Source organism: Melospiza melodia, chromosome 4 (genome assembly GCF_035770615.1).
Source record: "Melospiza melodia melodia isolate bMelMel2 chromosome 4, bMelMel2.pri, whole genome shotgun sequence".
Taxonomy (NCBI): Eukaryota; Metazoa; Chordata; class Aves; order Passeriformes; family Passerellidae; genus Melospiza; species Melospiza melodia.
This window is the reverse complement of record NC_086197.1, coordinates 51,197,543-51,302,538: the sequence shown is the minus strand read 5'-3', so window position 1 is coordinate 51,302,538 and position 104,996 is coordinate 51,197,543. Positions and strand designations below refer to the sequence as shown.

Below are 104,996 nucleotides of genomic sequence, written 5' to 3'. Positions count from 1 at the left end.
GTAAAACAGTGGCAAGCCCTAGTTCAATAGTCTGATTGCAGACCATGGCTGTAAGGGGCAGAGGACACTTTTCCCAGGGCAAAACTGCCTCACCATGGAGGCCAAAATGTTGGATTTGGAATCCAGAGTATTTTTAAGCACATACATCGAGGAGTCAAGCAAGTAAAATCACAGCTGACAAATTATTTGAGTTCCAGCAATACTCAACTGAAGTGCTAACACGTATCAGCTGTACCTACATGTCAGCTTTTATGAAACAAAGATAATTTATTTTCTGTACCACGAGAAGGAGAAGGTCAACAAAGACACATTTAGTCCAGGCTCTGAACTGATAAGAGGTCTAGTGCAGGCTGTTCTTTCCTGCTTCAGAAAGTCTGAAAAACCAGGAGTTGTACTCTTCTTCAGCGTAACCTGACATTAAAATGGCATTCTTCAAAAAGTATCTGCAATAAACCAGCATTTTATTACTGAGAAGGTGTGCTCCCAGAAGGGATCAAGGTCATATCTGCTGAATTTAATGACAGAAAATGAGCTTGTGACATATTACTTGTGCAGAGTTAACTTGGCCAAGAGATAATTAATAGAAGATATGTAGTTGAGTCCCGTGTGCTGCTTTGAAAGTCTCAGGCTTTAATTGGTACCATTGGCTCTTGTAAAATAAACTGTGCTTCTGATCCAGCTCAGAAATCAAAATATGACATTAAAAAAAAAAAAAAAAGAAAGAGAAAACAAAGTGTTTTACTTTAGAAACTGGCCTTCTGATAAAGTGTTTTAAAATTCAGAGTGTTTTAAATGGGTTTCTGGCTTCCAGAGCTGTTACTCTCCTCGAAGTTTTGTTATGTATTCTCTGATTTCCCTGCCACAGCTCATACTTTATGTAGCTGGTGACTCTTGATGACGCATTATTGATGCACTCAGCACAACCACACACTAGCATGAACCAGAGCTCACCATATTTCTGGCTGTGGAGCTTGAGTAAACATGGACCTGTGCCCAGACAGAGTTGGCGGTGGCTGGAAAACCAATACTGAAAGTCTAACAAGAACTGGCAAAAAATCTGCTCTGCTTGAAAACATGGCACTGGAGCAAAGCTGTCATCTTTCAGTGTACTGAGGGCTTTCAGGCAGCCTAGTTTTGGTGTTGGGAGCAGGCACTACTCTTCCCAGTTCCCTGGCTCAGTCCCACTCTTCACAGTCACTCAGGAGCTATTTCCACAAATCCTACTTGTGCACACAGATAAGGCAGAGCTGATAAGGAAGGAGAGGAGGGTCTGATAACAGAGTGTCTCTGCTGCTGACTCCCTGTGTGGCCTCATCACACCACGGCTCAATTTATCTCTATAAAATGACTAACAGCACTTCTCTACCTCCCAGGGGAATTGGGAGGATAAAAACAGTGACAGCCACAAAGCACCAAGTTATTACAGCCATCCGTCCCGAGCGACTGTCAGCTTCAGCACACGAGCTGCCCTCAGAGCCGGTGCTGACAGCATTCCCAGCAGCTGCTCCATGGGATGGAGCACGGGTCATGCTTCTCTGGTATAGGTGCCCCTAGGCTCAGAGGGCTGAACCTCATACTAACTATATTCTACCTCAGAGAAGGTAAACCTCTTTCATTTGGTTTCTTATTTTTCTTTCAGGGGAAGACAGCAAAGGAAACCTCTGCCACCCTGGACATGCTGGGGAAAACTAAGCAGGGGATCACCCCCTGCCCTGTGACAGCCTCCTCCCCTGACGGGAGAAGCTGAAAAGCCATACTGAGAGCCATCCTGGCAGCTTCTGCTCCTCCCTCCTCCGCAAAAGCAACTAGGTGTGGAAAGACGCTGTCAAACCCTATACCACATCAGTTCTTGCCACAAGTACTCCCTCACTTCTAACCACCTTGAAAGGAAGCACAGTGTAAACAGTCTAGTAAGATCTATTCCAGATGCCTGCTGTGGTACATTAGGAGATTAACATATTAACTCTTAAAAGCCCTCTAATTTTAAGGAGAACTCTGTACTTAAGCTGATAGAAGTTTTGCAGAGATCAGCAGAGTCCCTCTGATGGTAGGGAACCAGGGAAACCTGTTAACAGCAGACTCTGTGGATAATTGAGAAAATTATTCAATACTATTTTAAAGTACTTTGGATTACAATATTACATGGATTGGTAGTACTTTTCTCTTAATCTTTTCAAGTATACATTTGCAATGGTTTATTTATTGCTAGGTTTTGCCTTGCAATCAGATAAACACGGGTTTTGCTGTGAAGTGGAGCTCCAACTAAGCAGAGCAAGCCAAGTCAGACATGGCAGGAAAGACCATGGACAAATACGTCTACTTGATGCAACAAGTTGGGGGGGCGGTTGGGCAATGGTTTTAGGCATATTGAATTACCTACAATCTGTCATTAAAGTACAACTTTGTTAAAGAAACAGGAGACAAAACAAGTAGCTCAAAACTGTACAAGGGCCTGAGGTGGATACCAAAACGGCCCATGGGGCAGGGAGAGACAGAACCAAGGACATGATATAGGTCAGCACAGTGCATGGGAGGGATAAACCTTCTGAAATATCCAGGACTGGCACCATGCCCAGTATAAACATCCTGGAGCCTGGCAGGCTTCTCCTAAAAACAAGTTTCCCAAGTGACACTACCTAAGTTGGACCATCCTGCCACTGGGGCTGATTAAGGAGAGCAGCTGTGACCAGCCTCCTCCTCCTGCCTGTGACCAGCTGCATCTTCTAGGCAAAGAGGAGGAAGAGGCACGTGTTACACCTTTTGCACCACAACTGATTTGTTTCCATGTCTTCCACCATGCCATGTACATACTCTGACTGAGCTCTGCAGAAATCAGCAGTGACAATAAATGCACTTTCACAGCCAGCTGCTCCCATGGCGCTTTCACTTGGCCAAAGAGACAATATATATGTCTTTTTAATTATCAAGGAGCACTCACAAACAAATGTTATGAAAATCTGGCCCTGAAACAATGCTCAGAGCAAAAATTAGCCCCAGAGCAATTGGATGTTTAGGCATGTTTCCCACTTTTTCATCTATACATACTAAGCAACAAGAAAGCTGGTAGAACCAGAGAGCTGGGAGCATCCCTGGTGGAGCAAAGATCTGGCTGCTAGGGGTCTGTAGTGGTTTCTCTGGAGGACCTTCTTCATGCTTCTGGGCAGGCAGTGCTGGAGAAAAAAGAAACACATCTAAGGCAGGCTAGGCTGTCAGGTAGCCACAGCAGGAATGGCATGACATGGCTTGCAGACACCAGAGTCCCAGCTTGCCCCAGAAACCCTGTTCTCAGCCTGGTGTGCATCTGCCCTCATTCCTGAGCAGCACCACATAAAGTGTCCATGTGGGACAACCACCTCAATTTAAAAACACAAAACCCAAACCAGTCAACAATTCAGGAAACCAGAGCTGCTGCTTTTCCTCAAGGTGGATTTCTTTTGAAGCCAACTATTCATATTTCCTCCCCAGTCTTGTCACATGGCCCAGGCAAAAGCTGTTTGGGTAAAGTAGGCTGCCATCCCGGTTTTGTCCTGTTCCTTTCACCTTTACTTCACATGAGGACGATGCATATTCCATTTCACATAAGCCCAGAAGTACACAAATGATTATGTATGACCAGCTACATATATAATTGTCTTAGATGTAGGCCTATAAATGATTCATTAAGATCTGTATCAGCTGGTTATTTAATGTGTTCTACTAATTAAAACTTTGTGATAAAGACAACTACAGCTCTCTGTAATTATGCCTCTGGACAATGCAATGCACTTCCAACTAGTATTTGAAATCCTGGGTGTAAGTTGACTCCTAAAGTAGGGTAGAAAAATATAGGTTAGCTACTGCTCTTAATTGCCCTTCATTACTAAGATTATTGTAGAATTTCGTTGTACAACTCCCTGAGACTCTTCTGCGTGGTGCACATTATAGTCACCGTTAGGTGACAGTGCTGTACACTGCATTATCCTTTTGTATACCTGAGAAGCTTGTGGGAGGGAAAAAAAAGGGAAAAAAATTACTATTTCAGCTGTAAGGAATGTGTCTGGCTTGGCTCATCTGGAAGGGAGTGGACCAAAGAAATGTTTGAGGAAATGCAGTGTTTTACCCTACATGATCAAATTTGGCAGTTCATGCTCAAGCTAGAGATCCTGCTAGGCTCAGTGTAAGCTTCTCCTGAGTGAGGCCCACAGATCTGTGGTCACCATGTGCTGGATACAGCTTCCAAAAGAAAGAAACACAGTGACTCAGAAAGCACATTAGGCACTATTTTGTTGGTCAAAAAAGAAGTTTCACTAAGTTTATGTCAGCATAACTAAGCAGGTCTAACTCAGTTTGTCTACAGTCTCATTCTCTCAAAATATGTTTGATGTTGAAGGGAGTATGTCTATATATGAAACAGGTAAGAACATTAAAATTTTTTTGGGGGATGGCAATCAATGTAATAAAACATCAGTAACAAGTGAGAAATGCTAAGTAAAAGAAGCTTTTCCTAAGCAGCTTATGATAAGAATATAAGTCTTGCCCCACTACCAAAGACTACATTAAGTGCCATCCTTCTAATTTCATTGGAAGCCCAATATCACCACTAGGATAAATATTAAGATCAGTCACCTCAGTGGCTCTTCCACTGCCATTTCTGTTTGGTTAGACAAATGGGAGGTGAGTGCCCCTGACACTTGTCATCTCCTGAGAGGATGCTCAGCTGGCTCCTGTCATTGTCAGTCCAGGGCATGTTACACCAGGGGAATGACTCAGGTATAACTTGTTGGCTCTTGTTAGCCATAGAACATTGCCTAAACCCTGAAGTCTGCATCCCACAGGAGCAGTGTGCTAATCTAATCTCTGGTTAGTTTCTATAAACACTAATTTCTGAAGACAAAACAAAGACTGTGGAAGATGTATCACTGAAATGCCTTTTGGTCCCCAAAGGTGACCTGGTTTAGTCCATACCACTATGGCCTGTACCATTAACTCACCAGTGAAGAAGCAGCAAGAAACAAACTCCATGCTGACCCTACATGCTTTCTTCTCCCTGCAATCTTTTTCAGCTTCTCATATCCAGCCTCATTCACGTGGTACCACATCCACAAAAGCTACTGAAGGAAAGGGCTGGAATGCAACATGTAAAGAAAGTCTTTAAATACAACTTTTCTTTGGTTATCCAGGTTTTTACTGACTGACCTTATGCCTGTAATAGCATAGGACTAGTATGTAAAAACCTTGGCTATATTGTATAAAAAATCCTAACAAAGCCCAGTTTCCTACAGATCTGTGTCTCAGACCACCTTGCAGTGCCTTCTCTATTCACTTTTCTGTTACTCTCATGATACATTGGATGTGATTAGTCCTCAGTCACTGTTGTCTCATCTTTTCTTTGCCATGTGTTGATGTCTAAGTTTCAAGTTAAGCTCTTCAGTCATTTCTGATTGCACTGGTGATAGCAGCCTCTGGTGATTACTCAGAGGAGCACTCTCAGTGTAGCTTTCTACACTTTGGGAGCATTTCACAGGGGTTGTCTCTCCAATGATCTTCTTTAATTAAACTGATAGGAACTTAACTCTGGTTGAGACTCCTACTGATATTTTATCAAAAGTGATTCCAACTGGTCAGTCTCAAATAAAGAGGTGCAGACCAAGTGAGTGCTTAAGTCTCAAATTTCCCATGAGACAAACAAGTTTACAACAGCATAACTCTGTATGTACCAGCTCCAGCCCGCGATGGTTGTAACAATGCCAGCACATTGTAATAGCTTTTAGAGAAGGACTCTGGGCATGAAAAGGAAAGAGATGAAGCTGAAGCTGTTCAAGAATTCCTCAGCAAGCATCAGCCTTGCTCCTGTCTTTGAAAGATGTCTCTGACAACTTTTTTCTTCCTTAGGAGCATCTTACAGAGTGGTCCCACTGACCAGCAGTATTCCTAGCAAGGGAAATGAGGTAGTGGACAAAACTCAAAGGGTTTACCTGTACACAACTCAGTGCCATTTTCCAAGCTATTTGTATGGCCACCTTAGCAAACCACGACAGACAAGAAGCAGCTTCTATGGGGTGATAAAATCCAGTCAAGTTTACCCTGACCTGAAACTATAAGGTCAGTCAGAAACTGTAAGTACAGCTTATCCCTGTCAAGCCTCACACTTGAGCAACATTGCAGAGCAGTAGGGGCCAGTGAGTGAAGGGCGAGCACAGACCAGGCTCAGGCTTAGCTGCAGTCACAGGTGTGTGGCTTGGCAGCACCCAAATGGAGTACAAACAGGGTGTGCTGGCACCTGGAACAGCAGCAGGAACACCTAGAGCCTGAAACGACAGGGAGGAGGACAGCCTGCCTGCTACCCAACAAGGGCCACTCATTAGCATGGACACATGTGCAGCCCTGAGAGGAAGAAGGGAGATCCTAACATCACTTACGAAGCTGAGGGCTCAGTGAGGCTGCAAACAGCCTTGGTGCAACTCAAGGCTTGCTGTGCTTTTCACCTTGCATATTCTCTGGCTGCAGCAGCACTGCTGGAAAAGCCTCAAATTCCCATTGCAAAACCAGTCCATTGAATAGCAGAGGCACTCAAACAGGGAAAATGCTGGTTCCCACTTGTGCTGCTGCATTTACCTGCAGCCTTTGGGTGACATAATCCTGGCATTCTCCTCCAAAAGCAGGTGGTTATAAAAATTGACTGATGTTAGGAAATGAGTTATCATTTCCCCTGAAAAGATATGGAAACAGAACAGGATTAGATGTTTTACCCCAAGGGCCATGAGAAGAAATGGGGTCTAATCCAGAATTAGAGTGAGGGTGCTCTAACAATAGGCCACGAGCTCTAGGCCTGTGTGCTGTCTAGCACAATGTGGCCATATTCCTGCTGAGGCCTCCAGGCAGCACTGCAATATGCATCATCATAATAATGAGTTTCTAATCCCAATCAAGTACCCAACCCAGTAGGCACCGCCTGACTCACAGAAAGGATTAGCTGACAGATGTAAACAATAGTTGTGGGAGTTGCTGTGTCCATTATGCAATCCTTTTATGCTGAGTTCACAGAAAGAGCTGAGAAAATTAGGAGCTTCTGCTGAGAACAAAACTAACTGAGACTTTCAAATATACGTAATGGAAGCCTCATTCTTCAGTCCTAGGGATTGAAGACAGTGCACCCCATTTCTACCTCTTGAATCAACCAGATTAACAAGGAATAGAGACTCATGTTCATACCATGAGACAATACAGACAAGGTACTTACAAGATGATCCTCTGAAGCACTCTACCTGCCTCTTCCCAAGTCTTACTTTCTTTTATCACAGAAGCACCTCTGTCACAAGTTGGAACATGTGGGGGAAGCAGGGGGTGCATGGGAAAAAATCAACAGATATAAGAGAAATTACCATTTCTATATGAGAATGAAAAAAATTGGAGATAAAATAGATGTTTTGCTATTAAAATGTGTGCTACTGGTATAGAATTTAATTCCAGGAATGGATGAGAGACATCTAGGAGACAGCCAGAATTATTTGAGTTACTGTAGCACAAGAAGAACTCATCTGAGGATAGACAGCTCTACTGCAGACTACACTGAGAGACCACACTTACCTTGGCTTCATCATTCACCTCACAAGGGTGCTGCTTAAACCCTCCCCCAGTTCAAGTTAGAGTGAAGGTGTATTAAAAAGAGAGAGTCTTCAGGTCGCACTTTTAGATAATTATGAAGGAAACAAAAAAAAAAAATGGTTTTATTCATTTCTCTAAGTATTCAGCTTTTGTAATTCATGATGTTTTCATGTTTCTAATTTTGCCATCTTTTCTATAAGAAAAACAAGATATATAATAACAAATCAGACCTAACACTTATCATTCCAGATTTTTTGGTTGAGGAGACAAAACAAACTCTTAGAAACAAGGGTTGCTGCTAACGTTGTCTGCAGGCATAAAGAAAATCAAGGGGAATTATGTGTGCTAATTTTGTTATCTTTCTAAGGTTTGTGATCTCAAAAATCCTCAGGGGCTTTTTAAGATGCTCCCTCTCTGTCAGTTCCAAGTAGGAAACGTGCTCCATGTGCATTCCTCAGATGAACAGCAATTAACAGTGAAACAACAATTGTGATAAATGATGAACAATAATAAAACAATGAAAGGAGCAGTAGTTCCTGCCTCTCCATTTGTCTTTTATGCACCATCACAGCTTACCCCTCTTTTTGACCAAGCAGGACAAATACTCCAGCACAAGAGCACTTGTGCTATGGACTTCAGCAGCAGCAGGACAGGAGCAAAGCAGAACTAAGTGAAAGGATTTCAGTATGATCTGGGGTCTGTCCAAGAGCCCTTTAAGCTTTGCATGCTGGGTGATGCTGGAGTCACAGCAGCAATGAGCACTTTGCTGCTCACGTAGCTGTGGTCATGCCTGTTGGATTTGTGCGGGGACTGCTGTCCTCAGCATCCTCACCAGCCTTGGATCCATGTGGCAGCCCATGAACAACACAGCTGATACTAAACTCAAACATGTTAATATTGCTTTGGGGGAAAAGATTCAATTTACTCTTCTCTTTGTGCTCAAATTTTCACTTTTCTCATATGCTCACATGGTCACAAGACAAGCTTTACATAGCTGTCTGGTTTTGGTGGGTTTCAAACCACGGGTTTTTGTAAGAGAGGTGTAACAAGCCAGAAACTGCTGTTCAAAACAAGAACTTTGGCAGAACAGAAAAAAAAAAGCTGCAGAAGCATGAGCTCAAGTAGCTGTTGCTGCATTGAGCTGCTGGCCCTACTCGACCCAAGTCAAAGGCTGCTCTCAGCCAGTCCAGTGCAAAGACTCACACTGGCATCGTGCTAGGCTCAAGTACACAAGGGTTGCTGAGAACACCAAAGGAAAGGACAGAGGGTGCTCATAAAGGTCTGGAACTAATAAGCCTAAAATAACCTAAAGAGTATTAAAATATGCCTAAAGAGTAATCAAGTGGGCTGTAAGCATCTATCAGACCTGCAGACCATTTTCATATCAGTAACACCAAGAGAATAATAAAGGAATTTTGTCTTTAAACTGTGAGGTTTAGTAAATATTTCCTTTGCTTCATACTGAACAATAACAATGACTTAGTCGCACATGAAAGAGGAGATGTTGCTCCTTACATGTAGCGCTGCCCCAACACAATGGGTACTCTGACCATACCTCTGTACACTAGAGCATCCTGCAATTCATTTGTTTTCCACAGAATGAAGTTGAAGGTTGTAACCTGCTCTGCAGTTCATTATTCCCTTTGCCCTTTTCCTCTCCCTGTATCTTATTTTTAGATAAGTAATAATGTAGATAATTTTTGCCATTGCTAGAGTATTTTTATAATGCAGCAAACTGAGATCCATCCATACATGTTTGGTAAAGCAGAAAAAAACCTTTAGAAACAAAGCAGGGCCCAGTGGTGGGAAAAGCTGAATATTTAGCTCTGATCACAAGGCTGCAGAAAGTCAAAGAATTTGAAACAAGACTCCAAAAAATGATCCTTGAGCAATGCACAAGAACAAGACAAGTCCCAAAGTTTGCCAATTCACCCCATGAGGAAATTCCTTCCTATCCCAAACACAGTCAGAGCTTCAGCAGAATGTCTGGGAGCAAATGTAATTAGGGCTGATACAGCTTGTTTTTATCCAGGTGTGACACTGGCACTCAAAAGATGATATTGGGTTTTGATCTCACCTTTCAACAATTACACAAGGAATCTCCCATGGCAAAAAATTCCAAATAGTGATTAACCTTCTAGGGCAAAAGCCAGACTTTCCATGTGTTTGATCTAAATTCAGTTATTTTTTAATTTCCAGGAGTGGCTTTTTTTCTTCCTGTCACTACTTAGTTCATATATATTCAGGACCCTGTGTGGGTCCTGAAGATCTCCTGAAGATATGTCAAATTCTAAATAGAGTTCTGAGGTTCAGTGGGGGTGAATGTATTTAAATCATGAGAACATGTTTCTGTAAGTGGCAGCACAACTATCAAGAAATCTTAAATATGAAGTAATTTCACATACAAGGAATGTCTTGCGGTTCTCAAAGGAGTCGGGTTGCTCTTTTAATTTCCATTCTTGGGGTGGTAGGGCTGCTCCCTGGCAGGGAGAGCAGTGTGGGGCTGTTACCAGATGGGCCTCCTGGGGAGTCACTGAGCTTTCAAGGAGTGCAGCTGGAGTTGAGGATATTCAGGCACTACAAAGGATCTGGCCTTTCAAATGCTTTTCAAATGCTGTTGCAGGCCAAAGTAATAAAAAAATCAGGGGGTATCTTGTTTATATATTGATGTTTCCCATGTCCAGGCACTTTATGATACTTACAATGGTCATATAAACTGCTCCTAATCTGATTTGGCAAGCTGGTCCAATGATTCCTGCTTCTGATTAAAAGTGTTTCCACACTTGCTGAGTGAAGGCTTAACTCCAGTTAAGCCCTTGCACTGAAGTGACGAACAGCAGACCCAAGAGATCATTTATAGATTCCAAAGCTGATTGTTTAGTGGTACTTGGCAGAAATCACCTTCGCTGGCAGCAGCCATCTGCTGCCTGCCTCTCTGGATCCACCCCAGAAGACAGACAGCAACTTTCTGGAAGCACTGGTTGTCCCAAGAGTGTAGGAGCAGCAAGCTGGGTCAGAAATTCAGTCTCCATAGTCATGAGGTGAAAAACTGGGCTCAGTTCTACTGAAATAAGCAAAAACAAAAGAAGCAGCATTCTCCACTCTTCTTGCAGTTCATCATGTAGCCTGGCAGCACTGTTCTGTGTAACAAAACTTCTCCCAAACCAAAGCTGCACTAAGGTATAGCTGAAGGGAGACGGTTCAAAATGGCATTCTGAGGTAAAAAGCTACAGACACTGCAATAATCCAAAATCTAAGTATTAGATGTTCAGCATGAAAAGTGCACTGAGAAATAACACAAGCCTGACTGAACACTGAAATAAATCATTACTGCCATCAAAATATCTTGATGCTGTTTTAAGGTGCTTCAGTATCATGACCATGAAACTAACCTAAAACTTGGGGCAGGTAAGTGTGATCAGAGCTACAGCTGAATTATTTTACAAAAATTTAAGGTTTAAAGATGTAAACATAAATAAATGCAGATCCTGAGCATTAGCTAGTAGATTAAAGCAACATTATCCTACAATATATTTGTAATATACTTTGACAAGGCTCTTCTCCCTTCCCTTGTTCCATTACCTGAGCTAGTTTATTTTCTAATTAAAAAATAAAAAACTGGACTCTGATTAAGTCCTTGGGGAATGAGGAAAAGGGGACATGTGAAAGGGCAAATCTGCTTTCCAACATATTTTATTCCACTCTTGATGCCAAATATCAGTACAGAAATACATATGTATCTGATCCCTCATCATATTCACTATCTAAACAACAGTTTGGGTGGAAAGGAGAGAGCAGAATGGAGCCTCTGTCTCTTACATGAGGAGCAACTGCCCTTTATTGAGTTGTCTGGAAGCTGGTAGGAAAGAGATGCCCATGGAAAAACACATCCTCTGGGATGGCACAGGAGCAGCATGGAGAGAGGAAAAAGAGGGAAGCATCAATACCTGAATTGCAAGAGTGCAAGTAATTGCAAGTGTTGCCTCTCAAGTTCTCAAGCGCATCCTGCACCAGCAGCTCCTTAAGACCAGACATGCTGAAAGAGCCACAGCTCCCTTGCTCTTCTTGCTGCTCTGCCTTCTTGCCAAACTCCCATATATGCTGAGCTTCTGCATTTGCCTCTGCATTTGATGTCTTTGCTCATCATCAAACCTGCAGGAGATGGGAGCAAGAGGGAACTTGATGGCAAAAAAGCTGATCACAGCTGTACCAACATGGTCAACATTGGTGATGCTGAATCTGCTTGTTGCATACTCAGCCTCCTATGAGACCTCTGTGTCACATTTAGGACATTGTCCTATTTCAGCTTAACTTCTTTGTTTTCCTTGTGCAGACTGGTGGATTTTAAGATCTGGGAATACTGCAAATAGTACCCAAGATCTTTCTGCATCCATGGAGTTCAGACATAGGAGAAATCCTTTCCAAGCTATGGATTCTTCCAATCTTTTTCACTCTTCAGAGAGGAATACATACAGAGCTGAATGTTTTATTATATGCTAAAACAGAAAGTACATTAGATACTTAGTCTGTGCTCTAGGATTCATGAATTTAGTTTTACCCCCATGCCGTCCTTTGGACCCAGCCTGCCTTGTTCCTTCCAAGGCTATGAGCAGCAGTCAGGTCCTGTATGGAATCCTGGTCTCTTGCACATCTTTCCTGCCTGGGATCATTTGATCCAGAAACTTCAGCCTTCCCAAGGTGCAGAGTCCTTAGATGTTCATTTTTGGTTTAACTATCTGGGAAACAAGCAGGGAGATTTGCAAGGACTTTTAAAAGCCTCTTCCTAAAAACAAAACTAAGTTGCTTAGAAATTACAACAAGGAGGTGCAGTCATGGAAAAGCAGAACACTGAGCACATCTTCTTCCCACCAGGTACCCATGCTGCCATCAGGTCCCTGATATTTGCAGGAAACCCAGAGACTCCAAGTCTCCTACTTCTGCCTCTTAGTCCAGAGTCTCCCTGTTCCTTGGTGGAAGCCTTTTCTCTCCAAAACAGCCAGCCTGTGGCACTTCTGCCATTGCCTCTCTCTTAGGATTTTCCATGTGCCAGTCCTCACGTGGAAACACTGACAGCTCTTTTGAATCAATGACTATCCCTTGCTGCCAGGGATTTTGTCAAGGTGGGTGTGCCTTGATGGGGTGGGGTGGGCCTTGCTTCAGTGTCTGAGACTGAGCTGGTTTCCTGGTGCCAAAACTCTCATAGTATTCTCCAGAACAGAAATGAATTCATAGGCTGCCACTGTTCTCAAAACCCTCACTGGCTTTCCACCTTAGGTAATGGAAAATGGAGTTGTTCTCAGAATCTGCCTTTCCTACACAGGGTAGGTGGTGTAGAAATTGTACCTTACCTTACTGGTTTGGGATTTAAAACCCATTCTCTTCTTAGTTGAAACCCTACCAGTTTCCTACATATAATGTGTGAGAGCAGTTTTTGATCAAAGATGCATTCCCAGTAAATCCCCCACCCCATACTTTCTATGGATACCCAGGGTGGTATGAATCCTCAGTGTGTGTGCACTATAAATACAAAACAGTGGAAAAAACCCTGTGAAGGAAAAGTTAGTACTTAGTTTATATTTAGAGATAGTATTTCATGTAAGCTGTGATGTTACAAAGTCAAGTGTGTGTAGTTTTATAAAGACATTTCTCCTTTCCCCTTTGTACGTAGCTTGACAGAAGCAAGAGAAAGTCTCTGACAGATGCTGATGAAACAAGCTATCTGGTTACAGAGCTGAAATATTTGGAAAGGACACAAGTGAGACAGAATTTATTGCCTTTGTGAAAAGGGGATTTAATTTCTAAACTATCCACACGTGGCAATGAACAACCTTGTCTCTGCCCTCTGGTGACAGCCTGCAGGCACTGTGCAATTATGATTAAAGCCTTTTATTGTTTTTGTCCCAGATTAGATTAAGTTGGTATTTAAAGATACAATTTTCTAATTGTGTTGTCACGTCAGAACAGGACGTGGTTGTCTGTGCACTTTTACTGAGGAACAAGAAAGAAATCTGAATGCTTTGAGGTAAACATGGCTAGAAACACTCCTAATACTTCTAATTTCCAGGAAGAGCAGAAGAAGTAATTACAATTCTTTTAGATTATTTTTAATTCTTAGTGTTCAGTTTAACTGGGAAAAGAATTTTGAATGAGTTCACACAGCTACTAAAGACAAGGCAGGGAAGAGAAGGCCACTGCTCTGTGCTTCTAGTGCTGCTTCCAGCAGAGATCCTCTCCCTTCCTGGCCACAGCAAGGTCAGCATCCCTGGTCTCAAAATCATGCCACCTTTGAGGTAAAAATAAATCACAATGACTAACACTAATCTGGATAAAAATCATGCTGTTTATTAGCTGTATTCCAGTATTCCAAAGCCAATGGGTCTGAGTGTGAGACAGACCTAAGAAATGCTGTCCGAACAGGGAAAAGATGAGAAGGAGCTATGCATGAATATTTCTAGGTATTTAACATTTCCTACTTTTAAGAAAAAGAACCAGAGTTGACAAGAAACAGCTAATTGTCCAAACAATTTCAGAGATAAGGGTATGAAGGAAAGAAGAGACAAATCAATAAGGAAGTTGAGACAAGGCAAGGCATACGAGTTTGAAACAGAAAGTGCAAAGGAAATATTTTTATGAGTCCTGTTTAAATCCCTCTTCCAATTCCAAAAAGGAGCAAATGGCTTGAGGATTTCTCTAGCACACCATGTGCCAAGTAAGGCCCAAGGGATTCCGAATTCTGTGTTACAGCACTTACACCCACTTACTGTGGGGATTTTGTATAGGAGGAAGACTTGTGATTTGTTTCACAAGTTGTGGACAATGAGCTCCCTGATTTTTTTTTCCTGTGTGGATACAGAAAGTTGCCTAAGAATTGAAAATAACACCTTGTTGCTGTGAAAGCACATGAAAGAGTGGCAGTCATGTTTCAATGCATGTTTATCAAAGTGAATGAGAGCTCTGCCAGCAGTCACAATGGTGCCATGCAGCAAAGCCAGCTCATGCTCATTCAGCAGCAAGAGACCAGAGCAGCTCTAGGCTTGCTGCATATGGAACCAGAGGCACCAAAGAGCCTTACATCAAAATAGCTTTGGACAAGATTAGAGGTTTGCCCTGGCTTGCATATGCTGTTGTTCTCAATCTTTTGGGATTGACTGTGATGCTTCCTACAGCCAATACTTTCACCCCCCAAATCGTGCCAAAAGAGCATTATGGCAAGATATCAAATCTAGTGTGTCATGGGCAGCACCTACACAACCAACTGGACCCACTGCCTGCTCACCCAGCCTGTGCAGCCACACTGCAGTGTCACTGCCCAGACAACATCACGCTCAGGGGTTAACTTCAGCTGTACTGGCAGCAAAGTGAGCAAAAATGTGGAGCCAGCCTGGATGGATACCAGTGCCTTCTGCAGCACAGCCCCTCCAGAACCTGATTATTTCTAATTATACTGCCTGGCAGACGTGCGGTGTTTTGGCAGAGTTTGGCACAGTGTTTTATATTGCTTCAGATTGACTGGGAAAAACAAGTGCCACCAGCTGAGCAGCCACTGAGGCATGTCCATCAGCAAAAGCAATGCTCTCCAATTAGCAAATCAGCCCCAAACTTTCTACTAGGAAGAGGCAGAGCAAGAGCTCCTATGCCTGCCCCATTGGCTGAGCCACAGCGAGTGGGGCAGCGCGGGAGGGCAGCTCTAGCAGAGATGCTGGGCTGGCACCAGGGAAATCTCTGCTGCTTTCCCTGCCTGCACTGCCAGGCTCAGCAGTGCCACGATGGGCCCTTCCTTACCCCCAGCACCCTTCACCCTTCATATCCATGGGAGGAGATCCTCAAGGCAGACTGCCTTTAATATGAGTGCTTCCAAGCAAACCTGTCTGATAGTGCTTTCAAGGAAACCCAATTTCAAATAAAGCTCCCATGTTACACGACCTATTATGATTTACCCAACTTAAAGTGATGCAGAAAAAGACCCTAACACCCATCTTAAAGAGACAAATGGGTTCCAGGTCCTGTCCTGCAGCTTATAGTCTAGGCAGACCTGAGTGACCTGCATTTGCAGGAGCAGAGCATGTTTACTTGTTTTAAAAATATAAAGAACAAACCTTTTGTGGACTATTTCAATGTCATGTTTCAATCTCTGATTTGGAAAGTGGGTTTGTGCCATTTTAAAATACAAAATACTTGAGTAGTTTATGAGATGTTGAGAGTCATATAACATGTAGAAAAGCTATCAAGTCCCCATAGAAATTTGGATAAGTGTGGCTCTACAGCTTTTTTTAAAAGGCACTTGAGAACAAGACTGCATAACAAGCATTGCTGAGAATCTGCAACTGTCACAAAAGGGAGTGAAAATACATGTACTATCTTAGAAGGTTCTCTCTGACACACTTAAGAAATAAAGTCACAACAGCCTCTTCAGGGTAATATCTCTAAAAAATCTAACTGGAGAAATGTATTTCATACACAGGCAGAACATTCAGCTTCTCTCCCCTTCCTGGGCTCTGGAAACACTTTCTTTAGACCTGTCTGGGATCCACTGCCATATGGATGGGCAAGATCCTGGATCAGCATCAGGTAGACTGAGCTATGAGCATGGGCCCTCTTGGTGAATCCCTGGCTGGGCTCAACTTCTTGATTTAATGAGTCTCTTCATCGATCTACTGAGAACATAGAATTAACTTTGAGATGCCTAAATTTCTCTCAAACTCTGATGGATTTGGCCAGTGGGATCAAAATTCAATGGTAGTGTCAGACAGCTAAGTGAGCCCACATCCTTTCATCTCCTTCTACTCCCCTGCTCACACAGTGGGTCACACTGCTCCTGCAACAACTCTTTCTGGGGGGCAAGGAGGACTTGGGGCAAGCTGTGGGCAGGGTGGCAGTGGCAGTCTTCCTTGGGGTGCTATTCCCACTCGATATGCCCTTCCCTCTCATGTCTGTGAGTCTCACAGCCCATTTTTGAGTCTCCTGACTTAATTGGGTGTGCTCCAGGTGGCATACACCTGCACAAACCCCAACTAACTACACTGCACAAATAAAAGCTTCATCCAGAGAAAACAAAGGAGGAAGGAATTAACTCATCATCCTTCCCAGCTATATTGACAAGGTATTTTACAAACACAGCATCCCTGGAAATGCCCCCAAGATTCAGGGCAATAAAGTAACCTGTGTATGACCTGGAGGCTACACAGCTGCTGACAGGAAGCACCAGGCAGCACCTTGGATTGCTCCAAGCTTTTCAAGTGGAGAGGTGTCCTGTTCAGCTTCAGTTAGAGGACTTTCCTCCATGGGAAGAAAATCTCCCTCTTATCCAGGGTGAGAAGGGTCTATAGGAAACTGGCCATGGAGGCAATCCTCCAGGATGACCTCCACACTCCCTAGGCTGTCTGATTGATACCCCTGCACCTCAATATCTAAGAGACATGGCCTAGGCTTGTTTAGAGTTTACTCTACTCTTGAAAAAGCAAACCAAACTGCTCCTACTAGAGCACAAAGCTTGCAGCATTTGAGAAGCAATTCAGGAGAGAGCCCACCCCACAAGGCTGAGTGGCTCCAGTACCAACCTGGCTTGTGTCTGTCCTGGGGGAACAGGCCTCTTTCCCTGCCTTCTTCTCTAGCCACTGAACTCCCAAATGCCATAAGATAGATATAAACATAAAAAGTCATCTGAACAACTATAGAGAAAGAGGCTTTTGGAGGAGGAAGAACAGTACAGAAGAAATGTGATACAATAAATCAAGTTTTGCAATATGAAAATTCTCAGATTTTTTGGCAGATAAAGAAATAAAACTTTGTTGTCTGAGAGGGAAGAAGAAAGGTGTAGTTTTAGACATTGCCAATCCCTGCCCAGGATGAAGTTAAGCACACAAAAATTCTTGAGGTATTTGGGAGAGCAAGCAAAAGCCTTACCTGTACACAGGTTTGGAGGGCAAAACCATAGTGTGCACAATACAGGTCCAGGGCTGAGTGCTCTCACCACTGGTCACTCAAGCAAATAGTTACCAAAACAGGCAAATATCTGCAAAGTGTTTCAGTGAATTGGCATCTTACAGCAATACAGGTTGCAGAGGGCAGATGAACTCTAGGCTGCCAGAGCTCACTAGTGGACATGGTCCACTCACCTCACACTCTGCAAAGGGCTCCCAAGAGCCTGTCCAGTCTCAGATTTAGAGCCCAAAAACTGCTGCACAAGCTGCTGCATCTGCCAGCTGCACTCAATAAGCTTGTCCAGGCACCTTGGGCTCCAAAGAACTGCAAAGGGGGGAGACCAAGACTGCAGACCCATTAATGAGAGCTTCAGTCACCCAGGGATGCTCAGATGTCAGAGAGGCACCTGCACTCACACGCTCGTTTCTGCACAAACCTGCTTGATTGCAAAACCTGGCTGTTTTCTCCCCACAACAAGAAAAAATTTGAAATGGTCACATCAGCTACAGAGAAGGATGGAAAGAAAACCTCAGACAGCAACACCCATCCTAGCTGAACACAATCTCTCAGAAAGTCACCTGCCTGGGAAGGGCATGTGCTGCATGTGACACATGTCAGAAACCTGGTTTTGCCAAAGAACAAGGACAGTGATTCTGGCATAAGCTCAGACATTTCTCCTTTCCAAGGGCACCTGCTTGGGAAGCAGGGCCTGATTGGTATCATAAGAGAGAGAAAACAGGAGCATAGTGAGGGGAAAAAAACCCAATATTTGCAGTTACAGAGACAAAGCATAATTATGCAAACACACACTTTAATTATTTCATACCTTTAAAATGGGAAAAGGCTATATTCAAAAAGATAACTTCCTTTTAAAAAATTGAAGCATTATTTATTGTGGGGTTTTTTTTCTGATTCCAAGGATGCTCTTTAGAGGTTCCAGGACTGTAAAAGAGTCTTTGACTTTTCTGTCTCTTCCTGCCTTTGCCTTCCACAGCTGGGAGAAAAATCTAAGGGCCTTAAATAAGTTTAAATATGAAAGTAAAAAAATGGCTTTGAAATAAGCTGTGAAGGAACATTCTGTATTTGAACTCCACAGAGAAAATTAAAATCAAGGGAAAATGCAGAGCTGAAACTGTAATACATCAAATTTTTACATGTATTTATATATATATATGTTTCAATCAGAGGACTCAATGTCTTACAGTTTTCAATGGGACTTTTGTTTGTGTAAAGATGGAAGAACAGAGCTCTGTTTCACCATGGCTCTGTGCTTTGTCTGCTATCTCCAGTCCCCAAATTTTTACTCCGAACTGTGGTAGGACACCCGTCTCTCAGGGCAGCTGAGCTCGTGTAGGATGAGAGTGTTCTCCTTTGTGCGGCACCACCAGTGTCAAAATCCCAGCTCTGCTGAAATCAGTGGCAAAGCTGCTCTGAGGGAGTTTGCTTCCCAGTGCCAGGCACACAGGGCACCTTGCTGACTGCCCAGCACCCTGCCTGCAGGGTTAGTGCTTGTGCTCACAGGGACTGTGCCTTGCTGGGTTTCCTCACCTAGGGATGGGACTGCTCCTGCCACAGCCTGAGCTGCCTTTGGGCTGGTTTCCATCACCTGTCAGCCACAGAACCAGGCTGCAGGGAGCAGGGCTGGAGCTGAGGGGACACAGTCAGGCAGCAGCCTCCGGTGACTGCTTTTTCCTCCTCACAACTTGGCTGCTGACAGCTGCATGAAGATCTCTGTGGCAGCTTTGTCATCCACAACCACACCAAGGTGAGTCTTTCCTAGCAAAATCTGGTGAACACCAGCCCCCAGCACCCACGTTCCCTGTCCTTCAGCACAAAGTACAACATCCCACAGCACAGAAGCACTCCCCTGCAAACAGCCCTAACTCAGCTACAAACAACAAACACACTCTACAGGTTTGCTGACATATTTATGTAGCCTGCTTCCTCAATCCACTGAGTTTTAAAAAATGGCCCATCACAACAACATCTGAGCACAAGACTAGACATGGTGCATGCTGCAGTGCAGTGTTCTCCTTTGGGGTCAAGGAAAATAATTTATAGGCAACAAAAGATTGGGCAAAAATTAAGGGAACAGATAAAGTTTCCTACTAACTCACAAGCAAAGGAAGGCATATCCTGCCACTTTTACTGTTGTGGTTTGTAGGAGCAATGAGGAGGATGGCTGGAAAGAGTCTATTTTAACAACAGTACTCACTAGCCAGAGAGAGGAGAAAATTATTGAAGCTTCAGTCAGCATCTCACTGCTTCCTCTGTTCCATGTGCAGGGCTCCAGGGGACATAGCAGCAACTGTGGCACCACAAAATATTCTTTTTCACAAAATATGTTTTTTCTCCAGAATCTCTCCAGCTCTAAAGAAACCTCTCACCTCCATGCCATGGCTTTGCCTCCAGGAAGAAACACAGTACCCACCTGCAAGGACCATTGTGGACTCCTCTGCTCACCAGGACTGCATGCATGCCAAGTACCTAATTGCAGTATTTTTCCTCTTTTGAAACGCAATTCTTGTTCTACCTGGATTAACTTTCAGGGAAAGTGAGGGACCTGCTTTCTGTCCTTGTCTGTATCTCCTCCAATCATAGACAGACCGTGGCAGTGCCTTTTGCTTTTGATTAAAAGAACCTTGGGTATCCATTAAAGGGCACTGACCCGGTTTTTATCATCTCACCCCAATGGCAAAGCTCTCTTTTGGGAAGCAGCATCCCTCAGTGGAGCTATTACAGCACCCCTGCAGCCTTGCAGCACCGGAGAGAATCATTCTCCAGAATAAAAGCTAAATGATGGAGTGAGACAGAGTGGGTGTCTGTGTACATAAACATTAGAATTTGTTTACTCATGCAAACCGCTCTCAGGGTGAGAGGAAAATAGCAGAAATATTCAGTTAAACATTTATCTCAGTTAAACATTTATGCAGGATTTACATATGATGACATACACAGAGATAGTGTTTGCATGGCTGACACTATTGGCAGTGTTGGATTTTTTAGGGATGCTTTCCCAGAGCATTTTTCTTGCCAGGAGAATTTTTAGATTTTTTTTTTTTAAATTGTGCAAGTGTAACAGATCTATCATTCATCTACAGAGCTGTGCAATTTTTTTTTTCCTTCCAAAGAACAGCTTGTTCCTGTATTTACAAGGTATTAATATAGAGGTGACACTATATTATTCCTGACACTTGGATACAGTTTCTCAGTTTCCCACATGGGTTCAGATCTCTGCTGACATAACCCAGTGAGGTCAGCACATAAAATTGGAGGGAAGTTAGCAGGTAAAGATCCTTTTCTTTAAACAACAAAAATGTTTCTTCTATGTACATATTCCCCTAGAAAGGTAACCCCAAAGCCAAGGACTCCCTTAGAGCACTTACTGCTGCTATTACAGCACTGTGCTAAGGGTGCAGAATAGAAACATTAAATTAATCAGAAGATCTGAAAAAAACAAACTCCAATAAAGCTTGAATTTTACTTTTCTCAATTGAACTGAGATGTAAATTAGATAAATAATAGAATTTCAAAACAGAGCAGAATCTGAATGGCACCTCATCTTTACTAACTTATATTTTCTTTACATTAAGGTGTTCTGATAGGATATTTTGCCCAAACAGACCCTGGGGTAGGATACTTCAAGAAAGTTAGGTCCCATGTCAGCCAGGTGTGCATTTAACTTCTCATCAGCTTTGAAAGTCACCTGCATATACAGCTCTGAACAACAGGGCCTGATTCTGCTGCAGCATAACCAACCTCTGGTCTCTCAAATATATACACAAGGATTCCATAAAAGCATTTGTGTGGTAAGTTTACTATGACAACATGACACACCTTTATATACCTTCTCATGCCTGAGTCCTAAGGGTCCCCTTTTTCATTCTCATCCACAGGTAAAGGGAGAAATTCTTGCCTCTTTTCTTTCTGACAAGGACAACTGAAATGCAGCAGGGCTATTGTGAGTCCAAGAGCTACAGCTGTAAAAAGAAATGCACAAATTGAGTGCACACATTGAAACCATGAGGTCATTGTGAGAAGTGCCATTTTTTCTGGTCCAACTGCAATTAATTGGAGCATTGCTACTGTTTTCCAAGGCCAGCAGGATTGCCTTTTCCTGCCTGCTGGGCTCTGTGGCAGGTGAGTTTCAGTGGAATGAATTCCAATTTAATTAACAGAAAACAATTTTCTTAAAGAGACAAAAAAAAAAAAAAAAAAAGCCTAGACAACAAACTGTTCCTACAGTTCTCTCAAAATGAATATATACATAATATAGAAAATAAAAAGGTAATACAAAGAAACTTGGCTTTCTTCCACTCCTAGGAGATGCTAGAAAGCCATTTGATAATATGTTTTAGAATACCATTTATATTAGCCCTGGACACCTTGGTTGGAGGACACTGTGATGGATGGATTTTTTTTCTTTCATTGAAGAGCATCCATTTCCTCTCTTAGGCCACAAACATAAATATAGAAATAGATCATTCTGAATTGGTCTGTTTATGATTACTTATTTAATGGCTAACCACAGTGTCTTGAACTACTAATACATAATTTAAATGTCTCACAAATACAGCACTTGGTTTTCAATTCATTGTCTGTACATATTCAATAAAATGAGCATGTGAAAATAACAAAGGAAGTGAGGCCTCAGTTATCAATTCTGACAGGGTTCACAGTCCTTCTAAATGTGTCTTTAAGTCATTTTAGCTTGCATTTGAACATAATTATCATGACAGGCATGGCTTAAACTGAGCCAACAGAGCTTTAAAATAAACACTGAAAGCTGCTAGCTCAACGTTGATGCAAGGTCCGAGTCCCGATCCCCATTTCCCTCAATAACCCCAGTCCTGGCATGGCCTCGCAGGCTGAGGATTCTTTGTTAGCCATGGTGAGGGTCACCAGAAATGTCTGCAGGAAATAAACACCCAGCCTTGAAAGTCAGCTTTTGTCATGCCTCCCCTTCTCCCAAAGCCGATCTGGATCTGGGGCCTGTTTGCCCCCTGTGCAGGGCTGAAGGTTCCTGCCGTGCCCACCCCTGGAGGAGCAGGACAGCTTTTCAGGCTTTCTGCTGCAGTCCCACAGCCCCATCTGTGTAGCCTGTTCTGCAGTCTCAGTACTTATGCTGAAGCTCCTTGCATGTGAAAACATTGCAGCCCACATTTCACACTTACACTCATTTAGGCTTTATCAGGGGATCCATTTCATAGTGCAATTAAAAGCTACTCTAGCATGCAGCAGTTTAAGAATGTACCTTTAACATTCAGGTATATACTGTGTGCAGGAAGTCAGATCTTCAATGAAATCTAGTCTGTTTTGATTAATTATTGATGACATTTTTCCATCAGAAAGAAAAAAATCCCAAAGACACTCTTCCTATTGATCTGAAAGACTCAAATAAATGAAACAGATTCAAAGTTTTGCCTATGTTTGTTAACCATTGATAAAATGTCAGTACAGAGAAGAGGTAGCCATATGCAAATGTAAGGATGGTGATAGAGAGAGTTTTAAACTGCATCTGGTTCAACTTCTTGGAAACGTCATTTGATGTTGAACATAAAACCTGTGTGTACTGACAGTACAAGGTTTTGCCTATCTTCCATAGGTATTGCAAAGTATGTTAACATTCAAGAAGTAGTGGAAATTGTGCAGGCACTTAAATGACAGAAAGATGAGGATTTGGGATCAGATCTTGAGCTGGGAAGAGAAGTATAAAAAGTACAGTTCATTAGTCTGACCTCTATCATGTACAACTTTTTCAAATATACATTGGAGAAAATAATAATCAAGATGCAGAAACAAAAGGAGGGCAAAAGGCAATGTGATTTTAGGAAAGACAGATCACATTAGACTAAACTTGTTTGGATAGGTGCTTGTCTTGATCAGAGAAAAGTGGTAGATCTAATCTTGGGAGTTTGCTTACCTTTGACTTAGAGTCATTTATCTGTGGAGCTGGAGAAAACGTGGGTTGTTTTTTGCTTGTGGTTTGGTGAGGTGTGTTTGGTTTTTTTTAAATTTACTGCCATTGCTCCAGTTCACTCCAACAGGAGACTAGTCCTCTTAGAATTTCAACAAATTTCCCTGAGTTTGTAGGTTGGGACTCTGAGCACTGATAAAGACAGAGGGCTTTCTTCAATCAGAAGCTGCCATGGCTTCCCCTGTGGCTGACAGCAGAACCAGCAGGGTTTCAGCAGCAACTTGGGCTCAGCATCACCCTGTACAAACCCAGGGAGCTGCTGGAAGATTTGCCTGGGCAAGAAGCAGAAGTCTGCTCCATTCGATCTGTGGGAGAAGTTTCAGAGTCAAGGTGAGGGGATTCTAATTAACCAGCAAGGATGCACTAGCAGGGCATTTCTAAGCAATGAATATTTGATTAGAAGAGCTGAGAGGCAAAGACAATCTATAAAATAAGACTGATGAGTCACTGGCTGTCAGTCTGTGCCTTCCTGTGCATCAATATTTCTACTGGAAGTTCACAAAATTAAAAATATTAATGGGTCAAATTTGGCCCCAGAAATTTTGAAAAAATTGAGTTATTTCCACAAAACCATTTTATCTTTCCAGCTACATTTAGCTAGTGGTGAGTACTGCTGTTCTCCACTGGTTTTAGTCCCATTGCTTCTTCCCAAGTTTAAATTCCCCTCTCAGACTGAATGGCCTGTATTTGAGAATGGCTCATTTAGTGTCCACGAACATTTATAAAAATGACCTCGTAAAGAATGCCAGTGCACACAACTCTCCCTAGCAGAACTACAAAAAGGAGCAAGTCTTGTATGAGAGACATTAGATTCAGAGGGAGAGCATGTCAAGATGAAGAATGACATCAATGAATCAAACTAGCCAGAAGCATAGCCCCTTCAAGGCTTTTTCCTTGCATTTCTACATCAGGCTCATGCCTACTGCAACACTTCAATGGTAGAAAGCAAAACAGAAGGCAGATTTAAATATATAAAATGAGTCTGGTATATGAAAAGCAGTTAAAGTTGACACTGCTCAATTGAGAAGTGAATACATTTAGCTTTTATTTACCCTTGACTATAGCATTGCATAGGACAAAGCTGAGGAAAAAAAGCAGCAGTTTCCATTCACCAGAGATATCATTGGATAGGACAGGTATCCATTCCAATACCTGATAAGTTAAATGTCCAAAGATTATCATCTTTTGACACACCGTGTTTTCTTTTATGTTGGATGATTTCAGCCTGCCATTTTACACCCAAGTAATTATTCTGGGTGGAGATGCCTGGGCATGCACAGGTCGCTCCTCAAATGACTGATATGAGAACCACCAGGCTGTGCTTTGGTTTTGTGGAGTTGGTGAGTCTGTTAAATCTAGTGATATCCCACATGATCAGGGATAAGGATTTCAGATCAGAATCTCTGTCTATGCCTATGCCAGGGCAGGTGGGAGAGGTGTGTTTCACACTCCTCACCACCCTCAAATACAGTCACAACAAATGAGTTAATCCAGTGACATCAAAATCCATTAGCATTTTATACTGACTTTAGTACAGACAGGACCAGACTCTCTATCACCTTACTGCCTATAACCTACCTTACAAAATAAAGAGTTATGAAAGATTGACTAAATCAGTGATGAAACCCCTATGCCTCTGGAGGCTTGGGAACAAGCCTGTGGTGTGAAAAGCCAGCAGGACACCTTCTGCAGGAAAAGCTAAGCAGAATTGCTTTTCCCTCAGTAAGCAGTAGAAAAGCAGCAGCTACTAGACAGCCTCTCACAAGCTGAGTGTACAATTGAATCAATACTTTCAGTTTTACACTCTTATACAGGCAGTGAATGAAAAAGTTTATATTCCAGTCATGATATCTATTGGCTCAACAACAAGTGCTGTTAAAGAAAAATAGAAAAAAATCCCACAAAACCAGAGACATTTAAAAATTCATTGGGTGACAAGGAGTACCTTGCCTTTGTGTAGGAAATGTCTCTACTAAAAAGACTTTAGCAAAATTAATTAGGTCATCAGAAAGGTTTACAAGCTACATTCACTAAGATAGCAATTTTCATGAAGCAGTCTCTTGAAATAGCTAGCTAAACTCTATAAAGAATAATCCCTTGCTAGGTATATCCCTGCAGATTAAATACACTTGGCAGAAGGAAAAGCACTTAAAAAATTCAAATCAGTCTTCTTGCGAGCAGTGAATGAAGAAAAGTCCTCCCATACTACATTCCCAATTTTAAACGTGCAGAAGCACTGTTTAGGGCACTGAGAAGCAAGTCTGCCCTTTGAGCAGTTCAGGCTTTTAGAGAACGGGCTGTCCAGTGGACTGGCCCAATGGAGACAGGTAACCTGTGCCTCAACACCACTGGTGTCTCACCGCAGGGCAGAGGAGGCTGTGGCACCCTCAGGCTGCTGCAGACTGCAGGAGACAATGTAGGACTCAGCTTACAGCCAGCTCGGTGCCAGTGAGCAAAAAACAAGGGATTTTTGTATCATTTATCCTGTATTATGTACAATTCAGACTGGTGGTACATTGTATAGTTGCATGTCTGTTGGTGACTGAGGGGTTACAGCAGCAACCCAGCAATGCCCTGAAACCCATGCTTAGATTTGTCTCTAGTAAATCATACAAATGTTCTGCTGCACCCACATGCTTTTCTACAAACCCCTCTGCCAGGTGAATGAACTCATTCTGCTGAGAACACTGCATTCACAAGCATGGCTTAGACTGGACTGCTCTTCCCCTGTGCTCTCAAAGAGAAGGACCAGGTACAGCCACTCCATAGTAGATGAGAGTATAGCAGAAAGTAAATGCTATGTACAACAGCACCATCTTCAATGAGTGCGACAAAGGGACATCTTGGGGCCCTGTATGGCAGCACTGCATGATGTCCTATGGCTTTACAAGGTGTAAATATGCTTACTTTTTCTTATTTTGGCAAGCACGTCCCATTTTCAAAATTAACTTTCAGTGAAAGCCTTTTACAGTAGCTATGTAATTTTTGAGGATGTAGTCTGAGGACTCCATAATTTTTGAAAACTGAACTGAATTGCTCTTGAATATGTGAATGTAGAAAACTGGGCAAAGGCTCCCGAGATGCAGGTTAGTGCCTTATGTGGGCACATGCACAGGAATCCTGCTTCAATTCAGAAAAGTGCTGCCATTCTGAAGGTGAACCTTTGCAGTTTGAAGCATGTCTGGTTTGTCTACAAAGATCAAAATGTGTAATTCTTTAATGCCTGAAACTGTCTGCAGAGTAGTCAGCAGACCCCAGCGTTTGACAGCAGCTGACAGCTCATCTCAGGGAGCAAGCAACTTCAGTGATACCAATGCTTGACTTATTTCCAAGGAAAAAAACCCCTGTTTTATAAAACACTGATTAAAAGTAGACTTGGGCTCCTAAACTAACTCAGCCCAAATATCAGGAAAAAACTCAGGTGCCATAGATTGAAAACTCTGACAAAGCTGCTGCAGACCAAAGCAAAGGCAAATGAGCATCAGTATTTCAGTGACTGGCTTTCTTGCATGGGGAGCAGCAGTAAAACCTCTGCCTTATACAGTGCTGTGCTGCCTAACATGGAAATACTTTCAGCACAAGTGATTTGCTGATTTGTACAGCGTGGGTACTTACACACTGCAGTAAAATAAATACTGAGCAGCAAAAAGGGAAATCTGATGGCTTTTTTTATATTGCCCCTCCTCTGTGTACATATTCTTCCCTTTGGAATGTGCTGCCCCTGGTCAGGACTGGCCTGGAGAGCCCATGTTACATGACATACATTTGCCTAGTCAAGTCCATGGGCAAGACACCAGGTCATTTTACAGCACCTACCTCAGGTTCATATGTGACCATGTCTTCTCTTGGATTGTTTGTCTGTGACACTTGTGAGCTAGATGTGCTCTGAACTTCCAGGAGAGGCCTTCATCTTGTCATTTTGGCAGTGGGGAAGGCAGCCCTCTGCACTCCACACCTTTCTTGTGCAGGAGCTGCAACTTGCTGAGGGAGCCTTTGCAGCCACCATGCACATCAGGTTTGCAGCTGGTCCCACATTCCCACAAGAACAGCTTTGACACACTTGGGAGCCCCAAGAAAAGGATTTGTGTGGAAGCTCCTCTAAGACAAGACACCAGAACCCATGGTAGTCGTAGCGGGCAGAAAGTAGCTCCCTGAGCTGCCCTGTATTCAGGAGAGCTGTAAATCCTCCAAGTTCCACAGTGATATTAGGAAGGGCTGAAATCTATTTGAGTGACCCCAAGTATTTGCTTTACTTCTAGGCCCCCAGGTCCCCTGGAATCATCCTACCATACTAACTCTATCTAGATGGTATCCTCTAGCTGCCCCCAAATGTGGCAGATTTCCTCAGGTGAGTTGTTAAGTGGCCAGAAATACATTTCTTTTGTGCTGAAAACCACGACATGCTAGGTGCCATCGCTTCTTCCTCACATGTGGCTCACCCTGTGGCAGAGCACAAGTACATTTAACACCAGCCATGATGATTCAACCCTTAGCTAAGGCATTGGGGCAAGTGCTTTCTGCAGCAGCTGCTCCTGGTAGTACTTACTGCTCCTCCCTTAAGGACCAGGGCCTCTCCATGCCCAATGCCTTGGTCTGTGTTACCACCAGCAGTACAAACAAGGTGTCCCTGAAGACCAGGGATGCTGGGCAGCCTGAAGCCAGAGCACACAATTTTCAGTTTGCCTGGCACCACCTTACACTTCTGGGGAAGATTTTTTTCACGGCACCACAGAGCCTCACACTGAAACAGAAAGGAAAAGAGAAAAACGAGACTCACAGTTTTACAGCTACCATGGGGAAAAGGCATTTTGTGCCCTGCCTTGGCACACTGACTCAAGGAGATGAAAGAAGAAAGGCAGAACAGTAGATAGGATTCAGTGCTGGATAGTGGATCAGCTAATGGAGGGAAAACAATTTTCTGAGTAAGAAGACTAAGATGATTATAGGACGTGGAACGTGCAAAGGAGGGTGATAACTAGAGGATAGTGGGATGGAAGAGGAGAAAGAGGTAGTAACCAGGACAGAGATCTGAAGATTTGGACAGTCTTTTCATTACAGAGCAGAGAGAAAATGCAACACAGAGCTGCGCTAGAAGAAACAATAAGCTCAGGAAACAGAGGCAGAAATTCTCACAGGATTGGCTGACATTCCTTGTGTACTGCAGACATGATCCACAAACCTGTCATAAGGCAAGGTCTGCCCCAAGATCAAGTGCTGCTCCAAGGGGAACAGCAAGCTTTCTGTGGCTGTGCCTCAATAACACTTTCTCCACATCTTGACATTTCTGCCTGTGCTGCAGCACAGAAGAGTTGCTCACCCTCCAGCCCTCCAGGGCAGAAAAGACTTTAGAGAAGAACTAACATTTCCCTCCAGGGCGAGCAGAAACAGGCACTGTGCTAGTGGATGCCGGTGTTATGAGCATGGCCAGGCAGAAAGCTCTCAGTGCAGCGTGGTGGGCTGTGCAGGAGCCTGGGAGAAGAGATGAGCCAGGTTCTGTGTGGGGCCCTGGGCAGTGGAGAGTCAGCTGCACCCTCCAGCACGAGGTGCCAAACAACCACTGCTGCTCCCTCCAGATGCTGAGGGGAGAAAAGCCTTTGAGAAGAGAATTAATTATAGGATTGCATTCCATTTCCTACAATTAAGGGAACCCATCTGTAGAGATTTCAATTAATGTAGATCGTATGGGGACTTTCAGTTTGGCTGGAGGGTTTTACTGGATGTACTCTGTCTCCTTGGTATTTTCTGTAGTTGTGCAGTCATTAGCTTTGGCCATTAAAGACAGGGAGACGGTAATAAATGAGGAATGGACAACACAATGATTTTCATACATAGCAGATGGACATACTTGCTTCTTTCCCTGACTCCCACCATCTTTCCCTAATTAATACAACCACTAGCTACAAAAGTCTTCTTTTATTAAAAAAAATTAAATGCGTGGATGGCACAATTCGTGTGCATGAAGCCACTCTTTAAAAATTAAATGAGGACATTTCACCCTATATAATATATCAAATATAAACAGGCATAGGGTTTACAATTACAATTCTTACATTAGTAATAATTATCTAAATAAACTATTTTTCTATCTAAAGCATTTTCATTCCATTTTTTTTCTGTGTGCTACAATTAAAACTTATCAACATTACCATTGATCTGTTTTTTTCCAGCTTCCTTTAGACATAACCCTCCTCCTGGGATAGACTTTTTTTTGTTTAACTTACAGTGTGTCTCCTAAATGCATCTCAAAATGAGCAGTTCTTAGAAACAAAAAGTAACTTAAATCATGTATGTCATACTTAGCATGTGCCTAAGGCACCACAATGCACTGAAGTTTGTGCAGCCATGAGTGTATAACCAAAAGTCAAACCACTGGGCATCTACTCTTGCTGCAGGGACTTTGGGTCTGGCATATGCACATTGCCTCATTCACTGACTGACTGAAAGGTACACACTGCTGGCTCCTCCTGTAGACTACTTAGGTTGTGCTTGGTTTGAATTACTCCTCATGCCCTAATTATTACCTGTTTCCCCAGACACAGCTGAGGGCTGGGAGCTGCCAGGCTTGCTGGCCAGGCAGGTTGGTAAAGCCCTGGCGTGGAGAGACTGAGCCCTCCTGGTTCACCCTGCTTGCAAAACAATGTCCTTACATAAAGAAGCCACCTGGTCACCCAGGCATGACTGACTACCTCTGTAAAAATTCCACCACACACTGCCTCCAGCTGCATCCTGCCTATCCTAAGATACAGCAAAGGTCTGGGAGTGAAACCCCAGCAAAGCAATAAAAGCAACTGCTCTGTGGTTTCTAGACCCTGCATGTTGAATGCCACAGCCCACGTTCACCTGTGTCGCAGCCCAATTCAGACATTCCTCCTGGGCCCAAGCCTCAGCTGTGTGGGAGAGGCTGCTCCCTCTGGGATGGTCATGGAGCAGGAGGAGGCCACTGCTGGGTGCTGTGGTTCCAGAGATGCAGCTGGAGTAGTTTCTCTGCTTATATGAAGGTGCTTTGACTTCCTCGCTGCCTGGATTTTAGTTCAGTTCCTTCTAATTTTTTCCCCATTTTAAGAGACCATTTTTCATTCGCTATCTGTAACGAGACATTCATTCCACAGCAATATCCAGCTCATCAATCCTTCCTTTCAAAAGCACTGCTGCTTTTACTGATCCTCTGTTCCTGTTATATACAAGGCCATACACACACACTCATATATATGTGTGTATAGAGAAGATTTCTTTCCTTCTGTCTTTTTGTTCTTTGCCGTGTTTAAGTTGTTCACAATATTCTTACAATTACCTGGTCTTTGATTGCCTTACAGATTTATTGTTGTCCCCAATACTCTCTCTTACATGTCTGTCAGGAAAAGTATTAACAACTTTCCTGTTACTCCCTTTCTATGCCATTCCTGCTTGCTAGCTCTCCAGAGGGATCCCTCTACTCATGCATAATTTTCTGGTGAAATGTGCTCTGCAGCAGTGAAGAATATCCATTCCGACCTTTGGAGAGTTGCTTTGAGTCAAAGGTGGATTCTTACTAACCTCAGATTATCATTTCAGAGGCTTTGCAACATCCACCCTCCTAAAAAGGTCTACAACATTGCTCAGAGTCTCAGCAGACAGCTCTGCTTCCTCTCCTCTTCGTGCTCATTCAGCTCCCAGGGCAGTCATTCCCAAAGTTTCAAAGCCAAAAAGCTTTACATATTGTCTCTTCTCTGTCTCAAGGCCTGGAACAAGCCGTGGTCACCTTCACTACACAATCAAGTATTACTGAGAACACCTTGTAGAGAAAATATGCTATGCAAACCATCAGGCCTTTGGGGGTTTGAGGCAGGGAGAAAGCCAACTTCTCCTGTGGGAGCGGTGCACAAAAACAGACCAGCTGTCTGGATTGAAATCATGAGCAATTAACAGTCGTTTCCATTAACCAGAACAGAACTTTATAAATATTTGCAAATTACACCACCCTACCTATTTTTGCATGAAGAGTGGCAACCCATGAGGGAGCTCTCCCTAGATCAGAGGGATGTAATCTGAGGGAATTCTGAAGGTCAAGGGTTCAAGAGATATTTTGAAATTATCTTCTTAATTAGAAGCAGCAAAGTCTAGTCTGCTCTGTATAGATGGGCGCAAGAACTGCTGATTAAAATTAGAGAAGGAGCTTGGAGGGAAACTCAGCCAGCAAGTTCTCATCATAAGACAGCATGGCAAGGATTCGGGCGGGAAGAGATCCCACCCTTGCCTGCCTCCAGCATCCAGTGGAGACGCCCCAACCATCAGACTGCAGTCAGCATCGGAGAAAAAAGGACCCATTCATTTATACTTGTCTTGGGAGAGGAGATTGGCTTGAAAAATGAGTACTCTTGCATACTAGAAATGTTTCTTTGGGTGGGGGTGGGCCTAGGCTTCCTTTTTCAGGCACTGGATGCTGAAAGAAACTTATGGATCATAATATTTACCACATTAAAATGCATCATGTCATGATAGCTGTAGAGATAGAAACTCACCCCAGATCATCTGATAAAAATAGTTACATGGGAAATAGAATCCACCACCACCTCAGCGAAGCCACAGGAATCTCTTTCCATTGTAAATATGCTCCATATAATGATGCCAGCTCTCACAGGAGCGATAGTAAAACATAAATCACACTAACTCGTAACAGCACCACCAAACAATGCAAAATGGCTACAGACTGAGGCTTGGCTCTGCCTGCAGACAACTGTGTCTAAACTTGGAGCACTTGCTAGGGCAGCCAGAGGAGAGGCTCCAGGCTCTCCAGGCTCTGCTCACATCATGGGACACAGACTTCACAGAAAACTCACATTCCTGTGTATTTTATTGCTATCCTGCTTGTGGGGACATTGTTAGTGCTCACTGTGTCAGCAGAGGCCCATGTAAAGACTACTGGATTGAATTTGGGTGGCAGCTACATACCCAAGGCACCTGTGTGAAAGAGGCTGCGTGCCTATCAGTGTCAGATGAGAAATTGTTCGCTCAAAACTGAGACTCTGACTACATTTGGCTGTCATCAATTATTTAGAAACCATCAAAATCTGATTTAGATCCTGATATCAGGTCATTTTCAAATTTGAAAGACTTAGTGTATTCCCATCTCCCATGGCTTCATTTCTGTCAGGATTTTCATATATGTTAACAATAGCAGTAAGAGGAGAGTGACTTCTTTCACCAGTGCACATTCTCCCAGCCCACCAATTCCAAAGGATGTACACATGTAGCCTGAAAACCAGCCCAGGAATTTTTTTTTTTTGGTGTTTGTAAACTGTGATTTAAATGAGAGATCATCAAGCAGTGCTGATTTCAGGGGCTTAAAATTGCAGAATTCTTTATCTGGATCCACAAACACAGGTTTGATTAGGCCTGTAAGTACATGACAAAGTGCCTCACAGTACAAGTACTACACATTCATAAAGATTACATTTCAATAACTTTTTTTCCATCTACGGGCCTCATTACTTTGGGTGATATTTTATGGTATGGATGGTAAAACTATAATAAATGTTTTGGATAGTACCTTCAAATTTGCACTAAGGTGATTCTGCCATTACCAGTTGTGAGTTGATTTGGGTTTTTTACATGCTTGTGTTACACTTTTGGTATTAAACCAGAGGATTATACCAGTGCTTTCCAAAGTGGGACCATTTACAGGCTTCTAAGTCTTGTCTGGAGCCCGCTAAGTACCCTGTTAATGGAAGGTGTCTCCCAGCAAGCTGCTGTTTGCTCAAGACCAGGCAGCTACAAGAAAACAAGGAATGGTTCTTGATTCTCCCTATGGTGACCTGGGCCACGGAGGAGCATAGAGGAGAACCACAAGGAGAATTAAGAACCATTCTTGGAAGCCAAATTACTCTGAGCGACTACAAGGTGTTTCTGCCCTGCAAGTGGCTTTTGCTGCACAGCCACCTCAGTGCTCCCCTTGCTACTCAGGAGCTGCATAATGTATTTATATTGAACTCTGCCAAAATCACACAACACCACAGCCTCTACAAGCATCAAAAATAACAGCTTTTTCACCCGCAACACACGTAGAGAAAAAGCCTCATATGAGCTCCAGCTTCTCAGGCAGAAGTCTAGCAACAGGAGCCACAGCAGAGGAGGGATCCCCTCATCAGTAAGTGCTGTAATTAGTAGCATTTGAGGTCACAAATAAAATGAAGGCCTGACTGTGCTAATTACAAAAAAAATACACATATGCAAACATTTTGCATGAGGCAAGACAGTCCCTCAAGTCGCAGGCAAGCTCTGCTGAGTGCACGAGAGGGATGCTGAAGCAGCCGGGGCAGCTGCCCTGCAGGAGGGACAAAAGCCCAGTGTGCTACCCCAGAACTCTTCTTTCCTGGGGGGGCTGGCAGTAGAACTGGGACCAAATCCATAAAAACCCACAAGCACTTGGAAACAAACCCTACGCAATGCAAGTATTTCAGAAAATTATAACATTGTGTAGCACCTAAAATACCTGCAAGGATTATTTCCTCCCTTTCTTCACCCTTTTAAAAGAAAGGTTTATGTTGTAACAGAACAGTTATCCAGTTAGCCAAGACATAATGGATGCTAAATGTATCCATAAATCCTTATATACCCATGGACCTTAATTTCTTACTTGTTTTTTCTTTCTGTCCTTCAGCTGGCAACTTTCCTTGCACCATCCCTTTAATTTTCCTTCTTCCCACCCTAAGGCTTCTGCAAAAATCCTTCCCTAGTTCCATCATCTTCCTTCCATCCATTTGCCAAGCTCTCTTGAAATCGCCTGTTCTCAGGTGTGTGGCAGCCACTCTGAAGCCTGAATGCAATATCATTGATGTTTTTTGGTGCAAGCCATTCCTCAGAACAAGGATGTGTTTCCACCACCACGATCAGGTAAAGATGACTTTGCTTAAAAAAAATCCTAGCTTGGTCAGGGTAAAAGGCGTTTGAGAAAAAAGTATGGTCCAGATAATTAAAGACCTTGTGATGACCACATGGTCTGAAGCTCTAGAAAGCCAAACAGACCTGAAGAAAATTCTCCCTCTCTGCAATTGCTGCTTATAAATTGTTCTTATTATTAACTAATGTGCTTATTGGTTACTTCCAGTCAGAATAATCATAGCTAATAAGATTATTTTCTTGTGTTTTGTGTAATTAGCAGGAGTAAGAAAAACAGAGAAAAGTATAATTTACCTTGTATTAGGTGCACAAGCTTCCACTAACCACAGATTCTTGGATGCAATCCTACTCATTGGCTGCACTTTGACATTTTGCAGTTTATCTTTAAGAGTTTTGGATTTTGAAATTTGCACTAAAACCTCTTGCAAGCAAGCAAACCAACAGCATCCCAAAGAAAGAATCCCCTTTTGGGTCTCTTTTCCATTTCTTTTATGCCTCTTTTGTCTTTCTGTTCTGCAAGCAATTTTCTAAAAAAATATTGAAATCAACTGTATTTGCATTCTTTAGTGTAATATTGAAATAATTTTGCATTTGCAGTGCACACTACTCACAAGCAGGAGCTTAGATCCCTTGAAATCAACATTAAAATTATTTCTCTATGTCTGCTTTAAATTTCCCTATGCTTTCTGGTTCAATGCAAATTTCCCCTCTACCCAGAAATGTTCACCACTTTTGAAACTTTAAATTTCTGGGGGAAAAAGCTGCAATAAGCATTCAAGTTGAAAGCTGAGGTAGCAAGAGTGTGAGGATTTCATTTGCTTAGTCCTTTAAAGGCAGAAATTCTTGCCTAAAGAACACTTTCTATTGGAAATAGGGAGCCCAAAGAAGAGAAAGGAGGCTCTCTTTGCAGCCTGCTGAATCTAATCTAATCTAATCTAATCTAATCTAATCTAATCTAATCTAATCTAATCTAATCTAATCTAATCTAATGCAGAACACCACGGCTGCCAGCAAGAGCCTGGGCACGAAGGCTTTGGGAATGGGGAGGGCTTTACCTGAGTCTGGTTGGCAGCTCTGCGATGGAGCAGACAAGAACCTGGATCTCAGGTGTCCTGGCTCCATCCTCTGCTCCGAAAAGGCTCCCTGGCAACAGCCCAGTAAACATTTCAAATAGGTAAAATATCGACAATCTTTAAAACTGGCTTTTGGAAACAATCTCTAGTCAGAGTGCATTTGAAAAAGAGAATCTATGCCCGTGCAGGCAAGCACACAGGGCAGTGTTCCTGAAGAGCAACTTTCAGAGTGACAGACGAGGTTTGGTTTGTGACCGGGAAGCACAGGGCAGCTATTGCGCAGCCATTCCCTAATTCCCAGGTATTTTCCCCACTGCGGGGTCCCGTTTCCCAGCAGGCTCGGGTGCCGAGCAGCAGGCCCCGCGCCGTGCCCTGCCTCAGGGCCGCGCCCGCAGCGCCCCCTGCAGGCCCGGCGCCGCTCCGCCACAGCCCGGCCGCGCTGCCGGCCCGGATCGGGCCCGGTTCCGAGCCAGGGACTCCGACAGCAGAGACACTAACCCTGCCCCAGCCAGCGCCGGCACCTCAAGGATTTTGTCTTTTAACTCCTTTTGTTCCCCTCTTTTCAAGAACCTCGGCAAGCAGGTAGCTCCAGTACACGGTGGGTCACACAAAGTTCCTCTGCAAACGCTCATGTTCTGAATGCTTGAAGACACTTAAAACTATTTTTTCATCCCAAAGATCCCATAAAGTTGTTCCTGTATGCTTCCAGAGTACATTCTTTGGTTTTCAAAAAACTCTCCTCTCCCCATCTCCTACCAGCTCAGGGAAGGGGCAGCTAAGTCCCTTGGGAACAGAACTTCCTTGAGGAATGTTTTAAGCTCCATTTCTGGAGGAGAGATCTAATAAGCAACAATAGCCTGGCCCTCATTCCATACGGGATTTATGGCACATGTCCAACCCCTCGAAAAATAACAAGAGGGTAGTGGGGCTGTGGGGAGAAAAACCTTATGTTATATTGGTTTTAGTAATTTTTTAACGTGCAGACAAAGCCTTCACCTTTTTTAAAATTTATTTTTGTGGTCAGAGTACTTAGATTGGAGGAGAAGAATATGAGGCAAAGGGCTTTTATGAGGCTACTGCTAATCTGAAGGCAACTTGTCCCCTCTCTCACACTGAACTAATCACAGACTGTTTTTTCTACCACAGTCCTGACCAGAACTCCAAGCCAGCATACAAGTCAAACAGCAGCTCCACAAATTTTCCTTTGCAAATCCAAGGATTTGCCTACACCAAGAAGAGGAATACTCTTTTCAGCACTTAAGAAGGGGGAAATTAACTTACCATAAAAATAAACTCCTTGGGAAATTTCTTCTTTCATCTATTGAATTTCCAGACCGGTTGGGAGAAGGCAGTATTTCAGCAGATGTTCTTACCTTGATGAAGTTTCTCTGTGGGAGTTTCATAGCTTAATCATTCAGAAAAACTAGGTGGAATATTTAATTTAGATGGTATGGTATTTTAATATAAGGTTAGCAGAAAAATTCAGCATTATCTTGACAGAGTAAAACATGTCTTAAGGCTGTCTAGGCCTATACTTTTTTTTCTATTTTCAGAATACTTAAACAAAAAAAGAGAATTGCTTACTTTCCTTATTATGTACATCCCTAGGGAACCCCTCTATTTTATTTGGACTGATCTGTGGAAAATAGCATCTGCTTCTCTGGTCTCACCATTCAGTTTTTTCATCAATTTCAAACATTCTCTGTCTCAAGACAGCAGACATGCCTCTATTTTCTTAGTAATGCTTTTGATTTTGCTATTGTATACAAATCACTATGCAGAGATATTTACATTAACAACTACAATCTAAAATCTAGTACTATGGTAATTTATTCTGCCACAAGAGCCCTGCTGCATATATTGTTGCAAAAAGCAAATCTGAATTTTAAACCAACACACAGAAGCGCCCACTGTCTAGAAGTCACCAATGTAATACTAAGAACAAGATAATTAACTCCTCTGACTTTAGAATTAATAATTAATACCAACTGCATGAAGTGTAACAAAGACCAGTGCTGGATTCTACACCTGGGATGGGGCAACCCTCGATGTACAGACAGCCTGGGAAATATGATGCTGGAGAGCAGTGCCGTGGAAAGGGCCCTGAGGGTCCTGGTTCATGGCAAGTTGAACGTGAGCCAGCAGTGCCCTGGCAGCCAGGAGGGCCAGGCCTGTCCTGGGGGGCATCAGGCACAGCAGAGCCAGCCAGGCCAGGGAGGGATTGTCCTGCTCTGCTCTGCCTCACCTCCAGGGCTGGGGCCAGGCTTGGGAGCCAATATAAGAAGGATCAAAAGCTCTCAGAGACCCCAAAGGGTGGCAGCAAGGATGGTGAGGGGTCTGGAGGGGAAGATATATGAGGAGTGGCTGAGGTTACTTGGTCTGTTCAGCCTCAAGGAGACTGAACTCATTGCAGTCTGCAACTTCCTCATGGGAGTAAAGAGGAGGGGCAGACACTGATCTCTGTGGTGACCAGTGACAGAACCTGGGGTACTGGCCTTAAGTTGTGTCAGGAGAGGTTTAGGTTGGACATTAGGAAAAGGTTCTTCTCCAGAGGATGGTTGGGCACTGGAACAGTCTCTTCAGAGGAGTGGTCACAGCACCACACCTGACAGAGTTCAAGAAGCATTTGGACAACACTCAGGTACATGGTGCCTGAGATTCTTGGGGATGGTGCTGTGCAAGGCCAGAAGTCAGATTCATGATCCTTCTGGGTCCCTTCCAACTCAGGATATTCTAGGATTTTAATTTGGGCTCCCCGTCAAGTAGGAAACTAACCTAGTCATATGCAAATTCATATTGCTTCTTCAGAGATCTTAATGCTCTGAGAAAACACTTAGATACAACTTCTCTAAAAATTTGAGACAATATTGACTGAGCATTTAAGCAAGTCTGAAATCAACATCCCCAAAAAGCAGCAAATTAATGCATTGTAGGACAGACTGCATTTATCAAGCAAATTGCAATTACAGCAGGAAAAAAAACCAACCCAAACACCGAGATTGTGAAGAAACACTTAGTAAATACATTGGTAAAAAAATTTAATGGTCAAAGTACATATATCCAATTTTGAGAAAAAGGCCTGGATAATTTGAATATTGTTTTGCTTCAGTATCATGAAACTTCAAAGGAAAAGGCAATATAGTTAATTGTTTGAGACTTCCAGATTAAGTCTAAAAAGAGTATTTATCTTGTTTCCTGAAATGGTCCTGTTTGAAAATACAAGCAGGAGCAATAAACAACACAGAAGACAAACATATGTATCTATATATACAATTTTCTTTTATTAACAAGGTATGTCATTACTGAACAAGGCAACTGAGAAATACAAGGACTGGACATATACATGAAAATTTTACAACTCGACTAAAATTGGCATGTGTTTTATGTACAAATGTGATTAATTACGGTTACAACTCTACTGTATTTGATTAAACACAGTCCTAAGCACTTACATTATAAAAATATGAAATTGATCATACAGAGCTCAAGTATGGAATCTAAAAATAATAATGATTTTAAAACTTCCAAACTTTCTATTTTCATCTGTTTTTTAGAACAGCACTATAGCTTTTCCTACTACCATATACATGAAAGATTATCAAAAATATATTGATGGGTCTATCACTAATCATGAATATTTATATTTACAATAAGTTAGCAAATTCTTCACCAAATACTTTATATACAAAACTCAATTTGCCCTTTGTGAAAGAGTCATTAAAAAGTTAAAAACCATAGAAATGCCAGTTAGAAATAATGCATTCCAAAAATTGGACTTGTTTACAACAACTGAGAACAATTGAAAATAATTTATGAAAAAGTATGTACTTTTAGAACATGAACTCTCACAACACTTTAGCTCCAAGACAGAGTAGCAGGAATTTTGTCCCATGTGTTCTTTGAGTGGCAAACTTCTCTTCCAATCAAGCTGCAAGAAAAAAGAAAAAAAAATTCTTAAGCAGTTTGATGTGAGTCTTTGAAGACAGAATTCAAGGGACCAATATTGTTTCCCCCCTTCTCAATGCAGGAAGCCCTGTCCCAATCTGTATTGGCCCAAATACTCAGAATTCTTATTTCTCACCTTAGAAGCTAACATGAGAAGAAACAAAATAAGAGAAACCCAACAAAAGCCTCTGTACTCTGTAGTTGAGTGCTATTCAGAAGTGCACAACCTTTTGCCAGCAGTGTTTTTGAGTGTGATCTTGGCTGATGTTTGTATTGACTATAATGCTTTTGCAGCATGCTTTGAACACCCCTAACCAAATAATCTTCTCTGTCAAAGTAAAAACCCCTCCAACCTGTCTCTCAATTGAAAAAGAACTTAGACAGGAACCAGACGTTCGCTCTGCAGGTACTTCTTCTACACAGACACGAGCACCTAAGGAATTCTGCAATACAAAACATGGATGCTGAATGAATCTACACATACTAAGGATTACACAGCTACTGAAACACAGACTCTGTTGGAATTATGTTCCACTAAGGCCCATCCAAGTAACAAAAATCAGTTTGAGAACACAGAAGCAGTTTATAGTGCTTCCAGTATGTGAGAAAATAGACGGATCACTCACTAAGATCTCAGCTCCCTTCCTCAATTGACAGCATTATGGAAACAATGCTGTGGTTCTGCACTGAATCACATCAGTACAACACAACTGTTCCAAATGCACTGCATAACTTCAACTAAGTGCTGCCACTGTATAACAAGCAAAATTAGATCTTGCTATCAAAACCAAATGAAGTAGACTGGATTTCCCTTTTATCTCTAGAGATGATGAATGTGTCTCCTACACTTGTTGTATGGAATCCCTGTTTTCCAGTTCCAACAATGTCTCTCCATGAGCTTTTATCTCGCTTGTTGTGCTATTTTTACTTATTCTTCAAATTTCATAATTGACCAATGCTCCACTTAGATTTTTTTTTAAACATCTCAATCACTTCTAACCTTTGCAGCCACACTCCCAGTCTTGAAATCCTGTCCTGTCCCCTCTTGTTTCAGAAGTCCTCCATTATTTGGCTTCCCTTCTTAGTACTTACTCTTTGATTTAATTTAGTCTTAACTCTTTTCAGGTCATCTTCCTTGTTCCTTTCAAATCAAGCTTACTGGGGGAAGAGGTATAACAATTTTGGCCTTCTCTTTCCTCTATCCTGTTCCCAACTTTATCTAAAAACCACAAATGATTTATCTTCTCTATGTTGATGATTTTACGCATACAAAACTCCTTCTCCAGTTTTCTGCTTCTCTCTCCAAATTTTCACACCTGTTTGTGTGTATCCATCTACAATATCTTCTCCAAATTCAAGTCTTTTTCACCCCAGCTTGACAAACTTGGGCACTCTGAGTAACCTGCTTCAATTACAGACCAATGACAAAGGCTCATGTCCTCAAATCTTATTTGTCCCTTCATCTTCACACTCAAGAACCACATCAGCATTTTGCAGGTTTTTGGCAGTATTTCTCTAAAACATGTACTGCTTAGTCCACTTATCTATCTAAACTAATCCAGGCCCTGAACTCTTACTTTTAAGTTGTCTTAGTCTCCTGATTCAGGTCACCATACATTCATATAAACAATGCTACTGGCACAGCTTAAGGTGAGATGTGGGAACAGAGAGTAACTGAAGCTACTTAAGCAGCTCTGCTAATGTATTAAAGCCACAGTTTATCCATCTTCCTTTCATTATCACCTGAATCTGTGTCTTCAGTCTGGCTTTATTTTTGCAACTACTTTCCATCTCATACTTCAAGAACTCTTCCAGCCAGAATTTCCTACTGTCTGTTTGTACAGTCCCCAGAAAAGAAATATCCCACAGCAATAGCTGAGGTTCCTTTGCATTACAGTGACATGAATGTTATCACAGACACAAAACTTGTACAGAACTTCGATAACTTGAAGGTGCCTCAGATCTTACCAGTTTAATTTGTGCTCTGTCGCTGGACTTTTGGTCCAACGCTCTGAGTTTCTTCTTCTGGATTTGGGCGTTTCCCTGCACTAATGCCAGTACCAAGGGCGGTTCTTCCTGATAATTTAAAATCAGTGTTTACATTAAGAGTCTATTGCACCCTTATATATCCAAGAAAAGATGTGGGTTTTTTTTCTTTTCATTATTGTTTAAATTACCTGCTTGCAATAAGTGTGATTGCTGATTGTCTCCATGAGCATAGTGTAAGATACTACTTGCTTGACAGTAACCTGTTCAGATACAGTAGATATTTATTATACTACATAAAATTTAGAGCTGCAAGCAAGTGTAAAATTATGTTCTGTACAACAACAAAAAGGAGCCAATTGATTTATTTTCCATCATCAAGAAAAATCCTGCCAGAAACTATCCTGAATGCAGAAGAGTTCTTATGCAAAAGAAAAGTAAGCCTCATGGTAGTCTACAGCAGTTAAACATATATGCACTTATATCTGCAGAGTGAACATTTAGTGCCTACATATTTATGCGCAACAAGCAGAATGCTTGTATACCCAAACACTTTAATTATACGTTGTTATAAATTTTAAATTTTAAATTAAATTTTAAATTAAAATTTTACTTCTGCCAAGTCCTTTTTATTATTTTGTTACAGCAACGCGAATGAATTCCTGTCATAACTTAATTATGGAAAAACAAAAAAAGCAAGTAAGTTAAAAGAAAGATTAGAACTTTCTTCTGATCCATGTAAACTATCTACTGGCAACCTTGAAACTGAGTGTTCTGCGTGAATAGTGCAATCAGCAGAAGCAGTTGCAAGGTTTCTTGTTCTGAACAGTTGCGGTGTTCCAGTTACGTTCTGGGTGCTTAAACAAAAGACAGATTACAGCCTTTTCTGATCAGTAAACACACCACCTCTGTTAAGACTGCAAAGAAACAAACAGTTGGGTTAAATTTCATTGCAACTTGGATCTATCACAAACCACAGCTTAAGGTTCTGTATAGTTAAAGTAAGAAAAATTTGCTTCCACAATAAGAGACTATCCACACAAAACTGCGGAAATTAATTGTATATGGAAAGAGTGGTAGTGAAATCAGGGAAGAGATAACATACAAATTTTGATATCCAATACACAAGGTAAACTTCTGGTTTTCAGTTTCTTTTAAAGTAGCCTAGGATAATGTTTATTTATTTATTTTTAGTCACATTGGTGATCCCTCCCACTCAAAACATACAAATACTGCCCTAGATGAGCACTTTAAGAGATAAAAATGACAGGACAAGCAAGTTCACTCTAAGAAATAATTTCTATGTTTCAAGAACAGAAACAAGGTCAGTTCATGTTGTAGACAGCAGCTGTCACCCCAAATCTATCCATGCTACTTTGATGTTTTGTCTGGTTTTCCATAGTTGCAAGGATTTGGAGATCCTCTACAGACAGGCACTGCCATAATACCTTGCTGCTGAATTCCACTTGTTCCTGTATGAGAGTCTCCCAGGGCACATGACTGAACAACAGAATGACCATCACCAGTTCCCAGCTGAGCTCCTGGAGAGGCAGGGAGAAGACTTAATCATAACAGAAAGTAAAACTCCAGCTTTGGGATTTAAAATGTGGGGGGTTTACCCCCCTCTCCAAGACATAGGCTTTTTATTGTGGGTTTTAAACTTTTTTTCTCCAAACCCCCTCATTACAGGTCCGAAGCTCTAAAGGTTTTTGTCTTTCCAAATTCACTGAACCTCCTACAAAAGGAATAAATTTCTGATGTGAAAAGTATAAGCACATCTATATATGAATGCATTTTAAAGAGAAAAGAGTGCACATAATATTAATTTTTTAAAAATAAACCTCTCTTTTCTTATACATGTCCTAAACTTACAAGAAATAAAAGCTCAAGCATGCTGCTTTAAGGAGTCTGTATTTTAAATCTGTAAGAGAACTATACTGGTTAAGAATAATAAGATCCATCTTCCTTCACAATCTGCTTCTAACCTTGACAAAAGCCTATGAAGAATATAAAACCAGTACATTTTCATTTCTGCTGTATCCTTTTACATTGAAGAGTCTAGGGTGTATATCGTATTTAAGACACACCATGGGTTAATAGAATCTTAATACTGTTCTTATTTTTTCTTAGTAGAAATAAATAAAATAAATAAATAAATTTGATAGAAACAAATAAATTCCAGTAAGCAATCTAATGCCAGCATTAGAAAGCTTTACAAGTTAATAATTCTCACTTGAAAGTTCACAAGTCACTCCTTATTATAAATATCAGGATGCTTATAAATTTCTACGACAAAATTATATTAAAATGCTTTTGAAATCAAATTGTTTGATACTAGTTAACAAGCAATTTTTGGAGGGGGAAAAACACAGATGAAAAATATTTGAGATTTAAAAAATAATTTTAAAATGTCTATATACAAATACTATCAAGCAGTGAATAAATTTGAAAACATTTGTGACTTGCACTCAATTGTCTTATGAAAGCAGTTCTTTCTTATAATACAAAAAGGTAAGGGCATTATAAAAGAAGTTCATGTAGTTCAGTCTCAATAATTCTATGTATTGAAAGAATTTGACTGACCTCCTGTACTACCACAACCAGAAATGTTTTCTCCTGGTGAATAGCCCATTAGGCCACCATTTCCATTTCCATTTGGATTAGAAGGCACAGTTGCAAGAAGACCTAAAAACCAAGACAAAATATATAAAGATAGCTAGAGAAAAAAAAAAAAAAAGTCAAGTGCAACATTCTGTTTTTCTTGTGACAGCCAATTCTCCACCCTCACCTTGAGTGGTTTACTTTTAAGACCTCTCTGTCTTGCCTGCTTCTGTTTCTTGCCAAACAATTTTAGTTCACATTTACTTAATTTTTTCTGCATCATATTCTGCATAACTTTTCAATACTCCTTAGTTATACATATCCAATATGCTGGGTTTAAGTGCAACATATCCTGATTCAATACCCAGTATCTGAACATACTGACTGCTCACACCTTCCTGAGCAGTACAGTGCACCTGGTTTAACTCTCACAACAAAGGGGAAGAATCCACCAGTGGCTGGGTTGGTGCCTACTTCTGCAACAGCATTTGCACATGCAAATACAGTATCGCTGAAGTTACGAACCATACTAAATTACTCATCACTGGTACTAAAACTTAACTGTACAAGAATTTATCAGAATGCACAAAAGGCCCAGTTTAACAAAAACTCTTCCAAAGACTCAGATAAGAAAAAAAAATCTAAGCAATATTTGGAGAGGCACTCCCCTCAAACTCTTTCCTTTCTCAGATACACAAAATATTTACTTGGATACAAACCTGGATCACCACCCTGAGCTTCGACCTGATTCTCACTGCTATGAGACTAAATTATTAATTGCTAGAAGGCGAGAGAAGTTTTAAATAAATAAATAAAGCAAATAATCTATAATCATACCCAGTCCTCTGTATCGTGAAAGCTGCTGGTAGATCTGTTTCATCCTCTCAATATTCAGACGGCTTGCCTCTGCATGGTTTACCATTGGTTTGGGATAATTTACTCCTATAATACATTTTGCAGCCTTCTGGATGCTCTCTGGGGCATTCCAAGGATCATAGATGTATTTTGCAGGGAAACCTCTAAGTACCGGCAAATAACGTCTTAAAAAAATAACAAAAGGGTAAAAAGGTCATGTTAAGTATAAAGCTGCTCAACAGTTTAAGCAACACCCACAGCAATTTCCTGATTTGAGTTACCTGATATAATCCCCATTTGGGTCAGTTCTTCTGCCGAATCCCACCGGGCAGTAGCAGTGAAAAAACTGTTGAAAGAACGAACTACAGGATAGCCACATCCAGCTTCCAGCATTCACACTCCAATCTGCATCAAGTAACAGCTCTTCAAAGACCTTAAGAAATCAGTGCAACAAGTTAGTCTGGGCATGGCACACCTTCAAGACACCAACTTTTCAGGATTAGTTCCTGAATTTCTGATTGAAGCTCTTTCTTACCTGGCAACATTCACAAAATGCTCAGTATGCAATTGCAAATGCCTTAATGCCAAACTCAAAAAAGAAAAATTCATAACCAGGCTTTTATCCTGTAAACAAACTTGTCAACATCTCAGCAAGCTACATATTCTTCTTGAAAAATAAATCCCCAAAGGATGGCTGGAGCCTCATGGCTTCCAAGTGGTATTTGCTGTTTTCAGAAGAATTGCTTCATCACATCACAGTTGAGTAAGCTTTGCAAACTTCCAGAAAACAGGGAACATACAAAGTACATTCTGAACTCAAATTGCTGGTCTGAATACCTCAACTTGCACAGCACCTTACACTATGTGAGGAATCCCAAGAGAAGAATTCAAGAGTTTCAGGGCACCCCAAACATGCAGAAGTTGTGTTCTTCAAGTTAATCTAGCAAGTTACAGTTTTGAGAACACACTCAAATTCCTGGAGGCATTATGAACCACCAAGAACACTGAAGGATGGTGTGACAGATAATGAATTCGGGTCTGAAGACGAAAAAAAAAAATCTTCCAAACACTTTGATTCTAACTTACAACCCCTGTTATATATAAAAAAAATCCCAGAACAAAACCAACAAACAAAAACAAATAAAAAACAAAACAAAACCAAAAAAAACCCAAAAAAACCCAAAAAACCCCCAAAAAACCAAAAAACAACAAAAAAGACCAAAACAAAACACCACCAAAAAACCCCACAAAAACAAAAAAAAAACAAACAAAAAAAAACCAAAAAAAAAAACCAAAAAAACCCTACAAAAACAAAAAAAAAAACAACCAAAAAAAAACCCCAAAAAAACAAACAACAACAAAAAAAAAAAACACAAAAAAAAAACAAAAAACAAAAAAACCCACACCAAATCAAAAAAAAAAAAAAACCACCAAAAAAACCCACCCCAAAACATGAGCAAATTGAAGATTTATGAGGGTTTTACTTTCAATCTGGAGCTCAGTAGCTATGAAACATTCAAGTTTCCAGCAGAGATTGCCTTTTCATCTTCAACACAGACAGTACTAACTTGTATAAAAGGAAGTTTATCTACTGAGTCAGATCACTAGCAATGTAGGCTGACAAAAAACAGAGCAGCAAAGCCTCATTCTGTGAAGGACAATGCTCAAGGACTTTTTAAGAAAGAGTGCACCTAGAAGTAGTTTTAAGAACAGATACTTATTTAACACATATTTTTGCAAGTTCTGATTTTCCTCTCAAACTTGCATAAATTCCAAATCAACCATCCTCCTTCATTCTATGGCACTGAAAACTCAACATCATAGTACTGCCACCCAACTTCAATAAGCATTATTCCTATACAAAGTCTAAGTAAGGTACTACTATTAAATAATGATCTCTCAATCTCTTTCTCTACATACTCAATATGGCATTAATTCTACAGTACACACTGAGTAAGTGTTACAAAAGTATCTTCTGCTAAATATCTGCAACTACTTGGGAAAAAAGTCTTTTGAAAAAATAGGATTTATCTTAAAATGCTTACAAAAAACGTTTCAAATAGATGGTGACTCATAATGCAACAAGATCTTTAGACATTTAGAAGGGTGTTAGCACACAATTGTTCCACTAGATGCTGCCACGCAGTAAGACTTTGGAAGTAACACCATGGGAAATGCCAGAGTAACTTTTGCTAGCTATGGAAACTTGAGTTGAACATCTTTCCACTGCACAAGTCTGGGGCCTTCACATGTATCTGTATTATTGCAAAAGTAAGAACAAGCTGCCATGTATCTGTAATTTACAGAGTAATTTATCTGGAACATACTGAGTTACCCATGTATCTGCATCTTCAATGTCTGTATTTGTGAACTGCAGAAGTAACCAAAATTTTTTGAAAGGTGTTCGACTATAACTGATTTGTTAAAGAAGAAAATTTCATATGATTATATACATATAGAAATATGGCAATCTTCATGGCAATTAAATTTTTAGATTTCAAAAATAAAACTGTCTGATTCTCAATTTTTCATAGATTATTATTGCTCAGTAAAAGTTCTGCTATGCTTCTAGAAATCTAAAAATTATTCAAAGGCTTAATTAGTCAGAATAAATTATTCCCTTGTTTTCTTCAAAAACCTGACATCTTAGATTTGAACTTCAGCATCTTATACTTGCATAAAATTAACTGCATTGAGCCTTCAGCTAAATCATGTTGCCTTTACTCACAGTTCTAACACTGAGCAAAGTGACAAACATTGCTGAAAGGACATTCTCAGTTTTTAGTTTTCTCTCTTTTATTCCCATAAGTACTCACCCTTTGCAGGGAAGCAGATGCAAAATATGAACAGAAATTGCTTACACACAATGATTGGGGGAAAAAATTAAATAACAATATTATTATTGTAATTATTTGTCAAGATTTAGGAAGAAATCTCAAATTTGAAAGAACTTCAGACCTATTCTGACTGCAAGAAACCTAAGATTCTCACAAAAGGGGACATTCAAGAGGCAAAATTTTAGCACACCTGGTTTATCAGAACTGATTTAGTTTTGCCCACAGTTTAAGGTTTAAAATTCAACTTACACCACACAGTAACGATTCCAGAACGACCACCTGAAACTTTAACAGGCACTTTAAGAAATTCAAGAAGAAACAATACCTTCATTCCTTCTTCCCAGCTAATCCAGAGGTCACCTCGAGTCAAAAAGCACGCTACAGCATGCCGGGCTAAATGGTGAATCCAACCTTCCTGACGAAGTTGTGTCATAATCGCATCAATCCAAGGAAAACCTGTCCTGCCTTCTGCCCATTTGGCCAAAGCCTCAGGATTCTTATCCCATGGAATTTGAACACAGATAGGATTCCCCTCCATTTTATCAAACCGTGGATTGTTAGTTGCCGCTGTGTAGAAAAATTCACGCCATAACAGCTGGCCATAGAGGGAGAGGGGAGGGGAGCTGTTCTTTTTTACCTGAAGATGACCATTAAAGAAAAACAGTTTGTTAGGAGAAGTAGGTGATAACCATGGCATCTAACAACATATATCCAACTACACAGAAGTCCTACCTTTTTGTACAGATCCGTTAACTTGAAATAAAAGAGCCGACAGGACAAACAGCCAAAGCGGAGGTAGGGACTGAGCCCCGTAGGGCTTGCCAAAAGGGAATTTGCATTCATTCGTGGTCTTTCAAAGTTGGCTACCCAAGCCTTAAAAAAAACAAAACAAAACCCACACAGCAAAATCAGACTAGAGGCTACATAGCAAGTTAGAAAGGGAGAAATCACACACTGTCTGTAACTGAATCCAAACAGTGGACAGATGGTCAGGTCACCTACGATATACAGGCGTTCCTTTTGAATCAGCAGAACCTCTAGAAGGTAATTCAACTCAATGCAGAAGGCATGTCTTCCAGAGCTATCTGTGCCTTTCTTTTAAATACACTGGAAACCTAGACAACTAGCAATACATTAGTTGTCAGAAGAATTCCCCTTCAAAGTTATAAAATGTATGGTTTTTTAAAAATAAAATTACTTCCAAAATAAATTTAATTTTTTATAGAAGAGTAAAACAGACTGTTTCTAAAATTCATTTCAAAGATAATTTACTATCATCTTTAAAAAACAAACTATTGATTTATATAATTGAGGATTTGAGTTAAAGTTTGTGGGTTTGATTTTTTCTGTAACACAACTTGCCCAAATCCCTTTAGGTTTCATAGCAAAGAGTAACTATGTTTCCCAGATATGTCAGGCTTGCAGCAATCTGAAACATACCTTTCGTTCTAAATGTCTTTCTAAGCGTGTGAGAGCTTCAGTTTCTCCTCCTGGCCATACTGCAGAAGGCAGACCATCTGTGTCAAAACCTGAAAGACAAATTGAATAAAGGAAATTGCTTGTTTTCTTATACTGTAAGGCAACAAAATTATAGCATATTGATACCTGACTACTGCATCCTTAGAAAAATCCTAAGTTGGACACCTGAAAACATCTGTTTTATAACAGTATGCAACCAATTTGTCTTGAAGCACATCCAATACCTCTAACTTGCAGCAAAACTCAAATTTTTCCTTTTATATTTGCATTAATATACATCACAAATGGTCTTACTTCAGTCCCAATTCTTCTGGTTTGTTTCGTTTTTTACATGAAGTGACCCCTCAGATTTTCCAAATCTGCAATATGCAGGCTATCCTAAAACCATAACTTTTTTTTTTAATTACTATTAAGAAGCAACGATTGCTTTTGTCATTTCCAGAATGTCTAAAACTTTTCCACCAAGGTAAAAGCATGAGTGCCATCTTCAGAACATTCCTAGATATCACTGACCTCAATTTCAATAACAGAGATTGTAAATTTGATGATAAACATGTACTTGAGTCACAAAAGAAAGATAAAAAGAAGGTAATCAGATTTTTTCCACCCCCTCCCACCTGCCCCAAGATTGCTCACCAGATGCGTGGGAGAACATGTCTGCCTATAGTTTAACCACTGCATAGTGAGATCACTGCTTCTTATAAAGGCTTCAAAAACCAAGGTCTGCTTTGTAAGAGTTTGAATGGCCTAGACAGGGCAGTAGCAGGTTAACCAAACCTGTCCAGACCCTTCTGTTAGCCATTTGGAGGGCATAGCACATTTACCTGTATTCTGGGATGTGTGGGGAAACAGGAAAGAGATAAGAAGCTTCACAGGACAGCAGCTGATACTATTCCTTAAAATTACATTTATAGAAATGTAAGACTTTTTTCCCCGCAGAACCTTCTAAAGTAATTAATTGTCGTATAAATATGTTTTATCAGTATATCAAGAAAAGAGGCTGGGTTTTTTAAAAATAGTTTGTTAAATGACAGATAAATTACCTGAAGCACGAAGTGTATTTAATACAAAATGAAGCATTAAAGACTATTAATTAGTAGCTTAATGATTATTTGGTACCCCAAGAAAATGGCTATGCTGTATTACAAGAAGCCAAACAGTACTTAGTATAGTTTGACCTGACCTGTTATTTACCATAAGCCAACCAAAATTTACAGAGTTGGTTATCTTTTTTTGTTCTTTTTGTATGTCATAATTGCATCAGGTTAACAATTACCCAGTAGCAGGACCTCACTTGTTGTTTTAAGTATTGTGCTTTCAATGGTAGATTACATCTTGTTTCAAAATGCCAAAGCAATCTCAGAACATACCCAGCTCTTCAAGTGATGGCACACCATATTTCTCATCATGGTCATCAGAAACTGGAGTAGTACATTTTTTCATTACTTCTGGGGTTATAGTCTCCACAGGCATCTCCAGGGGTTCCATTCTACTAATTAGGGTCTGAAATCGCTTGTAAGTAAGAGGAGGTTGTCCTCCATTTAATTCTATTATTCTATATTAAAAAGAAAAAGAAAAACAGAAAAGAAGTATGTCAGACAATAGTATTTAACAGTTTTTCTTATAAAATATACATACCTATACATACACAGAAATATCTTCTTACCTTCCTCCAGCTTACCTAGAATCCCAAATATACATGGTAATCCAGACAGCTAGAACTTTAAATATACCATCCTTCCCTCCCCACTAGCGAGACATATAAACTAACTGTTTATAAGCAAGTCAATTTTCTTCATTCCTGGGTTATAGAAATTCCCTCATGAACAAGGAAATAATGTACATGGACAGCTCAAAGCAAAGAACAGATCAGTAAAGCAGACAGAGATTCTAGCTACATGCAGAAATATCCAAGTCACGTACAAGGCCACGCTATCTACATTCAAAGAAATTCACTTTCCCCTTCTGATATTGAGAACAGTAGTCAATATTAAAACTGTCTTAATATGGGGGGAAATTAACATGTAGCTTAAACACACTGACTACCTAAAAACCACAGTGTTGTGTTTTGCATTGCCATTTTAAATATATCTGAGGTCTTAGAAAAAAGGAAAACTTCAAAGAAAAATTTACAAAGTGATAGATGGAACCAAATGCTTATTTAGCAGGGTGTTTGGATGGGAGGGGGAAAAAAGAATTTCCAGTTTGGGATTAAAAAAAGTCAGCTACTGGTTTCAAAAAGTAAAATACTTCCAATTTCATTGCCCTCCCATATGTCTAATAGTCTCTTATACATCAGCTTGTAACAGAATAAAATGGGCAGCTACCACAATAAATCACCTAATGTTAAGACAAATTATACTTGTAACTAGTTTGTGGATAATGTTTCTATAATAGGGAATTAACACCAATCCATTAAACAGATATGTGGAAAAATATAACAAGACATTAAATAAGGCAACACAGGAATAGCAAACAATCCCCAATTACTTATTGAATAGATAATTGGTGGGAAACGGTTCTTAAAAATAAGGGACTTTCTCATAACTTGTGTACAAAAAGTGAAATAAAGACAAAACAAACAAAGCAACTAAACAAAACCAAATGTTATTTGGGGGAAGCTACAGACATGTTTGAATAACTTAATTATAAATGACAGCTAATTAACATAAACATTATTTTAAAAAGAACTCCAAATTAAAACTACATTTCAGATTCAGTTACATTTTTTTTTTTTTTGTGTTTATGGATGGATAAAAGTGAAACATAAAACAAATTTGTAGTTTTCCTAACTATGAACTGTTTGGTGCGGAAAGTAGCCCACAATATATAAATAAATACTACATAAAATTCCAAGGGTTTTTTTCTCTCCTTTTTTAAAATCCAAGGAAAATGGTAACTTACTTGTCCAGGTCATACAATGTATGTGAAATCCGAACAATGACCTCCACTCCAGCTTCACTAGCCAGCTTCTTGATAGCTGCATCTCTTTCCTTCCCAAATGGTTCAGAATCATATTCAATAGAAAGTTTTGCAATGTTCCATTCCTACAACACAAACCAAAAGTGTGGTCCTTTAGAAACTCAGCTGCATGATGTAGGGTCAGGGAAAGGAGAACTGGAAGGACAGGGGCAGAATGGAAAGTCAGCTATTACCTGTGGATAGTTATCAGAGATAGAGAAAGATCCAAAATATATTAGGCACCCAGAATAACAAAAATAAAGTCCAACTTTTTGGCATCTAAGTAGCTATCAAGCAAAAAAAAACCTCTATCTGTCTTATTACTGTGGGTGCTCAGTAATGCAACGTGTAACAAATAATTTCCATGTAAATTTTGAAAACTCATCTCTAACTTAAGGATCCACATACCGTAAAAGACTCAACAGAAGAGGAAGATGACAAAGGCTGTCTTCTGAACATGGATCATTAGCAGTACCTTGCTCTACACAAAAGCTTTTTACATATGCCTGTCAGCTTTAACAGCAGAACTGAAGTTTGAAGGGAGGGGTTGGAAATATTGCCCCGCCCTATCACCAAACACTTTCTTTACCTTTTCCAAATCCCTTCTCCTCACTCAAGACAATCTTCAAATTCTCAATTAAAAATAAAAATAAAAAAAAAATTAAAAAGGCTGTCTTCTACAAAGAGAATGCCTTATGCCTTGAAGTCTAATATTCTTTATGTCACAGATGCTGCGACAACAGTCACAGGTGAGGAAAATGAAGGGAAGAAAGGGATCAATAATGGCTAAGGCTTCTGCGACAGTAGGGAATTGGAAAGGTGACGTATGCACAAGATGATCCTAGGAAGCCATCACGCCAATCAAATACCTTTCTAAACCCCCAGAATCTTAATGACTTGATTTAACACACCATAGTATTTCAGGGAATTGGATTTACACCAGAGACAAGGGCACTCAATGCTAATCACCTAGGGTGCAATTTCACTTCCGAACTCCAGCTCTCTTCTACATGCAGCCCAGCCCTGAGTATAGATGATTCCAAGGAGTGCTTGCTCTTTGAAACCAGGCTGGGATCCCACCATCATTAAGTCTGCCAAGACTAATCCAGCAGGCCTTGAATCCTCAAGGCCAACAGTCCAACTTCCTATGCCATCACATAACATTTACTTCCCATTTGATAATGCTCCGTAACATAAAACCACTGTCTGATGAGTTGCAGCAGATACTTTTCTAAACTCTTCTTTCCTGTCACAATTTGCAAAGTCCATAAAAAAGAGTGTCCACGACACAGAGTCAAGTCCCTAGGGAAGTCAAGAAACTCAGAGACAACTGCTGTGTAATGTGAATACACCCAGATCACATCAGCATGAGCCAGGCAATTAGAAGAATCAGAGACACAGATAATTTTGCACACAGTCATACTGCTGAATGGTTTTAACAACACTCATGCATTTAAAAAATCAGTGATGGTTTCAATTCTATTTTCTTTACTGAGCCAAGCCCAGTAAAGAAAACAGAATTGAGATAGATAGATAGATAGATAGATAGATAGATAGATAGATAGATAGATAGATAGATAGATAGATAGATAGATAGAAGAACAGGACAAATTGAAGAGAATGAGGCAAGAAAAAGCCAAAACTTAAATGAAATGAAAGAGGCTAAAGGTGTTTGAGGTTTTTTGTAAGGATAAAGATAGATCAGTGTTCTGCCTTTTGAAGGTATTGTTCAGACTGTGAAAAGGAAAGCCTTACCAAGAAACAGCGGTTGATATGTTCATTACCAGGAAATCCACAGATGCTGGCACCTGTCATAGGGCTCCTGACACCTGACAGGGCTCTATGGAAGTTCCACTATCTCCTACCCTAACTTAATGACTTAACTGAAGTTATTTTTCCAAACTTAACTGAACTTGTCTTTTCCACATGTGTTCATTCTTCAGGGTCAGAATCATTGCTCACCTCTGAGACATTTAATAGGGATGATCTGAAAAGCCTTGTTCAGTGTTATAAGCCCTTCACTGCACTGTAAGTGTCTGATGTACAGCTACTGCTCTGGCAAAAGAAGTTGTGAGATATAATTATAAGACATAGATGCATGTTCCAGGTCAACTTCACTCGAAAGTGAAGAAATCCTCAAGAGCTTCAGTAACTTGTTTGAGCATAGAGGATGTCCTGAAAAGTCCCTCAGTGAACCAATATATGTTAAAGACACTAACTTGAGGAACCAGAAGACACAGACAGATGTGATTGCTGTATGCTATCTATCTTACAAGTTATTTTAATTTTCTTCTCAGCACTAAAATTAATATTCAAAAAATATGGAAATTCAAAGCTGCCAAGCATAGAAAGATCATCCTAGCAGCAAAATCTAAAACAGGAGCTGTCAAAGTTGTCATTAAGTATTTAAGACTTGCCACAGGTTGCTCAAATCCAGAAGGCAACACACAATGGGAAGACCTTTGCTCCTACTTAAACGTAACCGAACTAAGTGTGGCTGACAAATACAATAACCTTGAAGATCTGAGGGGCTGCAAGCAGCAGCTAATGCCACAGTACTCCTCCAGGAAATTCTTCACTGAGGGGAAATCAAGGAAAGACCAGTAGAAGTATCACCCAGCTAGCATTTCACAACAAAATCACAATAATGAAGATGGAAATGTGGTTTGAGTTCTCAGGTTGGTGTTGAAGACAATAAATAAAAATAAAAGGAATAAACAAAATGAACAGACAACCTCTTTGGAAAAATAGATATTTCCTTTTACCATCCCCAATCTCACTTGTTTCAGTCACCTCAATTCAATCATTCTGAAAAAACTCTTCAAATCAATTTGCCAAGTGTTTATTTTCACAATACTAATATAGTATTACAACCTTAAATACACTATTATCTATAGACAACATATTACTATCAGTAGCAATCACTCACAGCTTTAATTCTTACAGTAAAACCCCTTTGCACAAGAGCCTTACATGTCTTTGACTAGAAAATGCTTTTTAGTTACACTGTGCTTTTAACAATCTTACTACTAGAGAAAAGCTTATTAAATCACCTTTTATGGAAAAAGCAATCACAGCAGATGTTGGGCCTAAATAAAACATTGCTTTTACAGGTCAGGCTTGGAACATGGACTCATGTGCACAAAATTTTATTTCAGTACTACAAAGGGAACCTGTAAAAGAAAATGTAGTAATATACAGTACCTACACTTAGCAAAACATTTGAAATCAATTCTTTTTCTTGAGAGAAAGAAACAAAAACCAGTAACATCTAAAAGCAACTCAGCTCGCTTGATGAAATGCACATTAGAGAGGAAGAATTCAAAACTAATACAAATAACTTCAATGAGAAAAAGAATAGACCAGTATTTGCATTAATAACTTACAACATTCTTGTACTGAATGAAACAGTACAAGAAATATTCCTAGCTATAATTAGTTTGTTGGTCATATTTGTGGATAAAAACAACAACTGCAAGGTGGCATTTACCTTAAAAAGCCTGGGGAAAACATCTGCTGGCTGTCCACGGATAACAAACAGACGTGAATTCAGTTTCCGCAAATTGGCATCAAGATCCTCAAGACACTGAAGCAGGAATCTGCAAGAATTTAGAAAAACATTTATTTTCTGAGGCAAACCAGACAATCTTACAATAGAAAAAGGTAACTAAAAAGAATAATCAATAACAATTATCAGACCTTGAGCACTTTGTACATATTTTAGTGTTGTATGCATGTTCACATCCTAATTACACGTGACTTACAGTGGTATGACACCATGTAATATCTTCACAATACATAATTCATGAAACCAAACTACATTGTCATTTCAGTTTTCCCCTCAATGTTATTCAGATATGGAATGGAATAAAACATACCCTAGTCTCAAGTGATACTACAAGTCTCTTGCTATTCTAAAGACAGAAAAACTCCTATACTACAGGAAAAAAACCCAACAAATAAAGAGGTAGTTAGCACACTGCTACTAAACTTAACCCAAGCCCTTCTTACAACACTGAACTGTGACTAGAAACAGCATACCAGGAGTACACAGTCATGACTATCCCTCTGCCCTTCATTTATAGAAACAGCCCTCTATATAACATATTCATCTTGGCTGTAACTTCACCAGAATTATTTAATAAGCAAATTAGCACATCAGGCAAAAAAAAAAAAAAAAAAAAAAAAAAAAAAAAAAAAAGGAGAATGGGGTGCTGCAGACCTGCAAGTGTTCAAGTGAAACAGGCAGTCACATAAAAAATGTTGAGACATTCACATGCACAAAAATTTATTCATAGATATAATAACTCCAATGGTGAAAGTGGTTTGGGGAAGAAATAAAAACAATAGGAAAGAGGAAAAAAAGAGAACTCTACCTTACATCCAGCTGGAAAGAAAAGTGCTGGAGGTCCTGAGATGAGTGCCCTTCCCCTGGACTCTCTTCAGTCTAACAAGTGGCTCCTCCTAATATTTTTCATGTGATCAGCAGGTTAAGGGGAGGTGATCCTCTCCCTTTACTCTGCCCTGGTGAGGCCACATCTGGAGTGTTGAGTTCGATTCTGGGCTCCCTAGCCCAAGAAAGACCAGAAACTACTGGGGAGGGTCTGGAGGAGGGCTACAAAGATGGTGAGGAGACTGCAGCATCCTTCTTACAAGGAAAGACTAAGAGAGTTGGTCTTGTGTAGTCTGGAGCAGATTACTTAGAGGGGATCTTATCAATTCATACAGATATCTTAAATGCAGTGTCAGGAGGATGGCGCCAGACTCTTTTCAGCAACGCTCGGCAATAAGACAAGGGGCAACGGGCACAAAATTAAACCGGAAACTGCATCTGAATATAAAGAAAGATTTTGTGGGTAACAGAAGAATGAAACAGGCTGCCCAGAGAGAGGTTGCAGTCTTCTTTCCTGGATATATTCAAAGCCCATCTGGACAAGATCCTGTGCAACCTGCTCCAGGTGAACCTGCTTTAGCAGGGACAATTGGACTAGGTGATGTCCAGATGTCCCCTCCTACCCCAACAATTCTGTAATTCTGTACTAACAACATACATTTCACCAGGAGCTGCTCAAGCCCTCTCAGTCACTCCTTACAGTGCGGCTGGCACTCAGCAGAGCACATACTGATCAGGGCAACTGCTGAGTCAGCGCCTGCTGGCCATTAATTTCTGTGCTCACACATTATTGCATCCCCTGCCATAAGCCACGGGGGGAAAAAGAGGCAATTCCCACATTGCAGTCCATTACTCCTGAGAAACCCTGCTGTAATGACACTGTGCAGGTGGCAAGGCCACAGCGATAACACCTCCGGAGCCACTGCCTGAGAGCAAGGCAGGAGCAGCAGTGCCAGGACAGCTGGAGACTGCACCTGCTGAGAAGGGGCACAGCTACCATGGAAGGGCAGGAGCGGCTCTGCAAGTGCCCAGCATGTTATGAGGACAAAGGCACTGAGCAACCAGGTTCACTAAAATCAGGAGTTCATTTGCCCCTAGATTTTGAAGACAAACCCTAAAAGCTAACCAGATACAATGAAAATGCTGCGCCTTCCAGGAGGGACATAGCATACATGATTGCTGTAAACCTGCTAATATCCATTTTCTAAGTATTTTGCAATATGTAAGTGGTGCCTACCTATTACACATTGCTTCCAACTTTACATGGGGAAAAAACTTATCAAAAATAGTATCTAAAAGGCTGGGACAAACCTCCCCTGGCTGCTATTAAATACCTACAATGTGTGGCTCACTTGACCTGAAAGAGTAAGAGCAGGCATCTTAGCAGCCAGCACAAAAGAATACAATGACTTCTTGGCTGGCAAACCATGTTTAGATGTTTAACAACTGTAACAAACCAGAAATGCCTATTTTTTCTCACTTTGCTCAGTTTTGTTTTGAAAAAACTCTGTGGTAATTAGAAAAGAAGAAGAAACTTCTCTATGCTAATTTAGTTAGAAACCATGCAGAAGTTATTTTAAGAATCAGATGAGAGCATATGCTTCTATCAGAGAGAACTTGAGCCCCATGTCCCTAGGACAAAGTCAATTTTATTTGGACTCTGAAAATTACAGCTTCATTTTTGCATGGTTTTTTAAACCTGGAATGATAATTAGCCTTATCCATGTGAATCTCACTTTCAAGGAGCATATGCATTCACATATACTTCACAAATCACTAGGAAGACAAACTGAAATACTGCTCTGGATACCTTTAGAATAATCCAGAGGGTCAGGGCTTTTTGTTGCCTTTTTCTTTTTTTTTTGTGGTTTGGTTGTTTGGAATTTTCTTTTTACACTGGCTTGTTTCTTTGTTGTCTAAACTCATCTCACAGAGTAGAGGGAAAGGTTACGGAAAGAAACTGGTGATATAAAATATTCATAACTATTCCTGTATTTCAGGAAACTTGATTTTTTTTTTCCTATTGGCATTTCAGTTCTCTCTATTTTCTCAGTCTCTTTTCCTACCTGACTGATCACAATATGTAACTTCTAGTCTGGGCTTGGAACAAAATCCTATTCAAGAAGCTAACATGCACTGACCCAGTCTCCAATTCACATCCAAGATCCCTAAACTTGCCCTTAATACTGTTTAATCTCTATTTGCTGGTTCCCCAAATCCTCTCTATTATCTCTCTTATCTCTCACCACACTCCAGCATTTCAATCTCCATAAAACTTTTTCAGGTACGAATAACAGTGTAGACTCAAAACTGTTAAACATATTTAGGAAGAGAGCAGGAGGGTGGCCAGAGGACACACCCACTCCCCTTTACCTCAACAAAAACCAGAACAAATTAGAAACAGCCCAACCACAGCTTGTGTTGCAAGACTCACGGAAAGCACATTGTTCAAAAATAACAGACCAAATCAAATTCTAGTGACCTTACAATATCTAGAGTAATAGCAATGCAAAAGAATACTTTTGACTTCCAGAACACACACTCAGCTCACAGTTACTCAGAAGAAGCATGTCATTTAGTAAGCATATTTGATTCTTTCAGTCGAACCAAATACGTTTTAACAAAATGTGATGAAACTAATTAATCATTTATTTTGTTTTCATCCACTGTATTTATGCTATACTACATCTAAAGGTATTTTTTATTAAAGTGTTAATAGAAGTTGACTAACATAAAAGCCTTGACACAGATTTATAGAATCACAAAATAGTTTGGGTTGAAAGGGACTTTTGAAGGTCATCTAGTCCAATCTCCCCTGCAAAGAGCCTTATTCAATTAAATATGAACCTTCTTAAATAATCACTTTTAAAAACATACACAAGAAAAATAAATAATCAAATCAACTACTTGTCATAAACAAAGTTTTTACCTCCTCTTTTTCTCATTAGTACTCCTAAAATTTAAGAGAAGCAGCACAGCATCTTTAACTGAATGCAAAATTACCTGAACTTCCTCTCTGAAAAGATCCACCAAAATGCTCACAAACACATTCGTTTCACAGGAATGGTAAATTAGTCTATGAACTGAAAATGAAGATGAAACCTCCATCACATAAAAAGTATTTCTTTTCAGTCAAGAGGCAAAGTTTCTTCATAGCAGCTATGAAGTAAGAGCTACTAGGCTTAAACTCTACTATACTTTATACCAGACTCTGGCAATGAGAAGATATTTAAATCTCCTCCTACAATAACAGGCCACATTTCTGAGTCTGCAATCTAAACTAACTTATTTCCCTTAACCTAATAGTCAATGGGAAAGCACTTTCCTTTGCACTTTGAATGAATTATATGAGCTAAAAACTTTATTAATACACACAAAAAGGATGCCCAGATAATTTTTATCAGATTTGAGCATCAGCCCAGTTTTCTGTATCTGATCTCAAACATCCCTTAGGCAAACCAGAAGGAAATGTTCACTAATAATTTCACAGTAGCAAACAATGTGAGGTACATGCACCACTGACATAATAGAGGGAGTCAAAAAAGACTTAGGTATTTCAACATGAGTAAGATGCTGATGCAAAGCATCCCTGTCTGCAAGCAACATTCTTACAGAGCATTACACACATTTTGCCAGAGACATCTAATTATGATATTAAGAACTTTCATGAAAGCTGCTGAAGACTTCATTCTCTAAAACACATGCACATAAAATCTTAGCAGTTGACTTCAAGAAACACCACAAACCTTCTTTGCTGTCAATCAACAGGGTATGCTTGGGGTCTAAAATATAAATTAATTGCCAGAAACTGGCAATAATTGCATAATACAGCTCATAATTTTAGCTACCATGCAACTGAAAGAAACTGATACCATCAAAGTAGCTATTCAAAAACTTCAATAAGTAATTGTTAACAAGTTAACCATTAACAAAATAAGCAAAAGCAAGCACTACATTACACAATGTTCCCAACTCTGCACTATTAACATGATTAAAGACTATACACTGAAGAAGTCAGGAGCAGCTTGTTAGAAAGGTAACAATTTTATTTAGGGAGGAGACCTGCAAGAAGGATACCTATAGACACACTATTTAAGGCTCCCCCTAAGTCTTGTTTGGGGTTATTTTTAGGAGTAATGAACACCCAGAAAGCACAATCACATATAACCATCCTTGCCAGTACAAGATGAGGGCAGATGCTGGGAACTGAGGGGACTTAAAATGCAGTGACTACTCTCGCAGGTGCTATTCACATCCGAAAATGCTAGTGGGCTAAACCATTAAGAAAAAGTTTTCTGAACTAATCCAGATTCTGAATTTGACCATTAGCAGGAGTGTTAGACTGCAGAGACACAAAAAATATAAGAATTTAGCTAGCCTTTCTCATTCTGAGAGGACATTTAAGAATTTGAGTGTAAAGGAACAGTGCTAAAACTTGTTCTGTTCCTAAATTTAATACTTTTCACCCATGACTGATCAACTTCCAGCAACCAATCCAAACTTGTGTTTAACCTCTCTTTTTAAGTACCTTTTATCTATCCACTAGTCGTCACACCAAGCCATTGATTTCCGTCAATAGAAAAGCTCAGTCAAAGAAGAAACTCATGTTGTTATGGGTATTTGACTGCCACCCAGACTCTGTCTATCAAAATTATCTTAGGCAGCCTAATATCTGCTAGCTTTACTACGCTGTTCAATTGTTTTTTCCAACAATGCTATCAGATACTCTTCCTTCATCTCTCAGAGTTTAGCGGAGCTGTCTGGATTCAATAAAAAAGAATATTACACACTGTTTAATACCAACCACACTTTATTAGCAAGAGTATCATTTACAGCATTAGACCCTAATCACACAAATCATGTACCCTTTATTTCTCTTCAGAGAAAGAGAAAGAGCATTTTTCCTTCACACATACTTTGCCATATGACTGATTAGGTTATAAGGAGATTTCAGCATAAGGCAAATATATGCCTCATACTAATTTGAACAGGAATCACAATGTGAATACCAAATCAAAAACCAAAACTGAGTATGAGGCACTGAGAAGTATCTCAAACTTAATGTGCCTTTATACAAATATTTAGTACTTTACCAGTATATTTTCCTGCTGGATTGTCACCAACCAACGTGTCTTAGTGCAAGCAGTATATTCTTACGAAACTGTAAGAAGATTAAGCTCAGACAGGATTTAAGTGTTATGTACACTCCACAGCATCCTTTGGCAGCCAGCCACAGTAGCATTTTTCTGTTACCAAATCAAGGTCACAGAGGCATCCCTTATTGTACCACATTGTTTCAACGAATCCCATATCCAACTTCCACATCCTAAAGGGGTATACAATAATACATTTCATAAAGGTATTATCCTTTGAGCTTATACACAAGAGTAGGAAAAAGTTCACGTTACTAAACTCTAGATACTTAAGTGAAGTAGCTGTGGGAGTTAACTAATCTCCTGCAGGGTTGCTCTAAAGTCAGTGAAGAAAAAACAGCTCCTTTAGAGAGCAAATCAGAACTACAGCATCTTTCATAACTTAGTACAGCTGATCCACTTGCAAAAACAAACCCAAACACTGCCCATGATGTGTGTCTCTTGGCTTTTTTTCCCCTAATATCTATTACTGTTATAATCTTTAAGCCAAAGCACAGTTGTGACGGACGACAAATGCAAGACACATCCAAGCCCAGGTACAGATGTAAAAGAGGTCCTCAGGGAAAAAAAAAAAAGGCAATTCTTTGAAAATAGATGAAAGAAAGGGCTTTGAGCCATAATCAAGAGAAAACCATGTTTAAAATTTAATGTCTCCAAGCTGAGTCCTTTTGGGTGCATCCTCTTTGACACTAAGGAAAAAAGACTGTTTCAGATATGGAGTGAGAATAGAACATCAACCACAGCAAGCAGTACTGCTCAATTAGGAACAACAAACTCATTTGAATCAAACCTATCTCACACTGGGCAAAAAGCTGGCATTTACTTACATACCATCCCTCAATAATTTCTTTCCAACTGAACTAACTTTTCAAGGTTAGCATTCCCCAAAGAAAGGAAACACAAATTTTTTCTCCTATTCAAAAGACATTCATAATCCCCCAAATATGAAAGAAGCAGGGTAATAGGCAGGATTACAACCCTGGACTTTTGGAGATCTACTTTTGGCTGCTTCAAGGACCTACTGGGAAGAATCCCACGGGTTAAGTCTCCAGAAGGTAGAGTCGTCCAAGGGCACTGGTTAGTACTCAAGCATCATTTCTCCCAAGCTAAGGACCAGTGCACCCCTATTAGTAAGAAATCAATTAAAAGCATCAGAAGACCTGTATGGATAATCAAGGAGCTTCTGACAAAGCTGAAGCACAAGAAGAACGTTTATGGAATATGGAAAACAGGACAGAGCACTTGGGAGAAATAAAGGCATGCTGTCAGATTACACAGGGATATGACAAAAAATGCTACGGTCCATTTGGAATGGAATCTAGCAAGGGATGTCAAGTATGACAAGAAAGCCTTCTTCTTTCCTACCTTTTGCTACTTGTAGCAAAAGGAAGACTAGAGAAACATGGGCTCACTGCTGAATCAAGTGGACGCCCTGGTGACAAAGCATGTAGAGAAGGCACAGTTACTGAATGCTTTCTTTGCTCAGTCTTTATTGCTAAAGCCAGAGCATGGAGGCAACAGAGAAAGCCCAGGAAAATGAAGATTTTCCTTTAGTCAAGGAGGATCAGATTAGACATCCTTCAGTCAAGCCTGCCATTCAGAAATCCATAGATCCCAATGAGATGCACCCATGAGCGTTGAGGGAGCTGACAGATATTGTTAAACCATTATCCACTCTCCATCATCTTTGAAAGGTCATGGAGAACAGCAGAAGTGCATGAAAGTACCAGTACAGGCTAAATGTTGTCTTGCTGGAAAGTAGCTCTACAGAGAAGGACCTGTGATTCCTGGTGGACAACAGGTTAAACCAGGAGCCAGCAGTGTGCCTTTCTGAGATGCATTAGGAAGAGCATTGCCAGCAGGTCAGGGGAGATGATCTGCATTGGTGAGGCCTTGTCTGAACTTATCTGTCCAGGGTTGTGGGTGGGTATGCTGGGCTGCACAGTTCAAGAAAGACAAGGATCTCTTGGAGAAAGTCCAGGAGAGGGCTACGAAGTGGATAAGGGGACTAGAGCATCTCTCTAATGAGCAAAGGCTGAGAGAGACCAGCCTGTGTAGTCTGGAGAAGAAATGACTGAGAGGTAATCTTCTCAATGCATACAAATATCTTAAGGATGGTGTCAAGAGGATGGGCCAGACTCTTTTCAGCCATGCCCAGTGACAGAATAAGGGACAATGGGCACAAACTACAACACAGGAAGCTCCATCTGAATATGAAGAAAAACATCTTTACTGTGGGAGTGAATGATCACTAGAACAAGCTCCAGAGGGGTTGCAATCCCTTTCCCTGGAGATATTCAAAACCCACTTGGACACATCCTGTGCAATCTCCTCTGGGTGAATCTGCCTTAGCAGGGGAGGTGGACTTGATGATTTCCAAAGTCCCTTCCTACCCCAACCATTTTGAGATTCCATGAAATAGCACTATGAAGTTGGTTCCTATTTTGTGAGCCATACAGCAAATTGTGTATTTAGCTTCTATGAAGTCTGGATCTTAAATTCACACTCAAAGGGCACCCATTACTCACCTAAATTATTCTCATATAACTTGAAATTAACATCTCAAATTACTTCATGTTACAAAGGTCAGTCTGCTGGTGATAGAAGACTTACAGGCTCACAGCTTCCTAAATCTCTCTCTCAGTGTCTTCTATTCTTCAATGTACATATTCTGTGTTTATTTTTTTTCTAATACCCTAATTCCAATCTGATAAATCAAAGTATTTATTATTTGACTTTAATTGTTTATGTCTGTTCTCTCCAGAGAGAATCTAGTTGGATCCATAAAGGAAAACCAAGAGCAAACAAATTGTACTGGAAACAATTGGGGAAATATTACCTAGAAGCAAATTACAAAATTAGAGTTACTTGAGAGTACAGACATGGTCATACATAAATTTAAACCAACTTATTCTCATGCATCCAAGTTCTCTTATTTAAATTAGCAGCTCTTAAGGCTTGATGTAATTAAACAAGAGCTGGCCTGCTCTATAAAATATTTCAGCCACGTTATTTTCAGCAATCTAACCTGTCCATGACAGCTAAGGCTCATTTAAAAAGAACAAGCACAATAAGAGCACTCCAACAAGATAGTCTTGCAATCTGATTCTAAAAGACAGATTTTATACTGTCCTCAATTTACATTAATAAAACCTTCTTCCTCTCCTTAAATTAAAGTGGCCTCTTTAAGGTTACAATTAGTGCTACTAAAATTTTGCAGTTTTATGTTTCCTAGAAATAAAACACTGGCTTAAATAAATATATTTCTCAAGTACATTGGATAAATTTCAAGTCTTTAACATAGAATTCCATCATCTCTGGCATCCCATATCTCAAAAATCTATTAAACTAATAGCAGACAATTAAGGATAGAACTGAAATCCTTTAACAAGCATAGAAATTGGTAGAAAGTTTCAAAAACTGAAAAAAAAAAACCCTGAAGCTATTCCTGGAAATCTTAATTAAAACTGACTGGTGCTCACCTTATGGTGGTCACACATTCAGCATTATCTTAACTTCCCATTGCTTCTATTATGAATCAAAATGCCAACATTTTCTGAACCAGTCTTTCAAAGCTGAAATTTATAGCTGAATACAAAGTCATTTATAGCTGAATTAGTTATAGTCATTTATAGCTGAACACAAAGTTAACTTGAAGGTATATTCAGGGTTTTGAGTAATAATGATGTAGAAAAAAAAATTTACATCCCCCCCCAAAACAACTGAAGCACAGCAGATTTGTTTATCAAGCTGCAGAAATCCTGAAAACCTCCACTTTGTCCTCAACTATGTGGCAGCTATGTCCTTAACCCCCAAGAATCATATAATGTGCCTGAGAGTGGTGTCCAAATACTTCTTGAACTCTGTCAGGCTTGGTGCTGTGACCACTTCCCTGGGGAGTCTGTTCCAGTGCTCAAGCAAGAGCTGATTTTTTCCAGGAAAAAGGTGGCTCTCTAGTTTGTTTGCTTTGTTTTAACTCTAAAGTTATTTCTGTAGACAATATTTACAGGGGAATATTTGTAGGCTCTGAATTCTGGAAACATAATCACCAATGATAGGCATTATTGTTATGCAGAACCTTCAGACAAAAAAACAGCTGTTCCCCTGAACAGCTGAATAGAAACCTTATTTGCTTTAATCCTCCTACATTCAACATAAGGGGACAAGACCACAGAGGCGGGGGTGAGGGGAAGGAGGAGGGCAGGAGTCGTCCACAAAGCCTGCAGCTTCCACTGTTACATATCTCCTAACCTGATCATTTCCTTATAGCACTTTCAAGAAGAACATTTCAATATGAATCAACAAAAATAGTTTCGTAAAGTAGGTCGTTGCTGCAGCAACCGGGCGGCTGTTTGGACTACTCCCTGCCACAATGACCTACTTTTCCAGTTATATGTAACTGTTGTAGCAAGATCCCAATATTCCTTCCCTACGGAGCTGCTCAGAGACGGTTCCTGTACCACAGCTGAACTTTATTCCTAGCAGGGACACAGAAAGGCTTCATTTGAGCAGGTACAAGCATTGTGTCGGTTCTGCTCTTCCTCCGTGTCGCACTCAGAAGTGTCGGTGGCTAAAGGTTACATGAAACCCAGTATGTGCTCGGAGCTCACAAAGTGCCACAGCAGCGCTCAGAGCCGGAGGAGCTGACAAAGAATGGAAGGGGAAGGTGTGAAAAGGAACAGGCGCTCGTGAACAGCGTGTCCCCTGCCAGACTCAACAGCTGGCACTAAACTCCGGCACAAACAGGCTGTTCCTGTACCACCATCCAAGCACAAGCTAATGGACACCATCCTTTATTACAGGTCTAAATAACATTAAATCTGCATAAAAGAAAAACCCTGGTGAATGGCAGGTAAAGCTCACATGTTTTTAAACCCTATTTAACCCTGCATGCACTGGAGGGGGGAGACCAAAAGGTACCACAAAGGAAGAAATGCTGACAATTACATAATTCCCTGTTTACTGCTGCTGTTAAAACCAGCATTTTCCCTTATGACAAAGAAAAAAATATCACCTCTTAAACTAATGAAGGAAATAATTATCTCTGCAGAAATAAGACTACAAGACTTCAAACATCAATGATCCTGACTTGTACTTTGGTATTTTTTGATCAGTGTATTCAATCAAGTTCAAAAGCTTTCATTCAAGGTAAAATTAAAGAGACAAGCGCAAGAGACAAACATTTCTAAGCAAAAGAAAACTCATTCCAGGAAAAGAAAAATTCCAAACTAGGCATTACCATGTAGTACACCATAATTAAAACTCCAGTCGACACAAAGCTTCTGACAGCTAATACAGCTCAAAAACAAAGAACACACAAAAAGGCTCTCCAAAGCTTACTTTATCTTAGGTGTTCTTAAAATTTCTAAGTTCAGCAGGAAAAATACTGCAACTGGTGACAATATAGTACTGCAAGTGGAATTTTTTTTTTAATTTCCTGCATTGTTTCATTGGGGAACAAGCCACTTACAATGACATAACTGTTCCTGAAAAATCCCATACTCATCAAACAAGGCAGTAAAAAAAAAAAAAAAACATCCAAAAAGCCTAAAAATTATTTTTACTTTACCACTGCACTTGACAAGCCATAGAGCAACAACTGTGAAGACAAACTGACTTTATTCCAGAACAAAGACAGACTAATAAAAGGAAAACAAGTGCAGGATTATGAAAAGAAATAGGAGAGGCTGCTGCTGAAAGAGCAGCACACAATTACTAGTAACACTTTTCTGTTTCTAAGTGTGACCTCCAATGCCAGAAATGAAAGCTTCATAGTGCTGTGTCCTGTGGAAGCAGTAAAGAATTGGAGTAAGAATTTCTTCAAATGCTGCAAATGCAGCATTGAAGAATTTAGCTTTAACAAACACAATGTTTTAATGCTGGGACTGAAAAAGAGAGGTTGGTGGAATTATATTCAAAAGAATGCAAAAAGCCAAATTCTAAATTGTAAAAACAGAAACATTCACATTATCCCCCACAAACTCACGATTTTCTTCATGGTTTAGAAGAAAAACACACTACTGCTGAAAAATGTACTCCTCACCAGTAAATTTATTGGCAACTAGCTTGCGGAAAGAAAATTTCAACCAGTAAAAGGAAAAGCACAATGACTATATGGTGAAAATTAATTTTACACAGGTCTCCTCAGGTTACAAAAGCCTTGAAATAAAAGAGGAAAATAGAAAGCAATTAAAGCAGAACTGTCAATATCACAGCAACCTACAACTTTTTCCTTTGTTATAAACAGAAGAAATGTTTATGGCATACTAGGAAATGTTTCCAGGGCATACAAATGAAAAAGCATGCTAGAGAAAAAAATAAAAAAATTGAAGTCTCTCATAGAGACCTTTAAGGAAACATTCACAGGATTTGGGAAATACTGTGCAAGAGCAGTAAACAGCAAACAGTTACACTCTCTAAAAAGAAACATGGATAAAGCATAGTAAACTAGACCCAGCCTGTCATCTACTGAAAAGCAATGAAGGAAAGTCACAGGAATTATCCCTAGGCAACACAAATAAAACAAATAATTCAGATGCCATCCTTGGCTTGATCACCCCCATTAAGACCTGCATGGTTTCGCATTTGAGTTCATCAGCAAGACTTACAAAGAACAAAACTGAAATGCAACCTCCTCCCCCAAAGACCCTTCTGAAACCTGGATAGCAAAATTACTGTGTAGAATATTTTCTTTTAAATGCATGTCTCAGTTTTGCCGATGTAGTCAGGCTTCTCCCATGAGACAGGAAAAAGGGAAAAAATATTAGGTAATCTCTGCTAAAAGCCACAATGTTTTCTTCAGCTTTAAAACTTCTGGAAAAAAAATGAGTTTGTTTAGTCTCTAGAATATTAAGTATGAAGGAGAAAGAATGAAAACAAAATCACTTGATGTCACAGGATTTCCAGACAGAAAATTTCAACACAGAGGAAAATCTATAGAGAACATAGCAAGACAACATTTAGTCCATTCTTCAATGAATCAAATATATTAGAAATAAAAGCTATTTTCAATGCCTGCTGCTCTATAAAATGCAGTATTGCAAGTGTGTGGATGCTTCCCCAGTACTTCAGAACTGTACAGATTGTGAAATTGAGATGTTTGCCATGATGTTCTGTATCTTTAGTGCACAGCAAAACTGCAACCATTCAAACCATCATCATGGTTTATGAACTATACAAGGCATGAAGTAATAAGCAGCCTACATAAACAAGTTGCCTATTTATTTATTTCTCTGTCTGATGCAAATCACCTTCTTATTTCTGTTTTTTCAATCACTTTTTCTCTCTCTCCCAATAGCAGCACAGTTTACCCCTCACTGACAAGGTCAGTAGAACACTGGCAGTGAGAAACCAAAAAAAAAAATCTGCAAGCACTGAACTCCACAAGTTCCTTACAATAAAAAATAAAGCATTTCCTAGGTCATGGATTTCATACACTGGATAGATAACAGATAGAAAATTCCACGTTTTTCTTATAGTAATTGTTCCTAAGTAACCTGTACTGTAGATATTTAATCTCCATCACTGAAGAATTAATAACATATGTTCATACTTCACAACTTCTCCATTTGAGCTTAAAGAGAATTTTTTTCAACTTTTCTAGTTTGAATTCTGAAGGGATACATGTTTGTGTTCTGAAAAGTTACAAACCTTCAGCGCAAGAGTTTTACAGCCTGTACTTTTCATGTCTGTGAAAGAGCCACAAACATACAGACGTTAAAGAAGAAATGCATGAGAATGAATAGGAAAGGAAATGCTTTTCTATAAATTAAGAAACACTGAGATAAAGTAAACTTCTAAAACAGGTCCAGAAAATTTCTCTAGTTTAGTTGTAGGAGGAAGCAATGCATAACACAAAAGCTCAGATGTACATCACATGCCTATTAATACAGAAATTAGACAGGCAGGACATATCCTAACCAATGTTCAGTGGAAGAAATCCCCTCCATCTCTGATAAAATTGAATAGGTTTTATCTTACTGCAAAAAAATTGTTGTACTAGCACTTTTCAAAGCGCTTTTAAGCAATAGTTTGACACCTGAATTTACTAGTTTACTTCCAAAACCCTGACTATTATGATATTCTTATTTTCTACCCAGGTTTAACAATGTTGAATTTTAGACCTTTCAAATACTAATGCAATTTAAAAAGAAATAGTTTTAAAAAAACCGAAGTACAGAATTTACAAAAAAAAAAAAATGCATACTTTCGGAAGTTCTGTTCACTGCAGCTCGCCTACTGTCTAAACAAATGCTAACAAAGCTCATGTGTTGGTTTTTATTACCTCCACTGGTAATTGGAATGCACTCCAATTTTTAACTGTTCCAAAAGTATAGACAGCCTCATGGACTTTTGCCACAGCCATCTCCACTTACACACTTGAAACAGAACACTGAAATATTGACCTGTCCTTTCCAGTCTATCCTTCACCTCCACTGAAGTTTTGCTCCCTTATAAAAAATCATTTACACTCACAAAACTCCAAAGCAGTGAAAGCAAATGCTTTATGGTGACCTGAAAAACAAATGGAGGCTTCAGGGTTAGAAGAACACTGCAATTATAACTCACCTCTTGACCTAGATTGCAAAGAATGTGAAAGCCAAAAGTACACAGAAGCACAGAAACTAACCTTGCTCCATGTTAAATTAAGAGTTCTGAGAAATCTAAGTGAAATGTATTGCACCAAAATACTATGAAGTTCTTACCCTGGTAATCAAATCCAGTCCTTTCCTAGGGGTAGCCAAAGGTATGGCTATTAAACCTGCTAAAATGTGATAAGCAAATTACTAAGCCCATGGAACACAAAGCCACATACTCTTACACTACTTTCACAACCCACTCATGCTCAAGCTGACTTTTGCCTTTTTAGGTCACTATGGGAAGGTCACAAAATTCCCAAAAGCAAAGGGTTTCTTTCAGTATGCAAATTCATAACACCACAGACTTTAGAGTGACTTCTACACTGAAAAAATGGCCGACTTTGCTGGCAGCTTGACCTTCCTCCTATCACAGGTTATATAACTAACCTGAAAACCTGCCAGGCACTGAGACACGGTATGGAAAAGAACCAGTTCTGAAAATAAAGGCTTCCATGCTGTAGATAAACTGCTAGAAACTGAAAAGTTCAGGCAGTGCACAATGATAAACAGGCTTTTCTGTAATATTTGCATAATATATTTAAAGAGTAGCTTCCATTTGTTGGGATAAAGACATTTTCCCAAACTGGAGGAAAACATATTAAAAGAGAATGATAATATAAAATAACTTGCTTTGAAGAGCAGATGCAGAATTCATTGACACTGCCACATACTGATCAGTTTAGGAAAAAAAAAAATCTGAATTCTTGATTGCCTAAAAAAAAGCTGCTTTTACATTCATCACAGATGGTGTTTGTTGGGGGTTGTCACCCTCCCTGTTTGTGACTAGTGCAGGAAACACTATGAGGTGTGGACAGATTGCCTTGCCCTACTCAAATAAAGAATGTGGTCTATTGGTACTTTTGTAAAATAAAACAAAAATAGAGTACTGGTCCCAAGAGAAGGAAGACTAAAAAACTCCTATGGACTTGTTTCAAAATCACATTTCTCCCTTTAATACTCAAAGTCCACATACTATTACATATCAAGAACACTTGACCCAGATCTTCTCTGGACATCCTCAAACCTGGAGATTAGTGATGTAAAACCAGGTGTCTAAAACCTCAAAATTTCTTAACCTGAGCAATTAAGCCTCCTTCAAGATCAACCTTGGAGGCCAGATTGTATAGATGTTCACTATAATTTTTCTGGCCTATAGTAACTGCTATTTTAGAAAAACCAACTTTCTGAGCACAATTCAATTTGCAGTACCGCATGCTCCCTCCACACCAACCAGGGCAGTCTTCTTGTCCAACTGAATAATAGTTACTTTACAGAATCTGGTGATACAAGATCATTCACCAAAATAAGGAAACAAGCACAGTGTAATATCTCAGCTAGCAGGCTTATTTCTCACATTCTGACAGTTTGATAAAAAAGAAATTGCATCTTTCCCCAACACAGTTAAAAGGCCAATACTTATTTACAGCAATATCACCTCAAAGAGTGTCAAAAAACAGCAAGCCACAGAAGAAACCAATAATCCCCTTCCAAAAAACACCTGGTGGTTACTGCAGACATGAGCAATGCAGGCCAAGAGTGTTATGACCATTGTAATCTGACTCAAATCTGCATTGCCGCTGAAAGAAATGGTACCTGCCCTTCCCACTCTTTGCCTCTTCACTACTACTATGGTGACCTTTTTGCTGGCACAATCTACCACAGAGCTAATCCCACCAAAACTGGCAATTAATCTCTTTTGGACAGATTGATGAGCTAAACTTGCTCACCACAGGGTTGTGTGCTATCATAAAAGGGTGGAACCAACCCTTTCATCAACAGTGCAGGATTAAACCCATGAGGACATACGTCAGTGTGCCTCAGTGACGTACTTTGCAAATCATAGGGCTAGATCTTATAACACAAATTATAGAGGGAGTTGCTGAATTGCAGACACTTTTGGGGTAAAAAATGTTTTTCTGTGGAAAAGAATAGGTGAGCAGCCTAGGGGTGTGGGGAGTTTCTCCGGTCTAACTGCTGGTACCACAGAGTTCCCATCTGAAAATACAACTTCTGGAGAGAAGCTACACAGATTAATCACCCTCAGTTTAGTGGGCTGGGCAAACAGAAGTGCTCCAAGTGGCACACGCCACTCTAGAGCTGAAGGCACTCGTTAGAGGGTGTGCTGGGTCGCACTGGGTTTGCAAGGCCACAAGCCAAGGTACTGGGGGGCTACAAGGTGGCTTCCTGTGAGAAGCTGCTGGAAACTTTCTGTCTGTCTTTCCAGGCCAACACAAACCTGCTGCTCACTGGCCAAGGTAGCGCCTCTGGGATAACATATCTGACAGGAGGAAAACATTACTGCTCAGGAGCCATTGAAGCTCGAGAGGCATGAGAATATGAGAGAGAAACAACTCTGCAAACTCCTAAGTCAGGAAGAAGGAGGGGGAGGACATGCTCCAGGCACCAGAGCAGAGGTTCCCCTGCAGCCTGTGGTGATGACCACTGAGAGGAAGGCTGTCCACCCACAGCCCATGAAGGACCCTGGTGGAGAAAATATGAGTGTGAAGAATCCTTCCCCTGAGGAAAAAGCAGCAAAGACAACATTTGATGAACTGACCAAAACCTCCATTCCTCATCCCTCTGTGTTCTTTGGAGATAGGAGGTTGAGAAAATGGCAGTGAAGTTGAGCCCAGAAAGAAGTGAGGGGTGGGAAGAAGGCGCTTTAAGAATTTATTTTCAGTTACCCTATTCTGATTTGGTTGGTAATAAATGAATTAATTTTCCTCATGATGGTAATGGCTGAGTGATCTCTCCTTGTCCTCATCTTTACTCACAAGCTTTTTGTTGTATTTCCTACTCCCTGTCTAATCGAAGGGAATGACAGACTGCCTTTGGTGGGCTTCATGTTAAATATTTTATAAATCAAGTAGATTTTCATTCTAAGTTCTACACAATAAAAACAAACTTAAAGGGATGTTTTCATCAGGGAAGTCATAAATATTTCTGTGCATTCCTTTTTATATATTAAGCATGTCACCAAAAAATAATGAAGAATAATACACAAATTTTGCCTGCCTGAATTACACATATGAAATTCAAATCACTCATAGATTAATTCTATTGACAAACTTTTTCCACCAATGCCCCATTCAACAAACATATCTCTATTGGACAAATCATAAGTATGTAAGCAAAAACTTTAAGTGTATTTTCAAAACCAGATGCACAGAATAGCAAAATTTAATAGATACTACAGAAAGATGTCTACGTATTATTTTTTAAACAAGTTCCCACTTCCATGAATTGCAGTGATTGTCCTGAAAATTAAACTTTTTTTCTCCAGTTTTTTTATTTGCTTGAAATTTGAGTGTGGAAAAAAAAAACACCTCTCTTCTCTCTCTGAGGTCAATACCAGTATCTGCTGTAATAGCAGCAGCTAACTTTGAAAGATGTTGAAAACATCAATAGTCTCACAAAATTTAAGAGATATACAAAGCAAATTCAATTACTAATTTTAAAAGTGAATTAGTTATTTTAAAAGTAAAATCTGTTATCTTCAGGAATGGTTAAAAAAAAGAAGAATTTTAACCAGCATATCAAAGACAGACATACATACCCAAAAAGACAAACCAGAAGAGGTAAATTATTACCTAGAGTAAATCCTTATGCAGCAACTAACAATGTTTGCATTTCTTTTCAGGCATTGTGATCAATTGTCACTCTGTACTAAAACCAAGGCTAAATGAAGCTCTCCCCCAGGTGATGCTGTTAACCATGAGATCCCATTCTCCTTAATATGGAAAAGTCTGTGAGCACATGGGAACACATTTTTTCAGAAGTAGGTAATGGTTACTTGTTGGAGTATGCAAGATACATTCTTTGCCTGCTTTGTTGACACAATCAGATGCAAGCTAATTCTGGTGCCCAACATTTAAGGGCAACTGACAAACTTTTAAGAGAGCCTTAGTGTGGTTTTAACATTTGGCATCTCCCTCCACCATTTCTACATCACCTTCTACTGCACCAAGTAACTTCTTTCTCGCAAGTGTTGATCTGTGAACAACACTGTGAACTCATCCCATAGAAAAAGCATTTTTCAATGAAAGCACATTTTGATTTATTTGACAGCTTGAAAAAAGGAACAATAAGAAGAAACAGAACAGATCCAGAAAAAAAAAGAAGCGAGCTGAGGGAGGTCCTGGCATTTGTTACGTAGCATTCACGAATTTAGAACAGGTAGGCTGAATGCCAGGAGAAAGGAGGTCAGTAAGACCATGTGACTGCTTAGTAATTAGACTTGCTCAATAGTGCAATTACACAAAAATATTAGTCTCTGATTGTTACATGACTGTTTAAACAGAAAAGTTAATTGAAAAGCACCTATGTGTTAAAGGTTGCTATTTACCAGATTTAACACACATTTGTTAATATAAACTGTAACTGCTGACCCTGCAGCATGACCATATTCTAACAAGAAACTAAACCTCCTGGTTTCTTGTATTTTTTCACCATTCCTCCTCATGTAGATTGTGTGAGTCATAGTTTGACAGAGAAGAGTTTTGCCCAGGGCACTAGGACAATAAACACTCGGTGTCAATCAACTCAAATTAAGAAAGGACCACCGTAAATTCACACCAGGAGATTAAATTTGACTCACCTTCCTAATGCTGAAGGGCTTCTGCTCCTAGTCTCAAATAAAATGTTTCTGACTACAACACTCTACTCAACAGGCATGTAAGAAACAATTTTGATCATGGTCATCAACTGAAAATGAACAAAAACTGTTTTTTCATTAATAAGTGCCAAATGAGACTGGCAAATTAAAAAACTGCATCACAGACCTTGTGTATACCTACTGGGAATGTATGTGTCTGCACTGAATAAAAACATCTCATTAAAACCACTGGAACCTAAAGTGGATTCATACCAAACTAGTAACTGCCCATTTAAATTAAAAAATATTGAGAAGAACCTTAATAAACTTACAGCTTTAGCAGAGAGTTATTTTATAAAGCTATTGTACTTTTAAACTTAAAAAAAACTGATGATTTCACAAAACCAGGCTATGCAGGCAGCAAGATTTGATACTCAAATCCATGTGCAGCATGTGCCTTGAGGGTATTTGAGTACCAGAAGATGGCTTGAAGTGCTTTGGACAGGGGAGCTGTAATCCACCCCAAACTCAATCCCTTTAACCAGCAACTAAACCCAGGTATTTTTCTTCAAATGCAAAATGCAGTGGAAGGACTAGGTGCCTTCTAAAACACTGTTAAAGTACACCAACCAGCAATACATCACAAACATATGCACTCAAGGACTCTATTAGCTAATGATCATATTGCACAGCCATTAAAGAACCAGGGCAATAGCACTGAAGACATGAACTTCCTTCTGCCAGAATCAAAGTTCACATTTGTCATTCACTAGCTCAGAGAATACAACCAAAAACTGTTCAGCATTTCAATTGCAGGGCACATTTGAGACCTATGAAGTATTCTTAAAACATGTGACTTCCTTAACACTTAGACTTGTGCCAGTTATCCATTCTTTTAAAACTTAAGTTGCTGTTCATGCTTCACCCACAAAATTAAGATCTCTGAGCTTCTTCAGTAAGTAAAAATGTTATTAAAATTTTTATCCCTCCAAAACAAAAGAAATTTAAAAGTTCCTTATAAAATAAATGTACATCATGAATCTCAGATAAGGAAAGTATCTAACAGTTATTCATAAGTTATTTTTGTCTGTGAAAATGAAATAACCATCAAGTTAAAGTTTACAAAAAGCATCTTTAGTATTTCTATCTCTTGAAAACAAGAATATTGTAAGGAAAACCTCTCAAAATCTGAAAAAAAACCAGAAACTGAAAACTTCCAAAGGTAAGTTACCTGGTTGGTAAAGTATAAGCTAGGACACAAATTATTAAATCTGAAAGGAACAATCATTCAAGTAAACACAATTAAAACCTGGAGTTTCTAAACTCTGTCATTCTTCCATGATGCACTGTTAAGATAAGTTTCATTGTGCTTGTTCCATAATTAGGCAACTTCTCAGCACTGTAGTCTGCGCAGACTAAGTTCACTAGCATTTCAAGTTCCTGACGTTGGAGGGACAGATGATACATACTCTTTACTGCATTATCAACCATTTTACAGGGGTTACAATTTTCAGATTCCTAGCGATGTTTTATTAACTAATCTCACATGACAAGCATGCACAGAAGTCCTATTAACCACTGCCTTATGGCACACATTTAGCATGCAAGTGTCAGTCATAAATGCACAGTAAAGTTCATTTTTATATCGGGTAGGAGAAATACAACTGGCTGGACGGTGCAGGAACAAATCTGCACTTGGCTGAAAGGGACACTGCACCGAGCCAGGCAGAGCTCAAGAAGCATTTAGACAACGCTCTCAGGCACACAGTGGGTTTCTTGGGGTTGTTCTATGCAGGGATTGGACTTCAGGATCCTCGTGGGTCACTTCCAGCTCAGGGTATTCTGTGACACGCTTCTGTGCAGGAACGCTACTCTGGAAAAGTACTTCTGAGCTAAGCGAGCAGCTTCAGTTTCTCCAGGACGGAGGCGCCCCGGGGTCCCCGGCTGCCCAGAGTTGCCGAGATGGTGCAAGCCCTCCAGGCTGCTCCACACAGGGTTTTCCGCCCGGCAGCAACCCCGCTCTGAGCTCCAGCGCTCGGGCACTGAACCGCCGCCCTCGGGAGCGAGAATAAGCGGGCGCCTCACCGGGAAGGCACAGCCCGCCGGTCCGCACTCTGCCACGGGCTCCTTCCCCCCGTCCCTCCCACGTGCGCCGCGGGAGCCGCAGCCCGGGCCGGCGCTGGGCTGGCTATGTAACACCGCCGGCCCGCGGGGAGGGCGAGCAGCCGAGGCAAGCCGGCGCTGGCGGCGGCCCAATCGGGCGCGGAGGGGAGGGGATGGCGGGGAGGCGGCGTGACCGAATACATAACGTGGGGATTAGGGCCCCCGCAGCGCCCCGCACTCACCGCCACCTGTTGATGCCCACGTTGGAGGAGCCGGCGAACCAGGGGTCCAGGATGTAGACGCAGCGCACCGTGTCGGCCCCCTGGATGCATTCCCGCAGCGCCGGGTTGTCGTGGAGCCGCAGCCCCTTGCGGAACCAGTGTACGGCGTTCACCCCCATGCCGGGTGCGGACGCTTAGCGGGAACCGCCGCCGCCCGCGGGGCCGTTCATGGCCCGGCGCCGCCGGGCGAGCACGGACGGGCGGCGGGGCGGCCCGCGGGGCCTCGCTGCGGACGGCTCTAGGACCCGGCGGACACGGCGGGAGCGGCCGCCCGGCGGGGACGCATCACCCCGCGGAGCCCCCGCGCCGGGGAGAGCAGGGACGAAAGGTGGGAGCGCTGGGTCCGGCGGTGACTGCGAGGCGGTGCCGGCGCCCTGCCCGCGGAAAACGCCGTCCGCGCCGCTGCCGCCTCCTCGCCGCTCGCCCTGTGACTGCGCGGGGCTGCGCCGGCCACTCCGCCCCGCCCCCCACCGCCCATTGGCCGGCGCCGCTCCCACGTGACCGCGGGCCCTCACGTTTCTGAGGTGTGTTCGCTACCGGCGGCGCGCGGGGGAAGGGCGTCCCGGCCTGGCGCTCGCGTGCCCGCGGCCGAGAGGGAAGCGCCGGGGCACCCGCGACCCCGGCGGGAATCCCACCCGCAGGGGCAGCGCGGGGCCGGCGGGCCGCGGCGGGGCGGGCCGGCGGGGGGCGGGGCCCGGCTCTTCGCCACCTCCCCTCCGCGGCTCGGCTCGGCGCGGCAGGACCCGGATGAGCACGGGGCCGCAAGGCGGCTCTTGGCGGCGCCGCTTCCGCCGGGAGGCGCACGCGCGCGCGCGCCCCCGAGCCTGTTATGTATCGCGGCCCGCGCGCGCGCTCGCGCCGCGCCCCCCGGTCCGAGCGCGCGCAGCCCCGTCGGCGGGAAAGGGGCGGGGCGCTTATATAAGCGTGTGCGTAGGGCGCGCCCGCTGCGCCAGCCGAGCCCCGCAGGCCCCTTCCGGCCCTGACGGGTCTGTGACGCGGGCCGAGGGCTCGTTGCTGCCCGGGGCCGTCGGGACAAGAGAGAATGACTCGGCCGTGCGGCGCCGCCGCACCCAAACAGGCTTTCAAGCAGCAGAACGAGTTAATATGGTCCCTCTTGGAGCACCGTTAGTAAAGTCATTGCTAGGTGGTGAATTTCTCACGCCTGTTAATTACAGAGTTGAAAGCGCGGTCTGTGTGCAGCAAACACGGCGGGTTTCCCTGGACCTGCACCTTGGTTACACTGCGCACGGCCAGCAGCCGACCGAGGCATCGCACTGACCGGACTCGGTACAACCCTTTGGAGCCGCAGCAGGACAGCTCTAGATGCAGATCTGAAAATAAACCTCCACCTGTGGATTGCAGCTCAAATCTACAGCTTCACGGACAAGTGCATAGCAAGAATGGTCTCAATTAGAAATAACTTCTCAAGTAAAAGGCAGAGGACCCAAATCAGCAGTACAGCTCTTTCTTAAAATTCAAGAATTCCAGACAGTACTTAAAGAGCTGTCATTTTTCTTTCTCCTAAAATATTTTTTCTGCTTAGATCTACAGAAAGTAAAAGTCAACAAGAAGAGATGTGCGCATCATGTTTCCCTTTGTGCTTGTCTTTCCTCACCTTGAATGACCTAATAAACACAGTAATAGAATCACAGAATCATTTAGGTTGGAAAAGACCTCCAAGGCCAACTTTTGACTGACCACCACCATCTCAGCTAGGCCATGGCACTGGGTGCCATGTCCAGTTGTTTCTTGAACACCTCCAGGGATGGTGACCCCATCACCTCCCTAGGCAGCTCATTCCAACATTTAACAACCCTGGAGGTGAAAAAATTCCTCCTGATGTCCAACCTGAACCTCCCCTTGTCCAGCTTGAGGCTCTGTCCTCTTGTCCTGTCACAGCTTGCCTGGCAGATGAGGCCCCACCTGTCATTGACCATCAAGGTATGCGAAGGGCCCAGCCACGATTAGAATCCCTTTCTGCTTGGTCTTACACAAAATTTCTTTTTAAAAGGTGTAGCAGCTGGAGACAACAGCTTTTGAGCACTGACTTTAACAACAGCATAAATTATGATGAGTTTCTCAATATCACAGTATGTAGAAAATCATATTCCACAGCTCATCATTCTGATCCAAGAAGAACATATGGGATCCTTGCTGCAACTCAGAGCTGGAGTAGTGTGGTCATTGTAAAGTCAAACATTGCTTTCTCAATTAATACAAATTACGTTCTTATTAACGTTTTTTTATCATTATATGCCAAATATTCGGTAATTAATTTTGAAATAAATGAAAACCAAAAAGGAATTCAGTAGTTAATGACCACTGTCCATCAAACTCATTTGAATTCTATAATTTTTGACCACAGTGAATAAGTAGATTCCTTATTTTCAAGGAAAGTCACTTCACAACATAGTTTTCATTTCAAACATTTAAATTGCTTTTTCATTCTCATTATGTGTCCTACTAGCTCCCCACAAGGCTGCCACACTGAAGGTAGCTCTGAATAAAGTTCCAGCATCAACCAATCTGCTTGCTTGGGAATACTGAGGTGGAAACAGCCCTTCCTCACTGGACCTTATGGTTTCATAAACAAATTGCAGTCATGAAAACCATCAGTCTCTAAGCTGTTTGTTGCTACAGGCTAAATAACAATTGCAGTATATCATTAGCATATCATTATGTCAAAACACTCTTTGGGTCTCTATCTGGCCATGCCTTGCCTTCTATGTGAGACAGTTTGTTCTTGACTCAGAAGTGAAAGAAAGAACATATTAATGTATAATTAATATTGTATTAGGAGATATTAATATATAATAGATGCAGACTATATTAATTAAAATGTCAGATCTCAAGGGAAGAGCACTCCAACTTAGTTGAAATAGAAAATAGAATGACAGTTAATCAAGAAACTCACACAAGTAAACCTCTCTACAGTGTTCTCATGTGAATAACTTTTTTAAACAATATTGCTAATTTAGCCCAGACTGTGATTACAAAAATGAAGAGAGTGGGGAGAAGATAGAAGGGAAAAAAGATAACATTAAGGCATGAAGTGAAAAAAACATAAAGAAGCAAGTGTACAGTACATTTTGTGTTACAAATTGGAAGCTAATTTAGATGCACGTTTTTAACATCAGTGTGTGCATTATATTCACAGACTTTGTTAACTGTTCTAGGAACAGCTGCTCTTTAGAAGACCAAGCCTGAACCCTGTTCCTAGACCAAAGTTTATTTCTATAACATTTCTCTTCTTCATTAGCTCTTTTTCACAGACTCAATAGAGACTACTATTGAACATGTAGCTGATAAAAGAAGGGTTCGCAGAGACAACAGTAGTGATTTTCACTCTCTGAAAGATGTGACTTGGAGTTGGGATTTTTTAACTAACACCTCTAGTATAATATTTCTAGTCTAGAAATCATTTATGTCACTGCTAATTTGTTACTCTAGCTGAAAAAGATAAGTAGATATGACTAAAAAAATAAGATAGAGGAAGATGGTCCTCACCATCACAACTCAATGAACTTCTGAAAAGCCACCAGCAAAACAATAGAAGACCAATGACTAGATGTGACTTTAATTATGTAATAAGGCAGTGGCCATATAAAGAAAATACACTGGTGTAAGGCAAGCCTCCCATCATGATGTCGGTGTTACCGAATCAAAAGGATTATCTGCTTCCGTCAGAGCAAAGGCACTCAAGTATGTTCCGTCCTTTGCTATTACATGACTTAGAAATTATTAAAATATTTTTTTCCTATTCACCCCACTACTTCTCTCTGCAAGCTGTTTTACTCCAACGGCCTTTCACTTTCTTAGTGCCGGCCAAGCCTGCCTTGGCAAGCGGCGGAGGCTCGGCCGGGCCGGCCACGTCCTCTGCCCTGCGCTCAGCCCGCGCCCCTCCCCTGCCGGCACCGGTACGTGCAGCGCTCCCCGCGCGGCGCGGTGCGGCGCGGTGCGGTGCGGCGCGGCGGCGAGGCCGGTGAGCGCGGCCGGGGGCTGCGGGCTCGGGCCGCTCTCCGGCGGGCCCGGCCGCGGGGCACGGGGGGTGGAGGGGCCAGCCGGCGTTCCGCTCGTCCCGCTCCGAGCGCCGGCGCGGCGCTGAGGGTGGGGCGGGCGGCGTGCGGGGGGAGAAGCCCGCGGTTCCGAGGGAAGGAGGCGCGGGAGGGACCCCCGGGCACGGGGACCCCGCGTCGGCCGCCGGTGGCTGCGGCAGGAGCGGCGCGAGGCGGCTGCGGGGCGGGGATGGGCCTGCGGCCGCTGCTCCCGTGCCGGCTGCAGGAGAACGCCCGCCTCCTTCCTCTCCGCCCCGAGCGGGCTCCAAAGCGGGGAGAGGGACGGCCCAGGTGGCCGGGCCGTGGCAGCGGGCTGTGCTGGAGACCTGGGCTTTGTCTGTGCTGGAAGCACCACCACTTCATGACCAGTGGTTTAAATAGTGCGGCGCGTCCTTAAGCACTTTGTAAATGTCTCCTTTCCTAAATATAAGAAAAAGCTTTGTTCCCATGAGGAAGGTGAGCAGTGGAACAGGTAACTCACAGAGGCCGCTGGGCTCCATCCATGGAGGTTTTAAAGACCTGACTGGACAAAGCAGCCTGGATCTTGCAGACCCTGCTTTGAGCTCTTGAGGTCCCTTCAAACCTGGAATACTCTAGGGTCCTCTATATTTTTTTCTAGAAAGTTTTATGTTGGCCCAGCATGTATTTTATAATAATTTACCTAATTTCCACCACTAATGCAAAGCAAGGATTCATTTTTTTATAAGTGCATAAGTGTGAAAGTTTACTGTGCATTAATCTACAAAACTGCAGCCTCTCACCGTTACAGATTCCTTCCCAAACCATTCAAACCTTGTCTACACTGCTGTCTTCTAGGTAGATACATACTCTTCTTGGTTCACTCAAAGTTCAATCTAGGCATTCAGTAGTTTTATTTAATTCTTTATAGCCTACTAAGTTTCCTGTTATGAGAATGGTAGTGGTCAGCAGTTATACTGTTGCCCTCTTTACTGAAAGCTTTTGTGAACAGTCCAGCAGGAGTAAAAGTTTGGGTTTGCTAATTTTCAAAAAGTGATATTTGAGTCTCAAAACACACATTCAGAAATTCACATGAGGGGTATATCAACCAGTTAGTTGATCATTGTATCTACTTCCTATAGATGATTTACATAGAAGTCTCATTAAATAATGAAACTTCCAGCACCCCTTTACTCTGTATATTCAGGTCTCTGCAAGTGTGCTAGCAAGCAGGATCACAGGTAACTGACATTCGGTCACTTCCTTATTGCTGCTCTAACACTTGGTGGTGAGAGGGTGCTGCTGGCAGTGAGAGCAAGCATCTTATCTGAGCTGGTTTTTTCCTTAATCTCTCAATTGCTTTACAATCCCCACAGCAATCTAGTTAAGTGAAAAGTTACAGTGGGGTCTTGCACATTAGAACATGTACTATATCCAACAAGAGCTTTGAGAGTACTCTGAATTCCTGAAAGCAGTTACATACCTGAAATGTGAATACTATGGACTTGGAAATCCATCAAGTCATAACTCACATCTTGGTTTCTATGGAACACCATGACATTCAAATTCATTCATGTTATTTCACATGTTGTATTTTGCATAGGGCTTTTTTACAAGGGCTCCTAAATATCCCTGTCAAATGAGTTTTGGTAAATAAACTTTTCCTTTCTTTTACACTATTCTGTGTTTCTGATGATCCTCGCTAACAACAGGGAAAAACTGACTATGATCCCAGGCATTTTTAGAAAATGTAAAGTTTCTTTTATGTAACAACCATTCCCATGTCAGATTTTAGAAGAGCACAATTTACTATCTCAGAATATTTTTGAAGTTCTGTAATAGTAAAAATTACAGTATTTTAAGGGATTGCATTACTCACAAGGCAATTTTGTTTAACAGCACGATTACGCATTTAAATAAAAGTAAGTCATGTTTATTTTTCCAATTTGTACTTTGGAAATATTATTTTAACAACAAACTATTTTAACAACACTTCACTTTGCTGGCTGCTTCTAGCTAAGCTGAAGCATTAATGAAGAAAACCCTGATTCTTCAGAGATTTGCTTATTCTGACTGGACCCACTAAACTCAGTAAAACTACTCAGAGTGCTCAGACACAGGCAGTTGTGTCACTCCTGTGGAGGAGAGGTTTAGTTTGCAGTCACTTTTTCAGGACATGGAAAGGTCAGCACACAAAACATCTGTGGCTTACCTACACTTCCAGTGCTTCCAGTGCTTTTAAGGTTACTGGGAAAAATCACTTGTTCTGTTGTGGGGCTTGGGACAGCATTTCTGAAGTCACAAGGTGTATGAAGACAAAATCATCAGCCTTGGGGTTCTGACACAAGCAGTGCATTAGGCAATTGGTTTTGCCTTAGACGTGTGAAGTAACATTAAAGAACAAGTTATCAATAAACAGCTTCTGTTAATAACATAAGTGTGCATATAGGAAATTACATCATATTCTATTAGTTTATGATGTAATAACATAACAATAGTCCATCTCAGAAACAGGAAAAAAACAATGTAAAAGCAAAGGTACACTCTCTTGAGACAAAGGATTTACCTCTGGAAAACATTTAACCTTACCTGGCAGCTAGAAAGAGAATCTACCACTAAAGTTCTCTAAACAAACCACCTATTTTCTTAAAAGTGGGCTGTAAGGAAGATTTTAGGGCTTTTTTCAGCTGTACAATAGGTATGTTAGTCTGTTATGTAGAACATTGGACTGCATGGTCATAACAGTATTTTCTCTCATTAAAAAACAAAACCAACCCAACCAACTAAAAAAAAACAAAAAACAACCAAACAAAACCCACACAAAAAAAAAACCCTCCTCCTCCTAAAAAAACCACCAAAAAAGCCCAACCAAAAGTAATTTAACAATGCTCAGGTTGGTACTTTTTAAAGTATGCTATACTTAGGAAGAGGTGAAAGCAGCTGTCCAAATGTTCTCATTTTCACTTTGAGCAGTTTTAAGCATATTACCAGCAGCAGCTATTTGCAGGAGTATTGCAGAGATCAGCAGTTCTCCCTTCCACAGTCGGTACTTCTAAAGGGTTGTTATGAAAACACCCCCCAGGAAGTTAAAGATACACTTAATGATATCTTTGTTAGACTGCTGTGGCTCCTTTGCCCCTGCAGAGCGGGTGACAGTGCATGTGGTATTGGTGATAACTGGGCAGCCAGTTTGAGCAAAGGTGAGGTGTGGGGTTGGCCCTGTGGACTCCAGCACAGCCACACACCTATTCCACAAGGACTCTGCCTGCAGAAGAGACCTGGAGGCAGAAGTAAGGCATTGGTGCAAGCAGCAGCTGTAGCAAAGTAGTTGTCAGAAGAGGTAGATGAAGGCCTGGAAATGTTACTGTGTACTTGCCTCCTCCTCTAAAATACCAGGGTGGTTATTCAAATACAATTAACACACTCAGCTGCAGAAAAACACTTACATAAAGGTTCCTATGATTTTTTTTCCTCCCTTAATTATATAAAGAACAATTTCAAAATGAAATTATACTGCAAACTGCTGCTGCAGCAGCCCTGCGTGGTAGGTCTCTGACACATGAAAGAACAACTCACACTCCAAATAATGCTTGGGAAGTTAAAGCAAATACATTCATAAGAACTAAGAGATTTAAGTTGCCATTTTTGTCCATTTAGTGGGATTGCTGTCAGATGAAACTGCATGAATCATTTCCCTCATACAGTGTGAGTGATCTGTAATGCAGTCACAATGTTAGCTGCAAGAAATGGCCCACAGTTTGGAGCTTGTATGACTGCAAACATTGATACGGGCAGAGCACTGCCCTACATCAGATCTGTTGTATCCGTCAGAACGTTAACCTTTCTGTGACATATCCATCAGAACATTAACCTTTCAAAAATGGTCTTTCCACCTGCTTTTGTGTGAAAGCTGGATTTTGCACTAATAACAAAAAACACTCTGGAGAGCAATTTCTTACACCAGTTAAGTCTAAACATCAGTGATTCTAACCATTAACTCATTCCTTAATGTGTTTTCTTACAGTTGTTGTGTCTCCACAGGACTGACTTCCATGATGCTGAGAGGAGTTGCTCACGGTGCAAGAGAAACATTCACTCTTCTGTTGACAAGATCTCCGAGCTCTAACACGGGACTAAAGTTTTCATCAGCATGGCCTGATGTAGCAAACAGAAGCTTCCTAACACATTCCAATTACACAACTGATACCAAGTCAAGAGAGGAAAATAAAAAAACCCTTGAGAATCTCTACAGTTTGTCAGTTGACATCACGAAGATACGCAGACTGAAGGAATGGGTCCTTCTCCAGGACGTGGCCTATGTTAAAGAAATTGCTGGTATCTTACAGGAAATGGGAGCAGATGGGACCACTGTAGCCAGCATTATAGAACGCTGCCCCGAGGCAATTCTCCACACCCCAGCAGAGATAAACGCTCAAAGAGCTTTATGGCAGTTAGTATGCCAGAATGAAAAACAGCTGATTAAATTAATAGAGCAATTTCCAGAGTCCTTTTTTACTACTGAGTATCAGCAGAACCAGAAGGCAAACATACTGTTTTTTCAAGAGCTGGGACTTAAGAATAATATAATCACCAGGTTCTTGACAAGTGCACCCAATATTTTCTACAACCCTGTTGAGAAAAACAAAAATGTGATAGAGACATTACAAAGAAATTATTTAAATTTAGGGGGCTCTGAAGCAAATATGAAGATTTGGATTCTAAAGCTATTGAGCCAAAATCCATTTATTTTATTAAATACTTCCACTGCAATCCAGGAGAACTTGGAATTTCTCCAAAAGAATTATTTCACTGACCAGGAAGTTCTACAGCTGCTGTCCAAACTCAAAGGCTTCATTTTTCAACTTAATTCTACCACTATGCAGAAGAGTATGCTTTTCTCCAAAAACATCTTCAAGTGCAGTGATCAAGAACTAAAACAACTAGTGCTGAAATGCCCAGCCCTTCTCTACTATCCTGTCACAGTTTTGGAAGAAAGACTTGAAGGACTACTGAAGGAAGGAATTTCTATAGCACAGATAAGAGAGACACCAATGGTGCTGGAATTGACAACACAAATTGTTCAGTATCGAATTAAAAAGCTCTCTGCGTTAGGATATGATATAAAGAGTGGAAATCTAGAAAGCTTGAATGGTACTAAAAAAGATTTTGAAGTCACTTATGGTAAGATACAATCAAAGAAGGAGAGACCAATTTTTAATCCTGTTGCTCCTCTACACATTGAAGATTAATGTGAACGCTGTACTTCAAGTTATGCAAAAGCAAAATAAAAGGCAAGTTCATTATTTGAGAAGAGATGGAGCAAAAGCAATCTTAATCAAGACTGTAGTCTTACACTGTACTTTGTTCAGGAGGGGGTCTTAGATACAACTTCATTATACAATCACAGTGTTGTAATACTTTAAAATATCATCATAGAAGTTACAGTTATGATAAAGGTTGCCTTTTTCTAAGAGTACCTCAGATGTGACATTTTCTTACCTGACAGGGCATTAACTGCCTTAGATTTTCAGCTCTGTCACTGCACAGTCCAGCCTGTGGTAGTGATGAGCACAATTTTTATCTAAGGAAGACAAAAGGAAGATGATTTTTCCAGTGGTGTTCATCAGTCGGCTGGTTTGCTGTCTTCAGGAAACGCCCTTGGAGTTCTTTTCCTTATTGCTGAAGTAGCTCTAGCTCCTGGATCCTGACCTGCAACAGACTGGATTTCTTGGACAGCAAAGCCCTGTCCTGAGAACAGGGGCTGGACATAATATTTTTTTATTAACTGAGACCCTAGTATCTTTGTGTACAAACCATAATGCAAAGAAACTACAAGATGATAACATTTATATTTCTGAGACTTCAAAATTTACTTATTTTTTCAAATGGTGTGGGAGAGAAAGAAATACATTTATTGCTATTGTATAGTTCTTAATCTCTTCTAGCAAGGTTTGGCAACAAGACAGATTAATGAGAGACTCAAGTCTCAAATGATGGTAGGAGAAAAGAGAAAGTTATGCTTTTCTATTAGGTGCAACAAAATTCTAGTCTGTAAACCACTGGTGATTAAACATGACTACCAGATTTGCAAACAGCTGCAACAGTTTCTAAATATATGGGTGACACTGCTTCTAAGATAACACCATATGACAATTGGCGACAAGTGCTGGCTTTCAAAATAGTAACTATCAGACAGTTTAAGTTCTCAGGGGATTTGATTTCTTCTCATTTATGGGCTGTGAATGATAATATAAAACAGTAGCACCACTGACAATCACCTCAATAGGATTAGGATCAGTGATTTTATTTCACAGACTTTCCTAAGTAGCTATTCCACACACATTCCCTCTTGACAGCAGAATAAAAGCCAGCTACACACCACCCTCATTCCAGGCATTCTTCAAGGTCATTTTTAACACCCATCTTGGCAGCAAGTCCAGGCCTCCATTTCTTAAAATGTGGTTTGTAATTGCTGAAGAAAGCTGGTATTGAATTACTGGTCCAGAGGGTGGGCTGCAAGTTGATGAGTTTTTATAGTCTGCCACGTTATCTGCTGTGCACTGGGGAGGGGCTGGGAACACCTGGCAGGAGCAGTGCAAAGATCCCAACAGCTGCAGGTGTTACAGTGAGCACTCTGCAGGCACATGCAGGCGTGACAGGCGTTTCTGGGGGTCAGTGGCACTCCTGCAGGAGCGTGTGCAACACTGGCAGCAATCCAAAAGGGGACGTATCACAGCATGAAAAAAGTCAGGCTGTGGTACCAGGCTATGTCTATGCTGGCTCTTTCAAAATTCATTATCGTTTTTTAAGAGGGAAGACAGCTATATTAAAAATTCACAGGAACTTGCCTTTGTCACTTTCAGACTGTCTTTCCCTGCTCAGCCATTAAGCAGACCACAATTTTATCTAAATTTAAAAGCCTCCTTCCCCTCAGACACAAAGGGGTATTTCAGCTCTCCAAAGCTCTTCTAACACAACCTGTAACTGAGCCAGAGACCCAACTGGTAGCTTAAGAGGAAAAGGAAACCAAGACATACAACAGTGTTTTCCCTGAATATTTAGTTCTAGCATTTCTACAGGTACCTGTTTTTCACAAAGTTCTTGAAACGGCTTATTCCTATCACTTAAATTATTTGCCGTGGCAACAGAACAGGAAAAGGATGTATTTCCTTAACCAAGTCACAGCCAGAGTTACCACAAACTCATTTTGTGTTCTCAATGTTCCAACTTCTTTTTCCCTTTGAAAATAAAAGCATTCACAGAAATGCTCCTCTTCTACCAGATGGAAATTCAGTCAATCCTTCATTCCTAACTCTATCCTGGGACCTGTTTCTCTCTTCTTCACAGGATTCATTTACAAGAAAACCTCAGGAAAATTCCCAGGCACCAAAACACTGTATTGCTGAAATCCTCATCTTTTGTTACTCACAGTGACTGTGGACCAGCCTGTGAGTAAGCCTTTCACTACCTAGAGAGAGCAGTACAAGCAGGCATACAAGCTGCCTTCATAAACATTTCCCCTTTTGGAACAGGGACTGGGAGAAGTAAAGTGAAATGCAGCTACCACAGAAACAATCCCAAGACAAAAGAAAAGCCTCACTCCCCCAGAAGACTTCAGTTCCATATTCCATTCAGCTCACTACGATCTTAAAACTGGATATTCCCAAGCATCATTGACCAGGGGAAAAGAAAATTAGTGCAAAGGATTTTGTGCTGTGTCTGTGCCTAGCTTACACACTGAAGCTAAAGATTTTGTTAAGAACTGGTTAGTGCTAAGTAGACACAAAGAGAAGACACTGGAGCATGGTAATATGGGAAGATTTATATCTAAGTATGCCTTTCTCCACAAAACTAAGGAAGCTTTCAAATGTCTGAAACAGCAACAATTTAATGTTTCACAGGTGCCAGGACAGAATGGGAACAAGTTTTTAAGATGAAGCAAGTTTCATAAGTGAATGGAAAACACACAGGATACAGGACAAAGCTCTTTGAAAACTAAACCCATATGCCATGTAAAAGTTTTGGTTTACAAGACTCAAAATAATAGCTACAGGATATGTTAAGAACAAAATATAATGGAGTGTTGGCAACTCCTTACATACCTAACATTGCTTATCTCTGACCACGCTTGCTTTGCTGCAAGTTTCATAGTTTACAATTAAAGAATTTAATAAAAAAATGGGTAGGACCAGTTCAACATTCCCATTTACAGAAAAACTATTAGGAAGAGTTTGGTTGAGTGTCACAAATTATCACTGCGCTCCAAACAGGCGACTCCTAAAGAGTTTAATGGCAGCACTTGGGGGGATATTGCTACACTGGAAATTGCAGGGGAGCAGACCATACTAAATTATATGCTGCAGCAAAATTGTCTCTGATATCCAGACTAGCTAATTTCTAGACCTACCTGGTACTTCTAGACAATACTATATTCTATACAATTTGCTTTTGACTATAAAAAATCAGTTAGTGTCTTCCATTTGTTGCATCAACTTACCTCCTTTCCCCCTTGCAGCAGGTCAGAACCAAGCAGCTGGTGTATCTAACAGAGGAGCAGATGTCATTTCTTGGGTTTTTGCTCTCCACACTGCCCCAAGTTCCATGCTTACAAGTATCATGCTTCCAACATATATGATTGCTGATATAAAATAAAGTTGTTGCAGAGTGCAGTTGATGTACCAATGGCTCAGAGAGATTGGGTGACTACAATACCATAATTGAGACAAGGTGTACTTTCAACACCCATGAACAGAGGAATAAGTTTGACAAGTGATATGTTTTGGGTTTTTTCATTTTTAAAAAGTCCCCCCCATATAACCACCTAGTGCAACCACAGCTACTGAAAGTGTACAAGTTCTCCATAGAAACAAAAGTTTTTCGAAAATACTGCATACACACCATGAACAGATGCCTCCCATGGGCTTCCAAAGACATTACTTATTTTTAAAATCAGTACACAAATAAAAGATCACAAATGGTTTCTATTTTAAGGCAACCTCATGCTGTGTCATTACAAGTGCATTTTGCCTCACACGCTGCAGAAGTGTAAACATTTGGAATCAGTATACGTATTACTTGAATCATGTTGCCTTTTTTTTAAGGCCTCATCTACTGTTTTTGGTTTGTTTTAAATACAAGTATTGCATTTTACTCAAAAATCAAGGTGAAAAGTACAAGAAATGTAGTGAAAATTTCCTTGCATTTGCTTAAACAGAGCAAAAAGCTAACCTGGTGTATCACGGAGTTGAGAGAACAGCTTTGCTAGTTCTTCAGTGGTTTCCAGCTACTCAAGAATTCCTAGCAAGTTAGACAGCTGTGTTAGATGACCACAAACATCAGCCCATTTTCCACAGGCTGTAATTTTTTTCTAGTGTTTATAAGAACTTTATTAGAAGCAAGTTCTCACTTGCAGGAGATAGATGCATATTATTAAATACACCTGAGATGAAGCAATCACGTTTTCAGTAAAAACTGAGAAAGTTTCAGAGATCAGGATTTATGAAGAGCCTAAAGCTCATTCTGTAAACTGCACTGTAACAACAGGACAGTTCTTTACACAGCTTCACCTAGTAAAAAGAGATTTTCTTCTAATAAGGCATTAAGTTAGTTTAGTCTTTATGATCCTTTCTACCACATTTGTTAAACTTTTTCACTTCTATCTATCTCCCATTCTCATTTCCAAATTCTGCACACCTCCAGTCTCTTTGCTCCAGTCTTCACTGTCAGAATGCAGTCAGGGATAGTTTACAGGCTGCCTGCAAGTACAGGTTCAGAACCAAGACTGGGTATGTCCAACAGTGCTTTCACACAGCTGAAGGATACTTAGCAGGAAGATGTGGAAACCACTGAGAACAATAATTGTCATCTTGTTGTATCAATGGCATCACAGAGACTACTGAATTTCTACATTCACATTTTAGTCCAAAACTGCAGAAGATGTACAGTAAATGACTTCAAATATGTATTATTCCTTCAGATACACTCACTTCTATAGTTATCAAGTGTAACATTTCACCAGATACAAAGCTTCAATCTATGCTCTAATAAATCCTCATAAGCTGTGCTAGCCATGCTTCTGTCCTTTTCAGATGAAACTGAGTTACTTGCACAACTCATTAGAAGATGAAGTGTCTAAGACACATGGCTTCTCATGGTCCCAATCTTAGCAGATTTTAATGCCACCGATGCAATATTCTGGAGAACTGAGTATGTCTCAGTTTTGGTTTTAGTCAGACTTGTCCTTTTTCTTTCCTGTTAAAGGCACTTTACTTGCAACAGCAGATCCTACAGCTGTAACGCCTCCAGCTACAGCAGAAACACTTCCTTTGACTAGACCCACTCCCACGGAAGGCACAGATGTGACCGCTGTTTTGGTAATTTCCAAGCTCTTCCCTCCAATCCAAGCAACACCTCCAATCGTGGCACCAACAGCTCCCTTTGTGACACTGAAGAGGCCACCAGTCACACGAGAAAGTATGCCAGCCTGCTGCTGTGGGTGATCTTTGAGTGACCCTGAGAGAAGGAACAACAAGCAAATCAATCTCAGCGCCAGGATTTAAGCTTTTTCAAAAAAGTGTTACTCAAAAGTATTTCCTTTTCTAGCCTAACAGCCATTGCATACAGTCTATACTTACCTTGCAGGCTGCTTTTTTTGGATGCTCATACACCCAGTTCCAAATAACAAACAACAGGGAAACCAAGAAAAGAGCAAGTGGAACCACAGTGGGCAGAGCTAGGGAATAAACAGACATGAAATAAAAAGGTGAGGGAGTCAGGAGCAGAAATAACAGGCTTGGAGGAGGACAACTACTCTAGGAGGTAGCAAGAAAGAAAAAAACAGCTCTAGAGGCACAGGAGACCTCTGTCCAGCCCTGCCAACACACTTTCCACCGCAACATGCCTTAGGAGAACCAGCTGAACAGATCTCAGTGCCCTCACTGCCCACAACTTGCATCCAGAGCACAGATTCCAAGAGTCATGTCCCAGCACTCATCTACTACAAGATGAAAACTTGGGTGAGCAACTTCCCACGCGCTGCCAATACGTTTGTGATGGTGCCAGGACTGACCTAGGACTCAGAATTCATTAAAAAACTGTAGAGGTCAGAGTTCCTATGTGCATGTCTGGAATAACTCAAGCAAAAGGTGCCACCTAAATGAGAATTTTCTACAAAGTTGACAAAAAAGGAAAACAAGGATACAGAATAGTGAAACCCAAAGGAGTTGAAAATACTGAAAGTCCTTCCAGCTCACATTAGTCTCTTAATTAAGAAAGTGATATAGGTTATAGAAAGGGTAATGAAAACTGAAAACATAAATGACAGCCATGTAATACTCTTGCTGGTTTATTCTAGGCCAGCAGCTTTCAACATGGACATCTCTAGCAAAAATGCATTGCCAACACAAACACACAGAGATCAGAATTTCTATTTACATAGAAAGTCTTTAAAGCATCACACTCAGGAGGAAGTATGCAGAGTCTGCCATAAAATCCAATGTCTAGGGTTTATTCACTAGAGGATTCTTGTGACCAGACTAATAGAACTTTTAACAAATTTGGTCAGAAACTGTTTCACTTCCACTTAACTGGTTCACTATCATCAGGGTGAAATAGGCATAAAGTTTCATCCCTCTGAATTTTAAGAGCTGATTTCACTGAATCTGAACTGATGTAGGCAAAAAATGATCCATCATAACTAACTTTAAAAATAATAAGAGAAACAAATAAATGTAACCTTTATGTATTTGTCTTTACCTTACTTCAGGTAGCCAGTCCATTGACATCTACTCTATTTCACAGGTGTAAATACAGAATGTGATGGTGTATAAGTAACTTCTGGTAATGGCTGGCACATTCCATTTCCATTCTATTTGCACCATCCATGAGCTCTAGCAAACATCCAGCACTACAGAGTTTTATTGCCAGTTGATTTCTGTTTTAGGACACACATGCCTGGTCTCCTTTTTTCTAAAGAGTACGTTTCCAAAGAATACCAGATCATGCCTAAATCTAAGGAGATTGGCTCAGTCATGTAGACATGGTACTGATAACACTAAGGTTGTGGGTTGATCACATAGGCCCTCCAATTAAGAGTTGGGCTCGATGATGCTTGTGGGTGCTTTCCAACTCAGAATATTCTGTGATTTATGGAGTACTGAGAAAATGACACAAGTTCCCTATCCAGGAGTTGGCTCTACCAGGCCATCTTGCAGCCAGCTTCCCACTGAAAGGAATCCAAGAATGAACAAGAGTTTGAATGAACGTTGGTTGCAAAGGTTGGCACCGCTCTCAAGGCAGAAAATATCGCCTTAGAATAGCACTACTCATAAAAAGCAGGAGCACAAAAGCTTCTTCTACACATTCTTTAAAGCCTTTGGGCACCAAGCTTGTTGAGCGTGATTTGAACAAACCAGAACTATTTCTATCTTTAAGAAAAACTGCAAATTAGTTTTGGAATTGAGCCTTTCCTCTAAGGAGTATTCTGGCAGCCTGTTCAGGAAGATGATTTTGCCAGCATTGAACTGGTATCCTTCCATCCACATTTGGCCATCTTTCTATGATGGTGTAAGTGTGCCATGTATAAGGCCTTGCACAACATTCAAAATGGGGTTGCTTTCCAAGGGTATTCCAGTATTTTAACTAAACTCATAAGGCTTGAAGAGTGCAGGTGAATCAGAAGCAAAAGGAAAAAGCCTCTTCAAGGATGGAGTTTATGTTAAGATGAGCTGTGCTTCATTCTACTCCCTCTAACTACACCAACTTTCTCCATCTATTTAGACTTCATATTCAAACTACTTATTGTCATACTAAAAAGAAAAATGTGCAGAAGAAAATAAGTCTTAGCTGCTAACAGGTTTTAAATAAAATTTTGGAATAACCAGTGATCATCAAATTCTGCTGTTATACTCTGAATCTGGAAAACCTAATGAATATTCTAGGAAGATAAAAAAAGCCCACTGTCCTATTCAATAAAGAATTGGTTCTATTTTTCAGACTACTGTTCACTTTCTATATATGACGTTTAACATGTATCAAACACAATTAAACCTTTAAGGCAAAAAAGCCCCTAACAACTAAGCAAACAAAACCCAGCCTTAAAAATCAGACTTGAAGATAACACATTAAGGTGTAGTTTCCAATCAGGCATTTGCTATCAGAAATGCTTCTGGGATCTTAACACCAAAAGCGCAAGACTTTTTGTCCTCACACCATGCCACTATAACGAGTATAACAGAGCTGAAGAATTTCTGTGCTATGAAAACCTATTTTTCCCTTTCCTCTCATCTTCTTCTACTCGTGTTTCTTGCCTAATAGTTGTTAAGAATAGAGTGAGCTACTCGACTTCAATCCTTTCTGCTACAGTTAGTGGATAATACTGTTGTTCAAACGAAGCAAATTGTTTGGTTATACAACATATAAAAGCTGAGGTGAAAAAAAACCCAGACCAACAAACAGAACTTTAAAAGGCCATTATAAACTGAAAAGCAATGAACCGAGAGGAATCATGACTCACCGACCTCTACATCCAACACATTTGGTTTTAAAGCAAGAGCAGACAGAACACACATAAGAACATGGCTTTTTACATGCCAAGAATGGCTTTTGATCTAGTATACCTGCAGTCACATTATGCAAACAGGACTCTGCTCAATCCTGCCAGTCCACAGCTTAGAAGAAACTCTGCTCAAATATTTGCAACTGCATTTCCTCTGCAGATCTAATAACCAATTTAATATTCAGCTGGTTCAGGAGACCACAATGTCACTGCATTAACGAAGTCAAGTGCGTGCTTGATTTTATGAAACCATGAGATTGTGAACAGTTGGAACCACTGTTAATTGTATGATGGACAACAGTCTCCAGAAGCAGTAATGAACTTTTTTTTTTTTTTTAATGCATCTTGCATAAAAGTCACATGCACTATGAACAGAGCAACGCGTCCAAAAATGAAGCTGGGCTCTTTATGTCTCACATAATGAATAGCAGAAATAAATGCCCATTAGATCAAGTCATATCTCTGCAAACTAATCTGCAAATTAAGTCCTTCAGTAACTGTCCATCTTCTCTATAATTTATAGGTACAGTTGTTTACTCAGTTATATTCAGTGGCCTTTTTGTAATCAGGATAATGCAGAAGTGAACAATAATCCAGGCCCATGTCATCCCAGGGTTGGTTTGTTTACTGTTATGTAAAAGAAAGTTGAAGTGTTCAGCTTGCAGATCCATTTTTAGAGAGAACTGATTGATTTACTTCATTTCATGAAAACTAATGCATACCTTCTGGTGGTTCATCATGAATGTTGGATGGGACTTCCTGTTGATTTTTGTCCATTTGATTCATTATTGCCTGAAAAAAGAAATTCACATGTGCTATTCATCTTTTCTGGCAAAGCATAAATGTAAAATTAATCCAAAATCCATTAATCCAAAATTCAAGTAGATTAAGTTCCACAAAGATAACTTTTTCTTCATTATTAGACAAGCTAGCAGGTCCTGTCAAATTGCTCCTATTTTTATTATCAGACTGTGCTTTTGCATTCTTCAACTAGGCTCAATACTTAAACTTTACACTTGGTGAGAGCTGCCACACCACACCAAGTGGATCTCAAAAAGCAATCAGGAAGACAGCAAGTAGGAAAACAAAACAGCTACTGCCATACAAGAGCTTATGTTTAAGTACTGAAAAAAAAGCCTAGCGATCATAGAGGAGATGGCCACTAGAGAAACAAGAGCAGCATGCCTGTGAGATCTGCTAGTACTTGAAAAGCTGTTTAAAAACACCAAGTCCTTGCAGCATAATTTGAACAAATGTCATGAAAACAAGATGAAGCACAGCAACAGAAACACACGATTTATCTTGACACAGAACTGCATAAATGGTGTGGTGGAAGAAGCAGACCTAAACTGCTTTAACTCTAGGCAAACTCCCCACTGGAAACATTTCAGGGAAGATTTCTTTACATTAGAAGCTGTTTCCTAGGGGAGTTCTAGAGCAGCAGTCCCTGACAGAGGAAGCATAAGAGAAAGCTCAATCAGCAGCTCTGATTATAGAATTTTTTCTCTGGAAGGGAAGAAAGTACTAACCAGTCCAGGTTTCCTTCCTGCCTTCCTCCCCCACCAAAGCAGGCCTTGATATTAAGTCCTGCCTCCTCCCGAGTTGTCCTGCTAATCTTGCTTTCCCTCCTCAGCAAGCACCAAGGTCAGAAAAAGGAAAAACAAGTCACATGACACCAGTCAGCATGCTTCTCTCTTTTTGCCAGTGACTTCTTAGTTCCTTTCCCTCTGCATAAGTCTTTAAATCATTTAATTTCTTCCAGGAGTCAACAAGCACCACAAAAATAATTCCCGCTTCTCTTGCTGTGCCCAGATCTCTTTGTACATGCCCTGGGTGAGAAAGCAGAGGCTGGGATCTGAAGAAGGAATGTGGAGGCAGAAGCAGATGAGAAGACTCATCTGGAAAATAAGAGCTAAAATCCTCACAGTATTATTATGAAGTTAAAACACTAAAAGCTAGCACCCACGTACTAAATCATAGACCTCTGGATGAGAAGCAAGCCTAAATTGAATATTAAAGAGTCCTCCCAATCAGCCTAAGGGTATCAGTTCAGGGCTCAGAACACACAAGAAGCTGAACAGGAAAGCAAGCAAAAATACCTACTACCGGGATGGCCAGTTCGATGGAAATGCTGAACAAATGCCACTCAAAAGCCAGAAATGCAAACATGTCAGCTAAGAAATAGGAAAGGATCATATGATATCCCAAGCTGAGAGGAAACCACAAGGACCACTGAAGTCCAGCTCCTGGCCCTGCACAGGACAACCCCTAGAATCACACCATGTACCTGAGAGCATTGTCCAAACACTTCTTGAGCTCTGTCAGGCTCGTGCTGTGACCACTTCCCTGGACAGCTGTTCCAGTATCCAACCACACTCTGGGGGAGCCTTTTCCTAATATCCACCCTAAAATTCCCTTAAACAGCTTTATGCCATTCCCTTGGGTCCTGTCACTGGTCACCAGAGGGAAGAGATCAGTGTCTGAGCCCTGCTTCCACTCATGAGGAAGTTGTAGAGTAACAACACACCAGGATGGAAAACACATGAGGGCTAAAACACAATTTAAAAAAGTATAAATTATAGAACTCTTTGTTATGCTTGTTATTTTATTTAATCACAAATAAGAGGAAGAAAATAAAAAAAAAATAACCTGACCAATCACAGGGAGCAACTGAGGACAATCAGGTTCTGAGAAAAGATGCAAGCTGAAAGAAATACAATATTCATCCTCACTATGTGAAGTTCCATGTAGGTTTGTTGCTTTTTTCCAACTTGAAATAATATAAAGCACTGTAAGGAAGGGCAGACAGAAGAAACTGACAGGCCTGACATTATTCAATCAAGATATCTCTATCAAGATGAAGCAACTACATTCCTAATTAACGTCTGGCCATTTCAGTCATGAAGATGATTACCACCAACGTGCAAAGAGTTTAAACACTGCCTTAGGCAAAGTCCTAAAAAGAGTAAAATAAAAGCCAGAACCTAGCAAGTCTTAATTCAAACAAAGGAATGAAAAAGTGATCAAAACAGTTTTAAAGCAGACCCGAGACAAATTAGTAAAGCCAGAGGTAAATTATTTTTTATGAAGAACTACCTTCATTAACTTATTTGTATCTAGACAGCATGTAACTCCTAAAAGAATGAAATTACTTGTTTGAGTTTCAAAATGTTTCTGCCAACAATCCCACATAAGAGATTCAGAAAAGTTATTTAATCTTAAGAGGACAAAGAAAACACTGTCAGGGATTATCAAAAAGTTTCGAGGGGAGTTGGAGTAAGGTACCAGTTTCAGAGACAGGTAGAACACTAGAAACCTTTACAAGACTTCACACAAGGTTTAGCATTTTCTGCTATTAAGAATGTACTGAACACAGCAACACTAACAGCAGATACAGCCCAGATGAAATCCCTAGAATCTGTTTTACATGACATAATACCAGTATTAAATTAAAATAAGATTTGTCCAACAGGAAGAGTTAGAGTAAGACTAGCAGACAAGACAGGTAAGGGATGCTTTCAAAATTCTCCACCATCTGGTTTAGACTGTCAGATTTGGTTTCAGCTCCTGCAAAGCTAAACGAGCAAAGCAATGTATTGGCAGGGGGATTTCACAGAAGAGTTTCTAATCTAGTTTAAAGGTACAGTAGGAAAAAAAAAATAGCAGCACATATAAAATCACAGCACTATATACAAAAAGCAGTTAAGATTAGGCATTCCTTCCCATTACCTTTCCTAGAACCTCAAGGTCACATAATTGTTGATCCCAAGCTTTTCCTTAAAAGTTAAATAGACATGCTTCACTCGCATCTAGACAGACCCCAGTGGTCTCTCTTCAGGCACTGGCAACCTGCTGCTATCAGGCCCAGGAAGTCAACGGAGAACTACACACACCTGAGAACAGCAGCGAAGGCAAGGAAGTCATTGCTGGTAGGACTGAATTTGTTCTACACAGAAGAGAGCCTTCAGGGATTTTCAGATCAGAAAGCTGAAAACTACTGTTTGATGGGTGGTTTTGCAGGTGCCTGGAAGCATTCCAGGGATGCTAGGTGAGTGGCTGGACAGGATGATCTTGAAAATCTCTTCCAACCTTGATGACTCTTTGATGCTGCAAGAGATGTGCCCAACCAGCCTGTACTAGGTTTTATTCACAGTTCTATGATATCAGGGCAAGTGAAAACAGAATCACATCGCTGTCAGAAAAGTCTCACAGCCTGACCCAAAACATCACTTGGCACACAAGATCTCGCAAAGCACAATTCATGTCCTTTTGTTTTTCTGTAGAAGCTCTCCAGGGAATCCTAGAGAATCAAAACCAAGATCCAACAAAGAACTTCTACAGAAAATTTTCAAATATCTATGTTACAGTTTGCATTATGCATCTTTGTATCCAATTTAATACCTCAGGAGACTTGAAAGGCTCTGAAAAGTGATGCAAAAAATCCTGTGTACTAAACACAGTGCAGCATATCTGGTGAACAGGATATGCACAGAAGCATGTTTTAAACCTGGCTCCCTTCCAGAGACTTAAGATGAGTATTTCTATTGACTGGAGGTCAAAGGCCTGGAATAACCACTTGGTGGCAGATTACTTCATCCAGTCTTCAGAGCAAAAGGGCAGGAAAACAACTTTTTTCCTCAAAAACTGGAGATATATTTTACATAATCCTGTGGAGGTAAAAGCACTCAATGCTTCCTTTGTCTATTAAGATCTAGGCTTGTATGTCCTGCTTTGCATCAAAAAGTCCCCCGGTGACCAGACTGTAGTGTATCCTAAGGGAAGGTCCTGTCCAAGCTTTCCCCTGAAGATGTGTCCCCACGAAGAGAAAGCAAAGTTCATGAGACCCAACAGAGATTACAGCTCAGCTGAAACCAAAGACAGCGACCTAGAGATGCAAGTGTAAGACTTTCGTGCAGAGGTCAGTCACTCAGACATGCTATAGCTTAAGGAACTTTGGAAACTTGGAAGCTGCCCATTCAAAGTCCCCACTATGCACTGAATCATTAGTTACAACGATTACCAGTACCACAGATGTACGCAACAAGGCAAAGATTTATCAGAGACCTGAACTTTGGAACTCTTCTCAGAAGTTTTCAGAATCTTCTTCAAAGTACACTAAGACTGGCCAAAGAAAAAGGGAAGAAGAAAGCAAGCAAAGAGATCTTTCTTCTGCATTTTCATCCTGTGATGCCAAATTCACTTGTGTCACTGCAGAAAAGCCTCCAGCTTCATTTAACATGTTCATTGAATGATGACATGGAATGAGGCAGGGTCTCCATGAGGCCCAGAAAAACTCATATGGACATTCATGAAGCCAAAATTTATCCTATCATTGGCACACTCCAGTTTCCTTCTTCATCTGTGTTTTGTCATGCCAAGAAGTGGAAGCAAACCCAGATCTTAGAACAGGGATAAATGTAAACTACTTCAACTACTTTTTGGGTTTTTTTCTTTGTGTGCTTATGAAGATTTGTCTATTGTCTATTCATTCAAGAGATATGGGATAACTTCTCATCTCTCTTAACAATATATTAAAATAAATTGTAGCCTTCATACAAAAACATTTAAAAAATAAAGATCAAAGTCTCTCAACTGATTTGAAAGGAAACACACTTCCATACTGTCAGGATATGAAATACATAGAAAGCTTAAATGTTTTACACTGTGGCTAAAAAAAAAAAAAAATGTTTAAAAGAAGATTTTAATTCAAGAGCTATTTGTAACATTAACAGTGTTTAAGATCCTGAATGAAAGCACCAAGAAGCTCTAGAAGTAATGGCATAGCCACAAGTACATTCACATCAAAGCTGATTGAAATAAAACTTACTCACCAAATATATTTCTTTGTGAAGATTACTAGTCAATTGTTTCCACGAAAGTATTCTGCATACACCTATAAGAAAGGAAGAATATTAATGACATCTTATGGACCAGTGACTGTCACATACCTGACAAGAGTGTACAGTAGGAATCAGGAATACAAATCCCCACAGTATGGAAGAAGCACACTTGGTACAGCCTTAAGATGCCACATTTTTAGACATTTGTCACCAAGACACCAATTCTTCCTGGGCAATGAAGATAATTTTACTTGCTCCATGTGCTGCCATGAGGATTGCTATGAGGCACAATAATCCATGTTAAGACACAAATGCTCCTTAATAAGCCTGCAATTCTTGGACAGTAATTTGTGTGAAGTTTTAGCCTTCCATTGAGAAGTGGGCTCTAATCATTACAGATGCGTGTAACTTCCAAAGTTTCAGCTGATGCTCTTGGTGTCTGACTTTAGAGACAAAAAGCCCTTCTGTCTCTGCACAGCAAACCTGGCCCAAGCAGCAGCCAGTGAAAACTGGCTTGTTTCAATGCCACTACTTAGATATTTGTGGGTAGCAATGAAACAACCCAAGGATGGGACCAATTTCAGCTGGCAGCTTAATGCTGCTCCAGACGGCTGCTGCAGCAGCAGCCAGCGCTGGAACTTCCACCTGACAGAGCTGCAAACAAACCCATTGCCCTGTCTTGTTCCACCACAAAAGAAGTTCTCTTCCTTCTGGCTACCAGCTGGGCAGGTAGAAAGCCTGGCTACAGAGCTGATGGAAAACAAACAACCCTTGCCACATGAACAACTCTTCTCTACCTCTTTCACAGCTGTAGCAGGTTTCTGAATGAACCTGATGTACTTCGCGTACACGGAAAAAAATATATTTTTAGGTATGATACTTTAAGAATTAAATTTTTGGAAGAGCGACAGTTTCTACTCTCCAAATTAAACAAAGAAATAATCGTGAAGCCAAAAAAGGTAATCCCACCTATGGCTGCTCTTCAGGGTACAGCTCCAAGCTGCACAAGCAACCCCTCACTATCAGCTTCACTGCCTTACTCCTAGGATGGAAATGTCTGTTTCAGTCTGTTACTGCAAGGGAAAGAGTTGACTGAGCTTAGCAAGAATCGTCAGTGCTAACAGCACTAAAGTACAAAAACAAATCCAGGCATGTAGAAAGCATGTAGGTAAAAAGCAAGAGCACAGCTAGTATTTCAAGAAGCCTTCAGTTTAAAACTCAAGTTTCAAAATTCAGATTTATATACAAAGCAAGACGAGCTTGAAAGCAAGCGTGCTATGGAAAAGAGACTGCATTTTCAAGTAGAGACCACAAGAAGTTGATCAGAAGCTTCCAGGTATGAGCCACAACTTACTTCCAAGCCTACAGCAGGATGGGCTACAGCTTCCTTCAAAAGAAGTTGCTGTAAGTAATGTACATAACAGGCTCACAGTATGCAGGGAACTGAACACAGCTGGGAAGGTAATGCAACATATGGGTATTAAAAACCACACACACCACGATTAAAAGCAAGAGAGCGGTATAATATCTCCTGGAAAAAAACCCTTAACTCTGCCCAAGACATTACTATAGTATATCTACCCTAGATGGAGAATGCACCATTTCTCCATCACTGTCAACCAAAATATAGATCACGGTCCAGAAGAGGTCCTACAGAACACCTGATGTTGGCAATCAAGTTTTCTCTGATGCAATGATTTACAAGATACAAAATCAAAGGTGGCATGAACCAGAATTGCCCTTTTCTAGTTCTCCAAAACTGGTTCCTAAGAAGTACATGGTAAATTCCAGTAAGGTGCAAGGCACAGCTTCAGAAAGACCATGAAAACTCCATTTTACCAGTTCTGTCATCCTCTGTCTCCTCCTAGCTCAGTTTTCAGAAGAGCCTTCCCCATTTCTTTTAACACTTTCCTATAGCCTGAGCTCCAGATCAGTCTTGGATCTCCTTTTCCAGAAGACCCTCAAAGACAAAACTGGACTGTGCCTAACAGCCAGTGGTAAAGCAGCTTCTGAACTTCCTTGCTAACTCTGCTAATAGAATAGTCTTTTCCCTAGCATCCACCACCTCTCTGTTGGCTCCTACCTGACATTTAGACCTGGTCACTTGCTGGACAAGGACCACTTTTCAGTTTGCACTTGTGCAGCGCTGCCCATTTCTACACTGAGGAAGCAATACTAACTTCTCTGAATATTTAGCCACAGTTTAACAGAAAGCTTTACATGATATGCTGGATAATATTTACTGAGCAGTCTTAAAACTGATGTGCATACAAACCAGTACCTACATATTAAATTAAGCAATCTTGTATGTACCCCTCCAGTTATATAGAGGCATCCTGCCTGAAGCAATGCAGTGGAAACACTGAAACATGCTACATGTACTTGATATTTACATTCCTTACGGAGGGACATCCAGATTCAGAGTTCTCATTTTCACCTGAATTCAATGAGCAGAAGGAAGCATTTAATTGCATCCAGAGGCAATATCTGCAGTTCATACAATGCCCAGAACCAGGCATACGGCTAAATCAACTTGCCTTGATCTTCAGGCCACACCACATAAACGCCTAGGCTAGGTTAATGAGGAAAGCTAAGCCAGTCCCAAACAGTTCACAAAAAACCTCTTCATATGCTACTCCATCAAGCTGGACTCGAGAGACATGGATGAAACAAAGAGCACGTTACTACAGCAAACATCTGAACACTGCAAAGTTTAAAAAGAAGAAAACCCAAAAGAAAGCTTCTACTGGGTCGGAAAAATTCTCGAGGGAGAACAAGACCCTCCAGGAGCCAGGCCGAGGCGAGTACAGCTCCTTCCACTGACTGCCCTCCCTCCCAGGTGGGGGGACCGCTCCTCCATAGGCGCCCGGCCCAGAGAGGGCGGCAGCGGCAGGGCAGAGCAGCCCCCCTGCCCTCGGTCCCGCAGCCAGGAGCCGCCCCCCCCCCCTTACCCTCTGGCGGCCGAGGCCCCGCAGTCCCCGCCGCTTCCTCCCCTCGCAGCTACCTGCGTGCCCGGCGGAGCTGCGGAGTCGGCCCGGCAGCGTCCCCCGCCCATAACCCAGGCCGGGGCGGCGCGGGCACTGCCGGCATCTCGGCGCAGGGAGGCGGCACTGACGTGGCAGCCAAGGCCGCGGCGGAGCCGCTACGCCCGGCCCGGCCCTCCCGCCCCGCGGAGCCGCGGCAGGCAGCACAAAGGCGGCCGGGCTGTGCCCGCGCCGGGGGCAGGTGGCGGCGGCTCCGCATCCCTGACCCGCCTCTCCCGCCAGCGGCTCCGCCGGGGCGCGCCGGGTGCTCTCCCGCCTCCTCCCCTGAAGTTCCCCTTCATCCACAGGGAGGCAGGGAGGGCGCTCCGGGGTTGCCCGGCTGGCGGCGGGGCCGGGGGTAGCGGCCGCTCATCCACCTACCCATCCATCCATTCATCCCTCCCTCTCTCACTCACCGCACGGCACTCACAGCTCGCTCGGCCCGCCCGGGTCGGCTCAGACTTTACTCCTCCGCCCGTCCTCGCTGCCGACGTGGCGCCCGCCGCCGTCCGCCCTGCCGGCGCCCGCAGACCCCGCCCCAGCGCCCGGCGCGGCCCCTCGGCGGCCGGGGGGCGCCGCCGCTCCCGCCCCCTGCCCGCCCCAGGGGTGCCGGGACCCGCCGGCCCCCGCCTCCTTCTGCGCCGCCGCCCGCGCCCTCCCTCAGAGGTGCCGCGCCCCCCGAGGGCCTGCGCAGGCCCGGCCCGACCCCGTGGACGCCGCGGGCTCGGGGGCGCCTTCTTGCCCCGGGGCCGGGCACCGAGGTGGAGGAAGATACGGGGTAGGGGCAGGGCTGAGGAGAGGAGGGACGGGGAGCCGGCGTTGCTGCAGCTGACCGAGATGCTTCGGTGTGCAGGAGATTGATTGGCTTGTGGCGCTTCGTTGGGCTGGGGAGCGTCTCGGCAGAGGGGTCCTGGTGAAGAGATGACCCCTTGGGGCACCCTGCCCGTTGGCACGACGGGGAGGCTGCAGAAGTCCGACACAGAGCTGCACCCAGTCCTGTGCCAGCGGCATCTTGGGGAGCCACGATACTAATCCTAAGGATCCGGGTTTATGTTAAGCAATATTTGTATTGCACCCTTTATCCCAGCTACTAATTTGAGTGAGCTGAACTTCTCACATGGCACCTGTAGAGAATAAATGTGTGGTAATCACGGCTTTATAGGTAACTGCACCAATGAGGATAGCTGGGGAAAGATGGGTTTTCTGATGTTCACCCCCTTCTTTGAGACCTCTCCATGTACATCTGTAAGGATCCCTGGGGAGGAACAGTCACTTTCAAGTTTGTTAGACAAGGAAATGCCAGATGGC

General features: G+C 41.2%; 3 protein-coding genes across 9 annotated transcripts; 1 reads left to right on the top strand and 2 right to left on the bottom strand.

The window, feature by feature from the left end:
- Positions 1-38,686: 38,686 nt before the first annotated feature.
- Positions 38,687-77,412, bottom strand: CRY1 (cryptochrome circadian regulator 1). Of its 2 annotated transcripts, XM_063154386.1 has the most exons (14): positions 77,219-77,411; positions 55,585-55,693; positions 52,038-52,180; positions 50,504-50,688; positions 49,095-49,183; positions 48,387-48,527; positions 47,980-48,291; positions 45,099-45,250; positions 44,800-45,002; positions 43,945-44,046; positions 42,810-42,902; positions 41,553-41,624; positions 41,344-41,451; positions 38,687-39,358 (listed from the first exon to the last, which is right to left on the bottom strand). In XM_063154386.1, the coding sequence occupies exons 1-13, from the start codon at positions 77,374-77,376 to the stop codon at positions 41,348-41,350; spliced, it is 1,863 nt and encodes a 620-aa protein (XP_063010456.1). In that variant the 5' UTR covers positions 77,377-77,411; the 3' UTR covers positions 38,687-39,358; positions 41,344-41,347. The 2 variants fall into 2 exon arrangements, with proteins under 2 accessions (XP_063010456.1, XP_063010457.1); XM_063154387.1 differs by lacking the exons at positions 41,344-41,451; positions 41,553-41,624 and having other exon boundaries at positions 77,219-77,412.
- Positions 77,413-80,778: 3,366 nt separating this feature from the next.
- Positions 80,779-87,364, top strand: MTERF2 (mitochondrial transcription termination factor 2). Of its 3 annotated transcripts, none has more exons than XM_063154380.1 (2): positions 80,779-80,959; positions 85,312-87,364. In XM_063154380.1, the coding sequence occupies exons 1-2, from the start codon at positions 80,899-80,901 to the stop codon at positions 86,517-86,519; spliced, it is 1,269 nt and encodes a 422-aa protein (XP_063010450.1). In that variant the 5' UTR covers positions 80,779-80,898; the 3' UTR covers positions 86,520-87,364. The 3 variants fall into 3 exon arrangements, with proteins under 3 accessions (XP_063010450.1, XP_063010449.1, XP_063010448.1); XM_063154379.1 differs by lacking the exon at positions 80,779-80,959 and adding an exon at positions 81,151-81,174; XM_063154378.1 differs by lacking the exon at positions 80,779-80,959 and adding an exon at positions 81,200-81,239.
- Positions 87,365-90,231: 2,867 nt separating this feature from the next.
- TMEM263 (transmembrane protein 263) lies at positions 90,232-104,203 on the bottom strand. Of its 4 annotated transcripts, none has more exons than XM_063154382.1 (4): positions 104,105-104,203; positions 100,657-100,718; positions 95,548-95,617; positions 90,232-91,782 (listed from the first exon to the last, which is right to left on the bottom strand). In XM_063154382.1, exons 3-4 carry the CDS (start codon positions 95,609-95,611, stop codon positions 91,496-91,498), a joined length of 351 nt encoding a protein of 116 aa, XP_063010452.1. In that variant the 5' UTR covers positions 95,612-95,617; positions 100,657-100,718; positions 104,105-104,203; the 3' UTR covers positions 90,232-91,495. The 4 variants fall into 4 exon arrangements, with proteins under 4 accessions (XP_063010452.1, XP_063010453.1, XP_063010454.1 ...); XM_063154383.1 differs by having other exon boundaries at positions 104,119-104,183; XM_063154384.1 differs by lacking the exon at positions 104,105-104,203 and adding an exon at positions 103,617-103,679.
- Positions 104,204-104,996: the final 793 nt, after the last annotated feature.

What these genes read in the sequence shown, in the direction of transcription:
- CRY1 (XM_063154386.1), bottom strand. Translation starts at nt 77,376, where the DNA reads ATGGGGGTGAACGCCGTACACTGGTTCCGCAAGGGGCTGCGGCTCCAC. An exon ending in TTTTCCCCAGGCTTTTTAAG is followed by an intron (nt 52,181 to 55,584) that starts GTAAATGCCACC and finishes TTTGTGTTGTAG; the next exon opens with GAATGGAACATTGCAAAACT. An exon ending in TAACGGATCTGTACAAAAAG is followed by an intron (nt 48,292 to 48,386) that starts GTAGGACTTCTG and finishes GGTCATCTTCAG; the next exon opens with GTAAAAAAGAACAGCTCCCC.
- MTERF2 (XM_063154380.1), top strand. Translation starts at nt 80,899, where the DNA reads ATGATGTCGGTGTTACCGAATCAAAAGGATTATCTGCTTCCGTCAGAG. An exon ending in GTCAGAGCAAAGGCACTCAA is followed by an intron (nt 80,960 to 85,311) that starts GTATGTTCCGTC and finishes GTGTCTCCACAG; the next exon opens with GACTGACTTCCATGATGCTG.
- TMEM263 (XM_063154382.1), bottom strand. Translation starts at nt 95,611, where the DNA reads ATGAATCAAATGGACAAAAATCAACAGGAAGTCCCATCCAACATTCAT. An exon ending in TCATGATGAACCACCAGAAG is followed by an intron (nt 91,783 to 95,547) that starts GTATGCATTAGT and finishes TCCTTCTCTCAG; the next exon opens with GGTCACTCAAAGATCACCCA.